The sequence below is a fragment of the Ambystoma mexicanum genome, chromosome 5q (genome assembly GCF_040938575.1).
Source record: "Ambystoma mexicanum isolate Mex_15411 chromosome 5q, UKY_AmexF1_1, whole genome shotgun sequence".
Taxonomy (NCBI): Eukaryota; Metazoa; Chordata; class Amphibia; order Caudata; family Ambystomatidae; genus Ambystoma; species Ambystoma mexicanum.
The window spans coordinates 1,370,920,111-1,371,064,289 of NC_090933.1; the positions used below are offsets into that span (position 1 = coordinate 1,370,920,111).

At 47.3% G+C, this 144,179-nt stretch overlaps 1 protein-coding gene across 1 annotated transcript; it reads left to right on the forward strand.

The window, feature by feature from the left end:
• Window positions 1–43,839: 43,839 nt before the first annotated feature.
• LOC138498163 (zinc finger protein 84-like) lies at window positions 43,840–106,449 on the forward strand. The gene is made up of 3 exons (XM_069622041.1): window positions 43,840–44,025; window positions 49,855–49,984; window positions 104,021–106,449. Exon 3 carries the CDS (start codon window positions 104,710–104,712, stop codon window positions 106,114–106,116), a length of 1,407 nt encoding a protein of 468 aa, XP_069478142.1. The 5' UTR covers window positions 43,840–44,025; window positions 49,855–49,984; window positions 104,021–104,709; the 3' UTR covers window positions 106,117–106,449.
• The last annotated feature ends 37,730 nt before the right edge of the window (window positions 106,450–144,179 follow it).

Consider the following 144,179-nt stretch of genomic DNA (forward strand, 5'->3'; position numbering starts at 1 on the left):
GTTTAATTGATAATATACCATCACATGAATGCTATGATAGGTTATTTATAACACGCTCAATACCCAGAGGTTTTTAAGCGCGGACCCGAGGATCGAACCTGCGTTGCTCCGTGTCGTCTTGCTTCCAAGGCGAGCATGTTGCCCCTGAGCTATCCTCCCGAGACTAAAACAAAAACCAAGAAAAAGTCAAATCCAGGGTATTTGTATCTTAAGACTCTTAAACATAGGTATCAGAACAAAGAAAGATCATTTTGAAATATTAGAGACAATCATTCCCTAAAGGAAATGCATATAGCTCTTTTAACATACAAGAAAACCCCATAAATGAAGCAAAAACAAACCACCTGACCTTTTTTCTGTTATCAGTTCTTGTCAATCATCCTGGATCTAGACAAGTTCTAGAACCCCCTGCAGATCTGGCAAAAAATGTTAATAAATTGTTTCTTAGTAAAATTTCCAATTTGAAGAATATATATTTTAAACAGTCCGTAGATTGGCGCACTTCTCATAAATCTAACCTTAATTTCACACATCACGCAGTTGCTATTGTATACATCTTTTCTTTATTGACCAAACTCATACCTACTCGATCTTGTGCTGATGTGCTGCCTGCTTTAGTTGCCCAAAGAAAGGTTTCTGAACACGCCACTTGTATCACTCAGTTGGTCAAACTGTCTATACAACAATGGATTTTCCCCCTCGATCTTAAACATGCCATCACTCCTCTTTTAAAAAAAAGCTGTCATTGGACCCACCTGAGTTTGAACATTTATCGACCTATAACTGTCCTCATTTGGATGGAAAAAATTATCGAAAAAGTTGTCACTGTACACTTTACTGAATTTCTATTAAAGAAAATCAAATCTTGGATCTTTTGCAATCAGGTTTTCGTTCTGAGCTTGGCAGAGAAGCTTCTTTGAACACTGACTGGAATGACCTTTTACTTCATGTAGACCAAGGTTATCTGTCATTAATTGTTATGCTGGAATTGTCTGTGGCTTTTGATATTGTGGACCACTCCGTTCTTCGTCCAACTCTTCCTAATGTCCTTGGTATTCAATGGTTCCAGAGATTTCCCTCAGGCTGAACACAAGGGGTAAAGCTTGGACCTTTTGTTTCCTGTTACATGTGAGATAATTAAGGGTTGCTCATTTTCACCAATATTTTCATCCTGCCTCGGGTGACTGTCATTCGGGGGAATTGGTGTCGGCTTTCACTCATATGCCGACGACATTCAGCTATACTTAAAGATTTCAAGTTCTAATGAACTTTCAGTCAGCTTCAATTTTGTCTCACTCAGATTAAACTCTGGTTAACCAATTATCATCTTCAACTAAACCCTTTGAAGATGGAGGTTATCTACCTGTACCCAAAAACGTGTTGCAGGAACCTTTGCAACATCTTTCACCTCGTTATTATTTGGCTTCCCTTTCTCCTTAGCCAATAATGTAACAGTGCTTGATTCATTAAGGACTCAGAGATGATTGTATCCAAACAGATCAATGTGGTTAAATGTTCCTTCTTTCAGATTCGGCTATCTTAAACAAGCCTTTCACTGTTTACCATAAGGTGATTGTGACCCAGTGGTTGGAGCAATGGTCATTTCCGAGCTAGATTTTGGCATTGTCCTTTTCATTGGTCCCACAAATTGTCTGGGCCTTTAGATGTTACAACATACTGCTGTAAGCCTCGTCTTCAAAGTCCCCAAAGACTCTTCCACATCTTCTGCTGGTTGCAGTTTACTTTTTCAGACTGGTCTTGGGGTTGTGGGTGTGGAGTAACCATTTTATGCGGAACTATTCAACATCTTCTGCTGGATGTAGTTTGTATTGTCAGACTGGCCACGGGGTTGAGGGTGAGGAGTAACCATTCTACGATGTGCTGGGTTCGTTGTTGAACTATTGCACATCTTCTGCTGGATGTAGTTTATTGTCAGAATCCGTCTGGAATTTGCCCACATAGTGTAGACGACAAATTCTACCTAACAATATAACCCTGTGTATGGATAAAAACCAATACCAAGGGATTTATTATTTGGGAGAATGGACCCGAACATGAACAGCAGAGTTCCTAAAAACAGAAAGCAAATTCAGGTGAAGGACAGAGCTTATTTTGGTAAGTACAATAACACACACAGTGCCAGACCAACCCAACCTGCAACTGGAGGAAATGATAACAAAGATATGTCTGCCCAGTGTCTTGGGACAATTGTTTTCCTTCCAGTGCTTAGGCAGAGCACACCTGATGTATCTGGAGATACAATAGCAACAGAGCTTAGAGTAGAAGAACAGGGTGTGTAATTCAGGTTAAAGAGACAGAAGTGGTGGATGCAACCTTACCGTGAAAATAGATGAAACCGTTCTTTTCAGTGGTTGTAACAAAATTAACACAACCGAGTAGCCCCAGAAGCTGTGACAGGGAAGGAACTATACCCACCGGAACGCATATGCTTGAGGGTCAGGAAGTCCTTGATAGTCCAGAACCCAGATGAAACGAGGATGCTCCTCGTGGTTCAGCCAAGGTACGCAGGCAGTCTCTAGTACATACGGGGCTGAAACGAAGAGGAAGGCTTCAGGGCTGAACTCAGACTGTGTTAACCAAAGGCAGTCTTCAAGACGTGAAAGCGGTAACCAAGAGTCCAAGAAGTAGCAGCAATCTGTGTAAGCAGTCCGTGTTGATAACAAGGCGGGCACAACAAATCCAATGAGGAAGACAAAAGCAATGCGAGCAGGTGTTATTCCGTGTCAGCACCAGAACGGACAACAAAGTCTCAAAGGGAGCAACTTTAGGCAGGTCGTGAGCAGCAATACGAGTCCGTAGAAAACCAGAAGGCGAAATGTCCGGAGTAAACGTAGCAAAAGGACAAGAGACAAGAGGAATCCAGGAAACAGGCAAAAGATCAGGAAACCAGGAGATCAAGAGTATAAAACAGTATAGCAAACCACACTTCAACAAAATCAGAAGCACAGAGGAAAGGAGGTGCTTAAAAAGCTAGAAATCACATGACTTGCAGCAGCGTACATGTGACGTAGCGGGTGTTCGTGCGAGCGCCACAGTTTCCATGGCAACTGCCAACGCTTACCATACAACGTGTGTTTCCTTATAGATGATACCCCTGTACGTGTCACGTAATGATATCTACTGTGTGGTGAACAATGTCTGAGCTTGCTGTGGAGGGACAGTAAGCGTGGCCGTGTGCATGGTTTTTGAGCACAGGATCTCTTGTTGAGCAGAGGGTGCAATTTCGGAACGGGTAAACTGACTGCATTCCCGGCATTTGTAATGTCAGACTGGTCTTGGGGTTGTGGGTAAGGAATAATCATTCGCCGCTGTGCTGGGTTACTTGTTGAACTGTTCTTGCTGCGTGAGTTTGGGATTGTCATTTTCCTAATGGTTATTTGAAGAGAATCCATTGTTCATTTTGTGATGAAGTCTGTGAACATCTGTGGCAGTTTTTGTGAGGATTTCAGTCCATTTTGGCACAGATATGATGGGCATTGCGGGCATTTTGTTTTTTTCTTCCTGAGGTTGAGTGTGAGGGCATGAGAGGGAGGCGGTGTGCATGGGCAAGACTGCACATACACTCCAGCTTCATTCTGGAATATGTTCTTGCCTCACACACTTCCCAAGGACTCTCCATATCAGGATATATCCTGAGATGGGATGTAGATGTATGAGGATTTTGAAATGACATGTACTCACAAGAGTATTGTTTTTGCTAAAATATCTCCCTTTTACTTTGGAATAGCTTCCAAGCATCGTGTTCTGATTGCAATTGATGTCGGTCATCAGGAAGTACTGTAGGGACTGAAAAGCCTGTTATTATAAGTATGTATTGGCTTTATAAAGCACAACTCTAGCTGGGAAGCAAGAGAGCACTATATATGTAGGCGATATTACAGGAGAAACAGGGTGTAGGGATAGCAGAGTTGATGGCTGGAAGGTTTAGAATTAATCTTAACCTCTGGCATTGCTCTCGGCAACCCTCCAGACCATTGTTCTTTAGCTGCCAAGGTTAGGCAAGTACAGCATAGGGCACACCGGAGGGAGACAACCAAAGTACGAAAGAAAATGTTCACTAATTAAATCTCAAAAACATAGCAAACTAAAAATATTCTTCATTTCTGTTTACCTGACATCTTCATCGCATTATTTTTGTCGATTACTCATAAAGAAATCTTTGAAAGAGAACAGAACATATTTCATAATGGAAATAAAACAAAATGTTTTTTCATAATAGTACTGTGCAAATATTGAATGTATTCTTAGTACTCAACCAACTAAGGTTATGACTATTAATCATGTGGCTTTTGAGGAAAACAAACTTCTAATTGGAGAGAAAACAAACTCTATTTTTACTACTATTACATTACAATATGTGACTAACAATAGTAGTGTTTGTAATCACTATAATAGTGTTAAAGTATAAAATGTACAATCGTACTAATTTGTTTCTTAAAATCATCATTAGCATATGTAATACAAATTAATATATGTAATACATATTAGTAACCTGTCTTTTACCTATATGTATTTTAACTATATGACCTGTTCTCTGGTCTTCTCCGACCCTCTCTCCTCCCCACTCTCCTCACCTGAATCGAAGGGTTTCAAGTCTTCAGATCGTAGGTGGCGTTGGGCCAGGTAATCTTTCTCCCTTCTTGATGAAATGTGCCTGCCACGAGAGGAAGCCAAAGTGGATGCTTACAAAACAGCAGTACTGGGGCTGTGTTCCCGTGACAAGGCCGTTATAAGGGAAAAAGCCAAAAGGCATAAAAAACCCTTATGCCGTGATATAGAGTCCAAGTTCCTGGAATCCGAGTATCAATAGCAGCAGATGGAGCCGGCCAGGAGGAGTCCTTTGTAGTTCCGAAGGGCAGGGAGTAAGGTGGGCAAGAGAGGTGCAAAACGTGCACCTGGCGGTTCCACAGTACACAGAACTCCAAAGAAGAAACGTGGAGCTCAGAGGATGCAAAACAAACCGCAAGGAGCGGTTTAAGGTAAGTGAAAGGAAGAAAACAGCAGAAGAATACAGGGAGAAAACACTTGCCACATGAGGAGCGCCGGGCGAGGCAAGAGGAAGGAGTTGCTGGAGGCGCAGGAACTGGAGGCAGGAAACGAGAGGGAGAGAGAGAGGTAAGGAGCGGAACGCAAGAAGAGCAAACCGGAGAGAGAAAAGCGGCTTCAGAGCAAAGCCGGTATGCAGAGCACTAGCGTATTGACCCAAAGTAAGAAGCACTAGCCACAGTACCGGGGTTGCGACGCAACGGCCGCTGGAAGAAGGAAGGCTTAGTACCTTCCTGCGGCCACCATGATAAAAACAACTAGACCTGCACTGAACGTTGCAGAAAGAACGTGATGAAACTAGCGGGTTTGTCTTCTGCGAGGGAGCCGCCAACGCGTAAGTAACCGCCAGTCGCCGCGGCGGATGACACTATATACAAAAATATATACTAGATTTACATTGTATAACATGTTATACAGTAATTCTCATTAGACATGAGAGGTAGTTAGTTTTTATCAACAGCTTACAGACAAATTTCATTAAATAGCGCTGTAAAACAAATAGTTCAATCGGTTTTTAATGTTTATTTCTATTAGAAAAACACATAATAGCTTAAAAAAGCAGTGGGTTAGTCCCATTCACTTGACGTAAAACAATTGTCCATTGTTTAAAAATACAAACAATTTTGTTGTGACACTTAAACTGGGCCGTTAGGAAGTAGTAACATCTATCTAGATGTCAGGAATTGGGTTCAGTGATCAGCCTGGGCAGCAGTAGCTGTCTCAAACTGATCACGGGACCTCGGTTCAGGTTGTTAGATCATCATTCTAGTATTGATTCTAGATGGTAGAACTCGACATGTTTCAGTTCTTACAACAATTTATAGAACTTTCTTCAGGAGTAGTGTCATATTCTAAAAAACAACAACTTTGACAACTATTTTAGAGCATGCTATAATTGCGCATCTCTTGGGTGGTTGGTTTCTGTTGCCAATTTTTAGTATTGAACTTGAATGTTCTTGCTGTAGCTGTTGATAACAAGAAAAAATAGAAAGATATAAGCTTTTACTGCTAATACTTATTTTTTGATAAAATAAATTTATCTAACAAGACTAGGTTGAGTAATTACCTAGTCTCGTCGGAGGCGAGTGGTTCTGAATCAGAGGTATTCCTGTCGTATGCAGGCATTAGTCCTCTAGGTCCGTAGTGGATGCTTCAATAGGACTACTAGGACCTGCAAGTTAGATTTGCATAGATTAAAACTGCTATCAGTGTAGACTGGCTTGATCTCCCACAGTGAATAAAGTGCAATCTCTAGTTGGCATAATATATAGAATTTCTATATTCTACACATATGTATTTATTGTCATTGTTGAAAAATCAACAAAATAAGTATGGCAGTGAAAAGCGGACGTAATTGCCCACTTACCCATTCAATACATGGGAATAACCTATAGAAACACGGCCGACAGCACTGGATACCATATCCCATTCCAAAATGGCACATGGCTCGTAAACGCGGGAATGCATATTGCCATAGTGAGGAGCCGGGATGCATAAATTGAAAACCAGAGCAGTGCGAGATTCCTAATGTGGAGCCTCGCTGCATGCTCTTCCGAGGAAACAGAGGTGAAACAGGTGAGAATACCTTTAGCGAATGCAGTACTATGCACGCAACGTGTCTTGAGAAAAATGTGACACTGCTGGGTGACCGCCAATAGATCACGAGTGGTACAATTAATCGAATTGAGAGCACGGGAGATTGACACAGCCACAAATCTAAAGGTGATAAAGATAACAGCAAGGAATAGTGGGTATATAAAGACAACTATAACCGAAACGTGTTTTGAGAAAAATGCAACACTGCTGAGGGACCGTTAATAGATCACGACTGGTGCATTTAAGCAAGTTAAGAGCACTGGATAATGACACAGCCACAAACCAAAAGGTGACTAAGATAACAGCAGGAAATAGCGGGCATAACAAAAAATAAACCGGCAAAATGACATCTGTGCCGAGCAACAAGTCATAGAAACCTATACGATCTGTTTGGTTTTTACCTCCACAGCATCACCCTGTGTTACCAAACAGCGCAGAATAAACGAGCAACCCTGAGATCTACTCACCTTGAAAGAACTCTCTGTGTTAATACCTGACCAAGCCCAGTTTGAGTACATAAAGCTGTCAGGTAAAGAAAGTAATAAGTTGTTATTGTACAAAAAAACACAACTATAGGGATACCAAGAACAACAGGGTATCAAAACACACTTTCATTCATATTATACAGGAAAAGACCAAGTAAAGCCACGGTGGCCCGGACACAGCCACACCAAGTACAGATTAGGACTGTATCCATATACCGTGTGCACACAGCGTATGAATCAGGTACAAGTGATAATATACTGCCATGTATGTTATCTACGAAGAACTAAGAAGTAGAGAATCCTGGAGCCCCCCTGGGGAGGGGTGAGCCTGCCATAAAAGAATGATTGTAAATGTTCTAGGGAACATATTTAATCGCTCACCGTGAATAAGACAAGCCAAGCAAGAAATGCTCCTATGTCCAGCCCTCAGGAGAAGTCATCACTGACTCTCTTAATGCGTCTGTCCCGCAGAACATGCTGTGCCAGACTCATTGGATGAGCAGATGCAGTCGATCTAAATGAAATTAACAGGTCCTGAAGACGATGATGCATGAAAAGACAGATCATTGAAACCGGTCGACCACAGACCCAGAGGTCCGAAAAATAAGGGGGACACAGATTTCAAAAGACTGATAAAAACCGCCAACCACTATAGTCTATTCGGACGCTGAAGTGTGGTTCATCATTTTAATATAGGCTCTTATTCTGCAAAAGAGCCCCTCTTTTTAGTGGTGACAAAAGAAGTCATACAGATAACACTGAGATGATGTCATTAATTACAACTCTCACTTACCACATAGTTTTACCTAAAACACCATTGCGGTGAGCAGACACACCCCACAGAGGGCAAATAAATAGCCGTATGAATATGTAGACCCATGTGGACTGTCTGTCTTCACAACTTTTTTATTAAACTGTGCTATGCATACTCATAGCTAATGATAACCAATTTTAGAAGTTGACTCATTGTAGCCAGAGGGCAAGTCTCTCCTACCTATCCCTTTTAGACAGGCGGAGCCACAGCGCTACCTAGGGCTAGACCACAACACAAAGGAAAGGGTGTGCTTCCGATGAGGGCAAGCGTTGAGGGTACACAATAACAGTGTGAAAAAGTTTTCTCTCACAAAGTAAGCCATATATGTTCGTTGTTTTGTGTGATATTATATATGAAGGTAACAACAGGGACATGAGACCCCAGTAGTGAGGTGTAACGCCATCAGAACAAACATCCCTGTAGTGTTTCATTGTTTCATATATAAACAGTTATCTCTACACTCCCTAACACTCAAAATAATGTACATGGAACCCACCTATACAACCTAGTACTTAAATGAAACACTATTACCTGTCATAATGTATTATATTATATAACAGAAGTAGACAATTTCAGAATGCTTGTTTTTATTATTTCTATCATATTAACCTTCTGCTGAAAAATAAATTCTACTGATACAACATTAGAAATGACTAAATGTGTGACCACTAGTTTCTACAAATGTGACACTAACTACTTAACTTTAAATCTACTTATTGTGTATTCATATTGTCGATGCATGTGGACAAATACTTTCTGCACTGCCCTGGCTTCTCATTTCATCTCTATAACTCAGGACATCCTGTCTTCTCTCTCTTCCTCTCCCCTCCTCCCTCTACTCCCTGCTCTTCCTCTGGCCCTTCTTTGGCCACCTCTCCCTCTCCTTTTCTGCCTTAACCCTGTTCTCCTCAGATGAGGTTTCTAGACAAGACCGATCTATGAAAGTCTCATCGAAACAGGTTCACCCCTGTTCCTCCAAAACCATCAAGGACCACATTGACACCCTTGCTCCTGCCCTGGCTGACTTCTGCAACCACTCCTTTGCCACTGGAGCCTTCCCTTCCCCCCTGAAGCACTCTCTTTTGCACCCTCTTCTCAAGAAACCCTCAGGCGACCCCTCCTGCTCGGCTAACTATCGCCAGATCTCCATCACCCCTTTCCTGGGCAAACCCCTGGAAAAGCTGGCCATTTCCCAGCTTAATCTTCACTCTGAATCTGTTGGTTGTCTCCATTACCATCAGTCTGGCTTCAGAGCAGCCTGAAGGATGGAAACTGCTCTCCTGAACATCAGTGAAGACCTGCTCTCTAACCTTGATTCTGATCACCCCTCTGCCCTCATCTTACTTGATCTCTCTTCTGCCTTTGACACAGTCAACCATGTCATCCTGCTCAATCGTCTACATGATGACCTGGGTATCACCGATCAGGCCCTGGCCTGGCTGACCTCGTTCCTCTTGGATCGACCCTCCCAGTTGCAACTTGGGTCCTTGCTTTCATCTATCTCACTCTCTACCTGTGGTGTTCCCCAGGGGTCTAACCTCTCTCCCTGGGTGTTCAACCAATACCTGGCAACCCTCACCCACCACATTACCGCTCCCTGCCCAAACTTTCAGTGCTATGCGTATGACACTCATCTCATTTTCAGTCTCCCCTCTGCCGCCTCTTCTCCTTCTCTCATCTCTGACTGTCTGTCTGCAATCCAGAAGTGGTGTGCCTCTAATGATCTCTGCCTTAATGGCGTAAGGCAGAGATTCTCCTCATTGGAACACCTGCACCCTCCTTTCTTGTCACTCTCTGGCCGGCCTCCCTTGGCCCTCTTCCTGCTCCCATCTGTGAGGCTAAGAACCTCAGGGTCATCTTCGAATCCACACTCTCCTTTTCTCCTCACATCTCTGATGTCTCTAAGAAGTCAAACTACCAGCTGCACCGCCTCAGAGGTATTCTTCCTTTCCTTTCCTTCCCCCAGAAGCTCACAGTCTCTAGAGCTCTGGTTCTCTCTAGGCTGGACTACTGCAACAGCCTCTTTCTAAATCTGCCTGCTTCTACTATCTACCGTCTGTAACTCATCCAGAACAGGACTGCAAGACTTGTCCTTGGCCTCAAGCCCAGGGATCGTATCTCTGCAGCACTAAAATCTCTGCATTGGCTCCTAGTGGCTGCAAGGATTGAGTTCAAGACCCACTGCATGGTCCACCAGGCATTCTGGGGCCTGGGTCCTGAATACCTCCAACTCTCTCTTCGTAAATACCTTCCTACTCGAGCTCTTCGCTCTTCCACTTCCAACTTCCTCAGCGTCAGTCGCTTCTTCAAGCAACAAGTTGGTGGTAGATCTCTTTCTTCGGCTGGGGCCTCCCTCTGGAACAGCCTCCCTACCTCTCTGAAACTCGAGGAGAACCATCTCTGGTTCCGGAAGCACTTCAAGACCTTCTTCTTTGCATCTGCCTTCTCTCTTCCTCTCCCCTGCTGATTTCCGGTCTGTTATTGCACAGGTCACCTGGCTACCATCTGATTTCTGGCTTAGGTCCCTACCCACCCAGTTGCACACCATCACTGCCTCCCGGCAACCCTTGCACTTGGGTCTGTATTTGTACAGTCCCCCAACCTGTACTTTTGGACACCTGCTGTCTGCACTTACCCTTGCACCTGCCACCTGCTGGCCGCACTTCTTGTTACTGTTTTGATCCCATGTACAGTACTGCCCCCTCCCCTTTCCCCTGGCACTTTTACCCTCCCATGCACTTGCGCGATCTCAATGTCACTTGGCCTAGTAAGATCGTTGTCTCTGTCCTCCCTCTGTTCCCCCTTCCTTGCCTCTTCGCACATTGACACACTTGTCAAAATGAAGCTTTTCGAGGGAAAGGCAACCAGTGGAATGCACTCCAGAGAGCAGCTGCAACGGGAAAAAAATGCCCTTGCGGCAATTAAGTGGAAAAGACACCTCAATATTTCCTGGCAGCATGTTTTCTTTATTAATATATATATATATATATTATTTTTATATTGAAAAATAATTGATTTAGTTGACATGCAACTTATTCAATTAAAGATAAATCATCTTTAAGCTTAAAAATATTGTTATTTTCATTTACAGTCAGGTTGGTGTTGATACATAAAATAAATCTCAACATAAACATCCTAGCACCAGATTCACCACCACAAACCATGTCCTTAGCACTTAATAAACCAATTTTTACAATCTTCCTCTCAAGGCTCGGGGAGAATCAAGTTCTGGACGCCATCAATAAATAGAATAACATTCAAATTAATAGGTTTTAAAATCTGATAGTACTAACACTCATAAGATACATTAGTTAATAATTAGGCGACTGTTATAAAATTTATTTTACCATCCCTCTCAGAATCTAATGTTCATACCATAAAACAATAATATCAACAAATGAAGAGGCACCTAGGACCTGATAACTGGGCTTTAAAAACCCAAGAATAAGTGAGATTTCCATCTCGACCTGAGACAAGTAACATAAAGTGTCTAAAATTTAAATAAAAACATCGTAAGAAAGCTAAGCAAAGGCTATGAATGAAATGCCTGTTATGAATTCAGTTTTAAAAAGAAACTCACAGTGGCAATAATCAAGGCAGTACTAGAAGCGTTAAAGACCTCATTCCACATTTGATCTTTAGTTAACATAACTCTCTCTTTAAAATGCTTCAAGAAATAACTTTTCCTCAGTTCAACCAAACCTTCGCATTCGGTGATTAGATGAGCAGTAGTATCTTGTTTATAAGGTAATTTACAGAATCTACAAGAAATGGATAGGCCAGATTGTTTGGAGTATAGTGCAATTTTAGATTTTGTTGGTAATAGATTAAATCGAAAACGTAAAACTGTATCTGCATATGTCCAATCAGGAAAGCTTTGGATGTACAGGGGTACCTCGTTTAATGCTTTAATTAGAAAGGAACCTGCTTTATAAGCATGGTAGCTGGAACATTTTTCACCTGTAGCAATCCAATCTTTCCTATGTAGCTTCAGTTTTGCTTTGTCATGGAATTGCATTAAATGTTCCATGGAATGTCAGCTTCCTGAAGAATACCTGCACAATGCTTTTTCCATTGTGTTAGCGGATTATTGACCAAGCTCACTAATAGATTTGTTATTACCGGAAAAAGGTTTTTTGATAAACTTGTAGATAAGTGAACTTTCCTATAAAGTGCTATCATAGACCAATGGACAGCTGCTTGTTAAGAGACTAATCCCATTTCATAGCGGATGAGGGCAATTGGAGTGCTCGCAGGAACTCGTAAAATATTTTTATAATATATGCCTTCTAAAATATCCCATCTGACTGCTTTCTCCATAATTTTTGTTTGGCTACCATAGGTGATAATAGGAATGGCTTTTTGAAGATAAAACATGCGAGCAGGCAGTAGTGAAAATCTCCCGTATTTTCGCTGTAGGGCCTTAGCTCGAATTACCAGCATTCTCATTCTCAAGCTAAGTACCTCATTATACGGTTTCTCTAGCGGGTCAGCGTTCATATTAACTCCTAGATAGTTATAGTACTTTATTTGCGCTAGAGGTTTTTTTGCAAGTTTCCAGGTAAACCCGTATTTATCTCTTTTGTTGAAGTGATTAAATACTAGGATATTAGATTTTTTTGTATTTATTTCTAGATTATTGTCTTCTGCAAATACTGTCAATGCTGTTAGCTTTCTCTGGAGACCAAACAGAGTCATGTCAAAGAGAACCAAATCCTCAGCATGTGATAAGTACGGCACACGATAAGTACCTCACCAAGGGCCTTATAAAAATCACTGATATAAAAATTAAATAAGATGGAAGCAAAGGGACACCGTTGTTTCAGGCCTATATTTGCCTCAATATATTCGGACAAAAGGCCATCAGTTGAAAGTTTTATTTTAATTGTTGTATTCGAATAAAATTGATGCATTAGAAAAATAACATACGATGGGCAATTTGCTTTTAAAAGTTTATTCCATAAAATATGTCTTGATACAAAATCAAAAGCTTGTTTAAAATCTACTAGCGACACATATACTGGCTGTTTATTCTTAATTACTTGGGCTTTAATTGCTGATATTATTATAAGATTTAGCGCTGTACCAATACTAGCAATAAACCCAGATTGGTGTGTATCCCTTAAATCTTCCTCAATAAGCCATTTGGTAAAATCACGTATTAAAAGCCTTGCTAAAATGTTGCCTGGGGCATCTAAAAGCGCAATTGGACGATAGTTAAAAGGATTAGCTCGATCTCCTGGTTTAAAAATTGGAATTACTATAGATGAGTGCCAGGAGGGCGGGATAGTCTTAGTCTTGACAATATTTTGAAATATAGTTTTTAGTACTTCCACCCATGCCTCCGGATGTGCTTTAATTTAAAAATTTGTAAGCATATCAGGCCCCGGTGCTCTAGACGAGCTAAGTTTTTTGATTATTATTAGAATGTCTGTAGAGTCAAAATGAAATACAGCTAGGTCTGATATCTTACAATCTATGAGTTGAGGAATGATTTATTTTTTTTAAAGTAATTTTTGATAGTGAGACCTCCAAGCTATCTCGTCAATGCCATTTAGTTGTGTAGATAGCCGGGCATTTCCAGAGACAGAGTTTATTGTTTGCCATATCTCACTAGCAGACTTTGAAAGTAAAGCTTTGAGCATTAATTCTGCATCCTTTTGTTTTTGTATATATACAATCTGTTTAATTTTATTTCTGTATGAGGTTTTCAGAGAAGTTTTAAGTGTGTTATTTGCATTTTTGGGTAATATTCTCAATCCCTTTCGTAAATCTTTTTTAAGGTTATGTATGGTTGGGTTCCATCTATGTTTATATTTAAAAGTTGGCTTGTTCCCATCTCTAGTTGATTGCGTGATGATCTGAATATAATCATAAAATGTCTGAGCATTTGCTTCTTTATTTTGTGCCATGTACACAACTTTCTGATGTAAAAACAAAATGTGTTTCAAGTTCCACTTAATGCGGTTCTGTACAATATTTGTCTCAAATTCTCCTTTGAAGTATGATGCTAAATGAGTAGAATGGGGCAGCCAGCGTACTGCAAGCAAATTATGATCACTAGCTTGGGTTGTAATTACTTCAAATACGTGAATAAGCTTGTTAGCATTATTCGAAATAAAAACATAATCGAGGATAGAATGGAAAGTACCTCTTGACCAGGTTACTCGTGGCATGGAGTCATTCTTATAAGTACCATTCAAGATGGAAAATTGTCTTATTGCATCAGCATTGACCATTTATCTGGTCTAGAATTGGAGCCAGGAATGTAATTTGTGATTAAATTCATGTTGAAGTCACCAGCAATGATGGTCATTGAGTTATTAGGATTTAACAACGTTTGATCTAATATGTTCTCAATTTTGCTAATAAACTGCGATTCTGTTGGCGATAGCGGATTTCAATATATGTTTAATAGCGTCATCATTGGAAAAAAGGGTGATTTTTGTTTGCAGTCTGTATAATCACAGGTTGATTGCCATGGTCAGGGGATGGCAGCGGCTCAATGGATAATTGAGAATCGATATGTACATCGATTAAGAGACCAGCTGCCGGTCTACCCCTGGCAGCTTTGGAAGCCGGAACCAGGGTGACATGATGATCAGACCACACCGGAGTGGACATCATCCAGGTTTCTTGAAGTAGAACTAGGTCATACTGATTAAGTAACTTTGATTTTGATGTCAATAAGTGAGAGAACCCACGAGTATTCCTAGAAGCCATGGAACACTCATGGAGAGCCAGTATGGGAGTTAGCTAATGTTTGTTGACGTCCTTGACGTCAGCGTGAGTTAACCATGCCCATTTTGAGGGTAGGTTTGAACAGGATTGTGAGGTGCCATCTTGCAGTTGCAACATGTGTGTATATTAGCTTTGGTGTTGCTACTTGAATCGCTGTTCAAGCACAACTGGGGCTGGGAGGTTGTTTTTAAAGTGTTTGCCTCAAGTATCAATGGAGCAACAGTTTCCAGGGTTAGGCCTTTCTCAAGTAGAAGATGTCTCTGCTGCCAGACATAGTTTTTAATTATTAACGACAGTATCACAATATCAACTATATCCTGAATAGCAGATTTTGGATAAGATACCATCTGAATATCATTAGAGTTTATATGTCGTAAGGCTGGAATAAGCTTGTTAGGTAGAATTTTCATAAATGGTTGATTTCCGTTACCTACTGAGTCCTTCAGCAGCTTTGCTGGATTTCTAGGATTTATTTTTCTCACCTGGTAAGAGTTTGAGCCTTTTTCCCACTCTTACAATGTGTTTTGCTATGTGTATTTCTACTTTTTGTTTGATCTTGGCACTGGAGCCTCACCTACTTCAGTGCAGTAACACAGGGTTGTCTTTTAGACTTCCCGCCAACTCCATTTTCTGGGGCCGACTACTGTCCCCCAGAAAAGCTAAAGTTGCCATTAACTGTATTTAGTCACTTTTACCACAGACCTAGTACACCCCATCTTCCATTGAGTATTGGAAAGGGTTAATTCCTATCCCTTTTTGTCTGTGCCTCTTGGAGCACTGTTTCGCTCCCTTTACACTAAGACTTGGCTGGTGGCAGTGGTATCTACCCTATTTTTTATACCGCGGTTATCTTAAATAACCATGGTATTGTTTTAGGCTATTATATTAGCCTCAAACATAAACCCGCTTGACCATATATATTTTATTACGGTTCCAGCTGGGTTTATTCACCATTTCTTTTTGTAAATGTCTTTCTTGTGTTTTACTCTGCGCGCCAAACCAGGTTTGGTCCCTTTGTTCATCGCGTTTTCGTGGGCTTCCACACAGAAGCCCTCCTTTAGGCACCTGAGAGTCTGGGTAGGCAGGATGTGAGGGAGGGGTTTTAGGACCCCTGCCATGGGTTCCCTTGGTAACCCAAGTCGCACTCCTGTTTGATTGGCTGGGCGACTGTCCTTGCCAGGTCAGCCACACTGCTGTGTGATTGACAGCCAGGCTGTATGAATGGGGGAAAACTGCATAAAAAGCAGGTCTCTGGGACTGGAAGAGCACAGTCGCCACTGGAAAGAAAGAACTTACGAGGAACTGATGGAAGAGGACCCCTACTATGACTGAACCACCCGGTGAAGCCCTGCTGCAGGTCCGAATCTTCAGAATCCGATGACAGAGAAGATCCTCCAGGAAACTTCTTCCCTTGAGCTCGTGGGACCAATCAGTTCACCCAAACTGCAAGCCAGGACCCCTCCTCTGGTCGAATTCACTGTACAGAGCTACACTGGGCCGGATAGCCAGGAAGGTCGGACCCTGCTTGGGTTTTAAGGAGTGCACCTTTTATTTGTTGCTTTGCTCTGCTGCTGGTTTCTTACCTGGGTAGTGCAGGACCCTCCAGTCTTCCTACTTCTGATCAGTCCGACAGTCGCTTCAGGAACCGTGAGCCTGCAGGAACTACCAGGAACTTCTGCCTCAGCTACAGCTCCCTCTCTGTTTTAAGGTACTCTGCAAATCCGGTTGTTCGTTTCGTTCAGCCGCAGTGAAAGTGTTTGAAATCTTTCTCCAATCCGAGGGCTTGTCCTTCTCCTCTCTTCGTACTAACATTTCTACCAACCAACCAACCTCGTCCGGAAACCGTGCCACGAACTTTACCGCGAACTTCACTGAACTATATTATCTTGAGCACAAGACTTTTGAACTATTGACTTTGGCCCTAAGCCTTTTCTATTTGATTTTATCATTGTAGTCTCTCTTGTTTGATTGCCCTGAGTACTTACCTGTTGGTGTGATTCAATTTCTGTTAACTTCTGTCTTTCCCTCCCTTTTAAATTGTTGGAGTGCCATTTTGCACCCACTTCATTTTGTGAGCGTAACTTGTGTGGTATTTAAGGGAAGTGGTGTGGTGTATTGAGTGTGTGATTTTTAAACTGCTTAGAAGAGTGAAACGTTATACAACTGAAAAGCGAAATAAATGTATAGCTGTCATGATGCCTACCCCCGGGGACCCAGACCAAGTCCAGCAACCTCGGAAGCAGGCATCAAGTTACCCCAAGCAGGCCCAACAACCCCTGCTAGGGGCTATTTGGGTGCAGTCCTGGTGCCTATGGCGCCAGGCTCATATGGAGAGTCAGTCCTGGCACCATAGGCGCCAGGCTCATAGATTAAAACTTACCTGATGCAGACCATGCTGCAAACTTACCTGATGCAGACCATGCTGCAAGAGCTCCAAGCCAAAAGAGGCTTGGAAGGGACTATTTTACCTAGGGACTATATTTTTACTCGGGTGGGGCTGAAGAGGAATACTTACCTGGGACTACTTTGGATGCTATTTAAACCACGCCCGAAGAGCAGCACACGCTTCGCGTTATTCTGCATCCAGCAGCGTAACGCTCACCGTGCCTGCAAGTCTGCATCCAGTCTTCTGCCACGCCCGCCTCGAGTTTGGAGCTCCTAGAAAAAGGGAGAAAGGAGAAAAGGTTAGAACAAGAGCAATACCTTTCAATCCTTACCTGAATTCCCGATCCATCGCGCCTCCGAGCTGGAAGAAAGAAGTTATTTTATGCGCGTCGCCTCGCCTGCTGCAGCGCCGCGCTGAACTCACCGGCCTTCGCAGCATCTTCACATTCCACCGCATCCTCCTGCATGTTCCCGCCGCACTCCGGCACCTAAGGAGAAGACAAGAACAGCAAGGTGAGCCAAGGGAATACACAGAGGAATACCCCCCATAGACTTAGCTGATTTTACCACCGGGGGTACTATTCCTCTTCATGGGTCGGCGCAGCTTCCACTGCATCGTAGCCAAACCCTGGCCCCTAAGGGGAAACAAAAGGACTGCAAGGTGAAACAAGGGGACTAACAAGGGGAACCCTCCTCACCACAAAAGACTTACCTGATTTTACCGCCGGAGGCATTATTCCCCGAGACTTCATACTTTCTCTCAGCGCCTGAATAAGGGAGAAAGCAACAGGTTATATATGGACATTATTTTATCGAACTGTGTTGGATAATACAATCCTTACCCGAATATTACCGGTTGCCACGAGGAACTCTTCAGTAGGGTCAAGCTGCAACCTGCAAGGAATCGGACAAGAGTCAAAGTCAGGCATTTGAACGCTTACGAACTACATACTTACGGCGTCTTGCCGGGAATATCAGAGTCAATATTGTTCTGGAACTCACCAATTCTTTCGAGCCAGTGAAGCAACTGGTTATCTACGTGCCCCTGCGCTCAATGCAGGATGGAGAGCTCATCTTTTCAAACCATCAGGTGAGACTATAAGAGGGGACACCCAAAGTGATCAGTGGGGAGAACAGCAGGGTGGGGGGATTTACGCTCAACTCCATGGTGGTTAATTCCCTTTCTTCATTTGCAGAAGAATATTCCTACGGGCCAAGCAAACAAAGCTAGGTGGGCCAGTCCAGTCTGTCATCTCGGCCCTACGCATCACATTGGTGGAGGCCGCAGCTGTCCAGTCCAGATCGACGCCTCTGTCGGAGCCAGGTGAGCGTAACAATATTCTTTTACTTGAAAACCTTGAGTCAGTGTTTGGCTGAATCATAGTAATTGCTGTCCTATGTGTAACTATTTGAGATAACTTACTCTTGAGATAAGTCTGGCTGCTCAGCCATCGCTACCACTTTAACTGTGTAGTACGGGCTTGTACCAAAGGTGAATTTGTACTGTCACTTGTAGTCTTAATTGTGTGTGGTGTTCCCAAAGGGTACTGCATATAATTCTACCTAACAAAGCTGAAAGACCGCCAGTAAGGTGGCTCTACTTGGGAATGGGTCGGAATTAATTTTGTCTATCATAGTAATTCTGAAGGTCTCCTCCTGCAAATTGTCCAAAGGACGAGGGACATCCTTTTACCGGAAGTGATGTACATTCCTGAATTGGTTCCCTAGAGACAATAGAGGATGATTTAGAGCGTAACGATTCTCTCGAATCGCTTTCAGCAAGCTTAGGAGAGGGGGATTTGGCAAAAGGTAATTGCCTGATTAAATCATTTCACTTTTGTTCAAGGGTTCTGAAAGATGAACTATCATAATTTAAATTCACACAAAACTTGGGACTTTGAGCAGGTGGGGCTGAGATGTTTTCATGCAAGCTTTGGTAGATAGCATCCTGAATAGATACATTATTATGTGAATAGACTGAGAGGTTCATCATTTGCTCTTTAGAAATAGAATCTTCCACAGTACCATAATCGACAGACGGTATATTTACAGTAACAGGATTGCACATTGTAACTTCCAGTGTCTTTCCTTCAAATCGAGCCAAACCAGGAGAAAGAGGGCATGCATCAGTAGGGATGGAATTAGTGATCCTTCCCGAGTCAGGAGGATGAGGAGGATCCTGCTGAGGCTCAGAGACAGATAGATTAGCCACAAAGGCTTTAGTTTTAGATTTTGTTTTTTTGTTTTTTTTCCGAATAGGAACATTTTTCATTTTTTTCCTTTTGGACTGCTCGGTTGAAGATTTTAAATTCGCTCCCTGAATGGAGGTCCTCTTCCTATTCCTTTTTTTCGTCTTCTGCGGGTGTTTTGAGAAGGTCGGCAGAAAACATCATAAAGTGGTACCTCAGGGTTGGATTGATCAGGTGAATCAACATCAATTTGATGATCATTAGGTGACTGCAAATTGTTATCGGGACGTCTTCCCGGGGGGGCAAAACTTTCTTTGATCATCGGGGATGGCATTGCCTCAGTGGTTGGCGCAACACCAAATAGAGACACTGGAAGTTCCTGGGGTGATGCAGCTGAAAACGAGCAAGGGAGTGCATTTTTCAACATGTTGGGAAAATTTAAGACCAACCAGTCCAACTTGTTGGTGAGAGTTGACTGCATATTTTCTTGAGCAGATGCTCTAGTTTCAAGGGTTTCAAAAAGCTTTGTGAGCGTGTAAATAGATGTGTTAATTGCCAATAAAGCTGACTCCAAAGCAGGTTTGGAAACTGAGCGAAAGCCAAATGAGGTGTGAGGAATCAGATTAGAAAATGAAAAAGCAACAGATACATTTCTAGTCAGGTGGGGAGATTATATCATCGGGACAGTCTGTGGGATATAGGTCCAGTGATATGGATAGTCTAGAAATCATAGGTCTGGAGGCAATATCCTCAATACTGTATGGAATGTTGGAGGGTTGAGCTTGAGTTGACTGCGCTACAGGCAGAGGAAGAATAGGGGCCAGTTTTAACAAATGACATTCAGATTTTTCACCCAAGTCAACTGGTTCAACCGGTGCAACAAGCCCGGACAAGACTTGGGAATAGAGGGCATAAGGAGTAGGAGGTATAATAGATTGAGATGATCCTGGGTAGGGCTCATTTAAGTGTATTGGAGCACCGTTTACCTCAAAGGGCACTGGCTTCCTCTAGAGTAGATGCTTGATCCGATGCGTATTCATGCATGGTGTGATCGGAGAGAAATTGAACTTGAGTAGTTTCTTTAGTAGATACAGTGAAATGCGCAGTGGAAGCTCCTTGATTAGTGGGTAATGGGAATCTTGGGGCAGAAGGCCTGAGAGGGCAATCCATCATAGCAGATAGGTGAAACCCCGGCCTTAAGTTTAATGGCATGCGATAAGAGTGGCACGGAGGCATGCCAGTTGTAAGCCACATAATTTTAAATGAAGATCTGCGTGGGAGCAGAAGAGTGGCTTAGTTGGTTAAGTTCCCTTTTTTTTCTTTTTTCTTTTTTTTTCCTAATAGTACTTTATATTTTCTCTGTCAAGCCTTTGTTGATTAGACCCCAACCCCCCTTTTTATTAAGTCGCACTACGACAGAGAGTGCCCGAGAGGATTAAAAAACAAGGACCAGCAAAATGAAGCTCACGTAGGCGATAAGGGGGATGAAGCATGGGCTCACAGACGATAAAGCGAGCAAAGGAGAAACAACAATTATGTGAAAATTCGAGCTTAGACAAACAGTCCCTTCAAGAGTACAACAACGTGGTGTAGCCGTTAGACGCTATAACTTTAGGTGAACGCACATTCAGTCAACCAATTACCAATTCAGGAACAAAATAGCATGCACAGGGCTCTCCTTTCCACTTAATTTGAACCACCATTGAATGCGAAGGGCAAGCTGGATTAGGAGCAGCACAGCACTTGGGAAAAAAAATACACAATACAATTGCTAAAGGAATTTATATCAGGACCCAAGTACAAGAGTCATTTTCAGTAGCTTGAGTAGGGTGGTTCATAGACACTGGGAATGCGCCAACGCTCCACAGTATATGTTTTAGATTTAGGGTACTACAGGATGAATAACATTTCTAATACTCTCACCTGGATACAGAGAAGCACCTCCAAAACATGAACATAAGAAAGGCAGCTTAGTGCAGCAGAGCGGTACAGCGGTCAGCAGAAAGCTGACAGTACTCGTCCGTACTCACTCATGGTGCGCGCGCGCGCTGATGCGTGCAAGGCTATAATTTGTAGCATGAAGCGTAAGGGGGCGTGGCTACAAGAATACAAGAGAGTATGTTCGTTTTTTAGCATATAACGCAGTTATAATAAGTCCTTAGTAACAGTCCTTGAGTTGTTTAAAGTAGGTGAGGTATCAGATGTACCCAAAGGATTATCCCAGGCTGTAGGCAGTAGCTAAAGATATGATATGATATGGCATTTATAACGCGCCTATACACAAGTGTTTCAAGGCGCGACGAGGCAAGGGAGGGGAAAACAGAGGAAGACAGACAACGATCCTACTAGGCCAGGTGTCATTCATATTGTGCAAGTGCGAGGGTAGTGAGAAAGGGAAGATGCCAGGGGGAAGGGAAAAGGGGAAAGTGCAGTACATGGGAAAGAAGAATAAATACGATAAATAAAACGGCCTGATGGTGGCAGGTGCAAGGGAAGAGCAGACATAAGTGCTGGTAAGGGGACTGAGGGGATACAGAACCAGTCCCTAAGTGCAGGGGGTTGCCAGAGAGGCAAGGCAGGTGTTCAAAAGGCGGGACCTGGCCCCAAGATCTGAAAAGGTGGCCAGGTAACCAGTGCAGAATTGGCAGGTTTTGAGGTGTTTCCGGAACCGGAGATGGTTCTCCTCACGTTTCAGGGAGGCAGGAAGGCTGTTCCAGAGGGAGGCCCCAGCCGAGGAGGGAGATCGACCACCAACTCATTGCTTGGAGAAGCGGCTAACCCTGAGGGAGTTGGAGGCAGATGAGCGAAGAGCCCAAAAAGAAAGGTATTTAGGAAGAGAGAGTTGAAGGTAATGCGGCTCCAGGCCCCAGAAGGTCTTGTGGATAGTGCAGAGGGTTTTTAACTTAATCCTTGCAGCCACTGGGAGCCAGTGCAGAGATTTCAGACCTGGAGAGATACGATCCCTGGGCTTGAGGCCAAGGACAAGTCTCGCAGTCCTGTTTTGGATGGGTTGCAGAGGGCGGAGAGTAGAGGCAGGCAGATTTAGATAGAGGCTGTTTCAATAGTCCAGTTTAGAGAGAATCAGGGCTCTGGAGATGGTGAGCTTCTGGGGGAAGGAGAGGAGAGGAAGAATACCTCTGAGGAGGTGCAGCTGGTAGTGTGACTTCGTAGAGACATCGGAGATGTGAGGAGAGAAGGAGAGTGTGGAGTCGAAGATGACCCTGAGGTTTTTAGCCTTGCAGGTGGGAGCAGGAGGAGGGCCAAGAGAGGCCGGCCAGAGAGCTGAAGGGTAGGAGGGATAGGGTGTGCCGATGAGTAGAATCTTGGTTTTACTGGCATTAAGGCAGAGGTCATTGGTGACACACCACTCCTGGATAGCAGACAGACAGTCAGAGATGAGGGAAGGAGAGGAGGAGGCCGAGGGTAGCCTGAAAATGAGCTCGGTATCATCCGCATAGCACTGAAAATTGGGGCAGAGAGTGGCGATGCGGTGGTCAAGGAGTGCCAGGTATTGGTTGAACAGCCAAGGAGAGAGGTTAGAACCCTGGGGGACGCCACAGGTAGAGAAAAAGATATCAGAGAGGAAGGACCCAAGTTGGACCTGGGGGGGTTGGTCGGAGAGGAAAGAACTCAGCCACGCAGGAGCCTGTCCAGTGATACCCAGGTTATCATGGAGACGGTCGAGCAGGATGGCGTGGTTGAAAGTGCCAAAGGCAGAAGAGAGATCGCAAGAAAAGGACGCACGGGGTGTTGGAGTCAAGGTTGGAGAGAAGGTCTAGAAGGTCTTCACGGATGTTCAGGAGAGCAGTTTCCGTGCTTCTGGCAGCCCTGAAGCCAGACTGATGGTCATGAAGACAACCAACAGATTCGGTGTGGAGATTAAGATGGGAGATGGCCAGTTTCTCCAGGAGCTTGCCCAGGATTGGGCGATAGTTAGCTGGGCAGGAGGGGTCAGCAGAGGGTTTCGTAAGAAGAGGGTGCACAAGGGAGTGCTTCAGGGGGGATGGGAAGACTCCAGTGGTGAAGGAGTGATTGCAGAAATCATCCAGGGAAGGAGCCAGGGAGTCGATGTGGTCCTTAATAGTTTTGGAGGAACAGGCGTGAACCTGTTTTGACGAGACTTTCATAGAACGGACTTGTCGAGAAACCTCATATGCAGAAAAAAGGGGAAAGGAAGAGAGGGAGGAGGGGTGGCAGCAGAAGGGCCAGATGAAGAGCAGGGGATAGAGGGAGGGAGTTGATAGGAGGAGAGTGAGGACAGGATTTTAAAAATGAAGTGAGAAGCTAGTGCCGTGCAGAGGGCCTGGGAAGGGACAGGAGAGGTAGAGACTGCAGCAGGATTGGCCAGTTCATTGCAGATTTTAAAGAGTTCAGCTGAGTTGTTAGATGCCGCAGAGATCCGGGCTTGGATATGGGCTCTCTTCTTGGTGAGAGCGGATAGACGGTATTGCTGTTGCAGCAGGCGGAAGGCCAGTTTGTCAGAGGATGAACATGAAGCACGCCATTTCCTCTCGGCCACCCTGCACTTGCGTTTAAGAGTGACGAGATCAGAGTCATACCAGGAGTTACACTTGGCTTTGGGCTTCAGGCAGTTTCTAATGACAGGGGCAAGGATATCAAGAATATCAGATATAGCAGAGTGAAGCGTGGAGAGGGCTGTGTCAAGGTGGGAGTCAGCCAAAGGGGGAGGTGGGGGTGAGAAGGTGGCGGTGAAAGCCTCAACTGACACGCGCTTCATGGGTCGGATGACAGCGAAGGTGGGTGGCAGTGATGAAGGTGGCTTGGCCTGAGGGGTACGGAGGGTGAGGTGGGAGGATAGGAGAAAGTGATCACTCCAGGAGAGAGGGGTAGAGAGGGGGGCAGAGAGGGGAAGGTCAGAGGAGATCAGAGCATCGAGAGTGTGCCCTGCAGAATGAGTCGGGCCAGAGGGGAGAATGGTTAGTGAAAGAGAGTCGCAGAGGTCACAAAAGTGTCCAGAGGGGGGACAGGAGGTGGCCAATTGGATGTTGAAGTCTCCAAGAAGGAGGAGTTGAGTGGTAGAGGCCAAGAGAAAGCAGGAGAGGTCCGCCCACTCGGAGAGAAAGGAGGAAATCTGACCAGGTGGCCGATAGATAGTAGCCATGGTAAGGGAATGGCTAGGAGAGAGAGAGAGCCGGCAGACAAGGCATTCAAAAGAGGAGTAGGTCTTTGTAGGAGTGACAGAGGCAGGAATCCACTCAGGGAAGATAAGGGCAACACCTTGGGCCTGGGCACAGAGAGAATCTAGCCGTCAGGTAGAAGCATGTCAAAGCTAGTGACAGAGCTGGTCGTGAACCATGTCTCAGTGAGACCGAGGACATCGAGGTCAAGTTCTTCGAGAAGGCAGCAGATATCAGAGGAATGTTTGACAACAGAACGAGAGTTGAGAGTGGCAATGTGGAGAAGGTTGCCATCCTTGAAGAACTTCAGAGGAGGGGTACAGATCTGTAACGCTCACCTGATTCTCGCAGAGGCGCCGGTCTTGACTGGGCGACTACCGTATCTTCAAAGCTGATGTGTAGCACCCGGTTGGCTCTTTGGGCTGGACCCCTGTGCACTGTATGCCTGACGTGTAGAGTAAGATGTCTTAGGTAAGTGAATGCCGAGCTCTCCATCTGCCTCGGGGCAGGGTGCTGTAACCAGTTTCTTCACTGGATAGGTAGCGCAGGCCTCTTGACTTCAGAGGACTGCTGTCCGTCGTTTACTGCACGAACGGTAAGTTTCGAGTCATTCAAATGTCTTTAAAGTCTTTAGTAATGATGTCTCTTGTTTTGCAGGGTTCCGGCGATGGCGGATGACGGGCTGAAGTGAGTTGAAGATGGAGCCCGTGTGATGAATAGAAGCGCCTGGAAGCACGTAAGTAAGCGCTTGTTGCCTGCTTCACTATGCGCTCTAACTGTCTTTTTATTTTGCAGGTACGAGTTCGGAGCGGCTGCAGGGTGCCGGAATACCCACTGGATTAGATGTGGAAAGGAGTAATGGCACGTGAGTATTAAAGTTCCCCAATGTCTTTAAACGCACCTTGTTTTGTCTTTCAGATGCGGGATGCAGCGCCGAAGGCCTCCGGAGCGTGCAAAGAGTTGGTAAACTTTTGTCTTTCAGATGCCGGAATGCAGTGTGAAGACCTCCGGAGCGCACGAAGAGTAGGTAAGCCTTTGCCTTTCAGATGCCGGAATGCTAACCTGTTCTTTCTTGTCTTTATAGGTGTTGCTGAAGACTGGATTCAGGATGGTAAGCCTTTGCCTTTCAGATGCCGGAATGCTAACCTGTTCTTTCTTGTCTTTATAGGTGTTGCTGAAGACTGGATTCAGGATGGTAAGCCTTTTTCCTTAGGCCCAGGACCGGATGCAGAAGACACGATGAGCGTTCTGCTGCAGAGGTTGCAGAATAACGCAAAGCAAGATTCATCCACCGGGTGTGGTTTAAATAGCCTCCTGTAGTGCTTAGGTGTCTCCTTCCACAGCCACGCCTAAGTAAGAAAAGAGTTCCTGGTAAGAAAAGAGTTCCTGCCTTCCAGAAGAGTTCCAGTGTCTGAATCTAGGGAGTGGCTCCAGCCCCACCCAACAGGAAAAGTAGTTCCAAACAGAAGAGGATCAGAGGCTCAACTGGCAGGCAAGTAAGCAGCATGGTCTGCTGAAGGTAAGTCCACCCAAGCATTATGAGCCTGGCGCTTCCAGCGCTGGGACTGGGCATATTTATGAGCCTGGTGCCACTGGCGCCAGGACTGGGTCCAAAAGGTCCCAATTGGGACTGGTTGGCACTCGGAACCTGGGTTATGGATCTGCTTCCAAGGGAGTTGGGAAAACCCTGACCTTTTGGAAGCAGAGATCATGACAAGATCAGGGGTATGCCCTGCGGAGGTGTAGAATGAGCCCAAGAGGTGGCAGAGAGGGGGGAGAAGGCAAGGTAGCCGAGGAAAGGGGATGGGAACAGCAGGAGAGGAAAGGAAGTTGATGAGGCGTGGGAAGCGTCTATCAAAGAGGTGAAGGTTGGCCTGAGGGCCTTGGACCAAGACGGTCCCATTAGAGTAAACATTAATGATGACCTTGGAGGACTGGAAGGAGGCCAAGAGGACATCCCAACCGGTGCCACCATTAATGGGAGAAGAGGAGAAAGGAGCGAGCACAGAGATGTCAAGCAATCCAGGTAGAGTCTGCAGCAGATCAGCTGACAGTACTCATCCGTACTTGCTCACGGTGCGCGCGCGCTGGTGAGTTCAAGGCTCCAATTTGTAGCGTGTAGTGCAAGGGGCCATGGCCGAAGGATTATCCCAGGCTGTAGGCAGTAGCAGAAGATGTCAGCCAACCCAGGTAGAGTCTGCAGCAGATCAGCAGACAGTACTCATCCGTACTTGCTCACGGTGCACGCCGAAATATATTTATATATATTTATATATTTCTAACCTCTGCTCTGCATGTACTGTTAGGAGAGATTCTCTTTACTGCACCTTCCCTTCCATCTTTATGGAACCCCCAAACTTTTTGCTTTTATTTTTCAATCTGGCCTGTACTTTTTGCAGTACAGTGAAGCCTTAAGCTTCACTGTACCGGCCTTTGCTCACATGTTATGGGGAAACTGATATGTCCTTAAGGCTATCAGTACTGGGAAACAGTGTTTCCCTTAGTCTTGTGACTATGTTGCTACTTGTGGTTACTTTTGTATGACTTGTTTTAACTTTTTATCATTGCACACAGCAGCTTACACTGCAGTGCAGTGGGGTTCATTTTTGTTTTGCTCTAGACTAACACTCAAAGGATTTTTTGGTTACTATAGAGGTGCTTAAAAGATGGGCTGGTGGCAGTAGTGACTTTTCCCCACTTTTTGGGGAATTTCGTTTTAGCTTAACCTCGTTTACCGCGTTTGGCTACTTATTGTGGCTACTGGTCAAACATGGCCATGCCACAAGGTTTTTTGCCCATTCTTTTTGCATCTTGTTGTTTAGCCTTCTTCCTAACCTCAGAGGCCAGAAAGATCCTTATAAGGACTTACAGTGCCTGGGAAAGCAGCAGCTTTTGGCGGGCTACTGGAGGGCTTTGTGTGTTTGCAGGCAGGATATGGGCTGGGTCAGTCTGACCCTAATACACATCCTGGTTTCTGTGTTTCTGAGTGGTATGCATGAGTGTTCCTGCCAGTGGTCCTGATTGGACCACTATGGGGTGTGTGTGTGGGCAAGTTCTGTCATTGGCTAGTGGGAGTTTTGACTCCTACCTGGCTCTTAGGATAAGAAGAGGGCCCCTGCATGCATTTATCAGAGATCCTGAAAGAACCTGAAGGAGCCAAGAATCCGTCCAGCTGAGAAGACCCGCAAAGTAACCTGTAACCTGTCTGAAGGAGGCCTGGCAACCAACTTCTGCTGCAGTCCTGGGGGAGCCCTGTCTGTCTCGTGATCTGCAGTAGGCCTGACAAGGTGCTAAGACCCCAGGAGTGGAGGGACCATCCATTCCCGAAGCCTACTCGATGCCGAGCATAAAAACCGCCTTCGGAAGCACCTGGGAATCATCCTGTGGCTGACCAGCTTTGTTTTTGGGCTACCGGGTTAACTTCATTGCCGTTCTGAGTTTCCGCTTGAATCTTGGCACACCTTCAGCTGCCACTGCAACTAAACCCTCTGTGAAATTTAGGCATCCTAGCACCAAGGGGAACCAAGAAAGACCAGAAAGTCCGACCGCGGCTCTTGAGTCCTGCTGCATCGCTGTGCGTGGTGTGCACGGTCCGAAACCTTCTTTTCTGACCCGCCTCCAGTCCCGGGAAGGTTGCTGCATTGTTTGTTTCTGCATTTCTTCATCAAGAGTCCTTGCACCAGCAAAAGATCCTAACCGGAGAATCACTCGAACCTGCAACCCGTGAAAATCGAGGACCAAAGAATTCGGAAAAAAAAGCCAGGACACCCTTCCTTTGTTCTGGAAAGTCTTGGGAAGATTCGGAGTGAGGGGGGTTAGTTACTGAGCTTTTAACATACCCCTTCACTCCCATTATAAGTCAATGCACTTATAATAACCTTTATTCTAACACTATTGGCTTTGCCATTACTTGCCTTGGCAAGACTTCTGACTGTTGGGGGTAATTTGGGGTACTTGTCTATATTGAACCCTGGCTCTAAGAATCCATCAATGGACCCCAGAGACCCTACCTATATTTTCTCTTGCCTCCTGAATTATGTGTCTTTGTATCCTGAACAATAGGGCACAAGGCCCCAGGCAATTTAGGGTTGGACAATATTAGTTAGGGACCATCTCTGGGGACCTTTTTGTGTGTGATACTCACCTATTGATTCCCTTGCAGGAGTATTTTGTACCTGCTTGTATTCATGTTTCTTATAGTGTGTTTGGCCATAATTAAATAACTGTATTTTTATTCATCCTGTCTAAGTGTAATTTGTGACTCCCATTGTGTGACCTCATTGTGGATGGACCCTTTACACTCCCACCCCTCTGAAGAACTTAGCCTAGACCACCTGTCACTGCTACCTTAAACTGGTTTGGCTACAGCTTCCCAGAGTTGTGCCTGTCACAATATAGGTTGGCCTTCTATACATCTGTCCACCAGGCCAGAGTATAGAAAATCAGTCTTAACATGTACGCAATCAGAAATGTGACAGCAGCATGTGCTTAATGGTCCTTTTAACGGATATACATGGCATGCCTGACTGATTCAAGGCACCAGTCAAAGCAGTACTTAATGTATTTTGTAGGGGAGACTATTCGGCTTCCAGTGATAATTAAGTATTCAGCTGAAGCAGAATATCTAATTTTAAGCCAGAATTTTGACGAATACTTACTCGAAACTGAATTTGTAGTACACCACTACCTGGAACCGTTAGGCAATCTATCTTTGTGTGATAATGTAGAGTCATTGCATATAAACTAATCTACTTCTGTATGCACCCATGTTGTAAAATGTCCATTATGAATGGATGCACCCTTTATTAAAATATAATTGCACATGCTTTAAATGTTTTCTTGCTAATCAATATCTGACCGTATTTAAAGTTTGAAATGGGAGGATTAGTCTTCCATCCATTGCATATCGTTGGTACATCACTGAAACGTACCTATTGTAGTCTAGATTTTGAATTGGTGATTGTAAATTACAACCACACTCACTACATCTCATATCATGGTAAGCTTTTATTACCAGATCAGAAAAGTATTCATTTTCCTGATCTGGTCCTGGAAGATATAAAAACCTTTGCATATGATCTCTACTAATTTGTTTTTGACATTGTGGGCACGTATGGAGTGTTTAGTGGAATGGACCGGGAGTTTTAAGAAAGTTTAACTCATGGTTATTTGAGAAGGAATAACATTTGGAGTACCACAAGCCACGAGACGAGTCTAATAAAGTATGAATGAGAGAGAACAATGGTTAAAAGGAGAGAGGTCTGACGTGAGGAAGACAATTGGGTGGCTTGTGAAAGTGACCCAAGACATGCTGTTAAAGGAAACTGGAGGGGTATATTGAGAATGTTGTTCCATCTCTTGGCTTTGAGAGAGGAGTATTTTCCGAAAAGCAAAGGTTTGAAATATAACTGTGTGCTTAATAAATAAATAAATAAATACAAAGAAACTAAAGAAATTGTGGGCACATATTGTTCCACTTATATGAGATTCCAATAACATTATCTACACTTATTGTCTCCTTCACAAACACCTCAAAAATACTCATTAAACATTCTTTACTATCCTCTTGAGTATGTCCTGAAATATGTTCTCTTCTACTTTCTACAGCTAACACATTTTGATTGACATTACCGAATGTATGTCTTGTGTTCTTTCATCTACTGACAGTTTACACCTGTAAAGTTCCACACAAGTTTTTGTCTACTGTTGAAGAAACTGTTTACATGAGTAGTGTCATTTGATTGAAACTTACACAATGCTGCATTTGAGTAACGTTTACCATCTGCTTCCTTACTAAAGGAGTATTTCACATCTATTTTACTTTCCAATACTGTTAGATTGTCTTCCTTTCCAGAATGTACAGGAACCATTTTCTTTGAATGTACCTTGACCTGTTGCTCATTTTCCTTGGCATAAGTCTTACAGGAGTAGGTAATAGGTCAAGATGTGGAACATAGAGCACACAGGAAATGTCATCTGTCACTTTTGTCTCAAGGTTTAATAAAAACAATCCTTTATCTTTTACTCGTGACAGTGCCGCATATGACTTTCCTCCTTTAAACACTGTGTGACCTATGTCAATCATTGCAGCTGCTCATGTCAACCCTTGTGATGTATGCACAATTATTAGATATGCAGAGCTCAATGGAAATGGTGCTCTTTTCACAAACATATCCCTAGAAATCACGAAGCGTGCAGAGGTCTGACCAAAAATATATTATATTTGTATACTGTGAGGAAAGGTATCAAATGCAGACACTCTCCCCCTTGCTCCATTCACCAGACCAATTTCAACATGCATGTTCAGTTTTAACATTGCCCATGCGTTTATGCACAGTTTAACAACTGACTCTAGACCTGCTGTTATTGAAATGGATTGTTCCAATTAATTTAATTGACCTTTTCCTCTTTTAACTAATTCTAGTGGCATAAGCTGCTCATCAAAACATTGTGTCATTTTATATATCTATCATGTGTTGCTTCTCAGAGAGCATCATTATAGAGTTGAACTTGTCACACTCTGCAAGTGTACACATCAAATCAACACAAGGAATGCTCTTTTCTTGGAGATGCAACATGACATCAGGACCAGTGCAACGTGCATGAAACATGTTAGAAATCAGTTTACCTTTAAGACTGTTTTCACATTATCCCCAAGCACACCTATGCAAATATTATTTTTATCATTTATGCATACTCTAAATCTGCAGACTGCCTCATATTAATGTTAAGTTCCTTGTATTTTGATGGAAGAATCCTGAAGACTGGTGGAACTTTCACAGGAGTTAACTGTAGCAAATCTCCCAAAACAAGAATGTTAACCTCCAAACAAGATGTCATTATCAGTCCTCATGACCTCTTGCATTTGCAAGTGAATGAAAGCTAGAATTAAGTTAGACACCCTTGAGTGTGGGGAAGTGCTGACCAGACTGCCTGGAGCCTTCCCAGTGACCGTATGTTGTGGGTACGCCCGTGGGGTGGGACCTGGGTGAATGGAGTGTGTGACGATAGGTGTCTAGTATCTGGTGTTTGACACAATGACTGAGACAGCCCTGCCCAAAACTGGTTAGGAATGCAGTGTGTAGTGCTGAATGGCAGAGTACTTACCCAAATGCACATTCTGTGTTGTGAATGACTGGATGGTGACGAATGGGCTGGAGGCACCGTGCGCTGGGTTGGCTGACTGACTGCCTGAATGCCCTTCTGAATGATTGGTTGCCTTAGTGTGACCCAGCAGAATGAATGAGAGATCAACTAGTATATCTGGGGGCCTCTCACTGCTAGAAATCGTTCAGAAGCTGATACTTGATGCTTGCTCTCGAAGCCGAGCCGGAAGAAGATGGTGAACCTCTGGTCCCTTCCGTGTAATCTGAAAGCTGCTGTGTCTTCAAGAACTGATCCAAGAGAGGACCTGGTAAGGAGACCTCTTCCTGAGCTACGAGAGACCATCGTGCACCAGCTTATCTTAGCCAATGCTCCCTGGTAGACAGACCTACAAAAGGCTACCGACCAGAGAAGGGGACCGCCAAGGAGAACGAAGAAAAGCACCAGACAACCATCCGCCATCGCCGACCGGAGCTGCTGTGCTCCCGTTTGCCTAGGAACATTTGATCCAAGGACTCCCTTGATCATCATCGTTAACCGTTTTCGTCCTGCCAGAGAAAGTCAAGGCCACCGAAGACAGAGGAGAATCCACCGGTGAGTTTCCCGCCACCCGAAGACCACAAAGACGCCAGACGACTCGACGCCCTTGCTGGGCCAGAGTTCTTCACTAACTCTTTGCGGCAACAAAGAATCATTGCACGCCTCCCCTGTTGCAGGACGTTTTTGATCACTCATCTACAAGCACCGCAAAGACAGAAGCTGCTGCCTCAATGACAACTTTCACCTTTTCTTCATCTTGGATCTTCGACGACCTGTGGCTCCCACTTAAAAGGGAACGCACTCAAGAAGGGCCAGTCGATTCCCTGACAAAGAACTCTACAACACAAGGTACATTTGGATTGCAGAACTATAGAAGAAGATAAGACCTTAACAGACAATGGGCCTCATTACAAGGTTGGAGGTATCCAACAACCTCCAAACTTGCAAGAAAGTCTGGCACCCGCGAATGGGCAATTACTAGGGTATTCTGGCCCTGCTGCCTCGGTAATTGCCCTTTCGTGGGTACAGTCAGCTGCACAGCTCTCACCCTGGTGGAGATATAGGGTATTCTTTGTATACAGGCTGGTTTAAGTACATGCACAGCTCCCTCTCACCGCACATACAGGTACACAGCACCACATCCCATCTGTGTGCACTCAGGTCACTCCCTGTGTACAGTCCGGGGACAGTAAATGAACACGGCACCCCTCCCTGTATATACAGTACACAGCAACACATCCCATCTGTGTACACACAGGTCACTCACTTCCTGTGTGCAGTCCGGGGACCGTACATGAACACAGCGGAGCTCCATGTATATACAGTACACAGTGGCCCTCCCTGTATATACGGTACACAGCACCACTTCCCATCCGTGTGCACACATGTCACTCCCAGTGTAAAGTCCGGAGACCATACATGAACACAGCACCACTTCCCATCTGTGTGTACACACGTCACTCACTCCCAGTGTACAGTCCGGGGACCATACATGAACACAGCGCTCCTCCCTGTATATACAGTACACAGCACCACTTCCCATCTGTGTGTCCACAGGTCACTCATTCCCTGTGTACAGTCCGGGGACCGTACATGAACATGGCACCCCTCCCTGTATATACAGTACACAGCACCACTTCCCATCCGTGTGCACACAGTCACTCCCAGTGTACAGTCCGGAGACCGTACATGAGCATGGCACCCCTCCCTGTATATACAGTACACAGCAGCACTTCCCAATGGGTGTACAAATATCACTCACTCCCAGTGTACAGCCCAGGGACCGTACATGAACACAGTGCCCCTCCGTGAATATACAGTACACAGCACCACTTCCCATCCGTGTGCACACAGGTCACTTACTCCCTGTGTACAGTCCGGGGACCATACATGAATACAGCAGCACCCCTGTATATACAGTACACAGCACCACTTCCCATCTGTGTGTACACAGGTCACTCACTCCCAGTGTACAGTCCGGGGACCATACATGAACACAGCGCCCCTCCCTGTATATACAGTACACAGCACCACTTCCCATCTGTGTGTACACAGGTCACTCACTCCCTGTGTACAGTCCGGGGACCATGAATGAACACGGCGCCCCTCCCTGTATCTACAGTACACGGCACCCCTCCGTGTATTTACAGTACACAGCACCACTTCCCATCTGTGTGCACATAGGTCACTCTCTGTGTACAGTCTGGGGACCATACATGAACACGGCACCCCTCTCTGTATATACAGTACACAGCGCCACTTCCCATCTGTGTGTACACAGGTCCCTCACTCCCAGTATTTTGTATTTGTATTTGTATTTTGTTTATTTGTGTAGCGCACAAGGCCCGAGGGCAACCGGGCGCATTTTTTAGTTACAGGCGGGTTACATACATACACAATATTTAACTTAAAATATACAAAATATACATGGTTACAGATACAATATTTACCTTGAAAATATACAGAATATACATGATACATAAAGAGGGGTGTACAGGATACACAGTCTGAGCAAAATATAAGGTCAAGATATAATGTGAAAGTGGCCTAAAATGCTGAGAATGAGGTTCCAGTCAAGGTCAAGCCTAGTCAAGGGTGGACAGCCAAACTTTAGCCTTACGCTTGAAGGCAGGGAACGAAGATTCAGCTCTGAGTAGGTTGGGTACAGTGTTCCACAACTTAGCCGCGAGGACTGGGAAACTACGACCACCAGATGTTTTGAGGTTGAAGTGTGGGATGACAAGGCAATTAGCGTGTGTGCTTCTGAGGGGTCTCGCAGCTGAATGAGTAGTGAACCTGTTGGAGAGGTAGCTAGGGGCATGGTTTGCGATACTTTTGTGTATAAGTGTCAGAGCTTTAAAGGAGATTCTTTGGGTAACTGAGAGCCAGAGGAGGTTACGTCTGTGTTCTGAGATGTGTGAAGTCCTAGGGATCTTAAGGGCCGCTCTAATAGCATTATTTTGGATAATTTGGAGTTTTTTGATATTGCATTGGTTGGTACCTAAGTAGAGGGCATTGCAGTAGTCGATTCTGGATAGGACCAAGGTCCTGGCTAGGGTAGTACAGTTGGCTGGTGACAGAAAGGGGTGGCAGGCTGTGATGAGCTTGCATGTGTAAAATGCAGCTGAGGAGACTGCATTGGTTTGTCTAGTTAAGGAGAGGTTGGAATCGAGGTACATGCCTAATGTCTTAGTGTCCTTGGTAACTTTGATGGAATTACCATTGCTGGTAAAGGATTTGAATGAGGAATCAAGTTTACTGAGTTTATGGGGAGAGCCTAGGATGAGGAGCTCAGTTTTCTCATCATTTAAACACAACTCATGCTGTGCCATCCAGGCCTGGATGACTTGATAAATGGCGTTGATAGCTAGGGAGTCAGTTTAATAATCGCCTGTAATGGGAATAAGAATTTGGGTATCGACAGCGTAATTAGTGTACGTGACGCCCATGCTATGTCAAATAGGGGTTTTGTGAAGATATTGTAAAGTGTCGGGGACATAATCGCCTGTAATGGGAATAAGAATTTGGGTGTTGTCAGTGTAATTAGTGTACGTGACGCCCATGCGGTCCAGTATGATAATTAGGGGTTTTGTGAAAACATTGTAAAGTGTCGGGGACAGACCATACATGAACATGGTGCCCCTCCGTGAATACACAGTACACAGCACCACTTCCCATCTGTGTGCACACAGGTCACTCCCTCTGTACAGTCCAGGGACCGTACTTGAACACGGCACCCCTCCCTGTATATACAGTACACAGCACCGCTTCCCATCCGTGTGCACACAGGTCACTCACTCCCTGTGGACAGTCCGGGGACCGTACATGAGCACGGCACCTCTCCCTGTATATAAAGTACACAGCACCATTTCCCATCTGTGTGCACACAGGTTACACTCCCTGTGGACAGTCTGGGGACCATACATGAACACAGCGCCCCTCCCTGTATATACAGTACACAGCACCACTTTCCAGCTGTGTGCACACAGGTCACTTACTCCCTGTGGACAGTCCGGGGACCGTACATGAGCACGGCACCCCTCCCTGTATATACAGTACACAGCACCACTTCCCATCCGTGTGCACACAGGTCACTTACTCCCTGTGGACAGTCCGGGGACCGTACATGAGCACGGCACCCCTCCCTGTATATACAGTACACAGCACCACTTCCCATCCGTGTGCACACAGGTCACTCACTCCCTGTGGACAGTCCGGGGACCGTACATGAGCACGGCACCCCTCCCTGTATATACAGTACACAGCACCACTTCCCATCCGTGTGCACACAGGTCACTCACTCCCTGTGGACAGTCCGGGGACCGTACATGAGCACGGCACCCCTCCCTGTATATACCGTACACAGCACCACTTCCCATCCGTGTGCACACAGGTCACTCACTCCCTGTGGACAGTCCGGGGACCGTACATGAGCACGGCACCTCTCCCTGTATATAAAGTACACAGCGCCCCTCCCTGTATATACAGTACACAGCACCACTTCCCATCCGTGTGCACACGGGTCACTCACTCCCTGTGGACAGTCCGGGGCCCGTACATGAGCACGGCGCCCCTCCCTGTATATACAGTACACAGCACCACTTCCCATCCGTGTGCACACAGGTCACTCACTCCCTGTGGACAGTCCGGGGCCCGTACATGAGCACGGCGCCACTCCCTGTATATACAGTACACAGCACCACTTCCCATCCGTGTGCACACGGGTCACTCACTCCCTGTGGACAGTCCGGGGCCCGTACATGAGCACGGCGCCCCTCCCTGTATATACAGTACACAGCACCACTTCCCATCCGTGTGCACACGGGTCACTTACTCCCTGTGGACAGTCCGGGGCCCGTACATGAGCACGGCGCCCCTCCCTGTGTATACAGTACACAGCACCACTTTCCAGCTGTGTGCACACAGGTCACTTACTCCCTGTGTACAGTCCGGGGCCCGTACATGAGCACGGCGCCCCTCCCTGTGTATACAGTACACAGCACCACTTCCCATCCGTGTGCACACGGGTCACTCACTCCCTGTGGACAGTCCGGGGCCCGTACATGAGCACGGCGCCCCTCCCTGTGTATACAGTACACAGCACCACTTCCCATCCGTGTGCACACGGGTCACTCACTCCCTGAGTACAGTCCGGGGCCCGTACATGAGCACGGCGCCCCTCCCTGTGTATACAGTACACAGCACCACTTCCCATCCGTGTGCACACGGGTCACTCACTCCCTGTGGACAGTCCGGGGCCCGTACATGAGCACGGCGCCCCTCCCTGTGTATACAGTACACAGCACCACTTCCCATCCGTGTGCACATGGGTCACTCACACCCTGTGGATAGTCCGGGGCCCGTACATGAGCACGGCGCCCCTCCCTGTATATGCAGTACACAGCACCACTTCCCATCCATGTGCACACGGGTCACTCACTCCCTGTGGACAGTCCGGGGCCCGTACATGAGCACGGCGCCCCTCCCTGTATATACAGTACACAGCACCACTTCCCATCCGTGTGCACACGGGTCACTCACTCCCTGTGGACAGTCCGGGGCCCGTACATGAGCACGGCGCCCCTCCCTGTGTATACAGTACACAGCACCACTTTCCAGCTGTGTGCACACAGGTCACTTACTCCCTGTGTACAGTCCGGGGCCCGTACATGAGCACGGCGCCCCTCCCTGTGTATACAGTACACAGCACCACTTCCCATCCGTGTGCACACGGGTCACTCACTCCCTGTGGACAGTCCGGGGCCCGTACATGAGCACGGCGCCCCTCCCTGTGTATACAGTACACAGCACCACTTCCCATCCGTGTGCACACGGGTCACTCACTCCCTGTGTACAGTCCGGGGCCCGTACATGAGCACGGCGCCCCTCCCTGTGTATACAGTACACAGCACCAATTCCCATCCGTGTGCACACGGGTCACTCACTCCCTGTGGACTGTCCGGGGCCCGTACATGAGCACGGCGCCCCTCCCTGTGTATACAGTACACAGCACCACTTCCCATCCGTGTGCACACGGGTCACTCACTCCCTGTGGATAGTCCGGGGCCCGTACATGAGCACGGCGCCCCTCCCTGTATATGCAGTACACAGCACCACTTCCCATCCATGTGCACACGGGTCACTCACTCCCTGTGGACAGTCCGGGGCCCGTACATGAGCACGGCGCCCCTCCCTCTATATACAGTACACAGCACCACTTCCCATCTGTGTGCACACAGGTCACTCACTCCCTGTGGACAGTCCGGGGCCCGTACATGAGCACGGCGCCCCTCCCTGTATATAAAGTACACAGCACCCCTCCCTGTGTATACAGTACACAGCACCACTTCCCATCCGTGTGCACACAGGTCACTCACTCCCTGTGGACAGTCCGGGGACCGTACATGAGCACGGCACCTCTCCCTGTATATAAAGTACACAGCGCCCCTCCCTGTATATACAGTACACAGCACCACTTCCCATCCGTGTGCACACGGGTCACTCACTCCCTGTGGACAGTCCGGGGCCCGTACATGAGCACGGCGCCCCTCCCTGTATATACAGTACACAGCACCACTTCCCATCCGTGTGCACACAGGTCACTCACTCCCTGTGGACAGTCCGGGGCCCGTACATGAGCACGGCGCCCCTCCCTGTATATACAGTACACAGCACCACTTCCCATCCGTGTGCACACGGGTCACTCACTCCCTGTGGACAGTCCGGGGCCCGTACATGAGCACGGCACCTCTCCCTGTATATAAAGTACACAGCGCCCCTCCCTTTATATACAGTACACAGCACCACTTCCCATCCGTGTCCACACGGGTCACTCACTCCATGTGGACAGTCCGGGGCCCGTACATGAGCACGGCGCCCCTCCCTGTGTATACAGTACACAGCACCACTTCCCATCCGTGTGCACACGGGTCACTCACTCCCTGTGGACAGTCCGGGGCCTGTACATGAGCACGGCGCCCCTCCCTGTATATAAAGTACACAGCGCCCCTCCCTGTGTATACAGTACACAGCACCACTTCCCATCCGTGTGCACACGGGTCACTCACTCCCTGTGGACAGTCCGGGGCCCGTACATGAGCACGGCGCCCCTCCCTGTATATACAGTACACAGCACCACTTCCCATCTGTGTGCACACAGGTCACTCACTCCCTGTGGACAGTCCGGGGACCGTACATGAGCACGGCACCCCTCCCTGTATATACAGTACACAGCACCACTTCCCATCCGTGTGCACACAGGTCACTCACTCCCTGTGGACAGTCCGGGGACCGTACATGAGCACGGCGCCCCTCCCTGTGTATACAGTACACAGCACCACTTCCCATCCGTGTGCACACGGGTCACTCACTCCCTGTGGACAGTCTGAGGATCATACATGAACACGGCGCCCTTCCCTGTATCTACAGTACACAGCACCCCTCCCTGTATATACTGTCCACAGCACCACTTTCCAGCTGTGTGCACACAGGTCACTGTTACGGGTGACCCTCCCAATGTGCATTGCCCCTTTAAGGGGATGTGTTCCTCCAACGTGTGTTGCCCCTTTAAGAGGGGCCATGACTGTGTCATGGCCCAAGCTAATAAAAGGAGCTCCTGCAGGCACGTGAGATAGAGCGGCTGCAGGCTCCCAAAGAGGAACGACTGAGTCCGTGTCTCATTATCCATGTAGGCCCCAGGCCTACACGTGGAGGCGCAGGCCTGCACGCCCAGACACTGAGGGACTCGCATGCCAGGATGGCAGTCGAGGTCCCCTCGGTCAGAGGCCTGGCAGGCTGTGACCCCACGCCAGGGTGCCAGAGGCCCTGGCACCCGGGGCCATGCCGGATGTCCATGGCAGGCCCCCACCCCCACACCTAGTGGGACTGCACGGCGCTAGCAGAGATAGCGCCCAGGGGCGCCCGCCGGATGACCATGGCCGGCGACCCCCAACAATGGCGACGAGGACGAGTCCACGTGGCCCCCCCATGCTGCCAGTGAGTGGTGGGGGGGGAGGAACGTCCGACCCCATCGTGGTCCGGCGTGGCCTGCGCCTCACCACCGTGGTGTAGGCCCGGGCCTCCCCGCGATGAGGCATTCACCCCGCGGCGTTCCGCCGCAAAGAGGATGATGGAGGAGGAGCGGCGATTCGTTGCCGTGGTGGAAAGTGCAGGGGAGCCATTGCGTGCTGCGCCCCGGCCGCGGCCTTCAGTAAGGGGGGTGCTCGTGCGGCCGGGATCGGAGCATGGCGGCACCCCTGCGATGTTTGCTGCTCCTGCGACGTTCGTTGCTGCAGGAAGAGAGGATGTACACCACCCGCCGGGGTGGGTCACGCTGCGGATTATCCCCGGCACCCCTGCCGTGGGGAGGATGATTGTGTGTGTGCCCCCCCCCCCGGAAAAGCAATGAGCGGTGTCCGCCGCGAAAGGAGGGGCCGATGGCGAACCCCTGCGGCGTCCGCTGTGCGGAGCGCCGAGGCAGTGGTTCTGCGGCGGCTGTATGTGCCTGGACAGCGGCACTCACCACGCCTTAAAGGCAGCACCTGCCGCCCGAAATATGAGGAGGGGTGTGCGCCCTCCCAAGGAGAAACACCGCTGTGGGAACGGCGCACCCCAGAGGGAGAGCTGGCGAGCATCCGCTGCCACACAAAAAGTAAATGAGGAAAGAGGTGAGGCGGCTGCCCCGTCGTGTAGAGGGACGGGGACAGCCTGTAACACCCTGAGGCATCCGCCGCCGTGGGAGGAGGTGGCGGTGGTGCCGATGCAGCTGCGGCGGTGTCCTGACCTCCCGCCGGGAGGAGAGATATATTGCCCCGGGCCGCACCGCAGGGAGCTCAAGAGGACCCCAGGCCTGGAGGCGCTGACTCGCAGAAGCGCTCTGGCGCCGGATTCTGGGAAAATAAAAGGGCCCTTTGCCGACAAGTGAGTACTCCATGCCTCCATACAAGAGGTGCTGAACAAGAAACATGTGGCTGCCCATTCCACTCTCAGCGCCACAGCATCAGCATCGCCCTGTCACGTGTGTCCCACTACCATGGGCGTGCGCGCTCCTGCCTGAAGAAGTGACCTGGGGCACAATAGGGAGCAACTGGTTGAGTGAGCGCGGCGGTGCGCAACACGAGCCGCGCTGTGTTGAACAGGGGACTTACACCTTATGCTCATCAGAACCCTGAGCTGCAACATTTCTGCATCCCAAGCCCTGTGCACTGTGCACCTGAATAGCAGTGCCATGGGGGAAACAGGAAACCCTAACATGGAAGACACCGGCCGGCCCCGCAAGTGGCCTCGACACCCTGCCACGAAGGTCCCCTATCAGACCATCTGAGGACCAAGGAGTTGGTGGCCATGCCTGCCTGCCAACATCACCTGGCGTGCCATCAGGTCAAAGGACCAGGCCAACGTGGGTTTGGGGGAGGTATCTACCGGTCCCCTGAGCCCAACCACCATGGGGTCTGACCAGCAAACACGGGTGACCCTGCCACGCCCATGAAGAAGCGGTGCACTGGGCAGGTCGGGATGAGTCCATTCAACGCAGAGGAATGTGAGTGATCACATATGCCATGTCGACACTGGCCGCAGGGCAGAATTGACCCACCAGCGCTACAGCATTGCTCCAAGCACAGTGCACCTCAGCGTGCTGCACTCCGCACATCATGTACCTCATCACTAGTGCAGTGCCCAGAGTGCTGCACGGAATGGACGGATGACTCTGTGCACCAATGAACGCCCTGAGCAAGTGAGGTATGGCATCGACCCAGCACCAACCATGGCCTCCCCAGGGCCACCGTGGGACTCTCACCTCGCGCCCGCACGGATCGCAGTCAGGAGTACCAGGACATCCAGCATTCTGGGTACCGCAGGGCTTAACAAAGTGTGGGGCCCCAACTCTGAGGAGGGGGCGCTAGGTGCTGTCAGATGGTCCAGGAGGGTGGCTCTCACCACACACCGGCGACGCCAGTCCAGCCCAGCGTTGCCAGCCAGACAAGGACGGGTGCACTGCAACACAAAAAAAAAAAAAAAAAGGAAAAATGGCAGGCCGACCAGCAGAGAGGTGGTCGTCTCCCGGCCTGGTGCCAGAAGAACACGAGCCACCCTGTCGGCCACACTGGTGGCCCCCAACTGCGGGTCACCAAGGACACCCTGCATGCTACGCCATCGAAGGACCAGGCTAAGCGCGGTTTTGGGGGAGGGGAGATACCTGCAGGACCCCCGAGTTCGGAATACGTGTGTCTGACCAGCGAACCAGGCAGCCCTGGACCACAACCCCAGGAGTCAGGACATCAGTCTGAAGTGGGTTGCAGCTCAGAATGAGTGCTTGTGCGCCCTCTTGCACTCCTAATGGGGGGGGAGACGCTCCGGACTGGGGAACATCACCAGAGAGGGGGGCAAGTGATGTCCTGTCACCCCGTGCCCGAGGAACAGCACTGTGCCCCACCCACCTCCTGTGGAGAAGCGTGGACGCCCGTGACCGGAGTCCCTCTGCGCTGAACAGCAGGGAACTACGCCGAGGTGGCCCCTGACACCCGCCAGGTGCGGCTTTGCCGGCCATGAACTGTACCTTCCCTGGACCTGGACCCGGGAAGTGACTCCTGAACAGACGCTGGTAGTAGAAGACGAACTGGTATCCGGCGACCCTGCAATTGCTTAAAGAGGACCCTGTAATCCTGTGTGTTTGGCGTAAAGAGGACTCTGTGATCCGGTGCATTGCCGCTGTAGACCTGTATATTAGTAACATGCTTAGAGTGGTCTCCGTAGTGAGCCATAAGGTGAAGCGGTGGCCCCCCATATAAGAGGCGTACCTAGCGCCAGCCGCAGAACATGGTGTTTTGTTAATGGTTGCAGGTTCTAACCCCAGGTTAATAAAGGGTTTTGTAAACTGTGGGGAAATGCCTACATTCCACCGGCAGCTCACCCCGCGACTGTTTCCCCACGTAGCAGGTCTAGAAGTGTTTGGGGTGATGTTTGTTATTATGTTGAGGTATTTATGCATGTGGCCGTGTCATAGCTTAGTATGTGGTTATTTTGGCACGGTCTGAAGCAAGAAGTAGTTTGTCGCTCTGTAACCAGGGGGACGCAAGCATGTTCAGCCACGTTTGTTTGTTTGTTATGAAAAAGGAGGAGTGTTACGGGTGACCCTCCCAATGTGCATTGCCCCTTTAAGGGGATGTGTTCCTCCCACGTGTGTTGCCCCTTTAAGAGGGGCCATGACTGTGTCATGGCCCAAGCTAATAAAAGGAGCTCCTGCAGGCACGTGAGATAGAGCAGCTGCAGACTCCCAAAGAGGAACGACTGAGTCCGTGTCTCATTATCCATGTAGGCCCCAGGCCTACACGTGGAGGCGCAGGCCTGCACGCCCAGACACTGAGGGACTCGCATGCCAGGATGGCAGTCGAGGTCCCCTCGGTCAGAGGCCTGGCAGGCTGTGACCCCACGCCAGGGTGCCAGAAGCCCTGGCACCCGGGGCCATGCCGGATGTCCATGGCAGGCCCCCACCCCCACACCTAGTGGGACTGCACGGCGCTAGCAGAGCTAGCGCCCAGGGGCGCCCGCCGGATGACCATGGCCGGCGACCCCCAACAGTCACTTACTCCCTGTGTACAGTGTGGGCACAATACATGAACACAGCGCCCTCCCTGTATATACAGTACACAGCACCACTTCCCATCCGTGTGCACACGGGTCACTCACTCCCTGTGTACAGTCTGGGGATCATACATGAGCACGGCACCCCTCCCTGTATATACAGTACACAGCACCACTTCCCATCCGTGTGCACACAGGTCACTCACTCCCTGTGTACAGTCCGGGGACCATACATGAACACAGCGCCCTCCCTGGGCAAGCCTCGCAGACAGTCCACCTCTCTGGACACTGTGGGGAGAGTGAGAGAGAAGCTCTCTCAATGGGGCAGAATTCCCTCTCCCTCCTGGCCGGCATCCCCCCGGGGTCTCCCGAGAAAGGAATGAGCAACGTGACCCTTCAGGCAGCGACACTGCTTCTGGACACATGCGCAATAGCTAGACTCCCTGCAGGGGCCTGGCTTCTTTGCCCATGAGCAGTCCGCCTCCATATCTTCCTATCCCATATAGAATTCTAGCCGGGCTCCATGTAAAGGAAAGCCTTCTCTGCACATGCGCAGTGTGCTTCCACGGACTATCAGCATAGCTCGTTGCAGAGACACTACTTTTGTACACATGCGCAGTGTGTCCATTCCTATGTTGTTTCTGTGCACATGCGCATTGTGCTTCTACGGACTAATAGCCAGGCTCACTGACGAGACACTCTTTCTCTGCACATGCGCATTGTGATGCAGGAGCACCGCTTCTCTACAAATGCGCACTATGAATCCAGAAACCCACGTATTTGAGGGTCATCAGGTTGAGGACACGGTGCCCTTGTGTCTGCCTCACGGGCTCTTCTTGGGCACTGGAGTCTCTCCCGCTTTTGGACCTCGTGGTGACACAAGAAAGGTGAGAGGTTTCTAGCCCTGACTGTAGATTGGGGGGCAAATGATCTTACAGATGGGGAGCATATAAACGCACCCCCTGACGGCCAGTGTGTGCTCCAGCAGCTGCAGCTGTTAGACTGCATTGCAGGGAGTCATTCTCTGACTCAGGGACATCACTATAAACAGGGGCAGATAGCCCAGAGCACCCCTACAATACCCACCCACATTAATATAAACAGGGGCAGATAGCCGAGAGCACCCCTACAATACCCACCCACATTACTATAAACAGGGGCAGATAGCCGAGAGCACCCCTACAATACCCACCCACATTACTATAAACAGGGGCAGATAGCCGAGAGCACCCCTACAATACCCACCCACATTACTATAAACAGGGGCAGATAGCTGAGAGCTCCCCTACAATACCCACCCACATTACTATAAACGGGCAGATAGCCGAGAGCACCCCTACAATACCCAGCCACATTAATATAAACAGGGGTAGATAGCCCAGAGCACCCCTACAGTACCCACCCACATTACTATAAACAGGGGCAGATAGCAGAGAGCACCCCTACAATACCCACCCACATTACTATAAACAGGGGCAGATAGCCGAGAGCACCCCTACAATACCCACCCACATTAATATAAACAGGGGTAGATAGCCCAGAGCACCCCTACAATATCCACCTACATTAATATGAACAGGGGCAGATAGCAGAGAGCACCCCTACAATACCCTCCCACATTAATATAAACAGGGGCAGATAGCCGAGAGCACCCCTACAATACCCACCCACATTAATATAAACAGGGCAGATAACCGAGAGCACCCCTACAGTACCCACCCACATTAATATAAACATTGGCAGATTGCCGAGAGCACCCCTACAATACCCCATCAATACCCCATCCCCCCAAGTCCTGCCTGTGCAAAAGGCTTAAGTTTGGTCTAATTTGCATACCCACAATGCCTTGCTGATGTGTCTCTTAATTGGAGGTCAGACCCAGCTTTAGGCATAGACAGTCTCTGCGATGGCCCTGGGCTCCGCTGTCAGAGGGGCCCAACAAGGCGCCATTGTCTGCCTCAACTGCTGTACCGCTTCCATGTAGGAAGCTCGTGTCAGGCCACAGTGTCGCCTCCCAACCTCCTCTGGCTCTCTAGAGAGAGACAACCGTTCCCAGCAGCCCATCAGATGCTGCAGGTCCTTTAGTGACTGCTTATCACTTTCCTTCTGCAAGCAGCACATTAAAGTGGGGGCAATTTACAAATGATGGCCTCTCTTGACCCTCTTCCTGCGGCCACCTGTGAGGCTAAAAACCTTACGGTCATCTTCGACACCACACTCTCCTTCTCTCCTCACATCTCTGACGTCTCTAAGTCTAAGAAGTGAAACTACCAACTGCACCTCCTCAGAGGTATTCTTCCTTTCCTCTCCTTCCCCCAGAAGCTCATTGTCTCCAGAGCTCTGGTTCTCCCTAGGCTGACTACTGCAACAGCCTCTTTCTAAAACTGCCTGCCTTTACTCTCCGCAACTCATCCAGAACAGGACTGTGAGACTTGCCCAGGGATTGTATCGCTCCAAGACTGAAATCTCTGCACTGGCTCCCAGTGGCTGCGAGGATTAAGTTCAAAACCATCTGCATTGTCCCCAAGGCCTTCTGGGGCCTCCAATACCTTCAACTCTCTCTTCCTAAATATCTTCCTCCTCAAGCTCTTCGCTCGTCCGCCTCCAACTCCCTCATGGTCAGTCGCTTCCCCAAGCAACAAGTTTGTGGTAGATCTCTTTCCTCGGATGGGGCCTCCCTCTGGAACAGCCTCCCTGCCTCTCTGAACATTGAGGAGAACCATCTCTGATTCTGGAAGCACCTCAAGACCTTACTCTTTGCTTCTGCTTTCTCTCCTCCCCTCTGCTGAACCCCTGGCTGAAACTGCACTGGTCACCTGGCTACCCTCTCTTCTCGGGCCCAGGACCCCTCCCTCCCAGTTGCACACATACACTGGCCCCCTGGCAAACCTTGCGTTTTGGGGCCGGTCCTGTATCCCTACAGCCCCTGCCAGCACTTGACACCTGATGCCTACACTTACCCGTGCACCCATCACCAGCTGGCTGCATTTCTTATTTATTGTTCCTATTTATTGTTTCTATTTATTTACTGTTATCCTATGTATTACACTTCCCCCTCCCCTCTATTCCCCCTCGCTCTTTTCCCCTTCCCCACCCCCCACTGAATTTATGCAATCTCAATGTCACCTGGCCTAGTAAGATCGTTGTCTGTCTTCCCTCTGTTTCCCTCCCTTGCCTTGACGCGCCTTGAAACACTTGTGTATAGATGCGTTATAAATGCCATATCATATCATATATAATTGTTTGGAGGAGATGTTCATAACGTTTCTGTGTTAATTGCAAATAGGCATTTTTCATTCTGAAAGCACACACAAAGCACCAGTTAGCTGCCTAAATCTACGCTTTCCTCCATGTCAATTACAATATATCAAAACAAAACGGTTTAAATGATCTACATTATTTTCAGATGTTCATATTTATTGCTCCAAAAATAGTTATTTTTGATAGAATGTGATATTTACATCACATCATATATGAAAACTTCATTTGCCAAACACGAACAGGTAAACGTTGTACACATTACATGTTATGTCTTGAGTGTACATTTTCAAAACCCAAAGGGCATTTATTTAATTTTGCTGAATTGCATTCTGGTGTGTGTAGTCTCACAGTCAAGATGGGGGAATAATGCCACAATTGTACACTTTTTTCTGAACATATTTCTGTAATGATTTATATATCACACTGTGCGTTATTTGCCAAGATTAGAAGTCTGTACAAGATATTCATCTGTCTGCTACTTAAAAAAATGCCTCACTCCTGATATTGTCACATATGTAAATGTTAATATTGACAATTCATGTGCTGCCCATCAGTGTATTTGTCTACTACCTTACGCATGGCAACATGTTTTTAATTTAGCTTCCCATGATACCTTTGCGTACTACAGATCATTATGTGATATCACTGATGTCACTATTTATGCAAATTAGGGGGGACTGCACAACTTTTGCCGCCCAGGGCCCCGCAAATCCTAGGGCCGTCCCTGCTGAAGGTGAATTTCCAACAATAGTTACTAGTTAGTGTTATGACATAACGCGAGCCATCCAAGATTATTTTCAGTTTCGTGCTTTAGAAATGCATTTGTTTTAGATTTTCGGCTGTTCCGTCTCAGTATGCTGCTGAGATTACCTAGTGCCAAGTTGCCTTTTTTGGTTTCAGTTGACCTCTATAGTAATACCTAACATAACATAAGATGCCATGTGTGACATGGCTTTAATGAATTACACTATATATATTACAGGGCCTGCGGTAGCGGCTTCGGTGTAAAGCGCTATATAAACAAAAATAAATACAAATACAAATACTTATGGTTAAGTTGCTCAACCCATAGGAATAGCACTTTTTAGGTGGCTTATAACTTTGTCGCCCCTACACAAATTCATACCAAGCTTTGTAAAAAAATGATATGGCCCTGTCAGATCGATTCTGCGAAATTTGGTGAGGTTTCGTCAATGGGGGGCAAAGTTATAGGGGTGGTCCCAACATTTCTGTTCTATCCATAGACGCAAAGGAAGAAAATGTGCACACGTCTACAGCCCAAACTGCTGGATGGATTTTCATCAAATTTGTGGCAGGAGCGGCGGCTTAGCCCCAAAAGCTTTTGTAAATTTGCTGTAAATCCATCCAGTAGTTTTCTTTAAAACGGTCCAAAAGTAGGTCAGAATAAATTAGTGATATCTGGGTTTGTTTCTCAGACTCACTTCCCTGATCAGCCCACAGACGGCCCTCCGATTGGTCCAGAGGGCAATGTGAGGTCCGCGGACATCATACATGACCAGTGATTGGATGGTGAAAAGCACGAGGAGCGTCATATTTGTGGAAGCCCCCGCCAAGTTGTATCTTTGGACAGCCGCAACTGACCGGGGACAGAACGGTGGGGAAAAGAGTGGAATATAGATGATATGGGGATGTTTTCATAGGTGAAAAATAGGGTTGGCGGTCCAATTCGATGTCTTCAGACGTCATTTGAATTGGGAGGTTTAAGGTGAGTTGTAGTGCGGTGGTTGAGGCCAGATTCATGGATGCATGGCCGTATTATGCTGTGGTGGCACCACAGCATAATACGGCCATGCACCCAAGAATCTGGGGACTGGCCACAACCATTATAATATGTGTATAGAAATTGAATGTGGCTACTGGATACAACTATTATAATAATAATAATGTGTATAGTAATTAGAGTAATTATACTCTCTTACATGAGTCTACTCATTTACGTGCTCACCTGAACTTCTCAGTCACAGGGTTCCAACACCAGCCTTCACTCTCCTTGGTGCTGCACCCCACTTCAAAGAGCAGGGAGGACTTCTCTTAAAATGGCTCCTGCTAAACCACTCGGAACATATTTTTTTGGGACCGGTCGCTGTAGGTGAAGGCATGCCCTGAACGCTCACACCAGAGTGAATACAACCCGCTAGGGAAGAAAGGCCCAAGTACATCTTGTAAGGATAACACATTTTTAATCTCACACGCAGATGAGAGCAACAGCAAAGAACTCTGCTGCTAAGAGCATTCAGCCGAAAAGTAGTAGAAGCAGAATCTAATAAAGCAACACATCGTCATATATGATGCAATTGAATAGGGTAAAAGCCTGCATGGCTGGTTGGTGTGTGCCTATACAGGATCTGCCTGCCCCATAAGGGATGCCAGGCCATTGGTTCCAGCCCAGTCCATCCGTCTTCCATCACATGGGTGCTACAATGAGCATATTCTTCTCACGTCAAAGGTCAGAAAACAAATTAATTACAGTCCTACCATACAACTATTTTATCACTCCTACTGTGCACTTGGCAGGCCTTAAGACTAGTACAAAGAAGGTGGTGGGGCGCTCTTACCTTTACACACACATTTCACTCACTCCCCTCCGCGCCATCCGACTCCAAGGTCTCCACGCTCGTTTGAAATATCATTTATCCCTCCAAGAACCTCACAACACATATCACACGATTGTGGCTCAACGATGTGCCCTGTCCATCCTCTGAACATTTCAGGACTTGTTACTTAGGGGTTGGTGGTCAAAGGGCACCTGGTGCCAAGGAATTGAAGGATCTTAAGGTTTAGTCAGTTACGTGGACTATAACGGCCCGAGTCATGCTTTGGCCAGTGTGAGATAACATGCACACCAAGCGCCAGTCTGTGATCAAGGCCTTGTAGGGCACATTCCTCCCGAACACCTTTGCAACGCTGTTGGACCAATCAATAGGCATTGTGGCGATTGGTGGTGTAGGCTGTCCTCATTGGAGCTCAGGAATGGCTCAGGATTTCTCTTGACTTGCAATTTTGGGTCTAGGGCATACAATTCCGTATTTACCGCGCTGCCTTTCCTTCTACCTATGATTACTAATATCTACACAAAATAGCAATGCCTCTTGCACCTTATGCTGTACTATGTGCATAGACTACATTTGGTTACATTGGTATAGGGTCCTGTTAATCTGGGAGGTGTCCCTCTCACCATTCCCCCTGACCCATCATAGTGCTTTGAATGCTCGCCTTGCTCTAAAGCGCCTGGGAGGGGGTGGGATGGGGCTGCCCCCTTCCCAACACAACTGAGTGGTGCTTTGAGGGCTGCCTATAAGCTGCAACTATGATCAAGTTTTGCTGTCGCTTTTGCTGCATACTGCTTTGCCTTTTATTTAAATTAGGCACACGTTCCATTAGTTTAAGTGTATTTGTGCACCCTAACCACGCGTTGCCATTTCCTTCTATGCCAGGTTTCCGCATCCTGTGGCACAGGACTGGGAGCCAGATGGCCCTTCTGGCCAGAGCACACCAACACCAAGCAGGAGCAGCTTGTATTGCCTTGTCCGGAACCTCAAGATGACTAACTATAGGTTAGCCAAGGTAAGTGCAAATGCGTACATTCACAGCAATTTGGCAATATGGACCTACACACACTGATATTAATGCTACATATGGTGAACCATTCTTGTATGTAATTTTTATCATATTATAGTGATATCGTAACCATATTTTTCTTAGTGTACTGACGAACAGTGCTTGATGCCACTTCCTGTTTTGTCAATGTCATTTGACCCCGCACCCAAGTGGCATCACTTGGGTGCGGGGTCAAATGACATTACTTCCTGTGATGTCATCATATGTCAACGGTGGTGCAATGTCACTTTTGCTACCCCAGTCATTTCGGTGAAATAATATCCCTTAACATGAACCATATTAAAGTGCTTACACAAGTACATAAATCCTTATAGAAATATGCGAGGCAAAAAGTTTACAATTGTGGCATTATTCCCGCACCTTGAATGGAAGACTACAAATACCAGAATGCAATTCAACAGAAGGAAAAAAATGGTCTGTGTATTTTGAAAATGCACTTTCAAAACTAAACACTCCTCATAAAAGGTAATGTGTGAAAAGGTTACCTGTTTGTGTTTCGATGTTTGTAAAAGACATGCTTCATAAATAAAGTGAGGCAAATGCCACATTATACCTAAAATAAAGGAATGTTGGTGTGTTCAATATGAGCATGTGAAAAAAAGGCAGATCATTCGAAACAGTTTTGTATGGTGTGTGCAATTGTCCTGGTGGAGGGCATAGATTTAGGCAGTTAACTGGTGCTTTGTGTGAGCGTTCAAAATAAAAATGTCCCTTTGCAGTTCTTAACAAGGAAACTTTACCATTGTCTTGTCCAAAACAATGGTCTCTTAGATGCGCCATCACTTGCAAATAACTCGCACTTTGCTTCCCTTTAAGAAAGGAAGTAATGAGCAGCGCGCCTGCAGCATCTATTGGGCTGCTGAGAGGGGTGGCATTTGTCTGCGGAGCATTGCAGCAGAATGTTGAGAGGTAACACGTTGCCTCACTAGGACAACTAAAAAAGGGAGCCCCGTACATGGAAGCAGCACAACCCCTTTTGAAAACATTAATTTGAATGCTGGAAGCAGGCATCTAATGCCTATGGACCCCCTATGACCATGAGCACACGTATCCTTCGTATGTCTTTATGGAGATGAGGAACAGTATTCCAAGCTGCAACAAGGTGTGGCAAAAGGCTGCTCCACTGTCAGGCTTCATTGCAGCTTGGAATCCTGTTGGTTTTCACGCAGATAAAAAAGACTGAAATATGGCTTTAAACTTGAGCCGAGCCAGTGTGTCGCAGGAGGGTGCGGCTCGGTTCCCAGGGGCAGTGGGCTCCTTCCTCAGGTCGGGCTTAATCGAGACCCTCGACTCAAGCCCCGCCTGGCTTTCCCCCCTCTAGTAATGAACACTCGGGGGAATGCTTCTTACACTCTCTCATTTAAAAAAATACAGATTTTAATTATAAGAAAGTAGTAATAAAGAAACATTGCTACCATTATGGTCACTATACACAATACACTTAAAATGCAAAGAGTAATGAATGAATAAGCAGCAATCTGAGCTATTGCCTCTACGCCTACTCGGGTCTAAGACAGATCAACCTTCTTCAAGATATCATAGTCGCCTCAAAAACAACTTGCTGCCTTACCAGGCATTGCTAGGCTATCCTTATAGACGAATCTGCCCCTTCAATATCTCAATGTGATGTCAGTAATGGGTAAAAACCTTCCATACACACTACCTGTAATAGGCAGTGTGAAAAACGTTTCCCTTCCCACTCCTGGGGGATACTCTAAACTGGTGGCCAGGGCAGGGCCATCGCTTTTGGATCCCAACCCTGGGGGCGGACTAGCGAGGGAGGATCACCTGGGTAGAGGGTCCAATGGGATTCGGGAGGCAATACCCAACGGTGAGACATGGTATCCCCCTTTTTCAAATACCCCCCGACCCGACATTCCCTCAGTCTCTCTGGCTTACTGTTTACATGATGCCCACTTTTCCCTGTACTCTTCATGGCCAAAACACCACTGTGCCATTAGAAAGAAGAAACTACATTCAGAGGCACTGTACTATTTTCATGAATGTCCCACTAACGACGTCAGGCGAAGTCAAGCACTGGGCGAAGATTGTATCCACCTGAGAACTTTTAATACTCCACAGGTGTATAAAAGGAGTAGCGGCAAGGCATAGAATGAACGAGTTGGAGCCCAGGAAGGAACCAGAGTCAGAGAACGGACTAATAGGCAAGTGGGAAAGCCTGAGCCCCCCCCCCCCAAGATCTGCTGTCGGAGAACGGAGCACAGAGACACTGAGAGCCTGTGGTTTGTGAAGGCTAAAAAAAGCATAGCATGAGAGCTGTTTACCTAAGGCACCAGAAGGGGATTGTGTGGTATGCTAATCTCTGAAGAGAAGTCCTTGAAAAGATGCTTGATCCCCTGGGTCAGCGTGGCAGCTGTGAGAAACCTGAAGGTGTCTCCCTAGCTGGTCCCCAGGGATCTGTCATCCAGGTGGCCAGTACATAGCCATCTCTATTGGATCTAGTTCCTGGGGGTGGACCAGTGAGGGAAGATCACCTGAATGGGGGGTCCTCAGGGAGTGGGACACTGCTGGGTGAGACCCAGTATCCCCCTTCTTTCAATACCTTTTCCCCATCCTACCATGTAGGACATTTAAAAACACTGCCATTCCCCCTTTCCAACACCAACATTTTCGCACAACACTCAAGAGAATGGACTAACATCAGTGTTGTTAACCTGACATGTCCCAATACAAGAGTCAGGCAAAGTCAGGCAATTGACCAGAATCACACACACACCTGACGGCCCTTTCCCTTCCACACAGGGACAAAAGGTGGAGCAAGAGAGCACAGTACAAGCAAGGCAGACTGCACGATGAGACAGCTATCCAGGCCCGGCATTTCAGGAGGAGGAGAAAGGTGGCGAATATCGAGAGGCTGACCAGGAGAGACAGGACCTTGCCCTTCATGACGCAGATCCACAAAACCTCTGCAGAGAATCGCAAGACCGAGGACAATAGCCCAAGTATGCTGCAACAGATGTCAACGGTACATGAAACGTGTCAACGCTGATAAGCGGGAGCGAGAGAAACTCCTGCTACCGTGGTACCGGCCTTGACTTCAGTTATGAGGAAAGCCAATCGGTTCATCACATCCGGTGAGTCGAGGGGAGAGCCGATAAGAGCCGGGCTGTGGTGAATGAAAGTCACAAAGTGGCAAGTTGAACCACGTTCAAAGAACTGTAAAACTTTTAAGGGGAGACCGGCTGCAGAGGGAACCGGCACAATGTGGGTGCTAACTCAAGAGACTCTGGTCGATCCTCGTCTGAGTGAAACTACAGATACCAGAAAGCCGTAGGAGAGCCGCCAAGTTAGGTCAAAGTGGTCCTAGGGGAGGTCAAGCTAAATCCCTGTACAGTTGAAAGCCTTTTACCTAAGAACAGTAGAGAAAGTAAGGGAAGTGAATCCTGCAATCATTGAAAGCAAAGTGAATGCAAATTTAGCAAGAGCGAGCCCGGAAGAGGGTTGCTAACGAAGAAGGGGCAAAGTCTAAAGTCCCAAGAACAGTGCATTGACAAAGGTGAACCCGGTAGAGGGATATCCACTGGAACGATTTAAAAAGACATACAGAAACCAAGGGGAGTGAATCCCACAAAAGTGAAAGGATAGCCATAGTGAACCCAGTGGTGGGAGGCAGAGATTCAAGAAGGATATGCGCCCAGAAGAGGGGAACCCAGGGGTGAGACCCTCTCCCAAACTAACTTTCATTTGTTGAAGGAACCTTTGGTTTTGTTATTTGAATATGTCAGGCCCATGAAGGCAAGAGACTTTCAAGAGAAACGAGACTTGGCCATCGACAGCCCTGATAGCTGCAAGTGGAACTGTCGTCTCATGCTGGGGAAGCTCGAGAGTTTACTGTGCTCCAAGATCCTACCTTACCCAGTGCTCAAAACGTGGAGAAGGGCGACTCAAGCTACCGCATCCGGACATATTATTTGTGGACACTTCTTTCTTTTCTTTAAAACTATCCCACACCCTTTTTGTATTAGTTGTGAGATTTGGCAATAGGTTTCTTAGTATAGGCCCTTTTTATTTGACACAACAACACTAGGACTGCCTTATTTTCATTTGATGGTCGACGCTTGCTCCCATCTTAGATTTAGGTTTAGATTAGGCGTTTTTCCAACCTGCATACAGTTTAATAAACATCCTTAAACTGTGATCACTTGTGTCTGTCTTTACTGTTGCCACCATGAGTCACTTGCACTGACCAGGAGTGTCTGAGGTGCAGGCGAGGAGCCCCTGACCTCAACACGACATAACCGTAAAAGCTAGGCTGAAGTAATCACAATGGTGAGTTCTACGTGAGTTGGGAGTCAGGTTGATGAAAGATGTGAAGTGCAAGAGATAATTTGTTGCAAGAGTAGGACAAGCGTAGGATGAGAGACGCACTGAAGAGAAAGCTTCAATTGTCTATTGTGAATTGTAATAATAATAATGTTATTGTGATGTAATCCAACATTTGGACTTTACACAACATATAACATTCTAAGTATGCAGAATAACACAAGTCCAGTTGTATAGAGTGCATTACAGTATGACACAGTGTAATAACATGTAAGTCAATTGTGCTCAGTTCGCCATACCAGAAATAAATAGGTAGAAATATGATGAGTAAAATATAAAATAAATGCATAAATGAATAAAATACGATACACTGCAGTGTACTTCAATTCTCAATGAACAAATTCATCAGACAATTCATTTAGAACAGAGAAAATACAAAGATGACCAAGTTCAAATGATCCCAGTAGCGATAATTAAGCAAGGTCTGTAAATTCCATAATGTCACAGGATCAAACGATACCAAGAATGGAAAAGGAAAATGCCCTCAGATACAGTGGTCACAGTTTTATTAGTCCGATAATAACATTTTAACGTACTGCCAGACTCTGAATAGGGCAAGCTGCACTGAGATGGAATATGAATTTAAACGGTAGTCCCAAAAAGAGTGTGCATTAATTGCCTCGTAAGAGTAGACCAATCTGCCTAGCAGACACATATACAAGGGCCCTAGTTCTGCACATTGAGTGAGGACGTCTCTGGCTGATTCCAATTGGCCGAGCCTGTCACATATTCGGCAGGTCTTGAGTTCCGTGGGTACCTTCAAGTGAGGACCCAACACAGCCATTATCGGCAATTGATTTATGCGCAGCCTTAAAATAAACTGCCTAACTTCAGTGGCCGGGCAGAGCTGCAGGCAAGGTTGGATCTATTGATAGCGATGTATAACATGTGACACTGCCTCATATACTTTTAGCTTTGCCAAGTGGATGTAATTCTCACACCAATCACATCTGTTAAATGTATGTTCAAAAGATTTTTTTCAAATGAACATACCGGTAGCCTCTCTTTTTGGAAAATGGTCAGTCAATCTTTGAAAATAGGGTTTCGTTCAAGGTTTTATAATTTAGACCCTCGTAGGACCATCTCTTAATCATAGTTGTCCCCAACCAATGCAAGTAACTTACTAGTGGGGTCAGCACAAGATTTTAGATAAAAAGGACCCCCTGGCTCGGAGGGCCATACCACTTAATGAGGTTAAGCCTAATTCTAGACAAAGATATTCCATGGGGCACGAGGGACCTAATCCCAGCACTGTTCGCCAATGATGGCCCTCCAATTTGTTCAACCAGGCCAGATCCTGAATGGCCAGTGCTTCTAGGCCATAGAGAATGGCCGGGACAAAGCATTGTTGGTAAAGCTTAACAATCCTGTTCACACTATTGCCTGCCAAGCCCCTAGCAAACTTGCAGGTTTGCAAAGTTAGTTTTTTGGCTCGTCTCTTTTTGTTGGCGATTATCAAATCATAGCTGGACCAATCATCAAACTCCAGGCCTAAGTTGGGATAAGTTTGAGTATAATCTATAGTGCCTATGGAAGTGTTGATTCTAGTTTGACTGATCTTATTTCTAGTAACCAATATGATGTTGATTTTTTCCAGGTTGATGGTCAAACCCAGCTGAGATGCGTAGCAGGCCAGCTCATTAAGCATACTCTTTATCCCAGATATGATCCTATCGAACAGTATCAAATCATTGGCATAGAGCATGCCCACAATAGGAGAATTTCCTATCTTGGGGGGGGGGGGGGCAATTCGATTTTATAGCCATACGGGGCAGGAGATCAGCAATCTATAGGTTGTGGAGCATGGGGGCTGCCACACACCCCTGCCTTACTCCCAGATATATATATATATATATATATAATATAGGGTTCGATACTCTTTAAAATCTGCAAGGAACAGGCCAATCCTGCCTCAGTCTCTACCTCTCCTGTACCTTCCCAAGCCCTCTGCACGGCGGTGGCTTCTCACTTCATCTCTAAAACTCAGGGCATCATGTCCTCATTCTCCTCCCTCCCTCTACTCCCTGCTCTTCCTCTGGCCCTTCTGCAGCCACCTCTCCTCCCTCCTTTTCTGCCTTTCCCCTGTTCTACGCAAACAAGGTTTCTAGACAAGTCTGATCTATGAAATTCTCCTCAAAACAGGTTCACCCCTGTTCCTCCAAAACCATCAAGGACCACATCGACTCCCTGACTCCTGCCCTGGCCGACTTCTGCAACCACTCCTTCGCCACTGGAGTCTTCCCATCCCCCCTGAATCACTCCCTTGTGCACCCTCTTCTTAGGAAACCCTCTGCCGACCCCTCCTGCCCATCTAACTATCGCCCAATCTCCATCACACCCTTCCTGGGCAAACTCCTAGAAAAACTGGTCATCTCCCAGATTAAACTTCAACCTGTCGGTTGTCTTCATGACCATCAGTGTGGCTTCAGAGCTGCCAGAAGCACGGAAACTGCTCTCCTGAACATCCGTGAAGACCTGCTCTCCAACCTTGATTCTAACACCCCCCTGTGTCCACATCTTGCCTGATCTCTCTTCTGCCTTTGACACGGTCAACCATGCCATCCTGCTCAAATGTCTCTGTGATAACATGCGTATCACCGGTCAGGCTCTGGCGCGGCTGACTTCATTCCTCTCTGACCGACCCTCCCAGGTCCAACTTTGGTCCTTCCTCTCTGTTATCCTTTTCTCTACCTGTAGTGTACCCCAGGAGTCTAACCTCTCTCCCTGGCTGTTCAACCTATACCTGGCACTTTTTGCCCACTGCAGTGCTCCTCTCTGCCCCAACTTTCAGTGCTAATCGGATGACACTCAGCTCATTTTCAGGCTACCTTCGGCCACCTCTTCTCCATATTTCATCTCTGATGGTCTGTCTGCAATCCAGGAGTAGTGTGCCGCCAATGATCTCTGCCTTAATGCCAGTAAGACTGAGATTCTCCTCATCGGCAGACCGGCTCCCTCCTTTCCTGTTGCTCTCTGGCCAGCCTCTCTTGGCCCTCCTCCTGCTCCTACTTGTGAGGCTAAAAACCTCAGGGTCCTCTTCGACTCCACACTTTCCTTTCCTCCTGACATCTCAGATGTCTCCAAGAAGTCACACTACCAGCTGCACCTCCTCAGAGGTATTCTACCATTCCTCTCCTTCCCCCAGAAGCTCACTGTCTCCAGAGCTCTGGTTCTCTCTAGGCTGGACTACTGCAACAGCCTCTTTTTAAATCGGCCTGCCTCTACTCTCCGCCCTCTGAAACTCATCCAGAACAGGACTGCGAGACTTGTCCTTGGCTTCAGGCCCAGGGATCGTATCTCTCCAGGACTGAAATCTCTTCACTGACTCCCAGTGGCTGCGAGGATCAAGTTCAAAACCCTCTGCAATGCCCACAAGGCCTTCTGAGGCCTGGGGCCTCAATACCTTCAACTCTCTCTTCCTAAATATCTTTGCTCTTCCGCCTTCAACTCCCTTAGGGTCAGGCGCTTCTCCAAGCAATGAGTTGGTGGTAGATCTCTTTCTCCGGCTGGGGCCTCCCTCTGGAACAGCCTCCCTGAAACTTGAGGAGAACCATCTCTGGTTCCAGAAGCACCTCAAAACCTTTCTCTTTGCTTCTGCCTTTTCTCCTCCTCTCCCCTGCGACCTCCTGGCTGAAACTGAAACTGCACTGGTTACCTGGCCTCCCTCTGTTCTCGGGCCCAGGTCCCTCCCCTGCCAGTCTCACAGCTGCTGGCCGTTACCTTACCTATTGTTATTAGTCTATGCCATTTACTGCACTTTCCCCATTCCCCCATCCCATGCACTTGCGCGATCTGAATGACACCTGGCCTAGTAGGATCATTGTCTGTCCTCCCTTTGTTCCCCCTCCCTTGCCTCGTTGCGCCTTGAAACACTTGTGTATAGATGCGTAATAAATGCCATATCATATCATCCAACAGTACCAAATATTTGGCTCTAAATCCCTGTATTGCTTCACATTCAAGAACCAAATGCCATAGGGTCTCCATTTTCCCCATACAAAATCGACAGGAAGCATCCTCAATCCCAATTTGCCCCCTCCGTAGTTGAATTTCCCTGGTAGGTAGCAGATTCCACCGAGCCCTAAGTAAAATGCCTCGATAGGTTCAGTTAGGGAATTGTAGCAAGAACATGGCTAGAGAACCTCTGTGCTTATGTTCATACAACAGATGACTCCTGGAGTAATAAGCCCGGAAAGTATCTACACTCTGGATCCAATCGTAATCAAATAAGGCCCTTTGGCCTTCATGGGATTAGAGACCAATGTCTCAAGAGACATATCCATATCCCTTAGGGTCAATTCTGCTCTTTTCTTAAAGGAAGTCAAGACACAAGAATGGTCCAAATTGCTTCCCAATAGTTGGTAAATCGAATTCGGGATAGGTGCCATCATTTTTGAAAATGAGGACAAAAAGGCCCATTGTACCCTTGCCTAAAGGGACACCACCCCCAATTCGTAACAAATGGCAGTTAAGGGCACTGCATTAGGTGTCCCCTGAATTCTCTACCAAATTCTGCCCTCAATTCTATTGAGTGTTTTTATGCATCTTTTCCGATTTTAGCTCCAGACCGTAGATCAGTTTCAGAGCAATATTAGAACATTAGCGCAGGTTTAAGCGAATATCTTCAAAATGTTCTGTCTATTTTAACAATCTGTGCTTCTAACAGCTTTGCCTTATGATTCAGGGCCTCTATGGTAATTGTACACCCTTTATAGCCAGCAAAATTGAACCCCAAATACCTGAGTGAATCTGAGAGTTTCAGCGGGATACCACCCAGAGAACCAACAGGGCCAATAGTCTTTACCATGGCTTTTCTAAAAGTAAGGATTTTGGTTTTATTAGGGTTGATGACAAACCCATTGTCTTTGTAGTTCTTTCATGTCACTACCTCGGTTTTATTTGCTATTTACTGGAACACTCCGTGTTTGTCTCAGAAACCCTTGATAGCAGTCATAGGGACGGTTTAGACTAAGCGTGCATGGTGTTCCACATCCAAGGTCACTTGGCGCCTTCCCAGACTTCTTGAATGAAGACAGTTCTCTGTTCTTAGTTGTGCATTCCTGCACAATGTCTGGGTTCATTCCCATGTACAATATTGCTTGTGTTTTAAGCGATGTGTCGACACGACTTTGAAATATGCTCAATTAATATATGCCCCTAGTGTTTGCTGAATCCTGGTTTGCCTGAATATACCTGACAAGAGTAAGGAGTCGGACAAAGGGGTGTGCCATTTGAAAGTGGCGAGCAGGTGAAAGTGGGTCTAGGTCACCTGGCCTAAGCCCCGCCCACTTGGTGCCTTCCAGGTTGCTGCTCTTTGTCCCCACTTAGCAAGCCCCGCCCACCTGGTGCCTTCCTGGTTGCTGCTATTTTTCCCCATTAAGGAGCCCTCCAGCCTCTCTTTCTTTGCAGATGGGGGAGCAGGTGCAAGTGGGTCTAGGTCACCTGGCCTAAGCCCCGCCCACCTGGTGCCTTCCTGGTTGCCGCTATTTTTCCGCGCTTAGCAACCCCGCCCACCTGGTGCCTTACTGGTTGCCGCTCTTTTTCCCCACTTATCAAGCCCCGCCCACCTTATGCCTTCCTGGTTTCTGCTCTTTTTCCACACTTAGCAAGCCCTGCCCACCTGGTGCCTTCCTGGTTGCCACTCTTTTTCCCCACTTAAGGAGCCCTCCAGCCTCTCTTCCTTTGCAGATGGCAAGCAGGTGCAAGTGGGTCTAGGTCACCTGGCCTAAGCACCACCCACCTTCTTAGCCCTGCCTCTTCCTTCTCTTAACTCTTAGATCAAGGGCGTCTCTTGCCAGGACGTCCGAAGCGAAGAGCAGACAAAGAAAAGGGCAATTCCTGTTCGGATCAGCAGGACCCAGGCCCAAACCCCTGCTCAGACAGCAGTTAAGCATGCTTTGATGTTGTGTTCCCTTCCCTTGCCCCCTCTTCATGTTTGCTTGTGTTTCCTGCTTTGGCTTACTCCTGCCTAGCCTACCTTCCCATCCCTCTTAGCCCTCTCCCTCTGCCCCCCCCCCCCACATCTTACAACTGCAGGAGTTTTGTCTTGATACACTATTGCTCTCCCATCACTGTGCTGTTGCAAATACTTAGTTTTGACTTTGTGGACTCTTGACTCTAGTATCATGATGTGCCATTTTCATCCTGAATCCTGTGTTGCATTTTCTGTTCCCTGCAACATTGTGTGTTATCACCGACTCTGCAACTGCATTAGTCTCTCCCCACTTGCCTCTCCACTCTTTCTCACTGCTCACTCTGTTCACTCCTCTTCTCCCCTTCTTCCTTTTCCCTATCTCCTCTCCACCTTTCCCTTCTTTACTCTATGCACTTACTCTATCAGAATTGTCCTCGGACATAGTATGATAGCTACATTGTTTGTCTCCAACCCCCCCTCTCGTTTCTCTTCCTCCCACTTCCTCTCCAGCACTATCTGAAATGTCGTCAGGCCTAGTACGTTAGACGTTTGCTTGTTCCGTTTCCCTTCCCACCCACCTCCTCCCTCCCTTAACTGTGGCTTAGCTCTTGCGCTATCGAAATGTTGTCAGGCCGAGTACGATAGTACATTTCACATTCGTATTGTTCAAGGCCTTGTAGGAATGTTCACTGTTTGTATTTTTTCCTGTGTTCCCTCCCTTGCCTTGATGCGCTTTGAAACACATTTTGTATAGGCTCTATACAAATAAACTATCATGTCATATCATATCATTGAAATAATAAAGAAAAGGCCTACCTCTCCCTACATTACCAAATATTAATTTTAAGTGCTTGTGGTCAAGGTAGAAGTCCTTCTTAATACATCAGTCCTCTTTCCAAATCTCCTAGCGTAACCAACCACTAACAAAATACATAAACCTAAACAACACCAGGAAAATGGACCTCATTACAAGTGTGCTGGTCCGGTAACAATGGTGCCAGTAAGCCTACCGACACCGTTGTTACCGGACCAGCACACTCGGATTCTGCATGCAGCTGATGTCCCGCCCACCAGGTCCGATCTGGTGGGCGGGCGGCACCTGCCCGCAGACTTTGACGGAAGCACCGGCACTGTTGCACACAGTGCCAGTGCTTCCGTCCTCCCCATACCTATTTAAGTCCTATGGGACTCGAATGGGGAGCAACATTTTCCTTTGCCTGACTTCACGGACCGCTGGGGCTGTAATGCCCTGGTGTTTTCCGTGAAGCCTGGTGCCGGAAAAAATCACATGTCCGACGGCAGCCTGACGGACTTGTAATGAGGCCCAATGACTCCTTTCTTCTGGTTCAAAAGGGGATCATCCGTGGGGGCAACTTCCAATAGTCGTTAGCAACAACTCCTCTTCCTGGATAAGATAAAACCAGGAGAATGCCTCCCTTCCCCTGGTTCAACAAGGTCAGCTTGTTCCTGGTGTTTCTTTACACAGTTCCAGTTTCACACCAGTCTTTTCCAATTCCAGATTAAGAAACTTTGTCTCTTTTTTTAAAACTCTCTTTATTGAATTTTAGAACAAATTAGGAGCATTCCCTCAACAAATCCCCCCTCCCTATCACCTTCCCCCCCTGAGGCGATGACTTCTCCATTCCTGATCCTCTTTCTTCCCGGGCTAACCCTTCACACTCATTGCAGTTCTAATAGTCTCAGGCGTTGTGGGCACCACATCATTCTAAAATCATCCTCAAGAAAAGTCACTATTTCCCCCAGTCGGCGGCGAAGTTCTGTACTTTGTTGTCTATGGCATACGTTGCCCATTCCAAAGGCACAGTTTCCCAGATCTTTCTGAGCCAGTCCTGAATCTTGTGGGTTTCCTGGCCCTTCCACCTTTGGGCTATTAAAATCATAGCCGCCAAGGTTAGTATCAGCCTTGCTTTCTCCCTCGCCCTAGGTTCTCCCCCCTCCCATAGGCCCTCTTATGCCTAGTAGGATTTGCGCCAGCGTTCTTCCAACTCCGGCGCCAAAGGCCTGCTCCTGCGCCACCTGTATCTCCCTCCAGAAAGGTTCAATCTTTGGGTATTCCCCCAAATATGCTCTGCTGTGCCCACCAGCCCACAGCCCCTCCAGCACACCTCCGGGGTTCCTGGATACATCTGATGAAGCGGGCTATAATGGCGTATAATGCCATCCGACCAGTATTTTATACCAGGCTTCCTGCAATTGGGAAGCCTTAGCTAATTTGGGTATTTTCCTCCACAACCTCTCCCATTCTTCCCCACAGATTTCCCTCCGCAGGACTCGTTCCCATTTCTGCATATACCCCCACTGACCCTCCCTCCACTCTCCCGCTGCTTAGAATCTTATAAATATTGGAAATCAGACCTTTTGCCCCATCATTAGATAAAAGAAAGCTTTCAAATTTCGTTAGTTCTCTGGTAGCTGCTTTCCTGTTCACCGGATGTAACACCTAATGCCTTATTTGAGCATACCTTAGTCATTCCCCTTCCTTTATTGCATATTCCCGTTTAAAATCCTCAAAAGACATCAGTTCCCCCCCCTCGGAACATATCACACAGCTTTTTACAACCTCCATCCTGCCAGTGCTGAAAGGCCCCTTTCTCCATCCCCGGTGTGAAATCCCGGTTACCCGGTTACCGAAAATAGGTGTAAAAGGTGAAGGTGAAATGCTGCGCCCTGATACCCTCGGGTACGTTCGCGCATTACAAATAATAAAACAAACAAACAAAACGAAAGGAAATGTCGTAACTCTCATGGTTCCCACCATTTTATCCCAAAAATCCGCCATGAGCCTGGTTATGGAGCTCTCGTAGAGATGCTATGGGTCTGTGGGATTTAGGCAGCCATAAGACTTCTGCCAGGTTGCGTTGCGCGACTCCCCCCATCCATCCTCATCCACAACTTATCCTGGGCTCCCTCCTCTCCACTTAACCATTCCCTGATGACCCGCAGCTGTGCTGCTTCATAGTACCGCTTAAAATTCAGTAGTGCCAGCCCCCCCTCACTCCTGGGTGCCATCAGCAAACGACTGCCTACCCTGGCCCTTTTGCCTTCCCATAAAAAATCTTTATTCAGCGTTCCCAATTCCCTGAAAAAGCGCGGTGGTATCGGCTGCGGGATTGCTTGGAATAAATATAACAATCGCGGGAGTGTAACCATCTTGATCGCAGCAATCCGGCCCATCCAGGACACCCTAAGACATCTCCATCTCTGAAAATCTCTTTTAATTTCCTTCAGAAGTGGAGGGTAATTGGCCATATACCAACCCGCCAGATTCGCTGTGATCTTGACTTCCAAATATCGAACCCCCCCCCTGGGCTCCACTTAAAGGGAGTATCTGTCTTCAGCCTGTCACGCTCCCCTGCCTGAAGTGTTAAATTCAAGATTTCAGATTTATTCACGTTGATCTTTAGTCCGGACACTTCCCCGAATCGTTCCAACAAAGCTACGCTAGCCTGGATTGAGTTACTCGGTGCAGTCAGGGTGAGCAACATATCACCAGCGAATGCCGCTACTTTCTTTTGTTCTTTGAAGGTTATGCCCTGTATTCCCTTCTCTTCCCTTATTGCCTGCATGAGAGGCTCCAAATAAATCGCATAAAGTAGTGGCGAAAGCAGGCAGCCCTGCTTTGTGACCCTCTGCAGTCTTACCAGCCGTGACATTGCCGTGACTTTGTCCCATTCACTACTATTCTAATGGATGGGGTTTGATAATTAGCTCTGACCATAGTTAAGAATTCTTCTCCAAAACCCATTTTCCCTATCACCCGAAACAGAAAGGACCACTCCACGCGGTTAAAAGCTTTTTCCGCATCTAGTGCTAAAAGGACCGCGTGAGTGCCCACTTTTTCTACTAGGTGCGCCACTCGCCTAATATTGTCCGCCGTTTGCCTGCCCCTTACGAAACCTGCCTGATCAGGGTGTATCAGTGTTGGGAGATGGATTTCAAGTCTGTCAGCTAAGATCTTTGTAAATATCTTGGCGTTGATATTTATCAGCGCAATAGGCCTATAGGATGTTCTTTCCTCCGGGTCCTTGTTGGGCTTGAGTATAAGATTTAATTTAGCTTCCTCCATAGAGGGGGCGATTCTGCCTGTCTGCCGGAATGTATTATAGAGTGAGGTAAAACACGGGGTCAGTTGTGTAACAAACATTTTATAAAAGGCGACGGAATAGCCATCTGGGCTTTGTTTGCCGGGAGAGCTCTGATCACCCTTTGCACTTCCTCCTCTGTAATTTCCTGATTGAGGGCCTCTCGTATCTCCCCCCAATATTCTGCAGCTGCACCTTTTCTAAAAACTGCTCTTGCGGATTCTGTGATGCATAAAGGGAGTCGAAATATCCAGCCAATGCTTCTTGTAGTTCCCCCGTTCGAGTAACCCTTTCCCCTGAACTCGTTTTTAATGCAGTGATTGCGTTTCTCGCCCTCGTCCCCCTAGGTAGCCAGGCTAATAGTGCCTCCGCCTTATTTGCCTTTGCATAATATATCTGGTGCACCGCAAGTAGAGCTCCCTCCGCTTTTTTAGTTCAGAGGAGTTCCAGCTGCCCCAATGCCCTTCTGTATTCCGTCACAGCCGACCTTTCATGGGGTCAAAACTGCTTTCTCCCTGGCTACCTCTACCTCCGCCTCAAGCTGCGTTTCCAGTGCCCTCATTTGTTTTGTTCGTTGTGCGGCTGCTGCTATTAGTTCCCCCCTGAGAGTTGCCTTAAACGCATCCCATCGTACATCCTCCCCTGTATCCCCCTTCCTGTTGATGGCAAAGAAAATCTGAATCTTTTCCGCAATTTCACCCCTAATCACTGGATCCCTCAGTAGAGATCTTGGATACTTCCATCCCCAAACCCTCCTTTCCCTTCTTCCCAATTCCAGAGTGACAGAAACCGTTTTGTGATCCGCTATCCCTATCGGACCCGTGCTCACCTCCCGGATCCCACCCACCAAGTAGGCTGAAACCCAAATATAATCAATTCTGGATTGTGATCCGTGAACTCCCGAGAAAAAGGTGTATCCGTCCTCGCCCCCCTTGAGCTCCCGCCACGCGTCCTTCAAACCCAGTCTCCCAATCCTATTCTTCAATCCTGCTGACATGACCGCCCCCACTCCCCGTGCCTGACCCCCCATCCTATCCCGCTCTCTATCCCAGGCCATATTAAAATCTCCCATCAGGACTATCTGCCCCCAAGCCTGGTCGTCTAATACCCTCAGCACTTGCTGTAAGAAGTGCTCCTCCCCCGAGTTTGGTGCGTACACAACTGCAATTGTGTAGGGAATTTCCTGATACTTTCCCTTGACCACAATATACCTCACCTCTTTATCCCGTAGGACCTGAAATCAACCGTATTCTTAATAGCCAAGGCTACTCCCCTTGTTTTGCTATGGCTGGAGGCATGCATAATTTGATAAAACCCCCGCAGTTTCAGCGGCCCCTGATCCCTGCTCAGAAAGTGCGTTTCTTGTAGCCCCATGATATCTGGGCCTTCTTTTCTTGTAAATTTCTCCAGTTTTTTCCTCTTCAACCCCCTCACATTATGCGTTAGCCACTTGAAAGGGCTACATCCAAAGTATGTTCCGCATCCAGTGCCCCTGCCCTTACGCCCTCTCCTCTACCGATTGCCTCGTCACCCCTCCCCTATCCCCCTGGAAGAACATTCCTTCCCGCCACCCCTCCGTTCCTATCCTGGCCATTCCCGCCCTTTCTGCTCCCAAAATGGTTGCCCTCCCACCGACCTCAAAGCTTCAGTTCCCCTTTTTAAAGGCCCACCACCCCTTTTACCACCGTTGTACATCAGAGGTCGCCTTTTGTCCCCGTTGCTCCTTCTCTGATCTTCTCTTGTCGAACAGATCCGCCCTCCTTTACTCCTCTTCTCCTTTTCTGTCCGACTGTTGTCCACTCCCAGGGTCTCGGCCTAGGCCGGCTGCACATCCCCTGCATGTTCGAGCCTGTGGGGGTCTCCTCCAACTCTATTTGAAGTATTTCCGCCCCTTCCTGCACCGTGGTGATGCGCTTCTGGCTCCCTTCCCACTCAAAGATCAGACCAAACGGAAAGGTCCATTTATACTGAATGTCCTTCTCCTTAAGTGCTGTTAGCACTGGGCCCATTTGTCGCCTCTTTATGAGTGTGCTGCTTGCCAAGTCTTGGTACAATGCAATCTGCTGCCCCTTGAACATAATTGGCTCCCTTTTTCTTGCCGCCAGGAGGACCGATTCTTTCTGAGCATATCTGGTGAAGGCCGCCAGAACATTTCTAGGCCTTGATGTTTGACCCTTAGGCAGTTTCCCCCACTCTGTGCACGCGGTCTAGTTCAACCCTATCCTGGTTCTCTTCTGCCAGGATGCCAGCGAAAACTCCCTGGAGTACCGCTTTTAAGTCCTTATCTGGCACTGATTCCGGTAACATTTTAACCATAATATTGATCCTTCGGGATCTATTTTCGATATCCTCTATCTGAATTTCAAGGTTTTGATTTGCTACATCCAGTCTCTCTATGGCTTCACTATTGGCCGTAGTTTCCCTGTCTACTTCTTTGAGGCCCTTTTCCAGAAAGTTTGTTCTCTCTCCCAGTTGCTGCATCTCCTGTCTAATCCCCCCTAGGGCTTCATTTAAGTCGGTGCGCATGAGTTGAAACTGCTCCTGAAAAGTCTTTAACAGATTTGTTTGTAGGGCATGTAGCTCACCCAAGAAGTCCTGTCTTGACATTGGCGTCGACTCCACGGTGCCCCCTTGAACATTGCCTTCGCCGGTCTCTTCTTGATTGCCACTTGCACCGGTCTTCGTGTTTTGCATGGGCCACATTGCGTGCAGGGTGCCCGATGGGTCCCGTGTGTCCTGAACCAGCTTACCCCCGTTTCCTTTGGCTTTCGAGGACATGGTCTCACTTCCCGGGACACCTCCACTCCTCCACTGGGTGATCACGTGGTCGTCCCACTTCTCCTCAGTCCTCATAAATGCTCCGAAGTGAGGTGCTCTATCCCCGTTGTGCTGCCTCACCTTGTCCGGCCTGCTCAGGCCATGCCTCTTAAAACTGCTCCTTATGAACACCAAGTGTCCTTCCCTCCAGAGCGTTCCCTTTCTCTGTGTCTCCTCCGCCCCCACTCCAGGCCGGGTGGTTTCAGGTGAATTATTCCATAAGCATGCCCCGGGCAGTAAGTAAGCCGAAATACAACACCAGGATTTGTTGTCCCTTTTATCCTCATTGTGGTACCTCGCAGTACCCCAGGTACACTGCCGGCGTTGGGTCCCGGGGGTTTTGCTGCCTCCCCGGTTTTAAGAGGGTGGGGAGTCTTCCAACCGCTCCTCCGCCTTGCGGTAAATGTCCACTCTGTTCCCCCCTGCGGGACACCTCACCTTTATTTTCTGAGGAGGGGGGGCCCAAATCAAGCCCCTTGCAGGCTGTAACGCTCACCTGATTCCCGCAGAGGCGCCGGTCTTGACTGGGCGAATACCGTATCTTCAAAGGTGATGTGTAACACACGGTTGGCTCTTTGGGCTGGACCTCTGTGCACTGTATGTCTGACTCGAAGAGTAAGATGTCTGCAGATAGAAAATATGGGATTAATGAACTGGGGTTATTGGGTGTCTCTCCCTTCTTCCCCTTCTCTTCTCCTGTAGAACCCCAAAGGTTAACGCTCTCACCTTAGGTAAGTGAACGCCGAGCTCTCCATCTGCCTCGGGGCAGGGTGCCGTAACCAGTTTCTTCACTGGATAAGGGTGCAGGCCTCTTGACCTCAGAGGACTGCTGTCCGTCGTTTACTGCACGAACGGTAAGTTCCGAGTATTTCAAATGTCTTTAAAAGTCTTTTGTAATGATGTCTCTTGTTTTGCAGGGTTCCGCCGATGGCGGATGACGGGCTGAAGTGAGTTGAGGATGGAACCCGTGTGAGGAATAGAAGCGCCTGGAAGCACGTAAGTAAGCGCTTGTTGCCTGCTTCACGATGCGCACTTACAGTCCTTTTATCTTGCAGGTACAAGTTCGGAGCTGCTGAAGGGTGCCGGAATACTCACTGGGTTCGGCGTGGGAAGGAGTAATGGCACGTGAGTAATAAAGTTACCCAATGTCTTTAAACGCACCTTCTTTTGTCTTTCAGATGCGGGATGCAGCGCCGAAGGCCTCCGGAGCGTGCAAAGAGTTGGTAAGCTTTTGTCTTTCAGATGCCGGAATGCAGTGCGAAGACCTCCGGAGCACGCGAAGAGTAGGTAAGCCTTTGTCTTTCAGATGCCGGAATGCAGCGTGAGGCGTTGGTGACAGCCGATGGACCAGGTATGAGAAGCGCTGTCACTGAAGACCGTAATGCTAACCTGTTCTTTCTTGTCTTTATAGGTGTTGCTGAAGACTGGATTCAGGATGGTAAGCCTTTTTCGCTTAGGCCCAGGATCAGATGCAGAAGACACAATGAGCGTTCTGCTGCAGAGGATGCAGAATAACGCAAAGCAAGATTCATCCATCGGGTGTGGTTTAAATAGCCTCCTGTAGTGCTTAGGTGTCTCCTTCCACAGCCTCGCCTAGGTAAGAAAAGAGTTCCTGCTTTCCAGAAGAGTTCCAGTGTTCTGAACCTAGGGAGTGGCTCCTGCCCCACCCAACAGGAAAAGTAGTCCCAAACAGAAGAGGATTAGAGGCTCAACTGGCAGGTAAGTAAGCAGCATGGTCTGCTGCAGGTAAGTCCACCCAAGCATTATGAGCCCGGCACTTCCAGCGCTGGGACTGGGCATATTTATGAGCCTGGTGCCACTGGCGCCAGGACAGGGTCCAAAAGGTCCCAATTGGGACTGGTTGGCACTCGGAACCTGGGTTATGGGTCTGCTTCCAAAGGAGTTGGGTAAGTCCTGACCTTTTGGAAGCAGAGATCATGACAGCACCCCCCTCAAGGCCCCTCCCAAACCGGGCTTCTCCGGGGGTTTGGGCTTGTCAGGAAATGTTCGATGGAATCTTTTGATTAGACGAGGAGCGTGGACATATTCTGCAGGTTCCCAGGATCTTTCTTGGGGGCCGTAGCCTTTCCAGTCAATTAGGTAAAATAGTTTAGATTTGGAGATCTTGGAGTCCAGGATCCTTTTGACTTCAAACTCGAGTTCTCCATCAACTAGGATAGGTTTTGGAGATTTAGTTAGTCGGGTTTGAGGTTGCACAGGTTTTAATAGAGGGATGTGGAAGACCGGATGTATCTTCATGTGAGGGGGCAAGTCCAACTTGACCGCTACTGGGTTTACTATGGTAGTGATGGAATAGGGACCAAGGTATCTTGGGTTGAATGTGCGTGGTCCTTTTAGAGGTAGATATTTGGTGGATAACCAGACTTGATCTCCTACTTGATATTGGGGGGCTTCCTTCCGATGTTGATCTGCTCCTTTCTTGTATTGTTCCTTAGCCCTTTGAAGGTGAGAAACGGCTTCCTTAAAGGCTTGGGTGATTGTAGAATGCAGGTAGTCTACTGCTGGTGTTCCAAGATCTTGGAGTGGATCCAACTCCGAGGTTCGAGGGTGACTGCCGTATAGAAGAAAAAACGGGGTTTTCCCAGTTCCTGAGTGGACAGAGTTATTGTAGGCATATTCGGCTATCCAAAGGATATCTTTCCAAGTTTTTTCAGTTTGTTGCAGCATGCAGCGTAAATACTGTTCCAGAGTTTGATTGGTCCTCTCGGTTTGTCCGTCGGTTTGAGGGTGGTGACTGGTCGATAGTCTCACATCAATTTGAGCCGACCAACAGCAACTTCGCCAAAAATGAGAAATAAATTGACTACCTCGATCCGAAATTAGAACTGAAGGAAAACCGTGCAGTCGGACGATGTTTTCGAGAAATTCTCAGGCCAGAGTTGTTGCTGTTGGCAAGCCTTTGAGTGGAATGAAATGCGCCATCTTGGAGAATAAGTCCACGATTACTAGGATCGTATTGTATCTGGAGCATGGAGGTAGATCGGTGATGAAGTCCATAGAAAGCGTATGCCAAGGGCGAGGTGGGATGTCAATAGGGCGTAAGAGGCCGGCTGTTTTTTCCTTTTGACTCTTGTTTTGGGCGCATACTCCACAGGACATTATAAAGTCTCTGATATCTTTTTTCCAAGACGGCCAACAGAAGTAGCGCTTGATCTTTTCTGAGGTTTTGGCCATACCGAGATGTCCTTCCATTAAGGAATCGTGATAACAAGAGATTACCTTTTTCTGTAAATCTGTGCTGGGCAGGTATAATCGTTCTTGGAAATACAATAAGTTGTCCTTCACTGCAAAGTCCTTTCCCTGCAGATGCCAATTCTGTATGTCTGCGGGAGTTACAAGTTGCCTGGCTTTATCCTTAACTTCCTCTATGGATTGTGTGGCGATTACACCCAGAATTCTTTGTTCGGGAATGATTGGTACAGGTTTAGGGTTGATCAAGTGTTCTTCCACTCCCATCCGAGAAAGGGCATCAGCTTTACCGTTTTTTGTACCAGGTCGATAGGTAATTATGAAGTCAAACTCGGCAAAGAATAGTGCCCAGCGGAGTTGTCTAGAGGATTGGGCTTTTGCGGTTTTCAAATATTGCAAGTTTCGGTGATCCGTAATCACAGTAACGGTGTGTCGGGCCCCCAGAAGATAATGCCACCAAGCCTTAAAGGCAGACTTGATAGCCAGAAGTTCCTTATCAGTAATAGTGTAATTGATTTCAGGAGGCGAGAATTTGCGGGACCAAAATGCCACGGGATGCAACTGATTGGTTACTGGGTCCTTTTGTGATAGAACTGCCCCCATGGCAAGGCTCGAAGCATCAGTTTCAACGATGTGGGGGAGTTCGGGGCGAGGATGTTTTAAAATTGGTGCAGAGATAAATTTAGTCTTCAAATTCTGGAAAGCTTGCTCCGCCTCGGTAGACCATTCAAAACGTTTGTTTTTCTTTAACAAGGCGGTGATGGGCTGGACTATTCGAGAGAATTCGGGGATAAACCTGCGGTAAAAGTTAGCGAAGCCTAACATGCTTTGAACACCTTTTACGGAAGATGGTGATGGCCATTTGAGAATTGCATCGACCTTCTTTGAATCCATACGCACTCCGCTAGGTGATAATATGAATCCCAAGAACTCAACTTCAGTCACGTTAAAAACACATTTTTCCAACTTGGCGAAAAGTTTGTGTTGACGCAATCTCTCGAGGACCATTTTCACGTGTTTCCGATGTTCAGATTCCGATGAAGAATAAACGAGGATGTCGTCAATGTAAACAACAACACACACATCTATGAGCTCTCTGAGGACATCGTTCATAAAATATTGAAAGGCGGCCGGGGCATTGCAAAGTCCGAAGGGCATGACCTGATATTCAAATAGCCCATACTTGGTGTGGAAGGCCGTCTTCCATTCATCGCCCTCTTTTACTCGTACCAAGTGGTAGGCTCCTCTATGATCCAGCTTTGTATATATGCATGCTTTTCTGACTTGGTCCAGGAGTTCAGGGATCAAAGGTAACGGATATCTATTCTTAACGGTGATCTGGTTCAGGGCACGATAATCTATACAAGTTCTAAGGTCCCCTTCTTTTTTTGGAACGAAGAACAAAGCTGAAGAAGCAGGGGACTTGGAAGGACGAATAAACCCATTCGCTAGGTATTGATCCAGGTATTGTCGGAGGTGAAGGTTCTCAGGCTCGGTGAGGGCATAAATTCTACTACAAGGAGGAGTAGATCCAGGTATCAGGTCTATCTGGCAGTCATAAGACCTATGAGGAGGTAGAGAGTTAGCCTGATCCTTCCGGAAAACATCTTGGAATTCTAGGTATTCGGGAGGTAACTGGGGAGTCTCTGAAGAAATTGCTGCCAGTGCAACACCAGGTGGAGGGTGACAAGTAGAGACACATTCTGGAAACTGAACCGTTCTTGCTCGCCAATCCATCTGAGGATTGTGTTTCTCTAACCAAGGTATTCCTAGAATAATCTGGAACTGAGGGGCCTTGATCACATCGAACACGATCTTCTCATGGTGTCCATCTTGACTTACTAGCGTCACTTCTTGAGTGGTATGCGTTACTGGTCCGGAGGCTATCTGTAACGCTCACCTGATTCTCGCAGAGGCGCCGGTCTTGACTGGGCGACTACTGTATCTTCAAAGGTGATGTGTAGCACCCGGTTGGCTCTTTGGGCTGGACCTCTGTGCACTGTATGCCTGACTTCAAGAGTAAGATGTCTGCAGGTAGAAAATATGGGATTAACGAACTGGGGTTATTGGGGTGTCCCTTTCCTTTCTTGCTCTCCTGTAGACCCCCAAAGGTTAACGCTCTCACCTTAGGTAAGTGAATGCTGAGCTCTCCATCTGCCTCGGGGCAGGGTGCTGTAACCAGTTTCTTCACTGGACCGGTAGCGCAGGCCTCTTGACTTCAGAGGACTGCTGTCCGTCGTTTACTGCACGAACGGTAAGTTTCGAGTAATTCTATTGTCTTTAAAGTCTTTAGTAATGATGTCTCTTGTTTTGCAGGTTCCGGCGATGGCGGATGACGGGCTGAAGTGAGTTGAAGATGGAGTCCGTGTGATGAATAGAAGTGCCTGGAAGCACGTAAGTAAGCGCTTGTTGCGTGCTTCACGATGCGCTCTAACTGTCTTTTATTTTGCAGGTACGAGTTCGGAGCGGCTGCAGGGTGCCGGAATACCCACTGGGGTTGATGTGGAAAGGAGTAATGGCACGTGAGTATTAAAGTTCCCCAATGTCTTTAAACGCACCTTGTTTTGTCTTTCAGATGCAGGGTGCAGCGCCGAAGGCCTCCGGAGCGTGCGAAGAGTTTGTAAGCTTTTGTCCTTCAGATGCTGGAATGCAGTGTGAAGACCTCCGGAGCGCACAAAGAGTAGGTAAGCCTTTGTCTTTCAGATGCCGGAATGCTAACCTGTTCTTTCTTGTCTTTATAGGTGTTGCTGAAGACAGGATTCAGGATGGTAAGCCTTTTTCCTTAGGCCCAGGATCCGATGCAGAAGACACAATGAGCGTTCTGCTGCAGAGGATGCAGAATAACGCAAAGCAAGATTCATCCACCAGGTGTGGTTTAAATAGCCTCCTGTAGTGCTTAGGTGTCTCCTTCCACAGCCACGCCTAGGTAAGAAAAGAGTTCCTGCTTTCCAGAAGAGTTCCAGTGTTCTGAATCTAGGGAGTGGCTCCTGCCCCACCCAACAGGAAAAGTAGTTCCAAACAGAAGAGGATCAGAGGCTCAGCTGGCAGGCAAGTAAGCAGCATGGTCTGCTGCAGGTAAGTCCACCCAAGCATTATGAGCCCGGCGCTTCCAGCGCTGGGACTGGGCATATTTATGAGCCTGGTGCCACTGGCGCCAGGACTGGGTCCAAAAGGTCCCAATTGGGACTGGTTGGCCCTCGAACCTGGGTTATGGATCTGCTTCCAAGGGAGTTGGGAAAACCCTGACCTTTTGGAAGCAGAGATCATGACAGTACCCCCCCTCAAGGCCCCTCCCAAATCGGGCTTCTCCGGGGGTTTTGGCTTGTCAGGAAATGTTTGGTGAAATCTTTTTATTAGGCGAGGAGCGTGGACATATTCAGCAGGTTCCCAGGATCTCTCTTGGGGGCCGTAGCCTTTCCAGTCAATTAGGTAAAATAGTTTAGATTTGGAGATCTTGGAGTCCAGAATGCTTTTGACTTCAAACTCGAGTTCTCCATCAACTAGGATGGGTTTTGGAGATTTAGTTAGTCGGGTTTGAGGTTGCACGGGTTTTAATAGAGAGACGTGGAAGACCGGATGTATCTTCATGTGAGGGGGCAAGTCCAACTTGACCGCTACTGGGTTTACTATGGTAGTATTGGAATAGGGACCAAGGTATCTTGGGTTGAATGTGCGTGGCCCTTTTAGAGGTAGATATTTGGTGGATAACCAGACTTGGTCCCCTACTAGATATTGAGGGGCTTCCTTCCGATATTGATCTGCTCCTTTCTTGTATTGTTCTTTAGCCCTTTGAAGGTGAGAAACAGCTTCCTTAAAGGCTTGGGTGATTGTAGAATGCAGGTAGTCTACTGCTGGTGTTTCAAGATCTTGGAGGGGATCCAACTCCGAGGTTCGAGGGTGACTGCCGTACAAAAGAAAAAACTGTGTTTTCCCAGTTCCCGAATGGACAGAGTTATTGTAGGCATATCCGGCTATCCAAAGGATGTCTTTCCAAGTTTTTTCAGTTTGTTGCAGCATGCAGCGTAAATACTGTTCCAGAGTTTGATTGGTCCTCTCGGTTTGTTCGTCGGTCTGAGGGTGGTGACTGGTCGATAGTCTCACATCAATTTGAGCCGACCGACAGCAACTTCGCCAAAAATGAGAAATAAATTGACTACCTCGATCCGAAATTAGAACCGAAGGAAAACCGTGTAGTCGGACGATGTTTTCGAGAAATTCTCGGGCCAGAGTTGCTGCTGTTGGCAAGCTTTTGAGCGGAATGAAATGCGCCATCTTGGAGAATAAGTCCACGATTACTAGAATCGTATTGTATCCGGAGCATGGAGGTAGATCGGTGATGAAGTCCATAGAAAGCGTATGCCAAGGGCGAGGTGGGATGTTAATAGGGCGCAAGAGGCCTGCTGGTCTTTCCTTTTGACTCTTGTTTTGGGCGCATACTCCACAGGACATTATAAAGTCTCTGATATCTTTTTTCCAAGACGGCCACCAGAAGTAGCGCTTGATTTTTTCTGAGGTCTTGGCCATACCGGGATGACCTTCCATTAAAGAATCGTGATAACGGGAGATTACTTTTTTCTGTAAATCTGTGCTGGGTAGGTATAATCGTTCTTGGAAATACAATAAGTTGTCCTTTACTGCAAAGTCCTTTCCCTGCAGATGCCAATTCTGTATGTCTGCTGGAGTTACAAGTTGCCTGGCTTTATCCTTAACTTCCTCTATGGATTCTGTGGCGATTACACCCAGAATTCTTTGTTCGGGAATGATTGGTACAGGTTTAGGGTTGATCAAGTGTTCTTCCACTCCCATCCGAGAAAGGGCATCAGCTTTACCGTTCTTTGTACCAGGTCGATAGGTAATTATGAAGTCAAACTCGGCAAAGAATAATGCCCAACGGAGTTGTCTAGAGGATTGGGCTTTTGCGGTTTTCAAATATTGCAGGTTTCGGTGATCCGTAATCACAGTAACGGTGTGTCGGGCCCCCAGCAGATAATGCCGCCACGCCTTAAAGGCAGACTTGATAGCCAGAAGTTCCTTGTCAGTAATCGTGTAATTGATTTCAGGAGGCGAGAATTTGCGGGACCAAAATGCCACGGGATGCAACTGATTGGTTACCGGGTCCTTTTGTGATAGAACTGCCCCCATGGCGAGGCTTGAAGCATCAGTTTCCACGATGTAGGGGAGTTCGGGGCGAGGGTGTTTTAAGATTGGTGCAGAGATAAATTTAGTCTTCAAATCCTGGAAAGCTTGTTCCGCCTCGGTAGACCATTCAAAACGTTTGTTTTTCTTTAACAAGGCTGTGATGGGCTGGACTATTCGAGAGAATTCGGGGATAAACCTGCGGTAAAAGTTAGCGAAGCCTAACATGCTTTGCACACCTTTTATGGAGGATGGTGATGGCCATTTGAGAACTGCATCGACCTTCTTTGAATCCATACGTACTCCGCCAGGTGATAATATGAATCCCAAGAATTCAACTTCAGTCACGTTGAAAACACATTTTTCCAACTTAGCGAAAAGTTTGTGTTGACGCAATCTTTCGAGGACCATTTTCACGTGTTTCCGATGTTCAGATTCCGATGAAGAATAAACGAGGATGTCGTCAATGTAAACAACAACACATACATCTATGAGCTCTCTGAGGACATCGTTCATAAAATATTGAAAGGCGGCCGGGGCATTGCAAAGTCCGAAGGGCATGACCTGATATTCAAATAGCCCATACTTGGTGCGGAAGGCAGTCTTCCATTCATCGCCCTCTTTTACTCGTACCAAGTGGTAAGCTCCTCTAAGATCCAGCTTTGTATATATATGCATGCTTTTCTGACTTGGTCCAGGAGTTCAGGGATCAAAGGTAACGGATATCTATTCTTAACGGTGATCTGGTTCAGGGAGCGATAATCGATACAAGTTCTAAGGTCTCCTTCCTTTTTTGGAACGAAGAACAAAGCTGAAGAAGCAGGGGACTTGGAAGGACGAATAAACCCATTCGCCAGGTATTGATCCAGGTATTGTCGAAGGTGAAGGTTCTCAGGCTCGGTGAGGGCATAAATTCTACTACAAGGAGGAGTAGATCCAGGTATCAGGTCTATCTGGCAGTCATAAGGCCTATGAGGAGGTAGAGTGTTAGCCTGATCCTTCCGGAAAACATCTTGGTATTCAAGGTATTCGGGAGGTAACTGGGGAGTCTCTGAAGAAATTGCTGCCAGTGCAACACCAGGTGGAGGGTGACAAGTAGAGACACATTCTGGAAACTGGACCGTTCTTGCTCGCCAATCGATCAGAGGATTGTGTTTCTCTAACCAAGGTATTCCTAGAATAATCTGAAACTGGGGGGCCTTGATCACATCGAACACGATCTTCTCATGGTGTCCATCTTGACTTACTAGCGTCACCTCTTGAGTGGTATGCGTTACTGGCCCAGAGGCTATCTCCGTACCATCCACTGTAGTAATGACGTCCTTTACAGCCTTGGGACAAAGAGTTAGATTCATCCTCAAAACCATTTCATGATCCACATAATTGCCGATGGCACCGCTGTCGACGTAAGCTTCAATTGCATGTAATCGATCCGGATTATCAGGGCTAATGAGGACCATAGGTATCACGAAAAGCGAGGTCACGGAACTGGTTTTCACGCTCGGCAAGAGGACCTCTATTCTTGTCGGGCGAGGTTGTTTCCCTGCTCAGTTTGTAACTTTGGTAACTGCAGCTCCTACTGCCTTCTTGGCAGGTTTCACCGGACAGTCTCGAAGAAAGTGCCCTGAGTTTCCGCAATATAGGCATAATTGCAACTGTTTTCTCCTTTCCCGCTCCTTTTGTGTTAGAGGACCTTTCAGACCCCCTATTTGCATGGGTTCCCCGGAGTCTACTCCTTTGGAAGGAGTTGGCGGTTTGGAAAATACTCGAGCATCAAACTTGGAACTATCGGCCTTCCTGTTCTGCAGTCTATGATCTATTTGAACGACCAAGTCTATATAATCCGAACAGTCTTGTGGGGGATTCACTACTTGGGCTAAAACGTCTTTGAGCTCTCCACGTAGACCTCTGTAAAACAGCGTAATCCTTTTGTCCTCAGGCCATTGAGTTTCCACTATTAGTCTAATGAAAGATGCAATATAAGCCAAAAGGTCTTGATTACCCTGTCGCAACGAAAGAAGCTCATTGTCCAAGGCCTGCCCCTGTGAATGTCTTGCGAACAGTTTTTCCATTCTAAGCTGAAAGGCTTGAAAATCATGGAGAACCGGATCATCTTGATTAACTAGAGGGATCGACCAGTCTGCCGCATTGCCACTAAGGTACGAAAGTACAAAAGCTACTTTAGCTTGATCAGTTGGAAAGGCTGCTGGCCGGCATAAGAAGTGCAACCGGCACTGATTGATAAATACTGCAAACCTCTTTGGGTCACCAGAAAATCGTTCGGGCGGAGCCAGAGGTACATTCCCAGGTAGGTTGATCTGCACTGGATTCATAGAGGATGTTGAAGGAAGATTTGCCCCTGATGCGGGTAACGGGGTTTGTCCGGCTTGTGACTGTAGCAATTGTCTAGCAAGACCGTCTGTTCTCTCCTTGGAAATAATTAGTTCCCTCCTTAGAGCATTCGTTTCCTGACGAGCTGCATGCACTTCTGCCCTTAGTTCCCCAAGTAACCGGGCTAGGTGGTCAGTATCCGAGGTTTCCATAGCGCCTGGGCGAGAGTTTTGGGGTAGGCTTTGCGTTCTGTAACGCTCACCTGATTCTCGCAGAGGCGCCGGTCTTGACTGGGCGACTACCGTATCTTCAAAGGTGATGTGTAGCACCCGGTTGGCTCTTTGGGCTGGACCTCTGTGCACTGTATGCCTGACTTCAAGAGTAAGATGTCTGCAGGTAGAAAATATGGGATTAACGAACTGGGGTTATTGGGGTGTCCCTATCCCTTTCCTTTCTTGCTCTCCTGTAGACCCCCAAAGGTTAACGCTCTCACCTTAGGTAAGTGAATGCCGAGCTCTCCATCTGCCTCGGGGCAGGGTGCTGTAACCAGTTTCTTCACTGGACCGGTAGCGCAGGCCTCTTGACTTCAGAGGACTGCTGTCCGTCGTTTACTGCACGAACGGTAAGTTTCGAGTAATTCTATTGTCTTTAAAGTCTTTAGTAATGATGTCTCTTGTTTTGCAGGTTCCGGCGATGGCGGATGACGGGCTGAAGTGAGTTGAAGATGGAGTCCGTGTGATGAATAGAAGTGCCTGGAAGCACGTAAGTAAGCGATTGTTGCCTGCTTCACGATGCGCTCTAACTGTCTTTTATTTTGCAGGTACGAGTTCGGAGCGGCTGCAGGGTGCCGGAATACCCACTGGGGTTGATGTGGAAAGGAGTAATGGCACGTGAGTATTAAAGTTCCCCAATGTCTTTAAACGCACCTTGTTTTGTCTTTCAGATGCAGGGTGCAGCGCCGAAGGCCTCCGGAGCGTGCGAAGAGTTGGTAAGCTTTTGTCCTTCAGATGCTGGAATGCAGTGTGAAGACCTCCGGAGCGCACAAAGAGTAGGTAAGCCTTTGTCTTTCAGATGCCGGAATGCTAACCTGTTCTTTCTTGTCTTTATAGGTGTTGCTGAAGACAGGATTCAGGATGGTAAGCCTTTTTTCTTAGGCCCAGGATCCGATGCAGAAGACACGATGAGCGTTCTGCTGCAGAGGATGCAGAATAACGCAAAGCAAGATTCATCCACCGGGTGTGGTTTAAATAGCCTCCTGTAGTGCTTAGGTGTCTCCTTCCACAGCCACGCCTAGGTAAGAAAAGAGTTCCTGCTTTCCAGAAGAGTTCCAGTGTTCTGAATCTAGGGAGTGGCTCCTGCCCCACCCAACAGGAAAAGTAGTTCCAAACAGAAGAGGATCAGAGGCTCAGCTGGCAGGCAAGTAAGCAGCATGGTCTGCTGCAGGTAAGTCCACCCAAGCATTATGAGCCCGGCGCTTCCAGCGCTGGGACTGGGCATATTTATGAGCCTGGTGCCACTGGCGCCAGGACAGGGTCCAAAAGGTCCCAATTGGGACTGGTTGGCCCTCGGAACCTGGGTTATGGATCTGCTTCCAAGGGAGTTGGGAAAACCCTGACCTTTTGGAAGCAGAGATCATGACACTATCTCCGTACCATCCACCGTAGTAATGACGTCCTTTACAGCCTTGGGACAAAGAGTTAGATTCATCCTCCAAAACCATTTCATAATCCACATAATTGCCGATGGCACCGCTGTCGACGTAAGCTTCAATCGCATGTAATAGATCCGGATGATCAGGGCTAATGAGGACCATAGGTATCACGAAATGCGAGGTCACGGAACTGGTTTTAACGCTCGGCAAGAGGACCTCTATTCTTGTTGGGCGAGGTCGTTTCCCTGCTCAGAGTTTGTGACCTTGGTAACTGCAGCTCCTATTGCCTTCTTGGCTGGTTTCACCGGACAGTCTCGAAGAAAGTGCCCTGAGTTCCCGCAATAGAGGCATAATTGCAACTGTTTTCTCCTTTCCCGCTCCTTTTGTGTTAGTGGTCCTTTCAGGCCCCCTATTTGCATGGGTTCCCCGGAGTCTACTCCTTTGGAAGGAGTTGGCGGTTTGGAAAATACTCGAGCATCAAACTTGGAACGATCGGCCTTCCTGTTCTGCAGTCTGTGATCTATTTGAACGACCAAGTCTATATAATCCGAACAGTCTTGTGGGGGATTCACTACTTGGGCTAAAACGTCTTTGAGCTCTCCACGTAGACCTCTATAAAACAGCGTAATCCTTTTGTCCTCAGGCCATTGAGTTTCCACTATCAGTCTGTTGAAAGACGCAATATAAGCCAAAAGGTCTTGATTACCCTGTCGCAACGAAAGAAGCTCATTGTCTAAGGCCTGCCCCTGTGAATGTCTTGCGAACAGTTTTTCCATACTGATCTGAAAAGCTTGAAAATCATGGAGAACCGGATCATCTTGATTAACTAGAGGGATTGACCAGTCTGCCGCATTGCCACTAAGGTACGAAAGCACGAAAGCTACTTTAGCTTGATCAGTTGGAAATGCTGCTGGCCGGCATAAGAAATGCAACCGGCACTGATTAATAAATACTGCAAACCTCTTTGGGTCACCAGAAAATTGTTCGGGCGGAGCCAGAGGTACATTCCCAGGTAGGTGGATTTGCACTGGATTTATAGAGGATGTTGAAGGAAGATTTGCCCCTGATGCGGGTAGTGGGGTCTGTCCGGCTTATGACTGTAGCAATTGTCTAGCGAGATCGTCTGTTCGCTCCTTGGAAATAATCAGTTCCCTTCTTATAGCGTTCATTTCCTGACGGGCTGCGTGCACTTCTGCTCTTAGTTCCCCAAGTAACTGGGCTAGCTGGTCGGTATTCGAGGTTTCCATAGCGCCTGGTCGGGAGTTTTGCGGTAGGCTTTGCATTCTGTAATGCTCACCTGATTCCCGCAGAGGCGCCGGTCTTGACTGGGCGAATACCGTATCTTCAAAGGTGATGTGTAACACACGGTTGGCTCTTTGGGCTGGACCTCTGTGCACTGTATGTCTGACTCGAAGAGTAAGATGTCTGCAGATAGAAAATATGGGATTAATGAACTGGGGTTATTGGGTGTCTCTCTCTTCTTCCCCTTCTCTTCTCCTGTAGAACCCCAAAGGTTAACGCTCTCACCTTAGGTAAGTGAACGCCGAGCTCTCCATCTGCCTCGGGGCAGGGTGCCGTAACCAGTTTCTTCACTGGATAAGGGTGCAGGCCTCTTGACCTCAGAGGACTGCTGTCCGTCGTTTACTGCACGAACGGTAAGTTCCGAGTATTTCAAATGTCTTTAAAAGTCTTTCGTAATGATGTCTCTTGTTTTGCAGGGTTCCGGCAATGGCGGATGACGGGCTGAAGTGAGTTGAGGATGGAACCCGTGTGAGGAATAGAAGCGGCTGGAAGCACGTAAGTAAGCGCTTGTTGCCTGCTTCACGATGCGCACTAACTGTCCTTTTATCTTGCAGGTACAAGTTCGGAGCTGCTGAAGGGTGCCGGAATACCCACTGGGTTCGGCGTGGGAAGGAGTAATGGCACGTGAGTAATAAAGTTACCCAATGTCTTTAAACGCACCTTCTTTTGTCTTTCCGATGCGGGATGCAGCGCCGAAGGCCTCCGGAGCGTGCAAAGAGTTGGTAAGCTTTTGTCTTTCAGATGCCGGAATGCAGTGTGAAGACCTCCGGAGCACGCGAAGAGTAGGTAAGCCTTTGTCTTTCAGATGCCGGAATGCAGCGCGAGGCGTTGGTGACAGCCGATGGACCAGGTAAGAGAAGCGCTGTCACTGAAGACCGTAATGCTAACCTGTTCTTTCTTGTCTTTATAGGTGTTGCTGAAGACTGGATTCAGGATGGTAAGCCTTTTTCCCTTAGGCCCAGGATTAGATGCAGAAGACACGATGAGCGTTCTGCTGCAGAGGATGCAGAATAACGCAAAGCAAGATTCATCCATCGGGTGTGGTTTAAATAGCCTCCTGTAGTGCTTAGGTGTCTCCTTCCACAGCCTCGCCTAGGTAAGAAAAGAGTTCCTGCTTTCCAGAAGAGTTCCAGTGTTCTGAACCTAGGGAGCGGCTCCTGCCCCACCCAACAGGAAAAGTAGTCCCAAACAGAAGAGGATTAGAGGCTCAACTGGCAGGTAAGTAAGCAGCATGGTCTGCTGCAGGTAAGTCCACCCAAGCATTATGAGCCCGGCGCTTCCAGCGCTGGGACTGGGCATATTTATGAGCCTGGTGCCACTGGCGCCAGGACAGGGTCCAAAAGGTCCCAATTGGGACTGGTTGGCACTCGGAACCTGGGTCATGGGTCTGCTTCCAAGGGAGTTGGGTAAGTCCTCACCTTTTGGAAGCAGAGATCATGACAGCGGCTCCCCCCCTGCTGTTCCACTGGCCTCGAGCCGCCGAGTCACCACCTGCCTGGGGCTCTCACCGGCACCTTTCCGTGCCGTCCTGGTTCCCGTGCTAGTCCTCCTGGTTGCGCCCGCTAATGGGGGGGGGGGCACCTTCCCCCTCTGTCGCGTCCCGGCTCTTCAACTTCCCGGGCCTCCTTTGGTGTTCAGGTTTCCTCCACCCACCGCGGCTCCCGCTGCTGTTTAGTCCGCAGCTCCTGAGGGACCAGGGCTGACGCTCCTCTCCTTCGCTGAGGGCAGGCGGCTGGCGGGGCTTCCACTCCTCGCTCGGTGGTGCACTGCTATCTCCTGAGGCGGCGCGGGGGTGTGGGGTCGCCCAGCCCGCCCCACGCCGAACTGAAACACTGGGTATCTCCCTCTCCTGTTGCTGCTCGTCGGGTGGAAACTCCCTCCTCCGCTCTTTCACAGAGGGCCACCGCGACCCGCCCCTGAGCCTCTCCGCCAGAAAGACTCCTCACTGCTGCTCCTTATTGCTGCTCTCCAGCTTCCCGGACCGCGTGGCCACGGGGGTCCCTTCTACCTTAATGGGGGCCCTGCTCATGGGGTGGTGGGCACCTCGCGATGGTCAGAACCTGGAGAGCGCCGTCAGCACTTCCACACTGTGCTGGCGGCCATCTTGGAATCCTAAACTTTGTCTCTTAATCAACTATATCAGCCTCGCAGGCATGACATGAAAAGCTTTTACAGTAGCTTCTGATTCAACAAAGGAAACTAGACAAATGACTCTCTTCTCCGGGTTCAATAGATCTTCAGTTATTTTCTGCTGCAGTTCTTATGAACCCTTGCATTTCTCTCCAGGCTTCTTTTAGGGTTCCCTTGAATGTTATACAATTCTTCTTTCTCAGGTCGTAAAAGTACTGAGAGAAGTTACTCTTGTTACATTCTTCCCTTTTCATATCTTTGGTATTACCACTGAGACGAGGAAGATCACTCCTGAGGTAGTCTTCACCCTTTGCACTCTTTGTAGCAATACTGAGATGAGGGAAATTACTCCAGAAGCTCTGTTCACTTTTATTATTCTTCAGGCAATAACTGGAATAAGGGAGACCACTCCTGGGGTCTGTGGCACTCTTAATATTCTTAATGCAATTACTGGGATGAGGGAGATCACTCCAGTTATGTGCTGCATACATCCCCAAACCCATCCCGGATCTCCTGTAACTCACATTACCTTTGTGCTTGTCTGGGTACGTCACCGGTTCATCCCAGGGTATTGGGTTATTGTGTTCCCCATGAACGCTCTTCTGACTTCTTTCTATTCACTGCTATTTTGTTTGTTTGTTTGTTTGTTTTATTCACTTATAATGCGCACCAAACCTGAAGGTAGCCGGGCACAGCAGTACAGAAAAATGCGAAGCTTAGGTTGCAGGGTGGGGTCATGGGATACATACACTGTATAAATACAAAATACAAATTATAGAATGCAAAATATCACAGGAAGGCAGCAGTTGCGGTTTACATGCCGAATTGATACAAAATATGATAAGAGAGTCTATGTACAAGAGAGTGGGACCATAAAGATCATGATGAAACGTATGTTCTAGGGTGGGGTGAAGGATAAGTGGGCGCCAATAGGCTATTCATTAGCAGTCCTTAGCAGATTGATGTAGTTAGTTCTGAATTTAGGGAAGGGCTGTGCCTCGCGTAGAGGATTAGGCAATGAAATCCATAATTGAGCTGCTTGCACCGGGAAGCTACTACCCCCCGCCTTAGATAACCTGAATCTAGGAATGATGAGGCTGTTGGCATTTGCAGTTCTGGCAGGGCGCGAGTGATTTCTTTTTGTGAGTTTATTGCAGAGATAGCTTGGTGCTGCATTGTTCAAGGCTTTGTGAACCAGGGATGCTACTTTGAGGTGGATTTTGTTTTGGGAGGATAACCAGTTGTTTTGACGCCTGATGTTTGAAATATGTGATCTTTTGGGTACACCAAGGGCGGCTCGTAGGGCATTGTTTTGAAGAATTTGAAGTCGGTGGGTAATGGATTTGTTTGCTCCGATGTAGAGGGCATTACAATAATCAAGCCTCGAAAGGATTAATGCTCTCGCTAGGATAAGGCAGTTGTTATCGGAGAGAAAATGCTTGCCTGCTCTAATGAGCTTGCATGTGTAGGCGGTGGCAGATGCCAATGACTTCACCTGCTTATCAAAAGAGAGGGTGGCATCCAGATAGAAGCCAAGTGTCTTCACCTCTTTGGAAACCTTGATAATGTTCCCGTCAATTTCAAATGAGGTATAATCCTGACTAAGTTTCTTCATGTTAGAATGTGTCCCTAGGATGAGCAACTCTGTTTTGTCATCGTTCAGGCATAGACCGTGGGTTGCCATCCATGCCTGGACGATGATATACACCCTGTTCACCAAGGCCAAATCCTTGTTGTAGTCCCCGGAAAGTGGGAGGAGAATCTGGGTATCATCTGCATAGTTGGTGTAGGTGATACCAAGATGGTCCAGATTATCAAAAAGGGGCTTAGTGAATATGTTGTAGAGAGTCGGGGAGACGCATGAGCCCTGAGGGACTCCACATCGGATTTGCTTTGGCTCTGCGGATCATCCAGCTACCCGGTGTCAGCACAATTCCAGGACCACACGGTCCACCTACACAAGGTTGTACCACCATCTCCTGGTTTCTAGCTTCCACTTGGGACCTTGCTTAATCAGCCTCCAGAGGACTCTCGCAGTCTGCTAGCGGATTCCTCCAAACTGCAGACTTGCTCCCAGTCTCCTCTCTTGGTTCGAACTTCCCGGGTCCGCCAGGCTCCACACCTGCTGCTCATGTCCTTTTTCCATGTTCATGCTGGGACCTCCTCAGCATAGTGTTATAGTCGCTCATTTGGCTCAGCTGTGTAATTGTTATGCCTCCTCTGAGCCACCTCTTCCCGGTACCTGCTACACTTGGCAAGTGAGTCATTTGTGTAGCTTCTTTGATCATCCTGTTCTCAGTACATTGGTCATGTGATTCATGATTAGTCTGAATGGTCATATAGATGGTATCAGATCTTACAGGAAGAAGGGAAGGAGTACTGCAATAACACACAGTGGCACCGTCAGCTGGAGTCCCTACTCTTTTTTTTTTTTTTTTTTTTTTTTTTTTTAGGGGTTTCATTGTCTCAAGTGTACTAAGGTTAGAGAGTTCCATCATGGAACGGGAGTCCTTGTCAAAATGATGTACTGAAAGTTCACTCAATCTTGTTACTTCACTCCCAGCTTGTTTACATGCTATATCAATATATATGTTTCTTAATCAGTGCCACTCCTCCTTTCACCATTTAATTGATGATCTACCATCACATGAATCAAATCAAAAACAAAGAAAAAGTCCAATCCATGGTATTTGGATCTTAAGACTCTTAAACATAGGTATCAGAAAAAAGAAAGATCAATTTGAAATATTAGAAACAATCATTCCCTAAAGGAAACACACAAAGCGCTTTTATCATACAAGAAAACGGAAGCAAAAACAAGCTTCTTACATGAATGGGTGAACTCAATGATCAACCACCAACTTTTTTCTGTTGTCAATTATCCTGCATCTAGACAAGTTCTAGAACCTACTGCGGATCTGGCAAGAAATGGAGGAAGGAGTAGGAAGGGAGGACAGGTGGGGCTATGAGAGAGCCTGATAGAGGTGGGGACAAGAGGAGTAAGGAACCTTGATTCTCAGAGGGACCCAAATCAGGACAGGTGCATCAGGGGAGACTACACAAGCCCAGCGGCTCAATTCAGGATAGAGATGCTAACTAACCAACTCCACTAACAATTTCCCCTCTGCATACACCTCTCACATTCCAAACCAACACAACCAAAACCTACAGCATAACAAACCGCACAAACCTCACTACACTGCAACAACAAAACAAAAAAAAGACACATAGACTCGCACAACAGTACACAACGACTACCGGCCGCAAACACCCCAGGCCCAGCCAACGGACCCACCGGGCTGAGGCCGCCAACGGCACATCACTGCTATGTTGCACTTTTCCTGCTTCCACTAACCCAACCCCCCCCCCTCTTTCAGAGCTGCCAGAGTGCCAGGGGACCACTCCGGTGGTGATAGTGCGCGGTACAAATGCCTTTAACATTAACATCTTTTCTTAGTAAAATTTACAATTTGAAGAATATCAATTTTAAACAGTCCCTAGATTGGCAGACTTCTCATAAATCTAACCTTTATTTCACCCATCACAGAGTTGCTATTGTAGACCTCTTTTCTTTATTGACCAAAGTCAAACCTACTCTGTCTTATGCTGATGTGCTGCCTGCTTTAGTTGTCCAAAGAATGGCTTCTGAACTCGCCAGTTATATCACTCATTTGGTTAAACTGTCTATAGGGTTTATACGAATTGTTCGTATTACAACTGTTCGAATGCCAATTGACCTTTTCACAATTGACTGAATTGTGAAGGTCAATTGTAACATATATGCGGGGGAAACCCCCTGCAACCCCCCACCCAACCCAACCCCGCCCAAAACCCTATATATATATATATATATATATATATATACAGTCAATTGTGACCCTTTAAATTTGGTCAATTGTTCATTCGAACAATTGTAAACAAACAATTTGGGTAATACCGTCTATACAACAGTGGATTTTCCCTCTCGATCTTAAACACGACTCACTCCTCCTTTTTAAAATAAGCCTTCATTGGACCCACCTGATTTTGAACATTTATCAACCTATAACTGGCCTCCTTTGGATGGCAAAAATTATCAAAAAAGGTTGTCACTGTACACTTTACTGAATTTCAATAAAACAGTCATATCTTGGATCCTTTGCAATCAGGTTTTCGAGCTTGGCAGAAAAGCGTCTTTGAACACTGACTGGAATGATCTTATACTTCATGTAGACCAGGGTTATCTGTCATTAATTGTTATGCTGGAATTGTCTGGATTTTGATACCGTGGACCACTCCCTTCTTCTTCTGAGTCTCTTTCTAATCTCCTTGGTATTCATTGTGTGACACATCAACGGTTCCAGAGATTTCCCTCAGGCCGAACACAAGGGGTAAAGCTTGGACCTTTTGTTTCGCCTCCACGTCCTGTTACATGTGGAATAATTTAGGGTTGCTCATTTTCACCAATTATGTTCAATATCTACATCCTGCCTCAGATGTCTGTCATTCGGAGATCTGGTGTCGACTTTCACTCATATGCTGAGGACATTCAGCTTTACTTAAAGATTTCAAGTCCTAATGACTCTTTCAGTCAGCTTCAATTTTGTCTCACTCAGATTAAACTCTGGTTAACCAATTATCATCTTCCAACTTAACCCTTTGAAGATGGAGATTATCTACCTGTACCATGTAGGCATAAATTAGTTTTCAAAAATTGATTAGCAGAGTTTGCTAATTAAAATGTTCTTGATTAGCAAACAAACCTATTTGATTAGCAATATTGTACTATATTTTTAATGCCACCAGAAGTTATTTGTACCCTAGACATAATAGGAACAACAATACAGCATCTGTGTGTACTGCTGAAGTAAGATATTAATGAGAGGAGTATCTGTAAAATGTAAAATTAGCTACATGAATGGACACAAATAAATAGATATGATCAAAACTCTCTGAAAACAGTTTTCAGTGCAAGACTCTGTGCAGCTGTGTGCAGTAGGTCTTGCACATGGCAGGGTTTTGTATATTGTCTGCTTGACTCATCATTTGCTGTGTAAGAAGTAGTTCAGAAGTTTTATAAATTCAAAACAAAAATGTTAAAGGAAAAGTCATAGTTTAAGACCAAGAACGTAGTATGGTGTTGCAGCATGGATGGTAATTGCCAACTTCAGGTGGACAAAATTTCCTTTGTCATTATAGCGTTAAATGCCACTTTCAGTAGCGTACAGGGCCTCTAAAGTCTCTCGTCCGAGCCAGGTAGGCCCAAGTGGAGCATTCCAGCCCTGCATGGCCATTAAAGCAGTATTTATTGCTACGAGCCCTAGGAGCCACCATGTGTGCAGATACTTTTTTTGTTTGTTTTAAGTGAACCAGGATTTGCACAGTTCAGGTTTCCCTTAAAAAGAAATTACACTTATGTTTGTGATTAAAAATAACTATTTCCAGAACTTGAAGATGAGCCAGGAGGAGCACAGGTGAGTGGAAAGGGAGTCTAGGTGCGGTACTCCAGTGGAGATTCGGCCTGGTGCACTGCTTCCAGGGATAGGGTGAAGGCTGGGGAGAGGTGCAGTGGGCCGGCATGAAATGTGGGCGGCTACTAATGAGTTTATTGTTTCATTCACCGCTCGCATCTTTTCCTCTCTGGAACTTCGGGATCAATGCCCCTCCTTTCCTGCCTCTTGCGGTCTTTTCGTCCGATCCGCTGCCCGTGGGAATGAGAAGGGTTATGCTTTGAAAGGCAGGTTCCTTCAGACCCACTGCAGATTTTTGAGTTAGACTATCATTGTCCACGGGAAGCTTCTCAGTCTACTCAGCCGAATGGCGAAGGACTCGTGATATTGCCGAAGGCCTAGAGTTACTTTGTGCCATCGGTCTATGGTTTCTTAGTATTAATTAATTAATAGTTGATGGTCGAACCATCCTCACGCTACCAAGTGTACAAGAGGGCGGAGCGTCCTCTGACGGACCCATCGGTCAGAGCTCACCCTCGAGTACCTGTAAGACAAGATAGCTGCACCATGAGGAGGTTGGTGTGCAGGATTCTCTTACTCCGACACAATTCAATAAGAACAACTCAATAGTTTGGCAAAGGGAAGTCCGTTTAATGACAAGTACAAAAAACGGGGAAACAAATGGTAATCAACAGAGTTACGATCGCCTGTCTCGCTTCAACTCCCCAAATTCTTCATTCAGACAGCAACTTTTATGGGCAAAATTCGTCATCATTTGATGTGTAAAACTCATAAGTTTGTCATACAATTCTATTTGTCAGAAAGGTAACTTAAGTATAGGTGCTATATCTGTATATGGTAACAGAGCATGCGGATTGGATAACTTATTGGGTGGGAGTCTACGCCCATCCCACTACATCACTCGTGATAGACGTCACTACAACTACAACGTCTCATTGGTTCTACAAGCCATATGACCCTAGATTATTTGGTCCATTGTGATTGGGTGGGTTACACCCCTAGGCATAAATCTCCACTTTAATTAGCACCATGCAGAATGGACACCCAGATGCGGAGTGCCCCAAGATTCACCCTGCCTCCCTTCCATCAATCAGTACCTTTAGGGCTATGTGTCAATTAGTTGGCTGAGGATGGCCTCGAAACTGTAGCTTCTTATCAGGCAAAGTTATGGCATCCTGGGTACTGGGTGACATCAGACGTTGGTACTTCTTTGCCCTTGGCTGGTCACGTGTCTGTTCACCGTGAATCTGCTTCATTTTCCTTCTTTTCGTGTATTTGATTCTTACTTAGCCTCGCCCCCTGCCTGGGGCCTCCTTATCTCGACCTTCACTGGCTGGCTGGTATACTCTGAAGTTTCGATTCTCTGAGGTTGCTGCTCTCCTCCCTTCCTTAGGTTGACCTCGAGGCATGAGCTGCTTCTTACTGAGTTTCGATTCCTCGCTTTCCTTTGGCTTTGGCTGGAATATGAATCTTGGCCTTGTTAGTCCTTTGCACCATGGGCTTAATTCTGCTTTACAAAATGGAGTTGCACTTGTATAGTGTGCCTAGAGGTGTAACCCACCCAATCATTGAGGTAGATATATGATTGGCGCTTGCCACTCTAATCTTCTACTAAGCATTGCATTGTATCGTTTTCTAAGCTTCTTGCGTTCCAAGCCTATTTACACGCGTTTAGTCAGTTGTGCATTTTCATCCTTCCTTCATGGTTATGTTCTTTGTGCTGCAACGTTGTTTCTTCTTATAAGTCCATTACATCATTATTCTTTGCATTTCGCCCTTGTGTGTCATCTTTCGATCGTCGTTTATGCTCATCTGTACGTCTGTCCAGGCTCTTATGTCGTCACCATTTGCCTTCCATTAGGGCTCCATGGGTCTCTTCGGGGACAGTCTGTGAGTAGTCTTCATTTTGTGTCAGCTGCTGGTACGGTTGTCGACTTACCTGCATGCTACATACACAGGTAAAAAATTAGAGAAACGCCTTGCTGTTCTAGAACTGTGGAAGATGTTCGAACAGACGAAGGAGGAAGAACCACCTGCAGACTGGATATTAAACGTATGCACGGAGGCGGGTGAGACGCCTACTGTGCCACCAGCCCCGCCTGAGCCAGAAGTCGAGGGGAGTAAGTCAGAGGGTCTTTACCCGATAAGGGAGCTCAAAGCAGCCACGGGATATAGCAACCCCGCGTATGAGTCATCTACGTACAGTAGTGACGAAATCAAGCAGAAGGAGCAGGAAATTAATCTTACCTCTGCAGTCCCGAGGGACAAGGAGAGACGCAATGATGAAAGGAAGGACGAGGCACAGAGTTGTGCACCTCTCGTTAAGGAGAGAGAGGGAAAGAAATGGAAAGGAAGCGAAGGCAGAACTGATGAGAAAGCATTCGCAAAAGACGAATGAATGGGACGTCAGATATTGTTGAAACTCGATTGTAAAGGAAGTGATGATGTGAGACCGAGAGAGAGGTGATGAGGCACAAAGAAGGGAGAGAGAAAAGGAGACGGTAATGAGGGACGAAAAGATAAAAAGCAAGGATAGGCTGAGACGAGAACAACTATATCGCGAAGAGCAAGAGAGAAGGCTCAATCGCAAACAGAAGGCAGTCTATGACCAGTACAGACAGAATCAGCAAAGGTTGGAAGAAGAGCAAAGTGTACGTGAAAAGAGAATAAAGAGATGGGAAGATGAGGAAGTTAGAAGGCCAAAGGAACGTAGAAATGAAAGAAGAAGGGAAGAAGATAAGACTAGAGAAGAAGCGAGGAAGCGCAAGGAAGTCGATAATGATATAGAACACAACCGTAGACAGAGTGCACGGGTTCTTGAATATTTGGAGCGGGAAGTTAAAAAATCCCAATCCTGTTGTAGAATGGGAAGACATCAAATAATTCTTTCCTGCGTACGACTCAGTACCAGGCAAGAGTGGGGCAAATATTGAAGATGACTTCGACACCAGAAGCATCGGGGAAACGATTGATAAAATATATGATGAAATGGGGCTGGAACAAATTCCCCAAGGGGGAAGGGAAGACTAGCGCTTGGAAAGCACTCAACTATATGACACTGAGGATGTCACCCAAAGTTGTGGGAGCAGGGCACTGTCCCTGGACAGGCTAGAAATTAGTAAGAATGAAGAAGATGCAAGGAGTTGCGTGAACTGGGAACAATCAGCGTCCGAATCTGGTGGGGAGACGGAGGACGAGGCACACGAAGAAGGGAGATGGCGCGAAAAGCGGCTCCCAAGGGGTACGATGGTCAGATGCTAGCGAGTCCGCACCTAGGGCACCGGAGTCTGCCGTTCAGCCTGGCCGACATGAGGGAACACCCCACGGTCAGAGGGGGGTGCCAGCACCTGCCTATGTAGACAGATTGAGGACATTGCCAGGTAGACGGCGATGCAGGAATGTTACCCCAGTGATAGACAGGAGAGCTACGGGGAAAGAGAAGGAAGACTGCACATTCCAATTCCCGCTGCTAGAAAAGGGGGGAGCAAGACCACAATATATTCCATGGCCACACATGGATCAAGAGAACCTGAAATACAAGCTTCCAATGCTGACTTCGGGAGCCGGGAAGTGGATGTTAGAAAAAATGACAGGGGGTGTCACCTTAGCTATAGGGGACATTAACGGCCTCCTGATCGCCATACTTGGTGAAAGGGCAGACGATGTATGGAAACGAGCTGGGTACCCTGGGGTAACCATATTTAACACTACCCATGACGGAGCGCCATTTAATAATTGTAGAGCAGCAGTGTGGAAAGCGCTACAAGTGCTGTACCCAGACACTTCCAATATGGGAGCTATAATGACTCAAAAATGAAAGAGTCAGAGGATCCGTTGATTTATGTCCAGAATTTTCAAGACACATGGGTGCTCGAAACGCATGAATCTTGGACGAAATCTGTCCCTGTATTCTACCATATATTGTGCCAAGGGTTGCCTGAACCGGTGCAAAAAACAGCTCAAGAAATTGGTAGGAGTAGAAGCTAAACCATGGGCCGAAATACAGTTGACAATTGCACACTACTGTAGATTGTTGCAAGAAAAGAATCGAAAAAAGGAGGCAACTCGTAAGGGTGAGGAAGCGAAGCCGGTGCAAAAGAAACTCTCAAAGTATGCTCTCGAAGGAGCTGTGTTGACAAGCCCGGCTAAACCGAGTGCACAACAAGCGACTAACCCATCGCAGAATAACCAGGGTAACGCAGGATTTTACCCGAGGGGAAGGGGATTTAGAGGAAGAGGATGGCAGAGTAATCGGGTAGGGTTTCAAAGTAATCCGGGAGGTTTTCAGAATAATCAAGGGGGCTTTCAAAACATGCAGATGGGCAGTCCAGATATGCCAAATGGACAGATGGCCCAACCACCGCCAGTGTGTTGGCTGTGTGGAATGACAGGACATGTGGCACGCGTGTGCAGAAACCAAGGCACGTGGGAAAATGGACAAGGAATGGGAACAGGCATGGTGAACCAGCCTGCCTTCCCACAACAGGGCGGTGCACAGAATCACACAGTGCATCAGCAAGCACTGGGCTTGCAGCAAGGTGCGCAGCAAGGGGTTCAACCCTCGAACATGGGGAACTTGCCACAGGGGCAATCCCAACAGGCACCGCCGCAAATATCACAGGGAACAAACCCCGGAGGGGGAGTCAACCCTGGAAATGGAGGAAATCCACAAGTATACAGTGGACCAAACTTATACATGAAATAGGACAGCTCGCTGGGAACCCTGATGTGTTCTATCCTATCAGTGACACCAGACCCTAACAGGGAACCTAGGGTAAATGTCATCATAGGGGGAAAGAATATTCCTTCTTAGTTGACACGGGTGCAACACGTTCGTGCATACAGAAGGCAAGTTTTCCTTGTCCGGCCAGGCCATAGATACTCAGAATTTTACAGCAGCTCACAGCAGAGTTCCCTTTACGGACAATCTCCCAGTCTCTGTAGGGGATTGTGAGATGAATGTACCCTTATTATATTCACGCCAGACCCCAGTAAACATTTTGGGTCGAGACGAAGTTGAATATGACTATCTCGTTCACAGAGGAGGGCATAGTATGCTCCGCTCCAGGAATGCATTATTCAAACGTGTGCGAAATGATCAGAGCATACTCCGGACGCATAGCCATGAGAGCTACACCATTAGAGCCAGAAGTCTCCGCATATGGCGTGCGTGTGCTTATGGCGGGATTGCCAGGCCTCTCAGATAAAACCATGAGAACCCCTGATGAGTTCCTATTCAGACCAAGAATACCTATGCATGAAGAAGAGGGACATGTATTTCCCTTAATGATACATGCTGCAGCCGTGCAAGGGAAAGTAGCACTGGTCGAAGGATATGATGATGAAGGCATACAAAGGTGCGTGATTATCGCCATTGAAGAAGGGTATCGAGTGACTGACTTCACTGATGACGATTTCCCTCGGTTTCCATTTAGACACAAATACCAACCTAGCCAAACAAATTAATATGACTGCCTCAGCCACTGCCTACACTGGTAAATTAATCAGGGCCTGCAGACCATTGATCTCCCCCAACAACTGCCTCACTTTAGCCAGAGCACTAATTCAATCCAAATTGGACTACTGTAATAGCCTCTATGTAGGTGCCAACAAAACAGTAATCAACAAATTGCAAGTCTTACAAAATAACGCACTCCGTGCCGCCCTAAATATTCCCAGAAGAGAACATATCTCCGCTACAAGAATCACATGCAAATGGCTCTCCATCCAACAAAAAATAGACCTAAAAACCTTATGCCTCACATTTAAAGCTTTTAACCACCTAGCCCCGCCCTATCTCACTAACAAATTTACATTAAGACAGAACACCAGAACCTCTAACACATTACAACTGACGGTGCCCAAATACTCCCTCAAAAGAGCTGGTGGATCCAGCTTCCCAGCTCTGGTTTCACAACTTTGGAACACCATTCCACTGGATATCAAATCCACACCCACCTCCTAACCCTTCAGAACTAAGGTCATCACTTGGTTACTCAACAAATAACCAACCATGTATGTATGCATGCATACCCAATGTACAAATGTTTCTCATTATGTTTGCCTATTATCATCTATGCACTAACTGCCTGCTTGTCAACCTCTACATATGCCTCATTACTGTTGTACTATTGTTCCCTACTGTTGCCTGTAACCTGATGTTCAAAGCGCACATATACCCCTGGGTCAAGAGCGCTATACAAATAAATAAATAAACAAACAAACAAACAAACAATCTGTTCGAAGAACACTCTGACTTAGAAGAGACAAGGGTGGAAGTCAGTCTCGTATTCTGGGTTAAAATTATCAAACGAGAAGTGCCACAGAGAATGATGTTGGCGCTGGTCCGTCCAGCATACTTTGAGGATGACATGGCCTAAGTGCCTGTCTCAGTATGGACTACTGGACCTTATGACGTAGGCCTCCTGAAGGGGGTAGGAGAAGTGAAAATCAAACTGAAACCAGGAGCAATTTTACCAAGAGCGTGACAATAACCCATGTCCAGAGAAGCATATGAAGGGATTGCGAAGACAATTTCCGCCGTGATGGAGCAGGGCATCCTAGTGACGTCGGAATCACCCTGTAATACGATGATTTACCCTGTCAAGAAATTAAAGGGAGGGTCTTGGCGTTTTATCCAAAATTTAAGAGCATTAAACGATATTGTTGAAGCCAAGTTCCCTCTAGTCCCTAATCCATCTACAATCCTATGCAACATACCCACTGAGGCAAGACATTTCACAGTGATTGACTTGAAAAATGCCTTTTTCTCAATCCCGTTACACAGTGACTCACAAGATCTGACGTCATTTGCCTTCAGACAAATGCGTCTGAAGAGCACGAGATTGCCACAGGGGTATTGTGAATCCCCGTCCATTTTCAGCAGAGTCCTGCAAATGGACCTAAGCAACATTGCAGTAGACAGTGTTGTTTTGTAGTATGTGGATGACATTCTGATCTGCAGCTCCACTGAAGAGCAATGCAGGTGCGACTCTGTCCAGCTACTGACTATATTGGCTGAGATAGGATATAAGGTTGACAAGGAAAAGTTACAATACTGTCAACAAGAGGTGCTATACATAGGCCATCTAATCTCACACGAGGGGTAAAAGGTAACCCCGGAAAGGGCTGAAGCTATCGTGAACACTGCTAAGCTGATCACGATGAAGCAAATGCAGAGCTTCCTAGGCCTGTGCAACTATGTCAGGGCATGGGTCTTCGATTACAGCTCTTATACCAAGCCCTTGCTTCAGGCTCTAAAGAAGGCCCAGGCGACAAAGGATAAGATTGAATGGACTGAGGCAATGGAGAAGGGGTTCGCAGAACTCAAGGGGGCGATTTGTAAGGCCCCAGTTCTTGGGATTCCTAATTATGCAGAGGAATTCTACCTGTTTTCACACACAGATGACAACGTTATGACGGCAGTACTCGCTCAGAGAACCTCGCTGGGGTATAAGCCCCTGGCGTACTACAGTGGGAATCTGGACCCAGTTATGAGAGGCGACTTCCCATGCGGACAAAGTCTAGCTGCCGCAGCGTTCACCATAGAGAAAGCGTCATCCATTGTAATGGCGTGCTCCATGACATTATACGTCCAGCACTCATTATTCGCCATTCTAGAGAAACCAAAGGGCACACTGACATCTCAGAGAGCGTCTGCCTATGAGGTGATTATCTCTAACCCATCGATCAAAGTAGTTCGATGTAAAACAGTAAACCCCGCCACGTTCATAGCTGAGCCAGTCACTGAGGGAGAACCTATACGACTGTGCAAACTATGAGGAATTCTATGATGAAATCCCCCAGGTAAAGGAAAATGCCCTGGCAAGTGGAGAGAATGTGTTCATTGATGGTTCTTCAAGAATCGACCAAGAAGACGGACAAAGATACACAGGCGTGGCCGTGGTAAAACACATAGCGAATGGAGAGTTTCAAGTACTCGTCAGTGCACGAATTACATCTCACTATTTAGCACAAGCTGCAGAATTATTGGCATTGATACTCGCCATTGAGAATCATGCAGACCAGGAAGCAACAGTGTACAGTTACTCTGCCTATGTGACGTCAACCGTGCACGCAGGACTAGCATGCTGGAAAAGGAGGGGCTACCTCCGAGCGGACAGCACGCCAGTGCAACATGCAGCCTTATTGGATAGGCTAATAAAGGCACTACAGCTCCCAGTGGGTGTAGCGGTTGTGAAATGCGCCACCCACACCAAAGGGACAGATTTCGTGTCACGCAGAAACCATGCCGCAGACACGGAAGCCAATCGTATGGCATCCAAGAGTAGAAGTGGCACACACCCATGAGCGTATGATGGTAGCGCAAGCCACACCAGAAGCCTATAGCAATACAGGGCAGACCCAACTAATGGAGCTCCAAGGGGAGGCACCTCAGGATGAGAAGAATCTGTGGAAGCGTCAAGGGTGTTCTTTAAACCCCTCTGACGGGTTGTGGCGGCAAGACGGAACTGGTAAACCAGTAATGCCTCTAGCCCTACTAAAGATAGCATTGGAGCAATTACATTACCCTTTTCACATGTCAAAAGAAAATCTCGCTGCAATGCTCGCAGAAGACTGGTTTACACCGAATTTAGCGGAGCATGTTGCATTCTTTATGGTGAACTGCATAATCTGCCAGCACTTCACCGCTGGGCACACATTAAAAGTAGTGAGAGGAGTCATCCCCCGGCCAAATGGGCCTTTTCAGCACTTACATATCGATTATGTCGACATTATTCAAGTGTGCAACGGGTACAGGTACTTAATTGTAGTGGTGTGTCCATTCTCTAGATGGATAGAAGCAGGTCCTTGTACACACCCAGACTCAACCTGTGCTGCTAAATTCCTGGTGAGGGAAGTGTTCCCTAGATGGGGGGTGTGTGAGGTAATGAGCTCAGATAAGGGGGCTCACTTTGTTAATGTAGTATTTGAACAGATCAGCTTGCTGCTTGGTATAAAGCACACGTTCTCGTCGGTGTATCATCCGGAAGGTAATGGTATTTGTGAGAGGCTCAACGGCTTGTTAAAGGAAAGGATAGCCAAGTTGAAGCTTACTCTAAAGAGGGAATGGTTGCACTGCCTTCCACTGGCATTGTATGCACTTCGGAACCAACCAGGCTCCGACCATCATTTTACGCGGCACGAGATAGTTACGGGAAGGAGAATGAGGACCCCCCTTACCCCAGAGATAGGGCTAGATGTGATACCCAGCCAACCAGAGAGGTCTTGGGAACCGAAATGCAGGGGTACCTGAACTGCATGACATCAAGCCTTTCTGTTGTTTCAGACCAACTGCAGCGACGGCAAAAAGAATGCAGCACAGCACAAAACACAACATGAGGTGCTGAAACAGACACAGTTCAAGGTCTATGTGTGCCTCTCATCTTCCCTGGTGACGTTGTGTTGGTAAAAAACCACACTAGAAAAAGGTGGGATGAGCCAAGATTCAATGGCCCTTTCATCGTGGAGGACTGCACTCCGTCATCTGTAAAACTGCAGGGCAGAAGAGCATGGATTTTCCTAAATGACATTAAACCCTATATCGGTGAGACCCCTCAAACTGCACCTCACCGCGAAGAAACCACAGACAACGGGGAAGAACATCAGCACGTGCAGACGAGATCCATGACGAGGAAGAAGGACGCATGAGCAGTAAAGCCAAGAAAAAAGAACTCTGTTTGGAAATTGTGGCTTTTAAACTGGACATTCCCTCTAAGCAAAAAGGAAAGATGAAAAAAGGACAATAGTATGGACACTCTGTGCATCACAGTTGCAGGGTGAAGAAAAGAAATGCGCATCTAAGCCAAAACGAACTTCTGAATCAAGCCACACTTAAGCATTGTTGAAAACCAAGACTCTGATAGACTACAGACTTTTTCTCTGAGAGCCTTAACACAGTATCCTGAAACAGCCAATACCAAGACTTTGTTTTACAGAATTTATGGTATCTCCCACCAGAAATCTCACATGGGATGTACTCACTTACTTCCCAGTTAGTGGTAATATCATATCCGTCACTTGTAGGGAGAGTAACCAGTGTCACAGACTTTATACAAGAGCCTGCCAACAAGAAATTAATCTGGCAACTGCTGACTGTCATCGCGGAAGCCTTGGCCGAGTTGCTAAAGCTAAACTAAACTACGTGGTTGCAATCCACGCAGCAGGAAAGTGCAGAGACTGTTCACGTCAAAAGAAAGGCCTGTGATCCAGAACCCAGCAAAGCAGGACAAATGTCCCTGTCAACCGAGGACAGCGGGCTGGCACACAATGTCCTGTTCCGGCTAGTCACAGACTATCCAGAAATGGTGGGAAGGCCTGCAGAGGTTGACATCATCACCTTCCTCAGAGATCCAGCTAACACTGCACACATGGGAACACTCCTCCATGGCATCATGCTCCAGGTGGAGCTGTCCAACGTTCAAAGAGAGTACCTAAGGAGATTCCAGTGAAACCATCCGCCGAGGGACAGATCCAGGAGAAAGAGACACAGTTCTTCATCTTTCCGCCGAGGGACAGATCGAGGGGACAGAGACACAATTCCTTATCCTTCCGCCGTGGGACAGATCGAGGAAACAGAGAGACAATTCCTTATCCTTCCACCGTGGGACAGATCGCGAAGAGCAGAGAAGAGAACTTGACTGTTTTATTTTTATTTTTTCTCATTTTTATGTTTATTTTTATTTTTTGAGTGATACAATTTTTTCCGCATTTAAACAGGTTCCAGCATGTCCTTAGGACTGAAGCAGATTCGGGGAATGCATTGGGAATTTACCTATTTTGAATATGCCTAATGAATGTAATTCACCAAAGGTGTTAGTCTAATCTTTCTCCATACTCTAGTAGGAGAACTATTTCACCTAACCAGAGACAATCGTCACCCACAAGAGAGGGGACTCTTTAAAGCATCTGACGCTATACGACACAGAACTTTTGAAGATCAGAGTAAGTGAAAAGAAATAAACACTGACAATTGACATGTTTGAAATGGGGGCCCAGAACAGTAACTTGGTCCTCCCGCAAGCAGAGGGGGGCCCCCGCTTCCCTCGAAGGAAATGCTGCCAGCTGTCGTAAAGATCAATCATGTGTATATGCGTAGTAATTATAATTGTTTTTCTGTCGTTAACAATCAGAACTGCATTTTTCATTGGTGCACGAAGCTTCCCAATTTCATTGCACCCACTGGATAAGGTACACATAAGTCCTCTCTCTCTCTCTCTCTCTCTCTCTCTCTCTCTCTCTCTCTCTCTCTCTCTCTCTCTCTCTGCACACAAACAAGGGCAAGTGTCAATGGCTACAGAACCTCGAACAATGGCAACAGAAAGTAAGAGACTGCCTACCGAACAACCCGTTCCAGAAAATAGTGGAAGCAACCAAGAGGAAGCAAGCGAAAGGCCAACTAAAGAAGATATAACCAACGCACTCAAGAAGACAGGCAGCTACAAGAGAATTCACTGCAAAGACACAAATGCTGATAGACCATTTATTCCCATTTATAGCTAGAGCATAGAAACTGCATGAGGAACTGAAAAATAGAACCACAGAGACTGTAACGACAAGCACACCAGTCCCAACACAAGGAACACGCACCAGGCCCACAACGCGGCCATACATTGGACAGACGGTACACAGGTGGTGCTCTACGAGAGAATACAACAGGAGAGGAAGAGAAACACAAAACCTTCTCCCACCACGGCGATGCAGGTAATGAAGCCTGCCCCTCCGACAAGCATGATTGAGAGACCCCCAGCATGAAAAAGCAGCACAGATGCATTTAAAGATATAGTTATAGCAAACTACAGAAAGACACTAAGGATCAAGAGAAGACCACACGAAGATAACAATGAACTGAATGACTATCTGGACAGCACAGCACATCTGGGAAACAACATTTGGTACCAACACATGAAGGAGGTCGGAAGAAGAAAAGCTGAAGGAGAATGCTTTGTCTGTGCACTTTTACCATACAGCATGGGAAAATCCAAGATCTTTGTGGCTGTAGAAATCGATGTCCCTACAGCACACTGAATGTCACACGTAGCAATGTGCAACACCAGAGGACAGTTTATGGGGAGAGATGCCTCATTGATATGGGCAACTGCAAAGGATTACCCCGAAGATGACGGTTACGTCCAGGATATCAAGACAAGAAACAGAGTGCACACTAAGAATCACGTGATCAGGTACGAAAAGCCTGAAGTGAAAGGATCAGGAACAAGATGGGAAATAAACCTGAGACTGAACGTCCAAGGAAAGACTGCAGAAGAGGCTCAAATTTGGAAGAACAGAGGCCAAATGAAGATCTGGGGAACAGTGGTTTCCCCAAACGGATGGGAAGAAGGAGTTGTAATCTGCCGAGCGTGGATGGTCCTTGGAGCCTGCAAGGAAGCAATAGAGAACTCACAGAGATTATGCAAACCTCTATGGCCAAAATTGGTAAGGCTGCTGACATGGATCGAAGACAGAGGAGGACTCTTGCAAATAGTACCACTGGAAAACCCGAAAGTGTGCTTCAGAAACAATGGCACAAGGAAGATGGGGGAGAATCAAAACTGCGGACGAATCTTTGAAGCCCCAGGAATGACGCAAAGGACCACAGTGATTATGCACCATTACTGGGCGTGTGGATCCAAGGCATACATAAAACTACCGAAAAACTGGGGAGGCATATGCACACTAGTGAACGTGCACGTTCCTGCACTAGTGATCCCAAAAAATGATCTGAGTATTGACAGTTTCCCGACAGCAGATGCACTGGTATCCCGGATGAAACGAGAGAATAACTTTTCTGCCAAATCAGAAGAAACATTCTATGCAATCCCATACGAAAACGGGCTGTTTAGCCTCACCTCAACAGTATTAACACTACTCTTGCCACACATCCAAGTTGGAGTGAATGCTAAATGGTTGCAGATAACCAGATGGGAGTTATTGCAGACCATCAACACCACCATAAAAGGATTTAACGTGATCAAAGAAGAACTGAGAGCAATCCGATTGATGACCCTCCAGAACAGATATGTACTTGACATGATCACAGTGATGGATGGAGGTGTTTGCGCAAACATTGGAGAATCATGTTGCGCATTTATACCTTTGCATGATGAGGAAAATGGAACCTTAACAGAAGCCATAAGTATGTTGACAAACCTGAAGAACCAGATGATCGATGAAACTGACGAAGTGGATGATGATAGCTGGTTTGGAGCACTATTCTCATGGGTCCCGCAATGGATGGCAGATATATTCAAGTTTCTGGGAGCCTTACTAGTAATGATACTGCTAGGATTCTGTGTTATCAAGATAATCATCACACAGTGCCAGAAAACTGCAAAGAAAGCCATTGGGATGAAAATCATGGTCGATGTCGAACCAGGTTGGAAGCCCAGAGACCTGACTGATGAAGAAATAAGAGACTTTGTGAGAGCCAGCGAATTTGCGCCATAAGGAACACAGTTTACGTATCCCAGGAAACAAAGGGAGTATGAAGGAAAATGGATCTATTGCAGCCCAAATGGACAATGCCAGCTAATGACCTGGAACAAGGACGAGCATGTAAAAACAGCAGGAAGTTTGAAAGGAGTGATAAAAATATGGACTCCAAAGATGCACACGTGCACACCATCGTGTACAAACCCTGAAGACGACGAACAGGACACAGAAGAACCAAGGAAGATGAATCCAAAGGAGGAAGCAGAAGTGGTCAATGAACCGACCAGAGGGGGGAGTGTAGAGGAGGTCCCAGACATGGCCTGCACCCCTGCCCCCCATTTCGAGGTACCAGGAACATACTCGCCGAAATACGTGACGTACGAGGAGCAATTGAACCAACAGAGAGCTATACTGGGCCTATGCCCGGTGCCCATCAGAAGAGCAATACCTGCTGAAGTGCCTATAACCGGACAGCCATGGGCTGCACGGTACCCTCTCAGACAACCGTACCAGCAGCTGACACGAAATTAAGACTACTTACAGACTGTCCCCGAAGAGACTCACAGAGCCTTAATGGAAGGCAAATGGTGACGACATAAGAGCCCGGACAGACGTACTGATGAGCTAAGAAAATGATACTGCTTGCAATGCTTAGTAGAAGCTTAGAGCGGCAAGCACCAATCATATATCTACCTCAATGAAGCACACTATACAAGTGTGACTCCATTTTGTAAAGCAGAATTAAGCCCATGGTGCAAAGGACTAATCAGGCCAAGATTCATATTGCAGCCAAAGCCAAAGGAAAGCGAGGAATCGAAACTCAGTAAGAAGCAGCTCATGCCTGGGAATTCGAGGTCAACCTAAGGAAGGGAGGAGAGCAGCAACCGCAGAGAATCGAAACTTCAGAGCATACCAGCTAGCTAGTGAAGGTCGAGATATGGAGGCCCCATGCAGGTGGCGAGGCTAAGTAAGAATCAAATACACGAAAAGAAGGAAAATGAAGCAGATTCACGGTGAACAGACACATGACCAGCCAAGGGCAAAGAAGTACCAACGTCTGATGTCACCCAGAACCCAGGATGCCATAACTTTTCCTGATAAGAAGCTACAGTTTCGAGGCCATCCTCAGCCAACTAATTGACACATAGCCCTAAATGTACTGATTGATGAAAGGGAGGTAGGCTGGGTGTCCATTCTGCATGGTGCTAATTAAAGTGGAGATATATGCCTATGGGTGTAACCCACCCAATCACAATGGACCAAATAATCTAGGGTCCTATAGCTTGTAGAACCAATAAGACGTTGTAGTTGTAGTGACGTCTATCAAGAGTGATGTAGTGGGATGGGCGTAGACGCCCACCCGATAAGTGTTATCCAATCTGCATTCTCTGTTACCATATACAGATATAGCACCGATACTTAAGTTACCTTTCCGACCAACAGAATTGTATGACAAACTTATGATTTTTACACGTCAAATAATGATGAGTTTTGCCCATAAAAGTTGCTGTCTGAATGAAAAATTTGGGAGTTGAAGCGAGACAGGCGATCGCGACTCTGTTGATTACCATTTGTTTCCCCGTTTTTTGTACTTGTCATTAAACGGACTTCCCTTTGCCAAACTATGGAGTTGTCCTTATTGAATTATGTCGGAGTAAGAGAATCCTGCACCCCAACCTCCTCAAGGTGCAGGTATCTTGTTTTACAGGTACTGGAAGGTGAGCTCTGACCCATGGGCCCGTCAGAGGATGCTCTGCCCTCTTGTACACGGTGCATAGCAAAAGAAGGACAGAAATCCAAGTGGAGGCAAAGGCAATTGGGTTGTCGCCTTCTCTGCCAGGTGACCACAAACCCTGATTTTGTTTTTGCTCAAACTGCATTCTCAAGGTGTTGGTCCGCTTTCCATGACTCTGTTTCACCTGATTGCTATCTCTAGGTATTTTACCTTCTGCTTCACTACTGGGGACATCTGTTCACAATGCTGGTCCAGCACAGGGGTCCTCTGCTCAGTGGCCTCTATACATTTCTGTAGTATTTCATAAAACCGGTTTCCTAAAGTTGAAACATGCCCTTTTTTGCTTTTCACATATGCTTTTTAAAACAAGAAATGTATATTTGTTGCTTATGGAACACTAATCCTGTTTTTCCTTTTCCTTCAAACAGGGCATGGAATCCAGTGAAATGTTTTAAAAAGATTTTGTATAAAGAAATTCCTCAGATATCTCGGTGTCGGAAGAGATTTAGTGACTGTCACGTCCAACATAGAGCCTCTTCCCGTGGGACAAATATATATTACAGATTCTGAAGATAATTCACAAAAAAGACAGCAATTAATGATTTTGGAAGAAAGATACAGTTCCTCTGTCCAGTCAATACCAATCAATATGTTGGTCATCTGTGGCCGACACACATACAACACTTTACAACTAAACGGGGGTGTTTGAGACATGTGATTATGTACTTATGCAGCATTCTGTGCTGTAGCAGTTAACAACTGAATATGAGCCTGCATAAATGTCTACATAAGTACTGAATGGGACACAGCCTCCTCCGTGAAGGTTAACACAAGACGTTAAGGAATACACTTAGAGGCTAACGAGGCATTTTTCAAATCTACTTCAACACATTTAATACAAATGGATATCTAAGGATGCCTCCTACGTGCCACAAAGTAATACGAATATACGTGTGTTCTGCCTATGACAAGTCATTCAGGACATAGGGCAATCTTATGCTAAACCACTGAATCTATATTGGAGAGAGGATTTGACAAGGAGCTCCTTACAAATAAATCACTCTTTGAAAGGAACATCCTCCCAATTGAGGCACTTTTTGAGTTATCTGAACGTAAAATGACTTTTAATGAAACATGTCATATATGGCAACATCAGAGATTTCACACCGAAGAGAAAGAACGTAAAGGTTCTGAACATGACAAGGCTTTTAAAGAAACAAGTACTCTTTTGCTGCACCAGAGGAATCCTACTACGGACAATCTGTATGCATGTCCTCAATGTGATGGTCTCCTAGTGAAACATCAGAGAACTCACACTGGTGAGACCCCATATGCATGCTCTGAATGTGATGATGCTTTCAAGGATAAAGGTAAACTAACTTTACATCAAAGACATCACACTGGAGTGAAACGATATGCATGTTCTGAATGTGATAAGGTTTTCATGCGAAAAGATAAACTAGTTATACATCAAAGACATCACACTGGGGAGAAACCATATGCATGTTCTGAATGTGATGATACTTTCAAGGATAAAGGTAAACTAGCCATACATCAAAGACATCACACTGGGGAGAAACCATATGCATGTACTGAATGTGACAAGGTTTTCATGCGAAAAGATAAACTACTCATACATCAAAGACATCACACTGGGGAGAAACCATATACATGTTCTGAATGCAATGAGGCTTTCAAGGTTAAATGTAATCTAGCCATACATCAACGAATTCATACTGGGGAGAAACCATATTCATGTTCTGAATGTCATAAGGCTTTCAAGAGTAAACGTGAGCTAGTCATACATCAAAGAAGTCACACTGGGGAGAAACCATATGCATGTTCTGAATGTGATAAGGTTTTCAACAGTAAAAGTGAACTAGTCATACATCAAAGAGTTCACACTGGGGAGAAACCGTATTCTTGTTTTCAGTGTGATATGGCTTTCAAGAGTAAACGTGAGCTAGTCGTACATCAAAGAATTCACACTGGGGGGAGACCATATGCATGTTCTGAATGTGATAAGGCTTTCAAGAGTAATCGTCAGCTAGTCCTGCATCAAAGAATTCACACTGGTGAGAAACCATATGCATGTTCTCAATGTGATAAGGCTTTCAAGAGTAAAGGCCAGCTAGTCATACATCAAAGAATACACACTGGGGATAAACCATATGCATGTTCTCAATGTGATAAGGCTTTCAATCAAAAAGGTGCTCTAGTCCTACATCTGAGAAATCACACTGGGGAGAAACCATATGCATGTTCTGAATGTGGTAAGGCTTTCAAGAGTAAAAGTCACCTAATCCTGCATCAAAGAGTTCACACTGGGGAGAAACCATATGCATGTTCTCAATGTGATAAGGCTTTTAAGAGTAAAAGCCAGCTCATCTTACATCTGAGAAATCACACTGGGGAGAAACCAAATGCATGTTATCAGTATGGCAAGGCTTTCAAGGCAAAGCATAATTTATTTAGTGTTGCAGCAGAGCAATTGCACTCGGGAGATACCATATACATGTGCTGAATGTGATAAGTCTTTCAAGGTGAAGCATCATCTATTGATAGATGAGAGGAATCGCACTGTGGAGAAACATTCATGCATTTGACCTATTACTACCTCACAAAATATAGCACTGGGGAAATACCATTCACATTTTCAAAATGTCAGAAGACTTTCAAACAAATCCATGACATAAGGTAACAGGGGAATTCATACAAGATATTGACAATGACAAATCAAATGCACAAAACATCCACAGCTTACAATGTCTCCTGCACTGGGCCATGCTGTTTTTGGAGAGTAAGGTTTAAAACCTTAGTGTGATTTATGTTAATAATAAAAGGAAAGTGGCTGTTATATGGTTTTCCATTTTGTAATGTCTTTGTGCTATACAAGTTCAATAATTCATTGGGCTATATAGTTGATTAATTGATAACCCACCAATGAAGTGATTTAAGTTGAACATATTATCTCACTTTAAGATCAAGCTATCACTTATGATTGGTGAATGAGTAAAACAGAAAGAAGTCTTCATGTGCATGTTTCTCACTTCAGGCTTTTGCCTCGGGAGAAAAATATATGACTTTTCTATTCTTTTATTTTATTGGATATTTATATGGCGCTTATACAACAAGACAGTGGGCCTCATTACACGGACGGCGGTAAGGGTTAACGGTCACCGTTAATGGCAACGGTGACCGTTAACCCTTACCGCCGTACTACGAGGTCCCTTTGCGGGTTGGAGGATTTAACGCCTGCTTCTTGCAGGCGTTAAAATCCAACCCGCTAAGGGACCTCGGAGCTAATTACGGCACCGCAAAATTGCGGTGCCGTAATTAGCGCCTTCCCCATTCCCATAGAGCCCTATGGGGCAGAAATGGGGAAGGGCAATGGCGGAAAGGGGATTTACCGCCCCTCCAACCTTGGAATGGGGCGGTAAATCCCCTTTCCGCCAAGGCGGTGCCGGTATTTTACCGGCATGAGCCATGGCGCTAATAGCGCCATGGCTCACCGCCTTCCGTGTAATGAGGCCCAGTGTTTCATAGCGCGCCACAAGGGAGAGGGGAAGGGAACACGGGAGAAAATTCACAATGAAATTGACAATGACTAAGTAGAAACGGATAAAACTCCTACTAGGCCTTGTGACACTGGGAGCAGGTGCAGTGAAAGGGTGGGTGTGGGTTGGGTGGGGTAAATGCTATTAGGGTCTCCAAGGGGAGGAAGTGCCAGAGGGGCCCACTGAGTGGGCAGTTGGTAAGTGCAAGGGAGGAGACATCCTAGGCGAAGAGGGAGGTCTACCGCCCAACAGGTAAGTGCAGAGAGGAGGCAAAACCCCTGACAGGTGGGTGTGGCCCCAGAGGGCAGTTCAGGAGGGGGTGCTGGGGCGATTGGGCAGAAGACCTGGACCCTATTGGACTCTTGAGGACCCAGGCCAGCAATCTCTGTAACAGAGGGGATGGTTAGCACAGGATGGGGGGAGGGAAGGAGGTGGAGAAGAGAAGAGGTCCTCCTATTGCATCACAAATGCATTTCAAGTTGTTTTAGTGGCAGCACATAACACATTGTAGCTTTTTGACCCATGTCCACATCTTCGACCATCTGCAGCCCATTTGGGGGCAACACTTAGGCACAACATTGCATGCAAGCCTAGCAGTTTTGCATTTGACTGTGCCTGTAATTGCTGCCCATACACATTTATCCATCCATTCTGCACGACGGGCTGTTTTTAGTAAAAACAAATTATTTTAATTTCCTTTTTTCTCTCTTTTACAAACCCCCCAACCCACTATCCCCAGGGGAATCACCACTGTTACAATACCATTTGAAGCATAGTTAAGAATGGCCACCCGTTTTGACTCCATTCCTGCACTCTACGGCATTCACTCTCATTGCCCCGCCCACCGAGTGACGCACCCAGGAAATATTCTTTCCTTGGAGCTCGCACCCGCTGAGAAGCAACACTTGCCTTCTAGTGAACGGCTCACACAGCCACTCTCCAGGAATAGAAAAATCATCCATGAGGTAAGCTCGGCGCTTTGCAGGAGCTCGTGCTACATGGGTATGCACTAGAGCGCACGCTACACTGCGCCTCTCAATGTCATCTGTTGTCACTCTTCGCCCATGTCATCATGGGCGAAGAGTGACAGCTGCTTACCTTCTGCCATTTGTTGCTGTTCTCTTCCACAGCAGGATCAAATCAGATGTAAGAAGCTGCCTACGAACTAGTGCTTAGGTTCCTTAGGCTGCATACAGCACTATGGACATACAGGTGGGTCCTTTCCCCCACCCCCTTTTTTGGAACACGGCACGCATGCCCCACCAGTTCTACTTGGGATGCATGCAAGTTAGCCACTTACATATGTTGTTGTCATTAGACACGTATGATTTGCAACATCACCCCCGCCCTCCACGCCCCCACACCCCAGCTCCGCTCCCGCCGTGTTAGCCCTAGCGCACCGCCACATAAGTAATGGCCATGCATATTTACAATGCCATTTATATTTATGACTAATTCCACATTCGTGAAAATGTGTTTTTCACTAAAAACCGGGCACTTGCCTTTCTTTTTAATGAGAAACGGGTTGACTTATACCCTGTTCTCTCTCATTTTTTTTGTCCCCCGCACAGGAGACAGAGCAGCTTGTCCATTCTGCCTCTACCCAGGGCAATGCTGGAAGACTGATCTATGACAGAACATAACTTATGGTCCTGAAGAAGATGGTATGAATTACTTATACCATCGAAACCGGTCGATCTTGACCATCTAGATATCCCCATTATTTAGGGGGGGGTACATATTGAAATCAGATATTCGTGCATTACTCACATTACATGAGCGTTTGATGGTGTCCCAGCAAGATGGGTACATACATTTTTTAGATATTAATCACGCAACATTTGCATATGGCAAATCAGATGCCCTAGGGTGAATAAACAATTGATGAAATCCCACGGCTACATGAAGTCCATGCAAGCTAATTAGCTGTTTTGACAAAGATCTAATAGCCAGCCTTGATATATGCAGCAGCCTATTGTTGTTTTCCATTTTTAGCTGTTCTTGAGAATTCCCAAGAACAGCGCTTCTCTACCCTGGGGACAAAGTTAATCAGAACCACATGAGAAAGTGGAAAGAGGAAAGTTTTGCACGTCCACACATAGTTATATAATCAACATCAACAGTGGTTGCGATACTAGAAATGCACTGGAGGGATAGGGCATCCATGTCCTTGTCCTGTACTCCCTTATCATGTGTGTTCTCTGTTGTTTTCTGCACAGGAGTCCATGTGGGACTCTTGGCAGTGCAGCTCTTCCTCTTTTTGGTTGTGGTGAACAGACCCTTGGGATACCCTTATGGCACCCATGGGTGGGGGTACAACCCTGTACCTCTAGTGTGTTTTTGGGCACCTATGTGTGGCCCACAGAGCAGGGTATTGGCTGGTGGCAGCTCCATACTGAATTTGACAGGTGCTCCGAGTAGCCTCCATTTTAAGATACCCAGGCCCTGCCATTGGAATCAGTTGATTCCTGATGAAGACAAGATGGCCCCTGTGGCATCTTGCTTTCTATAGCCTGTTACCTTGTTTTCCCAAAGTTGTGCGAAGCCCTGACACTGTCCTTCCCCTGACTGGTGGTGGGTTGAAGTTCCATATATGGTATTGTGGGGAAGTCCCGCGAGACTGGCTGGAGCCTTCCCAATGACTGTATGTTAGGGGCACCCTTGGGGTGGGACCTGGGTGAATGGAGTATGTGACCAATATACATTTCCTGTTATTGGTGTCTGGTTTCTGGTGTGTGACACAATGAATGAGACAGCCCTGCCTGAAACTGGTGTGGTGTGCTGAAGGGCTGGGTGCTTGCCCCAATCCACATTCCTTGTTGTGAGTGTCTAGATGGAGAAGAATGGCCTGAATGCACTGTGAGCCTGATTGGCTGCCTGCTGAATGCGCTTCTGAATGATTGGCTGCCTGAGCCTGGCTCAGCAGTGTGAATGAGAGACAGGAGAGTATATCTGGGGAACACTCACTGACTGGAAGCGTTCAGAAGCTGAAGTTGAAACGTGATGCTTAACCTTGAAGCCCAGCTGGAAGAAGGAGGCTTTGCTGCTTCTTTCCTTCAACGAAATCTGAAAGCTGTTGTATCTCCATAACTGGTCCAAGAGAGGACCTGACTAGGAGACCTCTTCTCGAGCTACGAGGGACCATCGTGCACCAGCTTATCTTCACCAAGGCTCCCTGGAAGTCAGTCCCGAAAGACTGTCGACCAGAGATGGGGACAACCGAGGAAACATTGAAGTAAAGCACCAGGACATTGAGGCCATCGACTACCGTCACCATCGACCAAGGTTCGGAGGACTGCTGTAACCTCGTCGACCAGACAGAACCGCAACGCTCCATTGTCTTAGACACTTTGAAATCAAGGAATCCCTTGCCATCACCGTCGACAGCTTTGTCCCACTGGAGAAAGTCGAAGTCTTCCACGAACTGCAGAGAATCCGCCGGTGGGTTTCCCGCCACCCGAAGTCCACAAAGATGCCAACAAAGGTCCGAAAGCCAGCCGTGGTCGAGTCCCTAATGCCGACCTTAAAACACTTTATTTACAGATTGCCCAGGTGGGGGGATCCTCACACAGAACTGTGTCTTTCATAGGGACAAAGTATTCTGCCATTTGTTTAACTCAACTTGTCTTCCTTCCCATGTCTATTGTTGATTCACTTTACTATTTGATTTGTATGCCATTGAAACTGTCAGCAGTTGGTGCATTTTAAAGGAGTCAAGAGTTAACTGTGGTACCACATAGACATTGGGCCTCATTACACGGAAGGCGGTGATCCAGGGTGCTATTAGCACCCTGGACCATGCCGGTAAATTACCGGCACCGCCTTGGCGGTAAGGGGATTTACCGCCCCATTCCAAGGTCGGTGGGGCGGTAAATCCCCCTTCCGCCATTGCCCTTCCCCATTCCCATTTCTGCCCCATAGGGCTCTATGGGAATGGGGAAGGCGCTAATTACGGCACCGTAATTTTGCGGTGCCGTAATTAGCTCCGAGGTCCCTTAGCGGGTTGGTTTTTAACGCCTTCAAAAAGCAGGCGTTAAAGCACCAACCCGCTAAGGGACCTCGTAGTACGGCGGTAAGGGTTAACGGTCACTGCTGCCATTAACGGTGACCGTTAACCCTTACCGCCGTCCGTGTAATGAGGCCGATTGTACATATTTACCATATTAGTATTGCCAAAGCACAAAGTGTGTTATTGATTGTGTATATATATTGAACCTTATTTATATAAATAACTGTGTTATCACACAACATAGTGTGTGTACATTCCTTTGTGGGGGCTTGGGGACTACACTGTACTTAAGAACCAGCCTGCATCACCTCCTGAGAGCTTAAGCCTTGATCGCTCGATCTTCGTTACCGCATAGAGAATCTTGGCTGGAGTGCTCTGTGCTTCTACTCTGCCATATAGACGGCAGGACTATAGATACCCCCTCCAGTCTTTACAGTGGTAAAGGTTGAAGGTCACTGGGAATGGGTTCATCTTACAGACTTGCTCAGGGACAAGAGCACCAGCTCCCCTAGAGAAGAAGGGCAGAGCGCAACATGATGGGGAGTATACATCAGTTATTCTTTTGAGTTGTGTTGATACTTGTTATGATTCAGCTGACTTTCTTCGTCTCAGAACCATACAGATACTTTTTCTCATATGGAATTTCATGATAGCAGATGTATAAGAATTCTTCCTGTTTTCTTTCAGCAATTTCATCAAGTTAGGTTGATGAGTGAGTTGGGCAGGGAGTTCCTCATCAGAATGGGAGTCTGTGTCCCCACTGGGGGAGTCTCGCCTGGGAAAGGTTCTGCTTGCCTCTACCCATAAGGAGGGTATCGTGTAGCATATTCACCTCTCTAGCTTCAGAAGGAAAGACTCCCTCTTGGGGAGAACTGACAGAATATCGTAATTCATCACATACCGTGTCCCTTAAGGTTTCGTCTTAACCATTGTAGTTAGCTTTGACACATATTAGATGCAATGCACAATGTGCAATACACAGTAATACATAATGAGCAACACGTGTATAAATGTCGTGGTTGCTGAGGTTATAGATAGAGTAATAGAAGTTGTGTATACAATAGCAGCACATGAGGTCATGTTGGGCGTAAGGTGGGAATAGCATGCTCAAATAGACATTAAGGGAAGATGGAGTCAGAATGGTGAAGTGGTAACAGTGAGGGCAGTAGGTACTCATGGCATGATATGATATGATATGGTATTTGTAACGCGCCTATACACAAGTGTTTCAAGGCGCGACGAGGCAGGGAGGGAGGGAAACAAGGGGAAAACAGACAAACGATCCTACTAGGCCAGGTGTCATTCAGATCGCGCAAGTGCAGAGGTAAGGGGAAAAGGAGGAAGTGCAGGGGGGAGGAGGTGGGGGGGAAGTGCAGTACAAGGTAAGTAGCGTAAAAAATAATAAATAATAAATAAAAAGGGCCAGCTGGTGGCAAGTGCGAGGTAAGTGCAGAGCAAGTGCTGGGAAAGGGGCTGTAGGGATACAGTGACAGTCCCACAGTGCAGGGGGAGCCAGGGAGGCAGTGCAAGTGGAGAGTGGCTGGGCCCTGGACCGAGGTTGCTGAGAGTGGCCCAGATGCAGGTTTAGTGCTGAATTCAGTGGGGAGTTAAGCAGGATTAGCAGGGGAGAGGGAGAGAGAAGGCAGAAGCGAAGAGGAAGGTTTTGAGGTGCTTCCAGAACCGGAGATGGTTCTCCTCAAGTTTCAGGGAGGCAGGAAGGCTGTTCCAGAGGGAGGCCCCTGCTGCGGAGAGAGATCTACCCCCAGCTCGTTGCTTCGAGAAGCGGCTGACCATGAGGGAGTTGGAGACGGATGAGCGAAGGGCTCGTGAAGGAAGATATTTAGGAAGAGAGAGTTGGAGGTATTTAGGTCCCAGGCCCCAGAAGGCCTTGTGGACAATGCAGAGGGTTTTGAACTTAATCCTCGCAGCCACTGGGAGCCAGTGAAGAGATTTCAGTCCTGGAGAGATACGGTCCCTGGGCTTGAGGCCAAGGACAAGTCTCGCAGTTCTGTTCTGGATAAGTTGCAGAGGGCGGAGAGTGGAGGCAGGCAGATTAAGATAGAGGCTGTTACAGTAGTCCAGCCTTGAGAGAACCAGGGCTCGAGAGACAGTGAGCTTCTGGGGGAAGGAGAGGAAGGGAAGAATACCTCTGAGGAGGTGCAGCTGGTAGTGTGACTTCTTAGAGACGTCAGATATATGAGGAGAGAAGGAGAGTGTGGAGTCGAAGATGACCCCGAGGTTTTTAGCCTTGCAGGTAGGGGCAGGAAGGGGGCCAAGGGAGGCCGGCCAGAGAGCTGCAGGGAAGGAGGGAGTGGGTGTGCCGATGAGTAGAATCTCAGTCTTACTGGCGTTGAGGCAAAGGTCATTGGCGGCACACCATTCCTGGATAGCAGACAGACAGTGGGAGATGAGGGAAGGAGAGGAGGAGGCTGAGGGTAGCTGAGGGTGAGTACTGCCATATTCAATTCTGAGTTAGAATTCATCATAAGCAGAATCAAAGCCCTGCTGCAAACTGAAGCCCTGTGTATATCTATTTCCATCCCACTAAAAGCAAAGCTGAGGTCAGAGGCGCCCACAGGTTACAGATTTGCACTAATTGTATCCAGCCGCAGAATTTGAACGTGCCGGGAATGACATTTTAGCTGTTGAGGAAGGAGGAAAGGATGTGCCTTTTGAAGGACAATAGTTATGAGAGAAAGGGCATGAGGTGTAGTGATGCCAACTGGGCCAGTGAAGATTGAGAGCACTACTGCCCTCCCAACTAGCGGTCACCCTATTTAAATTACTCATGAGCACACACACAGAATACATAAATCCCTCAAATTCAAACTCAAGAGCGTCAGTGTCTGGAACGTTCCGTGATTTGGGACAGGAGGAGCAAGAGGTGATGCCAGTAAATTTAGTTCAAGGACGGGGGTGCAGCTTGTGAATGCCACGATGTCTGGGATCATGAGAAGTCCGATTGGGCCTCGTTCTGACCCTGGCGCTAATGGGTTAACGGCGCCGTAAAAGGCTGCGGCGCCGTTAACCCATTAGCGCCTGATTACGAGGTCCCTTTGCGGGACCCGAACTTAACGGCTGGTTTTAATTTGCGGTACTGTACTTAGCGCCTTCCCCATTCTCATTGAGCCCTATGGGGCAAAAATGGGAATGGGGAAGGGCCATGGAGGAAGGGGGAATTACCGCCCTGCCAACCTTGTAATGGGGTGGTAATTCCCTCTTTCTCCATGGCGGAGTCGGTAAGTTACCGGCATGGACCATGGTGCTATTAGCACCATGGTTTTCCGCCTGGGTCGTAATGATTGTCTTATCAAAGCAGAATTGGCATCACCCGCTTACTTCAAACGTGTCTGTTCGGAGGGGTGCACATAACGTGATATCATGATTTAGAGTTATAGCAATTTATTTATTAGCCAATATTGTACCTGGATTGAATGGTCACGATTTTGTAGGCTACGTGTGTAGGGGCACGTAATTAGGTAATGTTTGGACAATAGCGCTATGGAATATAGGGGAGAATTAGAATTGTATATAGGTGGTAGTCAATTAGGGTTGTGGGATGACGTAACTATAGTTCTGTTAATGAGAGCTTTACTCTCTATAAAAAATGTAACTCACAGAATTTAGAGGAGCTCTTGGCAGTTCGGTACTATGGCACCGCCTTGGACTTTTTCATGTAATAAATGTTAAACCTTCTAACCGGTACATTGGTCATTTTGACTTGTGGATTATTTTTTATTGTTCATGGTTTTAGCTTATCCTTTCTCACAATTCGGTGACCCTGACATGATCCTAGACTCTCTGCAAGGTTGGGGGTGTTCAAACCACGCATTCTTGGGTGCGGCACCCATCTGCAGCGATCAGTCCCCCATGCATGACTTGAAGAGGTTTGCAGTGCTGTGTTGCCTGAAGGTCTGTCTGCTCCTTGAAGCCGGGCGCTGCTCCCGGCTGTGCAGGTCATTTAGAGTACCCTTTATCAGTAGAGCTTGGCTAAGAGCATAGATGTAAGTGCACCTTTGCGGGAGAAAACAACAAAGGGGAATTGTGTGTGTGTGGAGTGAGTGGTTTTGGAGTGTATAGAGAGTGTAAGACCATGTGGCAGTATATAGTGGTATTTATATATATTTTGAGGTGGCCAGTGGGATCTTCTCCTGCAGGAGAAAAGGTGACATCACAGTAGTATAGTGTAAAGAAGAGAAGAGGTAATGGGATCTCCTTCAACTTTATGAAGGAAAGGCCGGGCTGCTGTAGAGTAGTTGCGTTGCTCCATTATATGGAGGACCTGGGAACCCTCCACTCGGCAAAAGGGAGTGTGAGTAGGTAAATTCCCTAGCCTCAAGAAGGAGGTAGAGGAAGGTTCTAAAACATTGTGCCTCATTACAAGGGTGGCGCTCCCGTAATGAAGGGTGCCGGTACGGGACCGGCACCCTTCATTACGGGAGCGCCGATTACGAGGTTCCCTTTTGCAGGACCCGGATCAGACGTCTGGTAAAACGAGACGTCTTTTCCGGGTCCCGCGAGGGGAAGAGGGAGGTAATAACAGGCCATTCGTAATGTGCCCATTATTACCTCCCTCCCCAATCCCATTGAGCCTTATGGGGGCTCAAATGGGAATGGTTCCTTCAAGGAAGAATTACCGGGTCCTCCAATGTTGCAATGAACCGGTTATTCCTCATTGAAGGAACCCGGTAATGGAGCCCCGTTTGGAGGCAGCCATGGTGCTAATAGCACACAATAAGGCCCATTGTGTAGATAATTGTGATTTTGGTTTGCAGGTCCATTATACTGTTAATGGTAAAGGATATTTGTACCGCGCACTATCACTACCGGAGTTGTCCCCTGGCGCTCTGGTGGTTCTGAAAGAAAGGAGGGGTGGGGTGGGAGTTAGTGGGGATGAGCTGGAGAAGTGCAAGAGAGCAGTGATGTGCTGTTGGCGGCCTCTGCCCGGAATTGCGTAGGCCGGGTTGGGGTGTTATACTGTCGGAAGACGTTGTGTGCTGTTGTACGGGTCTATGTGTGCTTTGTTTTGTTGTTGCAGTGTAGTGTAGTGACGTTTGTGCGGATTGTTGTGCTGTAAGTTTGTGGTTGTGTTTGGTTAGAATTTGAGAGGTGTATGGAGAGGGTGAAGTTGTTAGTGGGTTGGTTAGTTAACTTATGTTAACTTAGTTATCTATGTCCAGCTCAGGGGCTGTATGACACTCACGGTCCCTTTCCAATATGGGATCCGTTCATATGCATAAACTTACCCAAGTTGGGCAACCGGCTGCCTACATGGCCCCTGTTTGTATGCGGGGCAGGCAGGCTTTTGTGATTCCTTTGCAGTCTAGCCCAGAAAGCTTTCCTAATCTATTGGGAGGGCGGCATCGGTAAGCCCGGGTTTACTCCCTCCATGTGTTAAGGCCTGCTCGGCATTTATCATCTTATTCGGTTGCTCATTCTTGTTACCGCTCCTACCCCCTTTGGTATGTCGCAATGCTAACGCTTGCACTTATGTCCAGGGACGGCGTCTGCCTTCATTCACAAGTCTCTTGCCCTTGCCAGTATCCATGGCTTAATTAGTGTGGCAAGTGCTAATGTTTACCCAACTTTATACAGGTATGATCTATAGTAGCATTTATCGAGCGGGTGATGGTTATTCGCTGGGAGGTGGCTAGGGACGCTGGATTCTGTCCTTATGGTTGTTGCCTCTCTTGTTGTAGTGAGAGTTTCTTTATTCGGTTCTTGGTGTTATCATTGTCGTCCTAGAGTTGTTCGCTGGGAGTTGGCTAGGGACACTGGATTCTGTCCTTATGGGTGTCGCTTGTGTCCTATTAGACATAGTGTTGTCTCTCCTGTTGTAGCAAGAGTTTCTATATACGGCAGAGATAGGATCCCTTCACCCTGCCAAAGGTGGCGCCTCGAGGAGTAGGTTAAGGAAGGGTCTAAGCCATTATGTATATAAATGTTTACTGTTGCGTGGTTTGTAGTGTGTATGGATTTGAAATAGTGGAAGGGTGATTTGTGAGGTGTGCAGAAAAAAGTGTGTGTGTGTGGGGTGAGAAGAAGAATGGGGAGTGTGGGTAGCATGGAAGGGTGGAGTAGAGGGCCATCGCTAGATCGGTGGCTAGGGAATCGATAGTGGTCATAAGTGTATAATTAGTGGGAACTATGAGTACCGTGCTTGAATATATGTGCACCATGCTCCTGCGAAAAAATACTTGAGTATCATTTCTAGTGGATTGTCGACACACATGGGATGTATAAGCCGTGACTCGAGGAAGAAACAAATAATGAGGATTTGTTGGCTCACATGTATACTTATTTTGCCGTGAAATATAAGGGGAGAAAGTTGAAGAGTAAGCAGGGAATTCCTGAGCTATGGAGAATGGTTGAGGATTTGGAAGATATCCCTGAGGGTGCAATAGGGAAGGAAGTGACCATTTTGGTGCCTTGTGTAATCCCAGCACCCTGTGTAACCCCCCCAACCCCGCCACACCTGCAGAGGTGTGACCCCATGCAAGCTGCAGCAGACTACACCAATACTGAGCATGTATCCCAGAGAGCAAAACAAAGGCAGCCCCCGCAACATATGAACATTCTGTAACCCCCAGAAGATGTTATGCATACCCTGTTAATGATGGCAACAGAGAATAGGGAGTGCAGAGAGTTAGAGTCAGGGCTTCGGAATTCAGAGACAGAACCTGCATGGTTGGAGTTAGAGCACAGAGAGTGTTGAAGGGCACCGGTGGGCACTGGTGAGTGAAGAGCGGGGGATATTTTGTGTCAATTTGACAGTACTACGTTCAGGGATGTACATGATGAAATTTACAGGGAGGGTTGCACTGGTGAGAGGATCCAAGCGGGACGGCAGCGTACGGTTAGTTAGATTGGGCCTCATTACGACCCTGACGGAAGACCATGGTGCTACTATGCCGGTAAGTTACCGACTCCGCCATAGAGAAAGGAGGAATTACCACCCCATTACAAGGTTGGCGGGGAGGTAATTGCCCCTTCCTCCATGGCCCTTCCCCATTCCCATTTTTGCCTCATAGGGCTCAATGGGAATGGGGAAGGTGCTAAGTACGGTGCCGCAAATTGTGGCACCGTACTTAGCACCAAGGTCCCTTTGCGGGTCCCTACTTTAACGGCTGGTAAAACCAGCTGTTAAGGTCGGGTCCCGCAAAGGGACCTCAGAATTAGGCGCTAATAGGTTAACGGCGCCGCAGCCTTTTATTGCACTGTTAACCCATTAGCGCATGGGTCGTAATGAGGCCCTGATCAGATATTGAGGGAGGAGTAACAAAGGAAGAAGATTGGAGAACTGAGGCGGAGCAGCCGGAAGAGACACCGCCCAGAATAACACAGAGAGTAGAGAGTTTATGGGGTCTGAGATTTCGACAGCGACCAGGTTGTATGGCGGTGGTAAAAGGAAAGATAGGGGGAAGAATGTTATCAGGTAAGCAGGTCGGCACGCAGTTCCCGCTGTTACATAAAGGTGCTAGCCAGGTACAATATTCGCCCTGGCCTCATATGGATAGCAATTATTTGATGAAGGAATTGCTGCTACTCACAGGTGGTGCAGGCAAGTGGATATATGCTCTTGAAAAACAGACCACAGGAATTACCTTAGTTGTGGTGCATATGAAAAGCTTATTTGACGCTTTATTAGGAGATCAAGCAGACAACATTTGGAGGCAGGCGGGGTACCCGAGAGTATGTACCGGTGATGATAATCATGATGGAGCACACTTCAATGAGTGTCAGGTGAAGGTAGGGGGCACTTTAAAGGCAGCATATCCCGACACACGAGATATACATTCAATTATGGCACACATGGTGAAGGATGATGAGGACCCAGCACAATATTTTATTCAAAGTCAGGAGAAGTGGAGAGTGGAGACAGGAGAATCATGGGACAAGAATATAGCCATATTCTATCACATGTTGAAGAATAAGCTCCCCAAGGACGTACAGGAAGATCTACATAAAGTGGTTGGAATTGAAGCAAATTCAGTGCAGAAGAAGTTGGCGAAGTTGCGTGTAGAAGGAGCAGTTATTACGGCCTGTTTGCAGGGCATATTGAACAGGGTGCAGTGCAGGGAGAATGGGAAATGGCTCCAGAGTGGACCAAAGGATACCAAGGCTACCTAGATATTAGAGGGAACCAGGGAGGTTATCAGAGGGAGAGGGGGGTTCTAAGCAGGGCAAGGTAGAGGTAGTGGAGGTGGATTCAGATGGATGAGGCTGAGATAACAGGGGCCAGGACTGTGTTGGGTATGTGGAAGGATGGGCTGTTTTGAGCCCAAATGTAGAAGTAGACAAGGATATGCATACAACTCTTACGCTTATCACTCTGGACAGGCGGCCCCAGTTATGCCTCAACCGCAGTATGGGATGATGCCGCCTATCACCTTGTATGGTGCTGGCCCCACGCAGGTGCCCCAGTTAGGACAAGTGCCCCCTCAATGCCAACCCATCCCTCTGTCAGGTTCACTCTTGTCAACATACTCTTTGGGACTTTAGACTTGGTCCCTTATCATTAGCAACCCTCGGCCGGGTTCACTCTTGCCAACCTTTGCAACACACTGTTCATGCGCTAATTTCACCAAGCTGGATTAATTTCCCTTTCCTTCACAATCATCTTTTGGTCAAAGACTTTCAACGGTACAGAGAATTTTACCGACCCCTGTATGACCACTTGGACCTCTTCTCACCTTTTCCCAAAGCCTTCTGGCTATGGTAGTTTCTACCATCAAGTAATCTCCCAGAGTTTCCTGCAAGAACACCCACGTGGTGCCGGACTCCTCTGTTGCTGCTTTTCCCCTTTTTTCATCAATAGTTTCTTTATGCCTTTTCAAAGTTCAAATTAGCCATTGGCTACTTTTTTCGTTCAACACAGTTTGGTTTCTTATCGACTCTCCCCTTGACTCACCGGCTATGATGAACCGCTTGGCTTTCTTTCTCTTTGGAGTCAAGGTTGGAACCACAGAGACAAGCTTCTCTCCCTGGCTTGGTAATCAGCGGATGAGGGTCTTGTGTACCATTGAAATCTGCAGCAACACATGCTGGCTATTGTTCGCAGACTTATAATTCCTTCTCCAGAGGTATCCAGGGCCTTGGTCGGTAAGGGCAAGGTCGTTTCTCGCCGGTTTATAGTGATAAAGTCGAATTACAAAATGTCGAAAGACAAAATGTCGAAAAAAAAGTCAGAAAACACAATTTTGAATGTACTTTTTTTTCAGTTTGAAATGGGGGAGTTCCCCCCCTCAAAACCCCCTTTTTTCTTTTTTTAAAACCCTTTTTTTAAACGTACGAAAGCAAAAAAGACATGTAAAATAAAAAATGACATATTCGAGAAAAAAAAATGTCTACATTTTTTTTTTTCAATGACTTTCGACATAGTGGGCCTCATTACAACCCTGGTGTTGGACCATGGTGCTATTAGCACCATGGTCCATGCCGGATTCCGCCATGGTGGATGGCGGATTTACTGCCCCATTCCAAGATTGGCGGGGCGGTAAATCCCCATTCACCATGGCCCCTTCCCCATTCCCATTTTTGGCCCATAGGGCTCAATGGGAATGGGGAAGGCGCTAATTACAGCACCGTAAATTACGGTGCCGTAATTAGCACCAAGGTCCCTTAGCGGGTTGGACTTTAACGCCTGCAAAAAGCAGGCGTTAAAGTGTGAATCGGGCGTTAAGGGTTTAACGGTGCCGCAGCCTTTTACGGCCCCATTAACCCCTTAACGCCAGGGTTGTAATGACGCCCAATGTTTTTGACTTTTTCATGCCTACCCTTCTCTCCTTGTCACCCTTTTGGTCTGCGGTGTCTTTCCCCTCTCATCAAGTTGTACAGTCTGCCTTGCTCATCCAGTGCTCTCGTGCTCCACCTTTTATCCCTGTGGGGGAAGGGAAAGGGCCGTCAGGTGTGTGTGATTCTAGTCAATTGCCTGACTTTGCCTGACCCTTGTATGGGGACATGTCAGGCAAACAGCTCTGGTGTTAGTCCGTTGTCTTTTGTGTTGTGCAAAAGTTTTCATGTCGGAAAAGGTGTTGTACAGGATTATAACCCTTGTACTATCGGGGTTTGAGTTGATCTCGGAAGGGTGTTTTTTATAGGGATTGTGCAATTAGTTGTTGGTCACAATCGACTGGGAAGTCGGAAAATGACAATCAGAAGGACAGGATTGGTAGGGTTTATGAGGTAAATGGGAACAGCCGGGATTGTGAGCTGAACAGAAGGAATTGTGGCCGTGGTAGAGGTTTGTCAAGGTGGATTGGGTGTTCGAAAATGAATTATCAGAGGGACTTGGAGAAGAATGGTTGGGGTTATTCTTGTGGGAAACATAAGAACAGTGATTCCGAGAGAGGTTGTTTCCTATTGCAACAGGGTTTGTGTTTTTCATTGGTTTACCAGAGGTGTATGGGTGGTGGGATATTAATAAGGGAGCTTCAAAGGGAAGAAGGGAGATAGATGTAGTACAACCTACAAAAGTTTCAATGATCTCATTCTCCTCTCCTTCTTCCTCAGCATAATACCACGTCTCACCTGGGGTGTTTTTCATGAGCACAATCCTGGTTTCCCCTACCCAGGTGATCCTACCTCGCTCGTCCACGCCCAGGGTTGGGATCTGAGAGCGCCAGCCCTCCCCAGGCCACCTGAATAAGGGATTCCCGAGGTCTACTTGGGAGAATACCCTCACATTTCTCACAACCCCCACATACACGCAACAACAGACCCAATAAACAGTACCACAAGTATCGGGCAAATATGTGTTGCCGCATGGCACAGTGATGCAATGCACAGGGTGGGGGTTAATCCTCTACTATTCTCATGATCAAATACATATCCAAATTAGGACAGCCCACAGAGAGGCTTAACATGCCCAGTCCTGTCAATCACTGCCAACCCGTAAAAGGAACCTCGGTAGGTGTGGAGATAGGAAACAAATCATTCTTTTTCATGGTTGATACAGGTGCAACTAAATCATGTATAAAGGAAGGGTGCTTCTCTTTATCAGGAAACATGGACATGCAGAGTTTCTCTGGGGCAAACAAATCGGTTCCATTTACAGAAGATTTACTCATTAAAGTAGGTAATCAAGAGTTGGTAGCCACGCTCATGTTCTTGTATGAAACACTGATGAACTTCTTACACAGGGATAAATTGAATATGATGATTTCCTTCACAGAAGAAGGGGTAGCATGCACCACCCCAGGTATTTGTTATGCTAGGGCTCTAGCAATAACACAAGCACTATACAGTGATGGGGCCACTAGAGGGATAACATTGCACCTGGATTTGTTTATGGGTGGGGAGACAGTGTTGTTGAGTTGATTGGCAGGCATTAAAAAAAAACATGGAGAGTACCAGTTGAATTTTTGATTAGTCCAGCAGCTCCCCAAAACCATGCTCACAGTACCATCATTACGCTAGATTTAGAGGGTGTGCTGATTGCTGACTATAAGGTTGTGTTAATTGGGGTTAATGAAGAAGGGGGTAAGTGGAGTACAATTTTGTGTATTGATCCGGCACATTCATTGAGTGGGGTATTAATGGACAGTTGTTTGAGGATATGGATAATAATGGCATGATGATACTGGAGGTGTGTATCCTGTGTCAAATAATGATTCATCTCAGGAATGTAACTTGTCCCATTCTCATCACCAGAGCAATGCCCACACATTTACAAGTCAGTTTGTTGAAGGTGCCTAGTACCTTGTGGACAGATAATCCCCATAATGTAGGTCTCTTAAAGAGCATAGACGCAGTATGTATCAAGTTGAAGCAAAGAGCAGTGTTACCCAGAGTGAAGCAGTTGTTGCATCTTTATCTCAATGGCATCTGCGCTAGCGATGTCAGCGAGAGAATGTTCCTGTGTGGATGGAATATTTGTGTGTGAATGTAGGTTTCAGCTGAGGCAGTTGGTGCCAGCCTGCCTGTGTGCAAGTGAGGTTCTTCCCTGGGGAACTGGTCCCCTTTGGGGCCCAGCCCCACTAGAATGTCATCTGCCTATGTCAACTTAATGTAGTGGAACTTGGATGAATCTACCTGCTATGTCCAGTCATCCTTAAATATAACAAGTATCCATTGTCGAGAGAAGCGGATGAGGGTTTATATGACGCAATTGTAGCTTTATGGCAAGAGGGCATTATAGTGCCCATGGAATTCCTGTGTAATACGGCTATATACCCTATCATGAAAACAAAGGGGTCAGGTTGGAGGGTGATACAGTATTTACCCCCATTGAATAAAATTGTGGAAGCTGAGTTCCCTGTGTGCCCAAACCCAGCCACAATTCTTTGCAATATACCCACAGAAGCGACCTATTTTACAGTCATTGGGCCTCATTACGAGCATGGCGGTCCGGGAAGTACGGTACCGGTAAGCATGCCGGTATCGTAGTTCGCGGACCGCCATACTGTCAGCTCTGCTCGCAGGTGCCGTCTCACCCGCCAGGTTTTTCCTGGCGGGTGTAACGGCACCCACGAGCAGAGCACCTCGGATGCACCGGCACAACTCTGAATGTCCCGGTGCATCCGACGTCCCCATCCCCATTCAGCCCTATGGGGCAGAATGGGGACCGGGAGGCCCTTGATTCTGGCACCCACAAATGGGTAATTACCGGGTCCGCCGAGCTCAGCATGATCCGGTACTTGTCCATTCGCGGGTGCCGGAAAAAATGCAACTTCGACGGCAGCCGTGCCGTTTTTAATGGCACGGCTACCGCCAGAGTTGTAATGAGGCCTCTTGATTTGTAGAATGCCCTTTTCTCGATTCCACTGCACCCTGATTCTCAATACATTACCACGTTTACTTATCGCGGGCAAAGCCTCAAGCACACTAGACTTGCCTGCTGGTAAGGGATACAAAGTAGTTCAAGACAAGATGCAATATTGTCAAAAGGAGGTGGCATATTTGGGACAGATTATATAATCTGTTGGGAAACGTGTACCCCCAGAGAGAGCAGCTGCTGTTCAAATCACACCCCAGCCAACCACAGTTAAAGAAATGCAGTAGTTTCTGGGGTTTACCAATTATTGTAGAGCATGGATTTTTGAGTACTCTAGTTACACAAAACCCCTTTTGCAGGAACTCAAGTAAGTGCAGAGGAAAGGAAAACGTACCTGGACAGCTGAAATGAATACATGTATTCAAGATTTGAAGAATGCCATAAGTAATGTCTCAGTATTGGCAACTCTGGACTACGCAAAAGAGTTTTATTTGTTTTCACATTCCAATGGTCAGGTTATGACTGCCGTGTTAGCTCAACAGACATGCATGGGACACAAGTCCGTAGCATATTATAGTGGCATACTAGATTCTGTGATGCAGTGTCAATTCCCTTGTGAACAGGCACTGCCAGCTGAAGCCTTCGCCATTGAAAAATCCTCAACCATAACTCCGGGGTGCTCTTTGATGTTATATGTAGAGCACACAGTTTTTACAACTCTTGAGAGATCTAAGATGTCCACATAAACCACACAGGGCCTCTGCATATGTGGTTATTCTGTCAAGCCCGTCCATCTACATTGTGCGGTGTCACACAGTAAACTATCCCACATTGATTGCCATACCTGTTCAGCCAGGTGAGGAAGTGCATGATTATGCTACCTATGAGGATCCTGGAGACTATTTAATACAAGCAAGGGAGGATGCACTTCAAGAAGGGAAGGTCCTCTTTGCTGACGTTCGACAATTAATCAGGACACGGGCCAGAGCCACTCAGAGACGGCAGTGGTCTGCCTTGTAGATGGGGAATATGAGGTTGCCAAAACATTATTCGGCCCAGGCAGCAGAATTGATCACATTAATTGAAGCATTAGAACCATCCCAAAGATGCTTGGTGACGATATTCTCAGATTCCTCTTATGTAACTACCACGTTGCATTCGGGACTGTGCCGATGGAAAAGGAGGGGATTTAAATAGTCAAATGGAAATACTGTGTAGCATGCCGCCCTATTAGAAAGATTGATATATGCCTTATCCTGTCCAACACTGTGGTGAAGTGCCCCGCCTATACCCAAAATACAGACCCTGTGCCACTCGGCAATGATGCAGCAGATAAAACAGCCAAGGCAGCTAGGTGTTTGCACAGCACAGACAATACTGTATATCCCGAGGTGGCCATTCAGCAGCTCCAATTGGCAATCCCATACACTGCCATTCCAATCTCCCAAATAATTGAGTTACAAGGTCAAGCACCCCAGGATGAGAAGGAGCTGTGGGTCAAATGGGGATGTTTGCAGGTAAAATAGTAATGCCTTGGGAATTGCTTATGGTTGCTTTCAAGCAACTGCATAACCCAGCACATGTCTCAAAACAGCATATTAAAGCTGACATCCAGGAGGACTGGTTTGTCCCCAATTCACAGGAGTGTGTTACTCAGTTTGTAGCTAATTGCATGACTTGGCGCCTTTACAGCACTGGACAGACTCAGGTTCTTTGAGTGGCACATTGCACTGTCCAACTGGACCCTTCTGGGAACTTCACATTGGGTAGGTAGGTAAAGACATGGGGCCTCATTCCGAGTATGGCGGTAAGGGATAGCGGCCACCGCTAACGAGAGCGGTGGCGGTAATCCCTTACCGCCATACTCCGAGTTCCCTTAGCGCCATGGTGCTTTTAACACCTGCTTTTAGCAGGCGTTAAATACCATGGCGCTAAGGGACCTTGATGTTAATTACGCCACCGTAATTTACGGTGGCGTAATTGACGCCTTCCCCACTCCCATTATGCCCTATGGGGCAAGAATGGGAATGGGGAAGGGTAAATGGGGATTGGGGAATTACCGCCCCGCCAACCTTGGAATGGGGCGGTAATTCCGCCAACCACCAAGGCGCTGCCGGTCCGGGTACGGCGTCAACCAAGGCGTTAATAGCGCCATTGGTTAGCGCCGTACTCGGAATGAGGCCCATGGAGAGAAAAGAGGCAGGGAGTGGGCCAGAGATAGAAATGTGGAGAGTAGAAGAGGGAAAGAGGGTGGGTGAGAGAAGGTTTGCATGCATGGTTGCACTTTGAAACACTTGTGTATATGCGCATTATAAATATACAATCAATCAGTCAAGGGGCGAGCAAGAAAGAAAGAATGACAGCCTGATCGGGAGTAATGTGTGGAGAGAGAGGAGGGATGAGAGACTGAGTGAGTGTGAGTTGGAGAGATGGAATGAGCAAACAAAAACACAATTTCTTATGCAGCCACCTGGATTCAGCTGCCCATTTCTCCAGGGAAGCAATAGCATGGATACAATCCTTCCTTAGCGACCGAACTATGAGGGTTTTCTCACCATCTGCAGCTGCGGACCCTATCCCCATCACTTGCGGGGTGCCCCTAGGTTCATGTGTCTCTCCACCCTGTATAATATATCCACTAAGCCCCTGTTTGATGATTTGGACCATCTGGGTATCACCTACACTAATTATGCAGATATTACCCAGATCCTCCTACCACTTACTGGGGATTATAGTAAGGATCTAGCCTTGGTGAATAGATTTTACAGTATCATTCAGGCATGGATGGCCATTCACGGCCTTTGCCTGAACGATGATAAAGCAGAGCTTCTCATCCTGGGATCTGCATCTCTTCTCACCAGACTTGGCACTGATTACTCATCTTTTATCATCGATGGAACCCTATTAAGGTTGCCAATGAAGTAAAAACCTTAGGTTTTCATTTAGATTCCACCGTAACATTCACTAAAGAGGTAAACTCTCGAGCCTCCTCTACAGCATACACATGCAAATGAATTAGAGCTGGTAAACAATTCCTCTCATCCAACAGTTGCATGGTCCTGGCCAGAGCCCTCATTATTTCCAAACTAGATCACTGTAACGTCCTATGCATTGGAGCCAATAAATACATTACTAACAAAATACAGATACTCCAAATAATGCCCTTAGAGCCGCACTCAGTACCTCTAGGAAAGAACATATTTCTAATACTCGAAGGAAGTACAAGTGGCTATCCACACATGCAAAAATCAGGCTAAAGACAGCATCCCTCATCCATAAATGCCTAAACAACAAAGCACCACAATATCTAATAGAAAGATTTTCTAGAAAACATCTACTAGACCCACGAGACTAGTCAATTCCAACTGCCTTCCGGTGCCTCGCTTTAAGCTTTCCACCATCGGGGGCACCAGTTCCGAGTCAAAGCAGCTCAACTGTGGAATTCTCTACCTACCACACTCAGAATGGCCCAAACCTTCACCAAATTTAGGCAAAATGTGATTATATGGCTCCTAGAGAATGACGTTAAATGAACCTGCAGAACTTGACCTCACCTGTAAATAACTGTGAATCCGACTATATATAGATTGTCTGCATATTCCTCACCACTATTTACTGTACGTACCTTATATCCAATACCTGTTCGATTAGTTGTTTTTATTGATACCATTTTAACTAATGTAACCTGTATACCAAGCTTCATGACTTCTTACTTTCTGCGCCCTGATACCCTCGGGTCTGGCGCGCATAATAAATATTAAACAAACAAACAAACAATTAAGCATTTGGGATGGAGAGAGGGAGGGGGAGAAGAGAGAGTGACAGATGCAAAAAGATAGAGTTGGTAGATGGTAGGCGGTGGTAGGATGGAGGGATATTGGAAGTAGGAGTGAGAACAGAGGGGGGTAAGTGAATGCAAATGCAGGGTGTGGATTCAGGAATTGTATAGGAACTTCACTGCTAGACATTTGCACACAGACAAAACCCTGAGAAACAAAAGGTATGCTCCAGGCAAGGATGTGTCACCCTGCAAACGGTGCAGCAGATCAATAGACCTTCTGAAGAGCAAAGCCTCTTTGAGGCCCTACTACTGGCAGGGCTGAGAAAAAGCCAGTCAATCACTAACTTTGACAGCCAGAGAGTCTCTTCAGTTTTTCAGGGACAGCGTCAGGGCTTTTCACTATTTTCAGTTGAAATTAGCCCTAAACCTCGGGGGTGGGTGGGGAACAAGAAGCTGCAAACATGTTTGCAGTCTTATAAACCAGCAACATGCTCCCTTAATTTGTGGAATTAAATGGCTTTGCAAAGCATACGCTATAGGCTGCCTTTGCTGGCACCTCCAAGCCATCACCTCGCTCAGGCCTGATGAAGTATCTAGCAACCTTCTTATCACCTCTTTGCATTCGGCTTTTCGGTGGGCATTTAGTGTTCAGATCCCCACTGGCTGCCTGGCCATGATACCAGCCCTGACACATTTTTTGCCAGCCCTTCAGTTTTCTTTTGCGTTTTGATCACTTCTCGTAGCCCTTTGCCCTTACAAGCCATGTTCTCTGGTTTGACTCTGATTCACTGAGGTACCGATCAACACTCACATTCAGCATGTTTTGACTTCTTCACGAAACACAAAACATGATGGGCCTCATTACGAATCAGGCGTTAAGGGGTTAACGGCGCCGTAAACGGCGCCGACCCTTAACGCCTGATTCCGAGGTCCCTTTGCGCCATGGTGAGTTTAACGCCTGCTTTTTGCAGGCGTTAAAATCCATGGCGATAAGGGACCATGGTGCTAATTACGCCACCGTAATTTACGGTGGCGTAATTAGCGCCTTCCCCACTCCCATTATGCCCTATGGGGCAAAAATGGGAATGGGGAAGGGTAAAATGGGAAATGGGGATTTACCGCCCCACTCACCTTGGAATGGGGCGGTAAATCCGCCATCCACCATGGTGTAAACGTAGTTTACATACCATACACCATGGTGGTAAGGGTACGACCCAGGCGGTAGCTTACCGCCTGGGTCGTAATGAGGCCTGATGTCATGTTCATTTAAACACCTTACAACAGACTACCATGTTTGAATCAGGGATTTTAAGGTGTTTACAGCTTGCTGGTGCAAATCATGCTAACTTTGCAATTTTAGAAGTGCCCAGGCACACAGTTGCCCCCTTGTATGATATGTGTACATACTGGGTCATAGCTGCATACCTTTGCACAGGGCACAGGCTGGTGTGCATGCAGTCACACAGAGCCCATACTGCCGCACAGCTACCTCCCTACTATCGCCTGGTGTAGAAACAGCAGAACAGCGTGCCCCCTGGTAACAGTATGGTGGAGATACAGTGCATTCTGTATATGCAATCTGGTGTACGTACAAGCACACAGCTCCATAGCCCAGGTATAGAGCCCCCCATCCCATCTGTGTGCACACGGTCACTCCCTGTGTACAGTCCGGGGACCATACATGAACATAGCGCCCCATCCCATTGTGTGCACACAGGTCACTCCTAGGGTGGCCAACTTTTTTATATGCTTTTGCGGGACACAAGGCGGTGATGATGTCACAGCGTCCACATTTGGCCCGCCCCCTTTCCGTGTACTACCGCAGAGCACCGGGCACAGCAGAATCAATGCATTGCCCCTGCAGCTGCTGACGTGACTGGGAGTTGAATGCAATAGGACTTTTATTCACAGATTTTAGCTGCCACTTGCCAGCCACTGTCATTCCGATTCGAGGAAAAAGTATGTATACGACCCCCTCCCCGCTCGGAGCGCCTAGGAGGTCATATACATACATTTCCCACGAATCAGAATAACAGTGGCTGGCAAGTGGCAGCTAATCTATAACACAGGTATAGCTGCACAGGAATTAGCTGTGACCTGTGCGCCCGGCAGCAGCCGGCCCCAGTCCCCAGCATGCCTGATTGTGACTCCCAACTTGCTCTGTTTGAGCACAAATTGTGCTGAACAGAGCAAGTCGGGACAACCCGCGTCCCGCAGTGCCACTCGGCAAACTGCGGGACAGAGTGGCCAATTACGAGTAAATCCCGCAAAATGCGGGACAGTTGGCCACACTAGTCATTCCATGTGTACAGCCCGGAGACCATAGATGAACGCAGCGCCCCTCCCTGGGCAAGGCTGGCACGAGGTGCATGTTGTTTGTGGAAGCCCCAGACCGCCCCAGTCACTCAAGCATGCACCTGTAACATAAGAATACTCAGACACGTCTTGCTGGTCTGGGGTCACGGAGGCAACTGGCACGCACAGACTTCCGTATATTGACTGCGCATGCGCAGCAAAACGACGCTTGCGCATGCGCGTTACATAGCATATTGCGCTACAACATTCCTCCTTTTCTTTAAGGAACGAGACATAACAATGAAACATGAGTGTAACATGGCCCAACATAGGCTGACACGTGGTGGAACACATACTCTGGAAGCCACAGACCCAACGTGGGTCATAATGGTCGTACAATGGGACTCAGGGGTCCATGTCCATTATAAAGTCTTGGAACTGTGACGGGCACCTGCGCCCTTCCCTGCTCGGGTATCTTCGACAGGCATCTTGGCTCCGACATGGAGTCCATAGGTGGTGGGTCCCCGCCACCTTCACCGTCACCAGCTGCTGACCTGGCCTCCGAGTTCCTGGGCTCACTGTCCGGTTGATCATTTACTGCCGAGCGATTCTCATTTTTCTTGAAGTACGACACATTACGTGTCACTGTTCCTCTAGCATCGGCTGCAGTCACCATGGACCCGTTTATGTGCGTCACCCCCATGGGCTTTGGTTCATATTTGAGGGACGATTTCCCTTCCGGGTGACGGTTGCGCACCAGCACAGTGTCCCCTACTGAAATGGTGGGATGTCTAAGATACCTCCAGTCACTCTACCGTTCATTTCGTAATTGCCGCTACTCTCTGACTCTTTCATTGGGCCTCATTACGACCCTGGCGCTAAGAGAATACCTGTAAGGGTACCCGTACCAGTAATCCCTTAGCGCCTGATTACGAGGTCCCTTTGCGGGTTGGAGACTTTAACGCCTGCTTTTTGCAGGCGTTAAAAACCAACCCACAAAGGGACCTTGGTGCTAAGTACGGTGCCGCAATTTGCGGCACCGTACTTAGCGCCTTCCCCATTCCCATTGAGCCCTATGGGGCAAAAATGGGAATGGGGAAGGGCCAGGGCGGCATGGGGAATTACCGCCCGCCAACCTCGGAATGGGGCGGTAACTCCCCATTCCGCCATGGTGGAGTCGGTAAGTTACCGGCATGGACCATGGTGCTAATAGCCAGGGTCGTAATGAGGCCCATTGTCTATGTTTCCTGGCTCTCTCCCTTCAACTTCTGGAATTGGACCTCTGGGGCACCTCCTGAAAAGTGCTTCTGCAGGTGCCACTCCCGTCGACTGATGCGCAGTCGCTCTGTATTCCCGTAGAAACTGAAACAGGTTTCTTCGCAACTCTCCCCCTTCAATCAGCGATATCCTAAACACTTTATTCAGGGTTCGCATGAATCTTTCGGCTTCGACATTTGCTCTCGGCCAGAGAGGAGTAACCTTGCAATGATTTATCCCACACTCCTCATGAATCTTGCGAACTGCTGTCCTTGAAAAGGAGGTCACTCGCTATAGATTCCACAATTTCTATTTCAGGATACCGGGACCACTGATCAATCACTGCCAAAAAGTACGTGCCTCTTCCCGTGGATCCAAAATCTGGGTGAACTGTGCCTCATGGTTGTTCACTTCTGTCCATGGATTGGATATGGGGTTCCTTGGCTGCTGGGCTAGCTGCTTTGCACAAAATGCACATACTCATCTACCCTCCGATCGATGTCCTTGAACCACACCTTGGCTCGTAGGTGGGCCTTTGTTTTGGCCATGCCTTGATGCCCTTGATGAGCTAGTTCCAACACTTTATCCACCATGGCTCGTGGCACCTCAATTTGGCGCCCTCTCAACAGTAGTCCCTCATCTGAAATCGACAGTTCATTTCAGGCTCGCCACAGTGCTTGCAAGTCCTGTTGGGATCCTCTCTCCGGTTGCTGTTGGCCAGCATCTCTTTCTAGTCTCCACTTTCCATGGCAGCCGTAACCAGTTGGAACATCTCGTCTGCGCGGGATGCGTCTGCCAGTTCTTGGATGGTCAACGCAACTGGCATGGCCGCTTCTACTACCTGACGGACCACCTCAGCGTATTCCTCTTCGTCCGGTTTTACATGCATATTGCTAGAGCCCGGGTGTCGAGATAAATAGTCCACCGGGTTGTTTGTTCCCGGACTATAGTGAAGTTTTACCCCATACTCCATCAATGAGGGCATCCACCGCTCTATCCGTGGCAGAGGTTTTGATGATCCAACTGCCATGATAGGGATTAAGGGTTTGTGGTCCATAATTACTGACACCGGCTTGCCCAAAATTAATAGACGAAAATGCTTACAGTCCCATAAAATAGATCAATCAATCAATCAATCTGAGAATACCGCTTTCCAGTGTCAGTCAGGGCTTTGTTTGCGTAGGCTATTGGATGCATCTGGCCCTGTGCATCAGGCTGTAGCAGCACGGCCCCTAGCCCCACTGGACTAGCATCTACCACAAGTTCTGATTCCTTTTTGGGGACAAAATAGGCCATGGTTTCATCTTCCGTTAGTGCGGCTTTGATAGCCTCAAATGCCTTCTGTTCCCTCGCGGACCATTCCCACATGGCATCACTCCTCGTGAGGGCCCTTAAAGGTTCAGATAACGAGGCCAGATCTCAGATGAATCGACCACAATAATTGACCATCCCCAAAAAGCTTCTGATGTCTGCGGGTGATTCTGGGGGTATTGCTTCCCTGATGTCCCGTACCTTTTCCGGGTCCGGGGAAATGCCTCCCACATGAAATACAAACCCAAAAAACTCTATTTTGTCTCTGAAAAATTTGCATTTCCCTTTGTGCAGAGTCAGGCTCAACTCCTGTATCCTGTCCAGGGTTTTCTCCAGCCTCTTCATATGTTCTGCTTCAGATGTGGCAAACACTAGAATGTCATTGCTGAGGTTTATGACCCCTTTTAGTCCTGCAAGTGCCCCTCTAATAATGTTCTGAAAGACCTCAGCTGCGGAAGATATCCCAAAACGTAGCCTCTTGAACTGATACAAACCCTCATGCTTTGTGAATGTTGTGATATAACGCGACTTGGGATGCAGTTCCAGTTGATGGTATGCCGAATGTAAGTCAAGTTTGGAAAACACTCTGGCCCCTTGAAGTTCCCCAACAATGGGGGTCATTCCGAGGTGGGCGGTAGGGGATACTGGGCACTGGTAAGGTGACCGGTGTCGGTAATCCCCTACCACCCAATTCCGAGGTCCCTTAGCGGGAACCGTAAGGGACGTGTGGTTGGACCACACGTCCCTTACGGGTCCCGCTAAGGGACCAGGGCGCAAATAACGGGCTTGCCATTCGCAAACCCGTTATTTGCGCCCTCCCCATTCCCATTGAGCCCTATGGTGGCTCAAATGGGAATAGGTAATGGTTTGTTCAATGGGGATTTACCGGTCCCTCCAGGGTCGGAATGGACTGGTAAATCCCCATTGAACCAAACCGGAGTCAGTACCGGTATGGGAGGCAGCCTTGGAGCTAATTGCACCATGGCTACCACCATACTCGGAATGACCCCCAATGTCATCCAGTGTCGTTGCTAGGTGCCGCTCTCAACGGATTGCCATGTAGGGCAGCCTCATGTCTATGCAGATGTGCACTGCACCCGGTTGTTTAGGTTTGGCTGCCACCACTATTGGGGAGGCGCACGGAGTGGGGCCCTCCACCCTCTCAATTATGTCAATGGGGGTCATTCCGTGTTGGGCGTTAAGGGTTTACAGCCACCGGTAAGGATGCCGGTGCCGGTAAACCCGTACCACCCTATTCCGAGGTCCCTTAGCGGGAACCGCAAAGGACGTCTGGTCAGACCAGACGTCCTTAGCGGGTCCCGCTAAGGGACCAGGGTGCTAATAACGGGCCTGCTGTTTGCGGGCCCGTAATTAGCGCCTTCCCCATTCCCATTGAGCCCTACTGGGGCTCAAATGGGAATTGGGAATGGTTTACTGAATGGGGACTTACCGGGTCCTCCAAGGTCGGAATGACCCGGTAAGTCCCCATTCAGCGAGACCGGACCTGGACCCAGGTTTGGAGGCAGCCATGGCGCAATAGCACCATGGCTACCTCCAAACTCGGAATGACCCCCATTGTCTATGAGCACCTGAAGCTCATGTTCAACCTGCGCTCTCAGGTGGAAATGAATTTTTCGATGTTTGAGCACAGTGGGTCTCACTGACTTGTCAATATGGAGGCGCATTGGGTCGCCCTTGAGTTTGCCAACTCCTTGGAATATGTCTACATACCTGTTGGGGATGTTTTGTATGTCCGCTAGATACACAGATATGGCCAAATGCACGATGTTGAAAGCTTTGGATGCCGCACAGCTCAACAGCGAGTGTGAACTCACCTCCGTCACAAAGAATCTTGCCTTTTCAGAGTTTTGTCCATGAGTGACCGGTGCTACAAACACCCCTCTCAGCGGCAAAGGTGTATCACCACCAAACGTATAAATTCTGGCTTTAGTTTCCTCAAGCGCTGGTGGACCCAGTAGTGCTTCATAATGCCCTGCCGCCAGGACGCACACCAATGCCCCAGTGTCGATCAATACAGGCGTCAGAGTTTGACCACACATGTGGGTTGACGTCTCTTCCGGGCACTCGATGCAATGTTGAAAATGAAAAACACTTCATCATCGTCTTCCTCTTCTTCCGCAATGTCAAGTTCCTGCATCCCTTTGTTTTGCTGCAGCAACACTCTTCATCTTTCTCTGGCTGTCACTGCTCAGTCTCGCTGGGCCCCTTGATGCAGCTACCGGCACGGCTGCTATGCAACAATGGCATAGTGTCCTGACACCCCGCAGCGACCACACACTCTCGTCTTCGCCTGACATTCACCAACATAGGGCAGGTCATATCCACAATACTAACATGGTTGTGCCTGTTCCGTTTTTCGAATGCTCTCCTGCCTTCATGTGGTCCATCGCGACTTTTGAGCTGCATTGATCGCTGAGCGTCCCACAGCGAAAGCTTCCTCACCCTTCCCAGGGCGAACTGCCGCATCCATCTGGGACTTTTCCCGAGGGGGAAATGATAGTCACCTTTACAGGATTAATAGGTGATTTTGCGCCATGAGACATGATCCGAATGGACTCCCTCATCCTTCAGAGAGGGGGTAGGGAAGGTTTGAACACATATTCCCTTCTCTGGACAGAATGAGGCAGTTGAAGATGAGATCTTGTTAGAGTCTTCCCCCGAGGCACTAGCCCTTTCGCCATTAAGGCCCTTCTTAACTAACGGCCCTTCCGTAGTTAGTTGGTTTGGCACAGCAGATTCCGGGCACAGTTTCGTTATAGAGGGGTTATCTTCCTTAATAATCTTCACCAACTCTTCAAACCTATCAAGACCCTCCAACCTGGTATAAATTTCAGAGAGTAGAAGAGAGTGTGATCTAACCTCTGCCCAAATATTGTCATAAAGACTAACAAAATAGCTTAAGACCCTATTCAGGGCGGAGACTGTAGGTTGAGTCAGTCTTATTCTATCATCAGCCTCTTTGAGGGTATGGTGTAGTATGGACTCACTGGCATGTTCCTTTTTCATATCTGGCAGTAGACCCCTTTCTCTGAGCCAGTTTTGTTTCTCTGTATACTCATCGATGAAATTAGTGAGTTCAGAGGGAGAACCCACGAAAGAGGCATCACAAGTTTGTTGAGTTACGTTGTTAGTATTAATAGAATTAGGTCCCAACTCACTCTCAGCTATTGCCTTATCTGCACATTCGATAATACTGATATCATCAATATCATTGTCTGCAGGATCATCAGTCTTTAGTTTCTTTGCTACATCTGCCAAATGCAGATGATCCAGAGTAGCCAGTAACAGTAGTTGCTGTTCTTTTCCCAAAATAATTGGATATTTTTTTCCCCTGAATTGGTTTACCTAATGTGCCCATTTTAGATTTTATTTTGGGAGTGTAAATCAGCGCTTTCATAAGGGGTGTTTTAAAAACTGTAGATTTCATTGTAGGAGTGGCGGCATTACCAGCAGAAGTAACAGAAAGATTCACCTGAATAGAAGAGGTATGATTAACACCCCACCAGAAGAGGACACCTCCACAGATAAGTTAGAGGGGGAAATAGTGTGATTATTATTACCCTCTTGTAAGGAAGATTGTGGAGCATTAACACCAGTAAGGGCAGCAGAAGGTTCTATAAAATTAGAACCAGAACCATCCATCATAGAGCCAGATAGAGACAGTTTTGATTGTGACGAGATGGGAGTCAGATGGATAGTATTCACCATATTATTGTTCGAATAGCCGGAACAGGGCCTCGCCCTTAGTGAGCTGCCGCCATCATCCAAGTTCAAAGCTATAGTAGCTGCTAGACGTTCTTCCTGAGCATCAATGGAAATATCCTGTTTTCCATTGAAGATGAAGTGCGTGGAGTAATGCCCATGATGTTGAGTAGCTCACTCCTATCTTGAGAGTGAATTTGAGCATGAACCGTGCTTTTCAAAAGAGTAGAATCCAAAGAACCAAACACTTGCGTATGAGGGAGCTTACCCAGAGAGATAGGGCAAGAATTCGAAGGAGGCATAACTTCTTTGGGATCAGGTGAGGGGACCACCACAGCAGATTGAATGGAGTCCAGAGAGGCCTCCATAACTGACTGACTCCTAAGGCCCTTACGTGTCATCCAGAAAAGGGTGCTATGCCTAGAAACTCATGAGCCAGAGAGCAAAAAGTATCAGCAAAACAACTCTCTAAGTAGCAGAGGGGGAAAGCCTCAGAACTGGATAGTTAAAATCAATACCACAGGCAAATAAAATACAGTTTGAGAGAATAGTACCGAAATGTTTGTGAAAATACAGAAAAATAAGATGCACTGAATAAAAGTGGTAGCTAAAATGAATCAATAGATAAAAGTCAATAAAAACTACCACTAATATACATTAAAACACACAAGTATGAATCCTACCATAAAATCAGGAAATGTCTAGGGAAAGGTGTATAAATCAGTATCATTTAAATAATGGGGGTCATTACGACCCAGGCGGTAAGTACGCCAACTTTACCACCATGGTGTAAACTACGTTTACACCATGGTGGATGGCGGATTTACCGCCCCATTCCAAGGTGAGTGGGGCGGTAAATCCCCATTTCCCCTTTTACCCTTTCCCATTCCCATTTTTGCCCCATAGGGCATAATGGGAGTGGGGAAGGCGCTAATTACGCCACCGTAAATTACGGTGGCGTAATTAGCACCAAGGCGGTTTAGCGCCATGGATTTTAATGGCTGCTAAAAGCAGCCGTTAAAATCGGAATCAGGCGTTAAGCGTTAACGACGGCGTTAACCCTTAACGCCTGAGTTGTAATGAGGCCCAATGTAATTAATAACTCATGCGGGAGAAAAAGTCACATAAATCTGCGAATGTCCAAATAAGTCCCAAGTCACAGGGTAAGGAACGCCCGATAGCTTAAGGAGCTGCCAGAGTCCGACTCTCCCCCCTTACCCTAGTGACAAATATAAGTTAGGGCATGTAGTAAGGCAAACTGAGGCCCCGGCCTAAGATACTCTCTGCCCTTACTGCCTCCAGGGCTTAACGCTGCAAGGGAGGTTGGGCCGGCGATTTGAGATGGAAAAAGGTCACGTGATCCATCACGTGTCGGCAAAGGTGTCCGCCCCCTCCAGGAAGAAGGTGGAGCAGCAAGAGCTCAGCTCGCAGTGCTGCTGTGGAGTGAGTATTAACACACAGAAACAAACGTTCTGAAGACAAAGCGCTCCTTCAGCAATTCAGAATACAGCCCTGTCACAAAACTTCCACCCAAAGATCTTCTTAAGGGATGATTGTGCCTTGCCCAGGGACGCGTATGTGTTGGCAAACTTTGCCATATCCTCAATGAAGAGATCCCCAAATAGCACTTCACTGCTGCTGCTTGCTCAGAGGAAGCCAGCTCTCCTGCCTAGAGTCCAACTTCATTAATATGGACCTCCTCCTTTCTGTGGCCAACGCTGTGTTGGCATTACCCAACAGGCGTAGGGTTCTCTGCGCCCATCCAGCCACTATCTCAGGGTCGATGGGCTCTTTCTTTACTTTGGCTTCTTCCGCGAGTTGCCAAATCCTACTGATAGGCCCCAGCATGTCTAACAATTTGTCCTGACAGGATCTCCAGGACCTGTCAATTTCTTTCTTCACGCCCCTGCTATATCTCCCCAGGAACGTGATTATTCTCTCATCAATATCTGGGTATCAGCCACCCCGCCCGGCACCCTAGGCCTCGGGTACTCAGCTCTTAATTTGCTTCTCGCTTGCTTGCTTAGGGGTGTTCTCAGTCTCTTTCTTATATATTCTGTGATTTTTTCGGGGGGTTCCCACTCATTTGACCTCGGGTGAACCAACTCGTCCGGGTCGAATTCGTCTTTATGTGACTCCTCGTCTTCCCTCCTGCCTTCTTTGCTCTGGGGCTCCCACTTGTCATCATCTGTGGAGGTCTGACTCTCTAATGTACTATATTTGTCAGATTTAGAACTGCTTCCACAGTACTCATCATCTGATTCGCTTGAACTGATGTTATGTCTCCCACGAGACCTCGCCTTTCTCTTGTCCGCTCTGGACCTGCGTGTTGAACCTGGGGGAGTCTGGGAGCTACGATCCCTGTGGGTCTTTTTTCTTCTTCCCCCTTTCTCCCTGCGCGCTTTGCCCTGCGACAAAGCAGCCAGGTCCTGCATTATGGCCCTTTCCCTACGGGGTCTTTCAGCACTACTCATCCTCTGAACCGCTTTGCTCCTGCGCCTACCGCTCACATGAGGTCCCTCCGAGTAATCAGAGTAACCACTCATCCTCAATTCATGCAGTCTAAATACTTTGCAGTTTTCCTAGGTTGCCCAGGCAGTTAACTGAGGGGTCTGATCTAGCTTCACTTGGGACTGAGCCCGTCACTTACTTTAATTACAGCAATGGCTAATTCAGCATGCGGTGCTGCTTTTGGCCACCAGGTGGCGTCTGAAGTCTGCTGACAGAGCCTCGCTCTGCTCTCCTCCCCCGTGTAGCGTGAGTTAAGTAAGACTGCTACCAGATGATGATTTTAATTAATTTTGCACTTCAACACGCTCGTAACACTGACGGGACTCCTATCTTCCTAACACAGATGTTCGCAATGGAGCCGGAACCTATTAGTCCTGTCGCGCCGATGCATACTTCCGCGTTACAGTGCCTCCTAACGAGGCGAGGTCAGACGCCGCAACGCAAATCCTGTCGCGTCCACTCTAATGCGGATATGTTCCGCCAACGTTCCCCGACGCGCCGCGTGTATTAGTGTACACTATCTAGGCATGACCTGCATACATACTAAAACATCATAAACACTCACTCATAACAAATATTCGAAATGTGATAATAAAGCAAGGTACTTCTCTCGGCTGCTGAGCAGCAAAGAAAGAGAGGAAGGACTGAGGTTCAGGCAGTGGTTATAGGTGGAGACGAGATATGATTGGACTGAGCGAATCACATGGATTTGTGAGCTTATGAAAAACAGACTACGAATTCACTGCAGTGTCGAGATGTGGAAGGATCTCCACATGCGCAGCAGCCCACATTCAAATAACGGACGGACGCAGGAGCCTTCATTCAACACATCTTTATTTCCACTCTCTAACTCAGGAACTGCCTGACACCACGTCACATCCTATCCCTCCCCTTCCTGCTGCCCCGTGTTCCTCTCCACGTGACCAGGGAGCTAGTGACGACATCACACCCCCCGATACTAAACATAAAGCTTGGTATCAGGGCATCTCCTCAATGAGACGAGGTGGTCTTCTTCGAGTTCTTTGAGGTCTCCAGTTATTCCTTTCACTCGATTCCTGAGGTAGCCAACGGGGCTCATCAGTGTCGGAATCTTCCTAGTCTCCTTCATAGGGTGCATCCCGCACCACTGTGTCTCTTGGCATGTAAGGTTCGACTAGGGGTATGATCCCTGGCATTTTTTTGAAGTGAGAGCTGTTTCTTGTCATTACATGCGTAGTTCCTTCAGCCGTGATGAGAGAGCCTTTCCTCTGTGTGATGGTGAGGGGTTCTTCATTGAAATTTGCCATGTTCTTGCAATTTTGTGGCTGTCTTGCAATGACAACGTCTCCTGGTTCTAAATCATTCTCTTTGGCCCTTTTTTTCTTATCAGCGGTTTCTTTCATGTCCATTTTCCGTGACGCATCTTGCTGTCTCATTTCAGCGTCACCTTTGTACTTCTCTTCCTCTAGTTCTAAGTGGGGTAGTCTGGTTCTCACATTTCTTCCAAACATGACTTCTGATGGTGATTTGCCAGTGGTGCTGTGTGGGGTATTGCGATAGTCTCTCATAAATTTACACAGTAATTTCTCCACCGGTTCTCCCGTCCGGCGAGCTATCTGCGTGGTGCGTTTAACATTGCCCATGAATCGTTCAACCGTGCTGTTCGCCTGGGGCCACAACGGTGCTACTTTTCGGTGATGGAAACCCATGTATTCTGCGAAAGTTCTGAAATCTTGTCCTGTAAATGGGGGTCCATTATCTGATTTCAATGGGCCTCATTCCGAGTACGGCGCTAACCAATGGCGCTATTAACGCCTTGGTTGACGCCGTACCCGGACCGGCAGCGCCTTGGTGGATGGCGGAATTACCGCCCCATTCCAAGGTTGGCCGGGAGGTAATTCCCCATTCACCAAGGCTCTTCCCCATTCCCAAATGAGCCCCCATAGGGCTCAATGGGAATGGGGAAGATGCAAATAACGGTGACCGTTCATTACGGTCACCGTTATTGGCTTGGAGGCCCATTTGCGCCCTCGACTTTAACACCTGCTCAAAGCAGGCGTTAAGGGCGAGGGCGCAAAGGGAACTCGGAGTATGGCGGTAAGGGATCACCGCCACCGGTCTCGTTACCGGTGGCCGCTATCCCTTACCGCCATACTCGGAATGAGGCCCAATATCTTTGGAATTCCGTATGTAGCAAACATTCTATCCAATGCAGGGATGGTATGATATGCCACTGTGGATGGTACAATTTGTACATCTGGGAATCTTGAATATTCATCAATTACTACAAAGACATATTCACCCCCTTCCAAAGGGCCATAGTGATCTACTGCAATTTCTTCCCAGGTCCCTTTAGGCAATTCAGTCATTCTGAGCGGTTCAGGTCTAGTTTGAGGGTTAAGAACCACACACGTGGGACAGTTTTTGAGCAGTTCTTCCACTTGTGTATCCAATTGAGGGAACCATACTCTTTGTCGCAACATCCTCTTTGTGGACATTATTCTTCGGTGTCCTTCATGCGTAAGCTCAAGGACCCTTTTTATCAACGAATGAGGAATCACTAATTTTGTTCCTTTCAGTAATAGTCCTTCTGTTTCAGCAAGCTCTTCTTTTACGGTTAGTAGACATGTGATGTCTTGTCTAGTTTCCTCTCCTACATCTTCTTTGAGCTGCTTTGCATGTTTCCAGTGACCTGTCTCAAGACATCTCATGATGATCTGCATTGCGTGGTCCGAGTTGGTTTCTCTGGCTATTTGTTCCATGTCCAAACCTTGTGGGGTATTTTCTTGGACCACATACATAATCTATTGGGGCCTCATTACAACTCAGGCGTTAAGGGTTAACGCCGTCGTTAACCCTTAACGTCTGATTCCAATTTTAACGGCTGCTTTTAGCAGGTGTTAAAATCCATGGCGCTAAACCGCCTTGGTGCTAATTACGGCACCGTAATTTACGGTGCCGTAATTAGCGCCTTCCCCACTCCCATTATGCCCTATGGGGCAAAAATGGGAATGGGGAAGGGTAAATGGGAAATGGGGATTTACCGCCCCACTCACCTTGGAATGGGGCGGTAAATCCACCATCCACCATGGTGTAAACGAAGTTTACACCATGGTGGTAAAGTTGGTGTACTTACCACCTGGGTCGTAATGACCCTATTGGTCTGCAATGGATGGATCGGGGTTATAATCTTGACTGGGGTGACGCAGAAGGAAGTCCGCTGGATTTTGTTCTTTTCCCGGTCGATGAATGATGTTAAAATGGTAGTCTTGCAGCCTTAGAGCCCATCGAGCTATTCTAGGAGGCATTTTGGCTTGAGCATTGCCACAGATGAACAGTAATGCCTGGTGGTCTGTGACTATTGTGAAAAGTTTTCCATAAAGAAATAAATGGAAGTGCTTGCATGCCCACACAACAGCCAAACCTTCCCTCTCGGCTTGTGAGTATGCTTGTTCAGTTTTTGAGAGGCTGTGACTGGCATAGGATACTACATGTATGGCCTGACCATCTTTGCGATCAAGTTGAGTCAAAATGACCCCTAGGCCAACTGGACTTGCATCCATAATTAATTCTGTGTGCTTGTGTGGGTCAAAATATGCCATATTCTTGGCATCCGCAATGCGATCTTTGATGACTTGGAATGCTTGTTGGCATTCATCTGACCATCGGAATTCTGCGTTGAGTTTGGTGAGGGCTCTCAGGGGTGCACTGACCGATGCAAAATCCTTTATGTATCTTGTACAATAACTTGCTAGGCCTAAAAATGATCGTAGATCGGTGAAGGAGGTCGTGGTGTTCGTGAGTGCACTGACCTTCTCAGGATCCGGTGTCATTCCACTTTCAGAGAAAATGTGACCGAAAAATCGTAGGGTTGTTTTCCTAAATTCGCATTTGTCCTTGTTCAGGGTGAGGTGCGCTTCCTCCAGTGCCATGCACACACGCATAAGTGTGTCATCGTGCTGCTCTTGATTTTGCCCAAACACTAAGATGTCGTCGCTATAGTTCAAGCAATTAGGCACATGTTTGATTATGTTATGAATTTCCGATTTAAAAATTTCTGCTGCTGAAGAAACTCCAAAACTGAGTCTCTTCTATCTATAGAGACCCAGGTGAGTAGCAATTGTGGTGATGTATCTGGATCTTTTGTGGAGTTCTAATTGATGGTACCCTTTATTGAGGTCCAGTTTTGAAAACACTGTGGCTCCATTGAGCAGATGTACCATGTCCGTGATCCTAGGAGTTTGATGACGTTCCCTCAAGATTGCTTCATTTGGTCTTCGCATGTCCACACAAATGCGAATGTCAGCGGAGTCCTTTTTTGGTACTGGCACTATGGGGGATACCCAAGGAGTAGGGCCTTCAGCAGGTTCAATTATGTCTGCTTCTAAAAGTTTCATTAGTTCATTTTCAACTGGTTTTTGTATATTAGTGGGAATACCGCGGTAATGCTGCGCTACAGGCGTGATGCTGTTGTCTATGTGTAGTTCAATTTGTCTGTCCTTCAATTTTCCTAGTCCTTTGAATAATGCAGGGAAAATGTTGTCAATGTTTGCAGTGGGGTCCAGATGCTTATGCATCATGAGTCTGTACAGAACATGAATTAGCCCCATGTCGACAGCAGATTTGTAACTAAGAATGCATCCACTGTCTCTGGCAGCTTCAAGAACATGCATGAGTATTTCTTTTACGTGATCTTTGTATCTACATGATGCTGTGAAAAAACCTTTACACGCTAGCGGCGTCTTGGAGCCATACGGAAAAATGAGCGCTCTGGCTGGCTGCAAACGTTTTGCATTTGGCATGTTGTTGTATACTTCCTCACTGACCACATTTACTGTGGCTCCCGTGTCCACCAGAAATTCGGCAGCCACTTGGTTGACTTGGATCATGAGAGTAGGGCTGTTCTCTTTTACAGTGAGGTTTCCAAGTGCATATAGGTAGCCTTTCATTTGTGGTTCTCCTCTACGTGGATTTAATTCCTTCCTGGGTTTGTCCTCTGAGGAGGTGCTAGAGATGCTGTCTGAATGTGATTGTTTCTACCAAACACCTGATGTATCTCCGAGGACGTCTTCTTCGTCCTGAGGATGCAGACTTGTTGTCTCGCCATTCCTGTGATGCCCTTGGTTGTCTTCGATCGGACGGTTCTTCTCGTTGCCTGCGGCGTGTCGAGTCATTCTGGTGGTGTGAGTCACGACTGGGACTCGGACGTCTCGGCTCTCTTTCTGGTGTGGAGCATCTGTTTCTTCCACTTCCTCGCATTTTGCTACGGTATATGAAACATACAGCCTTGTAATGATTTTCCCCCCCACATGCAGAGCAAAATTGACCCATGGCGGGGCATATGCCTTCATGAGGATATTCATGTCCCCAACGATAGCAAAATGGATCTGTGTTTCCTTTGGGAGTGTTCTCAAGTTTATGTAGACTCTCATGCTTCCCATGAATGAGG

Bases quoted from the DNA above. Each gene is read 5' to 3' on its own strand.
- LOC138498163 (XM_069622041.1), top strand. From the start codon at position 104,710: ATGACTTTTAATGAAACATGTCATATATGGCAACATCAGAGATTTCAC.